Raw genomic sequence first — 133939 nt, 5'->3', positions numbered from 1 at the left:
GATAGAGTTTTCTAGAGACAGGACTGAATGACAATATCCTTTTTTTCTGGATAAAGTATTTTTCAGCACCAGGTGAGCTCCGGGACAAAATATGTTATAGAGAATTAAAGGATCTACAGTATAATGAACCTCAAGGCGGATTAGAATTTTGGTCTTTTGGATCAAAATGTTAAAGGGACAAACCTTAGTTTCAACCCATGAAAATGCACATTGTAAAACATTGGATAAAGTTACTATTGAGTGAAACATGAGTCTGTGACTTTGAAATGGTGAAATACCTTCTAAAAATAGACTAAATCTCGACTCCATAATTGTTACTTCTCAGACGCACGTGCGTTTTTAAAAGTATGAGACATGCATTTTGTGATATTAAAAACACCAGGATGACCAAAAACACTTCGAATGACCTAAAGAATACAATCTAAGTAAAGTATGATTTCATTTATCAAAAACGGCTCTAATAGTAAACAATATGCCTTAGTGTTTAAAAACTAGGGTGTGTCCCTTTAATATTTTGGCCTCATGGATCGAAGTGCAACATTTTGGTCTCAAAAATAAAACCAATAAATTATAACATATATCTGTACTCATTGGTTGTGCGCTCCATGAGCATTCCGGCCTCCGATTCCGTCAAGAGTTTCCAAATCTACACATACTTTCGTGGAAAATGTTGTACGTTTGACTACATGGAATTCCCAAAAGACGATCTGTATAAGTCGAACAATATGTATTTCCTCCTTCTCCGCTAGGATCATCAACTTTAATTCAAGTTTCCAAGACTCGAACTTTATGAAAACTGTTTTGTAAACCACTCGAAATAAAAAACAAAAACAACTACATGTAACACATTGAAATGTTGGGTACAATGTGTTGCAAATGACATCTGAAAATACAATTATTTTTATTGTTTTATTTTCATTTGCAGCAAGGGCATGACGCATTTGCGGTTGTATATTGAAGATAAAATATAATATACATGTACATATAACGATAGAAGTATTCGATCGTGGAATGATGCAATCGCCGATATCACGAAACCCCCGCAACCAAGAAGGGTGTGGGCGATGGCATCACTAATCACAGGCGTACGGGCTCCCATTTTTGCCGAATTAAACGAAAATGCCCGAATATGGATTACAACAGTAATTTACATTAGCATTTCTACCAAACAGCTCTGTATTGTTGCAAACAAATCACTATGTATTTTGTACATGGATTACAGCTAAAATAGTGTGGGTAGAATGATGAAAATACATGGTGAAAAGGTTTCAGGCGTGCTCATTTTGACCGAATGTCTCTATCGTTTTTGTCCGAATTTGAACATTTGCTCCAACACGGGGGAAGGAGAGAGCGACAGAGACAAAATTATATGATATTTATCTTATAATTACATATCAAAAATGTACTTATACTTTTTTAAAGATAAGTTATATTTTTAATTATATCATAGTGTATATTTTATATATATATATATATATATTATTATTATTTTTTAATTTTATTATTAACACAGTATATACATAGGTACATAAACGAATACAAATATATAAACAAATATAAATAATAAATAAATAAATAAAATAAATAAGTAAATAAATAAAGATGCATATATGCCAATAAAATACACAAGCTAATGGGACGTACTCGCACACATACACATACATACACATACATACATTACTTAGTGTACCAATATACCGACCTCGGTGGCGTCGTGGTTAGGCCATCGGTCTACAGGCTGGTAGGTACTGTGTTCGGATCCCAGTCGAGGCATGGGATTTTTAATCCAGATGCCGACTCCAAACCCTGAGTGAGTGCTCCGCAAGGCTCAATGGGTAGGTGTAAACCACTTGCACCGACCAGTGATCCGTAACTGGTTCAGCAAATTCCATGGTTTGTGCTATCCTACCTGTGGGAAGCGCAAATAAAAGATCCCTTGCTGCCTATCGTAAAAGAGTAGCCTATGTGGCGACAGCGGGTTTCCTCTAAAAAACAGTGTCAGAATGACCATATGTTTGACGTCCAATAGCCGATGATAAGATAAAAAAATCAATGTGCTCTAGTGGCGTCGTTAAGTAAAACAAACTTCTTCTTCTAGTGTACAAATAAAATCTATAGGATGTGTAAATGCTTTACACTCTGTGCAGCCTTGTGAGGCACAGTATTACCATGAGTTATAATATATAGACTCCTGGGGAAATAATATAATATCATAAGTAACTGATATATTATGCAATAATTGAAAACTATGAACTCATGTTAGGGTTTCAAAAAGGGTATGGTACATGGACCATTTGCTTAAAACAAATATCAATATTGTTTTTACTAAAATAGATATGTTTTTCTATAATGTATCTATGCTTGATTTCGTGTTAGAAAAGAGTTATGTCTAGCGGTATCTTTTGAACTTTGCATTTATAAATAAAATATTTGGCTGTAAGCAATAAAAAGTCGAAAATAGTGTTTGTTGTGATATTGTCAGTAGTTCCAAATATAATAAGTTCAAGGGAGAGTTTTAAATTACGTACATGTTGACATGATTCCATTAACCAACTTAAAAATGCATTCCAAAATTGTCTGACAATTTCACATTCCCAAAAGAGATGTACAATAGATTCTTTATGTTTATGACAAAAAGTACACGCTTCACTATCAACAAGTTTTAATTTATAGGCGAAAGAGTGTGTTGTTAATATTCTGTGTAAAATTCTATATTGAAACCATCTTAATTTTGTTTCCTGTGTAGTTATAAATGGCTTTAGATAGATACTAGGTCAATCAAGATCAGAGTGAAAATTATATTGCCACTTAGATACTGCGGTATTTTGAATATCAGAAAATGTCAATGTATAGTAATATAATTTCGAACCTTTCTTGATACAGCAAAGTTTACGTTGAACAGGCGAATTATCTAAAGGTACATTTGTTGCCATTCTTGTAATTTTTAATTGGGTAAAATATGAATTAAGAGAATTAATGACACCATAATATTCTAAGAAACACACATTTAATTGATATAATTCATTAAATTCCTTTAAATTATAAAATTCACCATTTTTTTTCACAAGATCGCAAATCTATGAAATACCCTTTTCTAACCATTTCCTTTTAAAGAAACTTTTACTGTCTATTTTTATATGCGAATTGTAAAAAATTGGTTTAGATAAAAAGTCTTCAAACGTTGTTACTTTTATGGCTGCAGAAAAATCATAAAAGACATTAAGGCAATCTTTCCAAAATACATTATCTACATCTCTAATAAGACATTTTGGAAAATAATTACCAAATGAAGCTAAGTAACGAAATTGAGGAAAACATGCAAATAAAATTGGTTTCCATTTTGGGTCTTTTGTCCCCAGTTTTCTTAACCATGTAATTTTAAGAGCTTTAATGTAATTAAATATGTCTACCATTCCAAGACCTCCGTCTTTAACAGGTTTACAAAGAGTTATTCTTTTTATTTTATCCGTTTTTTTGTTCCATACGAATTGGAACAATATGCAATTTAATTCTTTTTGAAATAATTCAGACGGGTTCGGCAATGTTAATAGTAAAGGGTTAAGTTTCGATATTAATAGTGCTTTTATTACAGCTATTCTACCAAGTGGTGTTAAAATTCTTTTCATCCAATTATTTATAATTTGCTTAATTTCAAACAATTTAGACTCATAATTAAGTTTAATCATTTTACTAAGATCTGTACTGAAGACAATTCCGAGTACTTTGAAGGATTCAGGGTTCCATTTTAGATTGAGATTGTCTAAGAATCTTACAGTGCTGTTTCTACGCGAGCCAATCCAAATAACTTCAGATTTATTATAATTAATTTTTAATCCAGATAATTTAGAAAATAAATTAAGTGTATGAACAGTTTGTTCAAAGGACGTCCTACTACCATCCATTATAAAATATGTATCATCCGCATATTGTGAAATTATATATTCCTTATTAAGTAATTTAATTCCTTTAATATTTTAATTTTTTCTTATTAATCCTGCTAGAACTTCTACACAAAGAAGAAAAATATACGGGGATAATGGGTCTCCTTGCCTGCAGCCTCTGTAGATATAAAAGGAGGAAGACATACTTCCATTAACAATCACACTAGATTTAATATTTTGATAAAAAACATAAATCCATCGTTTAATACCTGCACCAAATCCAAAAAAATCTAGAGTCTTTTGTATGAATGACCACAAGACTGTATCAAAGGCTTTTTCAAAATCTATTCGAAATAACATCCCTGGGATATTGTGAGTTTCAGTATAATGTAAAAGATCATACAAGATCCGAATATTATCACCAATGTGTCGTTTCGACATAAATCCAGTTTGGTCTTCGTTAATAATTTAATGCAGTATTCGTTTTAGTCTTTCAGATATGCATGCGGATGCTAATTTATAAATAACATTTAACAGGGAAATTGGTCGACAGTTTGACAGGAAGCGCTTTGGCTTATCACCTTTTGGTATACACGTTATTACTCCGAGTTTTTGTGTAATCGATAATTCTCCTTTAATAAATGCATAGTTAAGAGATCTAAGGACACAATAACCTACATCTTTCCAGAAAAATTTAAAGAATTCAGTGGTAAAGCCGTCAGCGCCCGGTCTTTTATTATTACTAGTTTGTTTAAGGGTCTGGGATAGTTCTTCATATGTCAGCAAACCGTCTAGAGAATCAGACTGTTCTTTGCTAAGTTTATTTATATCCTCGTCTGAGAGCAAATCATTTAGATCTATGTCAGCTATCATATTTTCTTTAGACTAATATAGGTCTTCATAGAAGGATTTTGTCTCTTGCATAATATCATTTTTTTCGGTAATTATTGAGCCATCTTTTTTCTCAATTTGGGATATTGATTTACTAATAAAATTTCTATTTTCTAATTTACAGAAGTAACTGGTAATTCGTTCACCCTCAGTTATCCACCTAGCTCGTGATCGGATATAAACACCTTCCATTTTCTTTTGACGTAATTCTTCCAATTCTTTCTTTTTAGTATTAATATATTTAATAGTTTCGGAATCATCACAATTGTTTTTCTCTAAAGTATCTATTTCTTCTATTAGCAGTTTCTCTTGTGTATTATTTTACTTTTTTAAGTACGAAGAATAAGAAATTGTCTTTCCTCTGATTTCCATGAGTAAAACTTCTAAAAATAGTTGATCATTAATTTGAAAAACTGTCTTCCAGTGAAATGTTTTCAATAGCATCCATGTTATACACTAAAGCTGCATATTGCATCTTGACATCAGTAATAACCTTTTTAATAATATCTACATATGTTTTATTTTTTAATAATGAATTATTTAATTTCCAGTAAGTACTATGTTGTTTTTGCTCGTGGAATTCAAATGTAACACTAATCATGGAATGGTCAGTTCTATATCCACATTGTATATTTGAATGTATCACATCAGAGTACAGTGAATCTGAAATCAAGAGAAAATCTAGTCGAGCTTGTTTTAGTGGGGTATTTCTCCTCCATGTAAAATTACGCAGTTCGTGGTTAATGGTCTCTCCAAATATCTATAAGGTCTAGTTCATCTAATATCTTCAATACTTCATCGCTGTTTTTTGGATTGTTAACATTTACATAGTTATATGTGTCAACATCTGGGTTTAGAACAAGATTCCAATCGCCACCTAGTATATAATATTTATTATTAAATAACTTAATTTGTCGTAAAATCAATAGATAAAACTCAGGATTATCAGAATTAGGACCGTATAGATTTACTAGTGTCCTACGTATATTACAAATAGTTATATCCAGTATTATCAAATTGCCTCCAGTGTCTCGGAATATATGATGTAATATATAATCGAAATTATTATTTAAGAGTATTGCAACTCCACGGGAATTGCTGGTTTTAGAACTAAAACAACATTCTAGTCGGACAGAACAAGGATTATACCTTGAACTAGGGTACATACGATGTTTTATAATGGTTTTTTGTCATTTAGGATCTCCTGATTCAGAAACTGCATGATGACACTTTGTCATCATTGAGCAATGTTTTTGACGGTCATTTTAACATCACCAGCCCAGGCTAAAAACATACTGGTTTTTTCTGTTCGGCCCATTGCATTATGCTATAATGTTTTATTTGTACAAGATTATTAGAAAACCCATACCTATTTGGATACCTTTTACAAACACTAAAGAATAATACAAAACAACAACAACAACACAATAACAACATTTCAGGGGCGTTTGCTGACGGCCATCTTGATTTTCAAAATGGCCGCCATTTAAACATTTGTTTTTACAATATTACCGCACCCAGGCAACTAAAACAATTGTTTAAAGTTATGTATAGGTAGGTGGGAATGCTTTCACTACATAAGCAAGACTATTTGTAATCTGTATTGGTCAAAATAAAAATGGTAACATTTTGGGTGGATGATTTTCACAGAAGAAAGTTAAAAATAACAGATTTAAAAATAAAAATCCCAATTTAACCTAATTTACACTTTGCAAGGAACATGATATTTTGGCATAGTTTAAAAAAATTTAAATATTCATTTTATTTTAACTAATGTCTATAATATACTTTAAGAGTATTTCCATGCATTTATGCCAGACTAATATTCTATACTTATATTAAAGGGATTGGACTATCCTAGATTTGAAGCCGTTTCAACATTTTCGACAAATAAAATATTAATGCATTATTAAAATTAAAATTTATGTTTTCTTGTTTAGAATATGATTATCTCTATAATCCATGTATTTCTGGACATTGTAATGTTTTGTATCTCAATATCGATTTTTGCCAAACGAAATTTTAAAACATTGCGACCAAAGGTCATTCTGAATATATTTATTAGTATAATGCTTTATGTGTAAATTATTTAAGGTAAGATAGTGTTTTAAAAGACCTGAAAAAGCAGTTTGTGTGTTTATTTTGTTGGTGGGGCAGGCTGATGTTTGCCCAAATTAAATAAAAATGCACGAATCTAGATACCAACGTTTATTTATAAAAATGCACAAATCTGGATACCAACGTTTATTTATATTAGCATTACTGCCAAACAAGTAATATTGTGGTTAAAATGATGGAAATACACGGTGAACACATTTCAGGCTAGCTCATACTTACCGAATATCTCTTTTGTTTTTGCCCGAATTTGAGTAATTTTCTCCAGCACATGGTGGGCAGTTGCCCCCTACCCCTTGACACGTGCGCGTATGGGAAGTCTTGCCAGGTCTTAAAACACAGGTCAGTCCCTTTAATAAACTTTAGAACCAGCACCCAAAATGTTACCAATTTTGATGTCATATATTAAAAATATTTGTAATATATAACAGGCTATACTTTAAAAATAATTGTATATCTTGGTTATCTGGTCTAAAACCAACCTGGAGATAGAACAGTACTTTTAAAAGTACAATTACATTTTTAAAAACATTTAACATGTAACTGTTAAATTAATAAAATCACATGTACCAGATATCAGGTGAAATTATTTACATACGTAAATGCAGGAATAAGCTGGTAGCTGTCGAATTTCATTTGCTATGGAACGTTTGCATTGCATGGCTACGTTATGCATCTTAAATATGGTACAGATTATACAACTTTGTTAACAATAGAGACGTTTTCCTCTAAATAATCTGAGAAATATATTTTTAAAACCTCTTAATGTTCTTTGCTTGGAATATCGTTCTGTGCACATCTCTGAGGTGATTCAGAGGTCCTTTCATTTAAGGAAGCTGTATAAAGGTTTTTAGCAAATGCAAACTTTCGTAAACTCTTTTGGAATCTGTGCAGAAATACTGTTATCGTCTTTTATATGCTGATGGAAGATTCGTAATCATTTTCTTGGAAAAAACATTTCGTTTAAATGGTGAAGTATCTTTACAATAACAACCTACTTTGAATTGGCTGCCTCCTACTTTGATACATAATTTACAATGAAATGTGATATTCACGTATGATGACATTACTGTTTTTCATCAGTCATTTTCATCATGCATGGTTTGAAGCTTGTTGCATGTCCTATGTCATATATTTGCAGACAATGCTGCATGTTAACTCTGCTGTTTGACATGAGCAGTTATTCCTGAAGTAGGCATTTTTAGCAGTATATGTACATGTCATTACTTCCATAAGCTCTTGTGGACCACTGCAGACACATGACTGGGTATGTTGTTTATAATTTTGGATATATTCACATTCAGTTCTGGTGATCGGCAGCTTTTCACAGCATGATTTGTAGATTTGCTAGCTTGATGTGCTCAGCCAGACCAAAGTAAGTAGGAGACCGACCTTTGAATCAATTACTTGGGAAGATGGTGTATTTCAAGTGTTTCATACAAATATTATATTGTTTCGTTTTGTATAGCAAACTACCAAACCATTGTCATTCACGTATACTGGTATGTACCTTCAGACCAACGCTGTACTTCAACATTACTGATACAGCCCTTAATAAAGAGGCAGCTGTCTGTGTTACATCATGTGATGTCATATACTGCAAGTACCTAGACAGATTCAGCTCCCAAGTTTTTTGTTTTAGCTGTGGCAGTAATGTTAATCACTTGACCTTAGGCTTTTGTCAATATTGCCACTACCAGCAGAAAAATACCAGCAATGCAAATATATCAGTATCGTAAGACACCGCTTGTCTGTGTTTTTGTTTGTCTTAGTGACACATTTCTCCAGTTCCTTGCAGTGCATGCTGTTATAGGATGTGATGTTATAGGATATACCAGTAATATTGAAGCATGATGTTGGTCTGGAGGTACTGGGAGAACAAGAGGTAAACATTCATGACCTGATCACAGCTGAACAGCAGTTTGCTATACAAGACGAAACAATACAACCGTCCATGAACCACTTGAAGCACACTATAGTTACAAGTAAAAGAGACATTCCCCTAATCAAAAGTCTGCTTCCTACTGATCTTGCATTGACTGAGCACATCAAACAAGTTAAAACCATGATGTGGAAAGCTGACGATTAACAGAACCGATGGAATGTAAATATATGTGACTGTGGGTGGGACATTATAAACGACATGCCCAGTCATTGTACTGGTGTGTGCTCTACCAAAGCTTATAGAAGTAATGGTATGTGACTGCTAGCAAAAATGCCTGCTCATGAATAACTGTTAATGTCAAGGGTTATCTTGCACCATTTTCTGACAATGTATTGCACCGGACATTTGTAAATAAATCCTTAATACTATGCATGATGAAAATTACACTGATGAAGAACAATAATGACATCGTACATGCATAACACATTTTACAGTTTAAATTATGTTTCAAAGAAGGAGGCTGCTAATTAAAATTTAACGATTATTTTAAAAGAACTTTGCATTCAAAATAAAACCTTTTCTCATAAAATCTGACAAAAATATGCGTTAAAAGTGTGTGATGTGACGATGACGAATATGCCATTAGCATATTAAATATTGTATCTCTTCACAAAACTGTTTCCAAAAGAAGTTCAATAGTAATGAGTGTATTCAAGCATGAATCACTTTAAAGTGTTTTGTCTACAGAGTATGGTTTCAACACCATCTGTAGTAAGACTGCCAGTTTCTTTTAGCATGCACTAGTACATGCGCTACAGCTTCCATAAACAAAGGAAAATCTGAATGAGCACAAAGATGTGCATATAATGATATTTAAAGCAAGGAACCACATAAGTATTTTACAAAAATATTGATCTGATGTAGATTAAGACTTCCCTTTCTAAGCACTATCGTAAATATGTTATTTCATCTGTACCGTGTTTAATGTGCAAAATGTGACCGCGTAAACGTTATATTAGCCAATCAAATTTGACAACTACCAGTCTATTTTAATATACCTGCATTTACATATGTAACAACGTTCACCATATATATGATACATGTGATGCAGATGATTTTATATAGTTACTTGTCAATTTTTTTTTAAAGATATATATATATATATATATATATATATATATATATATATTATATATATATTATTATTAAATATTTTTTTTGGGGGGGGGGGGGGGAGGGCGGTAACATTTCATTTGAAAAATGCTGTTTCAAGTGGTTTTTGGACATATAATCAATAAATACAATTGTTATATTAAAATAGTTTTAATATATAACATACAGGTTGCAAATATTCTTGTATGTGTAGTGCTCATGAAATCATGTCTAACTACCTTTATACCACTTTAAAACAAAGTTTAGGTTTACCTGGGTGTGGTAGTATTGAACAAACTAAATTTGCAATGGCGGCCATTTTGAAAATCAAGATGGCCACCAGTAAACTCCACTACCATGTTGCTATATATTTTTTATTTATTATATAATGTTTGTAAAAGGTATGAAATAAGTAGGGGTCTTGTAATAACTGTGTACCTACTGTTCATTATAGCATGACACAGTAGGCTTAACTAAAAAACAGTAATTTTTAGCCGGGAGGAGGTGTTTTTAAAATGGCCGTAAAAAAATTGCTCAATGATGACACAGTGTCATCATGCAGTTTCCGATTCAGGATACCCTAAATGACATAAAACCACCATAAAACATTGTATGTACCCTAGTTCAAGGTTAGGTCAAATTTTGGCATCTGGCAACCCGACTATTCATATCCCCATTCAGAGCGTATAAGAATATCTTTTTCTGACGTGAAGAAAGTATATAGAAAATCGTTTTGACCTCAAACAGTTAAAGACATCCCTTCTTTTCTTTGTATCGCCTAATCCCCAGCAGTTTACCGAGTAACAAGTAAAACCTTTAACCATTTTCAAATAAGCTTGTAAAACTTGCTACTTTTTGTAACTGATAATACTTTGCCTCACTTAGACTACACATATTACATAATATAAGATAACTAACAACAATCATATAATGCAGACATTCACATACACCTATACGCATCCTACACGTATATATTCCAAAAACACTCAACCTGAAAAAGACGAAAAAATTAAAAATGTAAAAACAAAACTTTAGAGTCAAAGGGAACAACATAAAATCTCCATGTATTAAAGGGACACACCCTAGTTACGGCTAGTTGTTAACCATTACGGCGTTGTTTTTCTCTATTAAACCCATTTTTTCACAAATAAACTTGCACTTTACTTACCGTTTATTATTTAGAATATACATTTCCATTCACCTGAAGTGTTTTTTGGTAATCCTGGTAATCCTGGTGTTTGTAATACCACAAAATGCATTTTTCGTATTTCATAAAATGGCACGGGCCTCTGAGAAAAAAACGTTGAGCAGACAAGGTCTAATCTATTTTTAGACAGGATATTTCCATTTCAATGTCACAGACGTTGGTATACCACGTGACCGTTATCATTTTGGTTCGGTTTGTTTTCTCGTGCACGGTTCGCGCAATCAACATCCGATTTGTTGTTGTTCATTTGTGAGATTTTTCTTCACAGTTCGTGAACATTTTCAGTAACAATAAAGTTCAGACAAGTAAGTGTCTCAATACAAAACGTTACAAACCCTTAAAACCAATAATTTTGCTAAGTCTTTCGATATCTGGAGAGGGGATACAACCAGGACAGAACAGTTGGAACATGTCCAGGAGAGGTGAAAGGAACGCATCCCAAGTCTGTGAAATTTGTCGTGACGTAGGCATTGTTGTGCTTCGAGCGACATCTACCGGTGACATCAGAATACTAACTTTCAAAATTATTTCACGCAATTGGGACATGGGGATTCCCATGGTATTTATCGATATAAAACCTGCTTTTTCACTCCATTTGATAAAAACGTGATCTAAGTGTGTTACAGGTTTGTAGATTAACCAAATTATAATTTATTTTCGCTGGATGGAACTAGGGTGTGCGGCTTTAAGGCGACCAGAAACACACTGAATATACAGACACTGATATTATAAACAAGAAAATATATTTAATATGTAAGTTTACTCGTAGAAATATTTTATTAGTCGGAAACATCTTACAATGCAGCAAATTCGGGAATGTCCCTTTAAGCCCTTTCCTCAAATATTATAATAATAATAATAAAGTAATAATAATAATAAATAATAATAATAATAATAATATAGTTGCCATGATTAACATGCACATTGGTTACAGGTAGACGAACAACGATGAAAAAAAAAAAAAAAAAAAAAAAAAAAAAAAATCACCTCGACAATGACAGTATAAATATATGACAACATAAATTACTCTCTCTCTCTCTCTCTCTCTCTCTCTCTCTCTCTCTCTCTCTCTCTCTCTCTCTCTCTCTCTCTCTCTATATATATATATATATATATATATATATATATATATATGTCTGTTCGTTTCAATATCTGCTCATAATGGATTAATCATCGCTGCGGCAAACAATCGCTCATGTCTATAATACGTTTTGGACGCTCTTGTGATTTCAGTTTCGCATATATCACGCCATCTTTTGTCCAGATTTTACTTTATATAATTTGGAATAGTTCTCATTCGTCAAGTCTTCGCTTATGCCGATCCCCGTGCCTTTGAGTTTCCTCCGGTTTACTATGGCTTGTGTTTTGACATCTTCATAAATCAAGGCTAATATTCGTTCCTCGTATTCAGGAAGACGAGGAACGAATATTAGCCTTGATTTATGAAGATGGTGTTTTGGTAGTTCTCTTAATAAACTTCGCGATGATTGGCCTGCGTTTGGAAATGTCGAATGGACCCAATCGGTGTGCAATGCTGATGTCTTCTTTTGTTATGTTCATTCCGATTTTTTTCAGCACTTGTACTGTCTTTTCTGTAGTTTCTGTAACTGTTTCATTTTTGTTTTGTTTTCATCACGGACCCCAAATATTCTAATACTGTCTTTACGGGTGTGTTGTTCTAAATTGTTTGTTCTTATTAAAGCTATATTAGCGGCAATATTTACATTTTTAATTTCCTCTTTCATGTCCATATTCTCCTTTTTCAAACGAGCGTTTTCTCTTTTTGATGTTTCATTTTCTATCTCTATGTGTCCAATTCTTGATTCTAGTTTTTCTAATTGCGCTTCAAACCTTTTGAATATTTCCACCTTTACACGCTATGTGATGGTACCAGATATTTGCAAAATGTGAGCATATCCAGCGTGAAATTAAGCAGGGGTCACAAGGTTGCGAAGCTGGCGACGAAGAAGGTTGGTGGTGGAGGTATTTTAAAAAATATTGTCATAACTAGCAGGGAAGGATGCAGAATTTTAAAAAGTAGTGTGTGGGTGGGTTGGTGGTGGTGGTGGTGGTGGTGGTGGGGGGTGTGTGCAACGCTTAAAGTTACATTCTCTGGTTACCATATTATAACATCATGTACAAATATGAAATACAAGCTCAAATGCACTTTTTAAAAAACTCGTGTGTGTTCGCTATGAACGGAGATCGTCAAACGTATACACTTGATTCGTCGCCTGTGCCGCCATAGCTTGGCAAAGCACAAACGACAGCCTGTTGGCAGTTTCAGTCAACGCGTGCGTTTGCCGATTTCAAATTGTAGGGTTCGTCTAAAAAAATTAAAAGAGAAATCTTGCGCTGTACGAAAGAAAGAAAAAGAAAGAAATGTTTTATATAACGACGCACTCAACACATTGTATTTACGGTTATATGGCGTCAGACATATGATTAAGGACCACACAGATTTTGAGCTACTTCATGGGATACTCTTTCCGATTGCTAATTTTTGCAAGGGATCTTTTATTTGCGCTTCCCACAGGCAGGATAGCACAAACCATGGCCTTTGTTGAACCAGTTATGGATCACTGGTCGGTGCAAGTGGTTTACACCTACCCATTGAGCTTTGCGGAGCACTCACTCAGGGTTTGGAGTCGGTATCTGGATTAAAAATCCCATGCCTCGACTGGGATCCGAACCCAGTACCTACCAGCCTGTTGACCGATGGCCTAACCACGACGCCACCGAGGCCGGTCTGCGCTGTACGAAGAACGTTCGGTTGAGGATACGGTACTAGAGTTTTTCGTTAAAACCGGTTTGATCTTGACAACGTATTATCGACAATCGTACCTTCCTATTTCAGAATTAATATTTTATAAAGTGTTAGTAGAACTTTCAAAGTTTAGTTTGTATACTATTAACACATTAATCATGTATATATTGTTAAAAATATAATATACTAAAGTAGACAATGAACGTTTTCACTTCAAATAAATATTCTTTCGTTTGGAAAGGGTAAAGTTAGGAGGGGGGGGGGGGGGGGTTTTAACGACATCAAAGTTAGAGCATATTGATTTAATAATCATCCGACACCATACAACCGTAAATAAAATGTGTTGAGTGCGTCGTTAAATAAAACATATCCTATCCTTCCTTCCATCTGCTGTTGGATGTCTAACATTTGGTAATTTTTACATATAATCTTAGATAGGAATCGGGTGCATGTACAGGGGGAGGGTATTGGAGGTCGAAACCCTTACTTGCCCAAGCTTAAAAAAACCCTGAAATGTATTTTCTGGGGGAGCATGGCCCCATATAAACTTCGCTCAACACAGTCTATAACCCCAACCCCGCTGAATTTCAAGGCAAATCCCCCACCCACCGACCCCTGGAAAGGCGTTGTACCTACCTCCATGGATATAAATATGTTTTGGAGATGTGAGACGACCCCTCAATAAAGACAGTTAAATTTGTTCAAAAATTGCGAAATCTCACGTGATCTCTTGTTGGGGAATTCCACACTTGTAATAAGCCAATGAAAACCGAGATCGGTAGGAGCCCGTCAAAAGTGTCCCACTTTCAAAATACTGGCTTTGTTTTTGACCTGGATAAGACAGCGTAGTGAAACCAATGCGGAGTGCGGCGTCATATATGCACCAAACGTAATTGGATTTTCTTGCCGCTTTAAAAAAAATTGAAATGTATTTTCTGAGGGAGCATGGCCCCATATAAACTTCGCTCAACAGTCTATAACCTAAACCACCCGCCTGTACATCTCTCGGACGGAACAGCGACCTTAAGCACTCGACCAAACAAGCACTCCAACCCGGGGATCAACGGCGGGATGGTAACGAATGATTTAAAAACCGCTAGATATGACAATGCTTGAATCGTGACATCTGTGACCCCCTTGGTGGAACATCCACCCTACGCACTCAAACAGACCACGTATTCCAACCCGAGGGGAGAACGGCGAAACGACAAAAGTAAAAGCATATACTCGATCAAATTAGCTGGCATAAATTTAGCAATATAAATTAACAATTATTCAAAACAACCCGCCTGTACATCCCTTGGATGGAAGAGCGACCTTAAAGCCGCACACCCTAGTTCCATCCAGCGAAAATAAATTATAATTTGGTTAATCTACAAACCTGTAACACACTTAGATCACGTTTTTATCAAATGGAGTGAAAAAGCAGGTTTTATATCGATAAATACCATGGGAATCCCCATGTCCCAATTGCTTGAAATAATTTTGAAAGTTAGTATTCTGATGTCACCGGTAGAAGCACAACAATGCCTACGTCACGACAAATTTCACAGACTTAGGGTGCGTTCGTTTCACCTCTCCTGGACATGTTCCAACTGTTCTGTCCTGGTTGTATCCCCTCTCCAGATATCGTAAGACTTAGCAAAATTACTGGTTTTAAGGGTTTGTAACGTTTTGTATTGAAACACTTACTTGTCTGAACTTTATTGTTACTGAAAATGTTCACGAACTGTGAAGAAAAATCTCACAAATGAACAACAACAAATCGGATGTTGATTGCGCGAACCGTGCACGAGAAAACAAACCGAACCAAAATGATAACGGTCACGTGATATACCAACGTCTGTGACATTAAAAATAGATTGGACCTCGCTTGCTTAACGGTTTTTACTCGACAACACGTTTTGTGAAAAAATGCAAAAAATGCATTTCGTGGTTTTACAAACATCAGGATTACCAAAAAGCACTTCAGGTGAATGGAAATGTGTATTCTAAATAATAAAATGTAAGTTAAGTGCAATTTTATTTGTGAAAAATGGGGTTTAATAGCGAAAAACAACGCCGTAATGGTTAACAAATAAACGTAACTAGGGTGTGTCCCTTTAAGCACTCGACCAGACACTCCAACCTGGGGATTAACGGCGGGACGGTAGCGAGTGATTAATAACCACTAGATATGTCAATGCCATCCAGACCTAACCACGATAACCATATTATTCTACTGTAAATATGTTCATGTTCTGAAGCTCGTGATTGACAACTGGCATACACCACCCGCAAACGACACATTATTATTTTAAAAAAATTATTATTATTATTATTATTATTTCTTTTTCGTTTTTTTTTGTTTGTTTTTTCTATCTGTCTTTCTCACTAAGACAGGATCGAAGTCGCAGTAACCCAATTGGCTAATTAACCAGCCAATCAACATCGTTAGATAATCAACCAAGATAGGACACCACTAATTATCGCCTATTTTTTTGCAGCACTCTCATTGGTCCAATCCAGCCAATCACGGATCAAGAACCCCACTACACCTAACTGTAAATAAACTGCACGAATTTGTCTTTGCACCCGCACCATGTTTTTATTTTTTATTTTATTACTGATGCATTCCATCCTAGCTAACTAAGGTATGTCAACTAGGGTTCCAGAAAGAAAGACATGCAGGAAAACCGATACCCAACTATCCAGATAGCCTGAAGACAAACCAAGTAAGCCTACTAAAATCCTATATTTAGGGGGCGGGAATCAAAATTCTTCAAACTAAATACCTAGATTGGTGCATATATGTATACAATTGCTACTTGCCACCGTTAGTTTCGTTTATTGCATTGGTAATAAAGTTAAGTATGCCAAGCACTGGGCTTTTTAAACCAATACCTACACAATAAGGGTTTAACCCTTCAATGCTATACAAGGACGGAGGGGGATGGGTGGTCATGAATGACCGTTGAACTCACTAGAATAGGGACTTAAGACAATTAGGTACAACCTTAACACAAAACTAGGATTCACACACAGACTACACGCTCACTGCATCAGTACACAGGGTGCATTGACTAATGATAACAATGCACCCGCCCCCACGTACTCTAATAAGGAACCGGACAAAAGAATACCGTTCCGAGTACACAATTGCAATGCACCCGGGGGAAGCTGAACAAAAGAATATCGGCCTCCCCCACCCAAACCCCCAATACTTGCTGCTGGTAATAACTTGGTACTTGGTGATGCCTCGACCAGAAGCGGTCAGGCCCTTTATAAGGAGACACCACAGCATCGTAAAGGTCTAAAATTAACGAGCTACTCTCGATTCACTAATATCAACACCTATATTAGCTCGGCCATTTACCTTTCGACCGACCGTTCAAAATTGCGCCAAATTCCCTCAATCAAAATTGCGCACCCTTTTCTCTTTGGTATTTAACTGCTCCATTCAAATTCCATAGCACCACCCCCACCCCCACCAGCCTGCTACCGATTTGATCGGAACGCTGGTGCTCCCTTGCACCTGCCTGTGCAGACGGTCCCTCCTCTCCCCTCCCCCCACCTTTCCTGTCATGAACCCTATGACATGACATGTCTATAACCTCAACCCCGCTGAAATCCCGGCACACGCGCCTTGGAAACCCGCTACATTTTTTTTTTCAGCATCGGTTATATGTACCATCCCACAGATAGGATATCACATACCATGGTCTTTTATATACCCGCCGATGGGTATCGATCCTAGACTGACCGCGCATTTCCAAAAAACACTTAATTAGGTCTAAGTAATGAATAAAAATAACATAGTCTTGAAATTGTTTACGCAAATCGAACACAGTACCCTCTTCCTCTAGCCCTAGAGCGTTATGTAATTAGTAACACCCCCTTACATGTAACGCGTATGCCAACAGCTGGCCACTGTCAAAATTCCAAGGCAAATCCCACACCCACCGACCCCTGGAAAGGCGTTTTACCATACCTCTATGGATATAAATATGTTTTGGAGATATGAGACGACCCCTCAATCAAGACAGTTAAATTTGTTCAAAAATAGCGAAATCTCACGTGATCTCTTGTTGGGGAATTCCACACTTGTGATAAGCCAATGAAAACCGAAATCGGTAGGAGCCCGTCAGTTCACTCAGTTCAGTTTTCATTAAATCACTCATGGCTCAGTATGTTGATTCAGATGTATTCATCATCCGAGTAGTCCATTAGATCACCTTGTGATTCTTGTGGGATGGTGCATATAATAAATCCCTTACCACTGATGAAAAAATGTGATGGGTTTCCTCTCTAAAACTATACGTCAAAATTATCAAATGTCTGACATCCAATAGCCGATGATTAATAATCAATGTGATCTAGTGGTGTCGTTAAACAAAACAAACTTTTAACCATCTACTATTCTTTTCACCCGTGGCGGGACGTAGCTCAGTTGTACAGCGCTCGCCTGATGAGCAGTCGATTCATGTGGGTGGGCGCATTAGGCTATTTCTCGTTCCAACCAGTGCACCACAAGTGGTGTTACAAAGCCCGTGGTATGTACTATCCTGTCTGTGGGATGGTGCATATAAAATATCTCTTGCTGCTAATCGAAGAGAGTAGCCCTTAAAGTGGCGATAGCGGGTTTTCTCTCTCAATCTGTGTGGTCCTTCACCATATGTCCGACGCCATAAAACCGTAAATAAAATGTGTTGAGTGCATCGTTAAATAAAACATAACTGTTGACTTTTATAATAACACCAGGAATAGGTACACTGGCAATTCGCGGCATTTTGAAACAAAAAAGTAGGAAAAATACCAAAATGTAGGAAGTAGGATCGCTGAACAGAGTATGGGTTACTCCTCCCAATGTAGGTGCCCACACCCATCCCAATATAAAATTCTGTCTACACCAATGCCCACATACCACACCTCCTACTTCATCGGTCCCGATAAAGAAACAGTTAAAGAAAAAAACAATAAATAAATCGCTTACCTCTATTTATATCCACTCATTTGCAGGAAATATTGGAACTGATCAGCACACAGTAGTTATGTTATCATTAGGTGGTACTAGCATTGAATCCATGCACAGATCATTTATATTTATTCACATTTAAAATAAATATGATTATAAATGTCAAACGGCGATATTTTCCGCATGTTTCTGGATTGAAACTATGTTCAGACGAATGTGCGTAGTATCGCTTTGACATCAATATGCATATTAAAACGTAAAAGCATTGTTGACGTCACGTGAAAGGATTGTTGACGTTTTCATGGTAACGTTCTCAGCTTAGCTCTCCCACTGGATCCGCGCCTGACAGGGAATAAAAGTAGCACAGAACTATGTACAGTAATAATCCAGTGTCCGTCACCGGCAGGATTCATGATGCAAAATATATAAGTACATACAAATATTCGTGCATATATGAGCCAGTTCGTTGTCAAATTTAAAAGGTTATGTCATGTTATGTATTTAAATTTTTGGGTGGGATAGGGGTATTTAATTCAAAGCAAAATCGTTATATTTTACAAGAAAACTTTATGCAGCTCTAAGTAAATGTTATCTTAAAGCTGAAATCTGGGGGTTTATACAGGACTCACGCGAGCGGGCGGAGTAAGCTAAAGCTTCGCTTTGACCAGAATGACTTCGCCGTGCCAGTCACAATGACGCGTAATCGGTGTCGCCTTTTAAAAATAGTGATCACTGGCATTATAAATAATCACAGAAGAACTTGTGGAACACTTATTCATAGATAATAATTAAAAGTATCTGAGATGCAACACTGGCACCACAAAATCATGCGCAGGCGGTTTAGCTCAGACAACACCAGTGTCCGACACTAAAAGTAGGCTTACATAACATAACGTAAACTCTATTAACATGCCTCTATCCAACTAAGGTTCAGGCACATCTCTCCCACACCCAATCTCTGACATGGCCAGTGGTCGAGTGTGGGACTGAAAGTAGGCTTACATATGCTACCGACTGTCTAGACTATGTCAGACACATTTTTTTTCTGGGAGGTTGAGTCACGCTCCACCAGAAAATACATTGATCAACTAGTTTCACGCAGACATTCTCATAATGAATAAATTCAAAGATGTCAAAGGTATAAAACAATACAGGCAAACATGTCCTAGCGGTATTTTTAGTAGAATTATTGACCAGTGGACCTCATTTCAACCAGATCGTTGTTACAATTTACCATTTGGGGCAGAGATTAAAGCAAAATGAAATGAAAAGAATTATTGAAAAACAAGACACAAGTCAAAATTACATGTTTATTATGACAAAGCTACAGCTCATTGCCATTATGTGTACACAGAATACCAACTCCTGCAATTAAGAAAATGTCCACGGCAAAAAAACATGCCATTGAAAAAATATAGTCCAAGGCAAAAAGGTGCCGTGGAGAATTAAAACACTCCATGGCATTGCCGATTGCTCTGGGCAATTACAGGGGTTGGAATAGCTCGTGTATCGAATGGCACAACCAGTTTAAAGCACTTTTTGCTGTAACTTTACTGATAAGGCTCATATAAAAAATCAACACAATCTACTTTTCTTTCTCATCTAATAATTGTTTTAAAGAATATAATTAAAAACCTACAAAACCTTAGATGTATGAAAATAACAGCATTCAAAGTTACAGTTTAGTCTGCACCCACCCCAATAAAAAAAAAACCCTGACCATCGCACCACCCCCATCCCCCCCAAAAAACACACAAAAAGTTAGACCTACAAATACAGGTATGTATTAAGAAAACAATATGACATCATCAACACCACCTCCCACATTAGCAAAAGAGGCTTATAAGCTCTCACTCCCAGCTCTCTTGTTGTCTTTTCCCCAGGTTTTATGCTGGTGGGTAAGAATATTAAAGACTGAAAATGTGCTGCTTTCCCAAAATCGCATCCCAGTTTTGATAGTTATATTGTCGTAACCTGAAAAACAGGCTGGTATCCCTTGTAGCTCACTAAAAAGCTGTTTTCCGTAACCTTACAAATGTGCACATTACAATTTAAAACAGTACAACATAAATAATACGTATTAACGTATTAAATTCATACATACTAGTACACATTAAACATAGTCAAGTACAGTTTGTATGCTACAAAATATAAATACAGAAATCATTATCAATTAGGAAATAACAATCATATGCATTTCTTCATAATAATGCTGGTATCAACAGAAACAGTCTTTGGTCAAGTGTGGATAAAGTATGTGCACATGTTAAATAATTCCATAATTCAGCTTTATTATATAAACCCCCCAGAACAATTAAGTTTTTGGAGGGATGGACATAGCTGTTACAGTTGTTGTTTTTAAAGGGAAGATCTTAGCTTGGCTGAAAAATATACATTGATGTATACATATACTATTAAAGATTAATCGTGCTGGTTTCAGAATGTCTGAACTATTTTAGCTGAACATAAATAACTTTATAATATGTTGAATTTAAATAACAATAATTAAATTTCCATTACAATATAACATCATCCTGTGGTCCAGCCGCAGCAATGGGAGTTTGTTCATTTCTCAATGAATGTAAAGATTACATCATCAGTGAACAGTTCATGTTCATATGCCGATGAACGTAAAATAAATAACAGACAATCCTAAAATAAAAATATCTATTCATAGATTTTTATTTTTTGTTTAGAACTTTAGAGTCAAGTAAGGGGTTATTCACATTAAATGCAATAATTCATAGGATACAAAACTTACTCCTCTTTACTCAAAGGCGTGTAACTGCTATTAATTAAAATATTCAACTTCTTGGACTTTATTTGTCAAACATAGCAGGAAGGGGAGGGGGATGCGAAGCATATATCTAACCTCCTAGCATATTTGTTTTGGATTTGCACAGATCAATGTCAGCTAGGCCCTATTTAAAAATGTCCATAAAAAATGTTGTTTCTTCAATATCTGTCAAAGTTTAAGAGCAGTGTTCACATGATGCTTGATGTTTGAACTATATCAATGGTGAACCAGACAGTCACTTTTTAAAACAAACCCTACATGTAGAAAAAAAATACAGACCCCAATTTTTCCCCCAGTGTATCCCTTGGTTTGATAAATCTAGTTGTTTCCATGTATTGTGTAACATGCCAAGCATGTAGGAACGATATCTGAAGTGGGAAGCAAAACCTTGTGTCTGTATATGTGTATGTGGAACGGTCACTAGCCATATTTTCCCTATTATTTGTATATAGTATGGGGGAAAACTTATATTTCCGTCCTTGGGATGTATGTACAGCTGCCCCCTCCCCCAGTTCCTACGATCCTTCAAGCATTTTGATAAAGGAATAAACAAAGAAACAAATATTCACACTTATCAAGATTTTTTTTCCAAGTAGGGGTTAATGCCTGCAACAGCTTTTAATTTTAAAACAAAAAAGAAGGTTTACTTAATAAAAATGATCCTAACAAAATTTACTATTTGCTATCTGTGAAGATGATGTGCCTCAGCTGCTTATTGTCAGTAGTGACAATGTGATAATATTACTCTCTCACAATAACCTACTAACCACTTGGAAATTCAAATGAAAGTGCATTTGAACAATAGTTCAGTAAAAACATGGCAATAACTGACTAATGTTTATCAAGGTAAAAAAAGAAAAAACCCACAATAAATCAAACAATAAGTGAACTATTACTGTACAGGAATTTAATTATTATGAGGTCTGTTTTTCATAATACAGGTACATGTATGCATTTTTAGACATTATAATACTTTAACATATGATCTTCCAGGGCTTCTAGATTATGGTAACCCCACTCCCATGGCTAGTGATATTCAATGTTGGGCTAGTAAATAACTACTATTGTCATACCTGACGGCTAGTGAAATAAAAATAAATAAAAAAAGAGTCAAATGCTGCAGTTAGGTCTATTTTGTAAATATATATGTTCTGCCCCCACCATCACCACCAAGTGTTAGTGGTTTTAAGCTCTAACTCATTCTTTAGGTGTCATATCTGATTATTACTATTAATTAGTAAAATTGTATTAACTTAAAGTTGGGCTAGTGAATTTTTAATCGTGGCTAGTAAATTTTTAAAATCACTGATCCCGTGGCTAGTGGATTATATAAACATTCTAGAAGCCCTGGATCTTCCCCCATTTTGTCACAAAGTAAAAATGGGAACTTTTCAAAATCTAACATCAAGACATATCTGCTAATAAGTACACGGTGAACGGATTGTATATACATACAAATATCGGGAAAACTTACCCCCCTCCCCCCCAAGAGTACCTCACCATTTTAGGTCCATATTTCCCCCCTAATTTGTTTTTTATATTAAAGATAAATGGATTCCAACTCCGTTTCCCCAAATCATCCTCCCTGTGGCCAGTTAAAAATTCTGCATATATTTGCCTACACTGAATATTAATCTGTTAACAAAATCAATTACACCAGCTTCCAGTTGAGTGACAAAACAGTTTCCTTTATAGAGTACAGTATGCAATTACAGAGTAGCACCCTCTGTACCCCATATACTCTGTGTTGCCTCAATAATGATTGTATAGCTTTTTTCATTAAATACTTGTCGTAAATGGAGACACTAACAAGAAAATTTGATTGGTAGATCCTTTCTGACATTTCCCCTGTCAGGTGAAATTTGGGAGAATGGCTCCTAACGATGATGTTCATGACCCCATTACTACTGTAATGTATACAGATGAACAGCACAATGGTGAAATATCACAGCAGGTTTTACGAAGCTCAGTTTGTGATTCTTATGAGTGAGTTTCCCTTGCTAACGATGATCCTCCTTGCTGGCTGAATGGCTTTTCCCTCAGGTTCTGCGACTCGCGTTTTAACACATTCAGCAAAGTCTGTGAACTTTCCAAAATCTGAAACAGTCATAGAAGAAAACAAAATACAAAAACAAATTCATTTAGATCAAGTGATTGCACACATGCACATATATTCATTTTAGGGAAGACTCATAAATGATTATACAGTAGGGACCAAAATCTTAGGAAGATTGGCTGGACCTTTTAGAATGTAAATTATGCAATTTCAGTGGTTTAGTCTTGAGTTTGCTGATGGTGGACAATGAAAAGCAGAGACTGCCACCAGTCCAACACAACCTCAGATTCTGAAACAGTCATTGTAAGAAATACTAACATACGAACGTAATTGGTGGTCTGTTCCAGATGAATCTTTTGCATTGATTTTAACAATAAATATTAAAGCCGCACACCCTAGTTCCATCCAGCGAAAATAAATTATAATTTGGTTAATCTACAAACCTGTAACACACTTAGATCACGTTTTTATCAAATGGAGTGAAAAAGCAGGTTTTATATCGATAAATACCATGGGAATCCCCATGTCCCAATTGCTTGAAACAGTTTTGAAAGTTAGTATTCTGATGTCACCGGTAGATGTCGCTCAAAGCACAACAAATTTCACAGACTTGGGGTGTGTTCCTTTCACTTCTCCGGGACATGTTCCAACTGTTCTGTCCTGGTTGTATCCCCTCTCCAGATATTGTAAGACTTAGCAAAATTATTGGTTTTAAGGGTTTGTAATGTTTTGTATTGAGACACTTACTTGTCTGAACTTTATTGTTACTGAAAATGTTCACGAACTGTGAAGAAAAATCTCACAAATGAACAACAACAAATCGGATGTTGATTGCGCGAACCGAGCACGAGAAAACAAACCGAACCAAAATGATAACGGTCACGTGGTATACCAACGTCTGTGACATTGAAATGGAAATATCCTGTCTAAAAATAGATTAGACCTTGTCTGCTCAACGTTTTTTTCTCAGAGGCCCGTGCCATTTTATGAAATACGAAAAATGCATTTTGTGGTATTACAAAAACCAGGATTACCAGGATTACCAAAAAACACTTCAGGTGAATGGAAATGTATATTCTAAATAATAAACGGTAAGTAAAGTGCAATTTTATTTGTGAAAAAAATGGGTTTAATAGCGAAAACCAACGCTGTAATGGTTAACAACTAGCCGTAACTAGGGTGTGTCCCTTTAATGAGATTTTACGTAATATTACAAGCTAAATATCACTCTCTAAAGAATATTCTTTCTGTAAATATCCTATTTGTTTTCATCATTAGCTGAATGCAGTCTGGGACGTTGATGATGCAAAATAGCTAGTCCAGATCTTTGATCGTCGACAACTCACAGAACCTAAATAAACCTGTTCTCTAGTAGTCTTTTAATGATTTCAGCAACCAGCAGGAAACATTAACTGATTTTACAGTCACAGCTACTGACAACAAAATTCAAAGTTAACTCTGTTATTTGCCGATATTCCCTTTATTGCGTATCTAGTAGCTAAAATAAACAATAAAAATCCACAAAAGAAAATTTGTTAATGGCCTAATCAATTAACCAACACTCAAGTTTTACTGATTACTACAGTCTGTAATACAGGCTTACGATATCCAGATGAGTGACATGACACAACAAAGATGGACAACTTTGCACGTTTTTAGTGGATTAGCAATTGGTGATTACAGCGCTTATGTAATTTATTTTAAACTACAACTTCTTTTGACATGAAATAAAGGCATGCTTAATTTATTTTGTTGAATTTAAACACATTTTAAATTGCTTTTCTGCTACTTTGTTTTGCAAATCAGTGCTCTACGCTAGTTTTTATACCTTACTCTTCTTTGGCTAGTGGACCAAAAACGTTTACTCACCAAGCTTAAAATGTTATTTGTGACACTACTATTTTTGTATCATCACACTTCAGTTGAAAATGTGTCATGTTTTGACTAATGTTGAGAAGGGCAATGGAGTAGGTTGCATACAGGTTGAACACAGTCAACGAGAAGTCGCGAGGTACTTTAATGTCAGTCAGAGTGTAACTGGGTGGATGAGGCAACGACTTCAAATGACTGGATCCATTTCCTATGCACAAAGACAGGGCCAGCATTAAGCAAAGCAAAAACACGATGCATTTTCAACTGAAGTGTGCATGAATATATGGATGGCAATCATGCACACTTTTATACCCATGGTGAAAACGCATTGCACGGGCACAACATACAGAATTTCAGACATGGGTGCGTTCAGACAACCCATTTGTTGGGGTGATAGTAGGTACATGTGTTTTGCATAACTTTTACCATTTTGTTGTGGCCTATAACCCAAAGTACCATTACTCATATTGAAATCCAAATGCTACTTAGGAAACTTCACTCTGGGCCTAATCCACGAAGGTCATACATTCCTTCTTTCATAATTAGTGTGTTGGATGGGCATTGTTAACATGTGTAGTACTAACAATATGAGTGACCCTTCAATAGTGACACTGAGTATATATATATATATATATATATATATATATATATATATATATATATATATTTTTTTTTTTTACACAATCTATACCAGTTTTAGCTTCTTTTATATTGATTTTAACTATAAATAATACTGTTTCATGAAATATTACAAACTAAATAGCCCTCTCTAAAGAATATAATTCAGAACATTGGAGATTAGGGTAATAAATTAAATACCCAGTAAAAATGTCTATGTATATATATATTTGACACAAGTGTAATGTTTTAGTTTCCAGCAATATGAATGTAAAGTTTAAATTAATGAATCTGTCACCTTCATATAAGCAGCCTCTGTTTCAGCTATTGTCTTGTCAAATTCATTCCGTGATGACATTTTCTTCGCTAGACTCTCGTTGACTTTTGCTAATCTTTCTGTCAGTATGCGAATGTCATTTTGTAACTTTTGCTTCTCTTCCTCCTCCTGCAATATTTGTTTGTGTAACTCATCTCGCTTTCCACAAAGATCTTCTATACCTGAATTAACAGATAAGTAACAAAAACATAGTTGAAACTTAAGCTAAATATCATGGTGGGCCGGGCAGCAGGGTCGGTTAAATAACGTGGATACTGCAGGCATTGAAGTAAGCATAGTGATCCTAAATTAAAAATACTTTTATTTGGATATTCAGATTTTTATAATCAAGAAAATATTGACATGTTTAAAATGGTTTGTTAGTTTATATTTCAAGCAAACAGTTGACAATCCATTGCATCTCTCTCTCTGTCTCTCTTTCAAACTACCGGTATCGGTGTCGTCGTGGTAGGCCATCGGTCTACAGGCTGGTAGGTACTGGGTTTGGATCCCAGTCGAGGCATGGGATTTTTAATCCAGATACCAACTCCAAACCCTGAGTGAGTGCTCCGCAAGGCTCAGTGGGTAGGTGTAAACCACTTGCACCAACCAGTGATCCATAACTGGTTCAACAAAGGCCATGGTTTGTGCTATCCTGCCTGTGGGAAGCGCAAATAAAAGATCCCTTGCTGCTAATCGGAAGAGTAGCCCATGTAGTGGTGACAGCAGGTTTCCTCTCAAAATCTGTGTGGTCCTTAACCATATGTCTGACGCCATATAACCGTAAATAAAATGTGTTGAGTGTGTCGTTAAATAAAACATTTCTTTCTTTCTCTTTAAAACTGTTATCATTGTTCTTATTCTGTCTGCCATATTTTGTAATATGTAGGGAGAGAGCTCAATATAGGCAATGCCTGTTGGTCAATCCCCAATGTACTATTAATGTAAATAAATAGGTTTTCAAAAACAAGACCAGAGACGATTGACACCAACCGGATTAGTATACGGCTGATCGCACAGCGCTTGATGTGCAAGGTAGAGATTTTTTAAACAACTTGTATTGTTGTTAATATCTTGATGCAGAGTTGAGTTGTTCCTGTCAAGTCTCTTTTTGTTAATTAGAAGTTACAATATATCGTGAAATGTTTTAATGCGCTGTTTATTGGGAGAAAATATCACACCCACCCGCGACACGACGCCACACGCAAATTTCGATAAGTGAAAAAAGAGAAGTGACTCTTATTAAAGAAAATCATCCTAAACACGCTCAAGATGTATAACAACAATTGTTTGTTTGTTTTTTGTTTTGTTTGTTTCATTACTTTATTATTTATTAGTGTTACACATGATTGCCAAACCACTTGTCATACTAAGAGAGCTAACTCTTTACGATCGTTACAACGGCAAGACCTGTGTGGTACCAACATGGCCGTTATAACGAGAGTTGACTGTAATACATACCTAGCCACCTTGATATCCTGGTTTGCATGGGCAGTAGGTCGACAATAAATACCTTGGCCAGTGTTTTGAAGCCTTTTGGGTTGTGTTTGTATGATGATTTTCAAGTTCAAAGCAAGTGAAGCCAAAAGTGATAAAAAGACTAAATGGAGATGTTGAAATCGTAAACCCCCTCCCCCCCAGACTAAGTGACTTAGTCTCTCTGGCTTCAATATACTTTTGTTACGGTCCCTTATTGTAAGGAGATTCAAAGTGACGTCATTGGAATACTTATTAGCTATATTATTACAATGCTTCGCCACATTAAAATATAACAAGCAAACAATGCTGTTTACAGGTCAGTATTTTTTCACTTTTCATAATTCTGGACAAAATATTAATTTTAAGTTTTAACAGATGAAAAAAATTAAAAATACCTTTTAACAAATATATCATAAAAAAATTACCGTTGGATATGTTTTATTTATTGTGTATGAAGCCAAAACAAGGGTCCGAAAAGTGACTGTCGTCGACTGTAGTAGACATTTTGGCGGGCTGGTAAATGTTTTGTTGGTTCTGGTCAGGCAGGCTTGTGAAATATTTTCCATTTCTCAACCCCTACTAGTATAGTCGGGCTCGCAGACTCTTCGGGCTTGGCTATTTTTGGAATAAACATTTGGAAGTACCATCTAGTGTTTGTTGACATATGCAAATAGACAGAAGGAAGTATGTTTTTTAACAAATGCGAACAAATCGGTGTGAAATGTTCCATTCTCTTGTAAGTTAAAAAACAAATATAAATCATGTGCCATTTTCAAAAACCTTGAAATAGTAATTGACCCCCCCCCTCTTGCAAAAGTGTTTATTATTTCCTTCCAATTTACTCTCCGACTTTCCATGTATCTCAGACTGGACATCTGCAATTTGGGTTTGTCAGCTGACCAGCCAATTTTTTTTTTAACGACGTGTTACGGAGCCAAAACGACTATGGTTATGGAGCTGAAACGGACAGGGGCCAAAACATCTATGGCCGAAACGTCTCGAAAGCATTACAGGACGTTAAAAAGACGAATTCTGGTGATATTCATACTAGGACTTGCGAGTTCCTTCCCTTTGTGTATGTATGTCACCGCATCAAAACTGGTACGTGTTTCCTACTGGAATTAATAACTTGGGTGGGAATTTTTTATTTCACTATATAAAGCACGAATAACAAAACAGCAAAAAAATTCTTTCGGTTAGACAAATGTTTTTATTCAAAATCCCATTTTCCGATAAGCCACGCGGTAATAGGATGTGCTATGCTATAAATTCTGCAGGTTAGTACATTTTTGTTGGTTCTGGTCCAGCAGGTTAGTAAAATATTTTTCCATTTCTGCACACCTGTAATGGAAACATTTAGCGAGTTTCATCTCTAAGACTATATGTCAAAATTACCAAATGATTGATATCCAATAGCCGATGATTAATGAATCAATGTGGGGTCTAGTGGTATCGTTAAACAAAAATTTTAGCGTGTTGCTATGGTCTAGTAACATTCGCGAAAACTATCAACTGCTAAACTGAAAAAAACAGAAGCGCATATATTATGTGTGTGCATATATTTAAAACACAATACTCACATTTCACTAATTCGTTGTTATAACTCTGCAGAGCCGCTCCTTGTTGCGACATTTTTGTGAAAATATACTGAAAAGGAATGAAAAATAGTCACAATTTCGAACTTAATGAATTGATGTGTGTAAAACGTCACAAATCGAACGTAGTTTCTCGTTTGTGGTACATTCCTCATATTTGTTTTGAGACCCGATCAAAAATTCAACATTGCGTTTGGCTCTAATAAGACATATGTAATGACTATGTATGTATGTATGTGTGTGTGCGCGCGCGTGCGTGCGTGCGTGCGTGCGTACGTATGTATGTGTTTGTTTGTTTATGTATGTATGTATGTATGTATATATATTATACAGTGTATGACATAGGCGTGCGGCCTTCTATTTTTCTAAGTGGCAGGCTGATTTTTGCCCGAATTAAACGAAAATGCCGAAATCGGGATAACAACATTTATTCGTATTTATAGCATTACTGCAAAACGGCTATATAGGGTTGCAAAGGAACGACTACGCATGTTTACATGGGTTACAAGCAATGCTAAGATATATTATTGATAAAATACAGATTGAAAAATACATATTTTATAAAAGAAAATTGCCAATATAAAGACTTCGGTGATCAGTGGGAGCCTTAGCAACAGTTCTTCAAACAAATTGTATAAATTCACTTATAAACTTATTAATAAAAAAAATATACGAATATGCTAATAAGCATACTTTTATGCAAAATAACGCCAGTTCGGAAAACGTATCTCAATGTTTTAAGATTTCATTGATCTTATTTATCTTCAAGAAAGTTTTTTCCCCTTCTTTGACTCTTTATTCCTATTTCTAGTACTCTTTTTCCTAGTCTGCAGAACAGTTTCCCTTCAGTTATATAATAATTATGGCTTTTCCATTATTAATATCCCGTTTTACAGTATCAGGTTGAATCTATCTGTTTCATCTTAATATTGAATACTATGCATGTGTGCATATGTTAGTGTGCATGTTTTGCGGCCTTTGTGTTCCCTTTCGTTTATCTTCGTCTTCATCCCTATTACTCCACACGCCCGCGTCTCTCTCTCTCTCTCTCTCTCTCTCTCTCTCTCTCTCTCTCTCTCTCTCTCTCTCTCTCTCTCTCTCTCTCTCTCTCTCTCTCTCTCTCTCGTGTATAGCTTTAATTATGTATTGTTTATGTACCATGTACAACAACCTTGACCTTGCTTATGTATCTGGGGACAATAAACAATTAAAAAAAAAGAAGAAAAAAGAACAGCCAAGGTATGCACTGTCTCTGAAGTAATCCCAGTGGAAACGTTAATCCAGTATTACTTGCTCACAATGTATAATTGTATTATATTTGACCTCATGTACTATGTATACGGGCTGAGCGAATAAAGATTTTGAATTTCAACAATGCAGTAGGCCTACAAATTAAGAGACTAAAGGTAGAACTGCGTGTGCTTTAGTAAACTAGTCTGAGAGTGGCAGTCCTCTCTGTGGGAACGAAATCTCCGGGAAAGGTCTTTCTCGGGAGTGGCTGTCCTCCTATAGACAAGACACTAGACAGATTCATGGACTCATCCACTATTATGCCAAACGGTCATTCGACTGCACTGTACAAAGATACGCCCTGATCAGTCTGATGTCGGATGTTGAACCTAAAAAATTTGATGGCAATTTGTAAATAATGTTTTATTTATTTACACTGAACGTTTAAAAAAAGAGAGAAGTTATGTAAGATGGTATGGGCTTAAAACTTAATAAATTAATATGTTTTTATATGAATTTGATCTTTATTCATTATGAAGTTACATGCCAATTCATTGGTTCCCTTTTGATGGAAACGAACAATAGCCTCAAAATGAATATTTTCTGCCTCAGTAAAATGTAATAATCCGTATGTGTGTATGGGTGTGCACGCACGCGTGTGCGGTTAATGTGCATATTGCAAATGCTACAGAATTAGGTTACCCATTTCTAACTCTGATGTATGTATGTATGTATTGATCAGATGTATGGATATCTATATATTGTATGTAAGACATTGATGTACGACCTCCTATTTTTCTAGGGGATGACTGATTTTTGCCACTGCTTCTGTCTGATTAACCACTGACAACTATTATCCCAGGTTTCTGGAGTCCAGGACTGCAGACTCACATAGCCAAGTTGTATTCCGAATAGAGCACGAATAAACATTAACTGAGTATAAGTACGACGTTTAAGTTAGTTGCTTCTACATGTGATTCCTGATTGGCAGGTGTGTATTTGATTGGTAACCAGACGAGCCAATTAATTGACGCTGTCTAGACACAAAAATACATACCAGTATTGTGGAATATTACCTGTCGCCCCTAAAATGGTAATGGACATGGTTTATTACTGTAAATAGTTCTGTAAAACTATTAAATAGACTTTTCCATCTAAAACCACAGAACTGACCAATTACGTAGTCCCAAAGAAAAGAAAATTATCACTTGGGTATCGTGGGTTGTCGTTTTTGCTCCAACGTAGCATATCAATAGGCCTAATAGTGTACATTTTTCCTTTGGATTATTTAACAGAAAAATACTATAACCCCATTTTGTTCCGTTAATGCAATTTGAAATATATTTATTTAAATAGTTTATTATATTATTACGTCATTTATGCTGTTTTACAAGTCAGGTTGATCAAAAGAGAAGCGCCTTGTCGAAAATTACTGCTTTTGTTTACACTGTACATACAGGAGATGGTCAGGAGCTGACGTCACTTCGCCTCAAGCTATCCCACCGGACGTCACAAAAAAGAAACAAAATGGCTTCCCCCAGTTAGCAGGAAAAATCATGTTTTTTTTATTAACTCTAAAATTACGCGTTTTTCATTTGCTAAAGTGTCAGTATGTGTTGGTGGTCCGGGTATGCATCTTTCCAACACATAAGGCTCTTGTTTGAGTTGACCGCCCCTTTAACGACGCACTCAACACATTTTATTTACGGTTATATGGCGTCAGACATATGGTTAAGGACCACACAGAGTTTGAGAGGAAACCCGCTGTCGCCACTTCATGGGCTACTCTTTCCGATTAGCAGCAAGGGATCTTTTATTTGCGCTTCACACAGGCAAGATAGCACAAACCATAGCCTTTGTTGAACCAGTTATGGATCACTGGTCGGTGTAAAGTGGTTTACACCTACCCAATGAGCCTTGCGGAGCACTCACTCAGGGTTTGGAGTCGGTATCTGGATTAAAAATCCCATGCCTCGACTGGGATCCGAACCCAGTACCTACCAGCCTGTAGACCGATGGCCTAACCAGACGCCACATAGGCCGGTCAAAAACCATAAAGATATTCTGACAAAATGAGCCAATCTGAAACCTGTTCACCATGTATTTGTATCATTGTACCGGCCTCGGTGGCGTAGTGGTTAGGCCATCGGTCTACAGGCTGGTAGGTACTGGGTTCGGATCCCAGTCGAGGCATGGGATTTTTAATCCAGATACCGACTCCAAACCCTGAGTGAGTGCTCCGCAAGGCTCATTGGGTAGGTGTAAACCACTTGCACCGACCAGTGATCCATAACTGGTTCAACAAAGGCCATGGTTTGTGCTATCCTGCCTGTGGGAAGCGCAAATAAAAGATCCCTTGCTGCCTGTCGTAAAAGAGTAGCCTATGTGGCGACAGCGGGTTTCCTCTAAAAACATCTGTGTGGTCCTTAACCATATGTCTGACGCCATATAACCGTAAATAAAATGTGTTGAGTGCGTCATTAAATAAAACACTTTTTTTTTTTTTTTTGGTATCATTGTAACCACAATATCAGTTGTAACAGTAAACCGTGTAAAAACACGTGCTATTTCGTTTATATCGATGTACAGCTCTAAATAGTAATGATAATATGAATAAATATTGTTATCCAGATTCGGGCTTTTTCGTTTATTTCGGGAAAAAATCAGCCTGCACTCCCTACGAAAAAAAGTGAGCCTGGACGCCTATGATTCCGTCTAGATGCGTCCTTTGTATACGTGTACCTGATAATCACTATACATTGTCGATTATGTATACATTGATTGATTGAAGCATATTTTATTGCTTTTTAAAGAACTAATGGATTAGGCACAAGTTACACGCCTTCTCCAAAATACATGCATATTATGACATTAATATATTTTTGCAATTTAAATATGAACAGAAATCGATATTATTGAAAAAAAGAAAGAATAAAGAAAACAGTAAAAAAGAGACGCAATAAAGTTTTCTATGTGATCTATAATTAGACAGCAGGTTTTATAAAGGAAAACACAAAACACAAACAAGGCATATATATAAGCATACGGGTCACTGACAAATAGAATGTGCGCCTGTCTTGTCATTATCATCAAACCTTTTCAACATTAAATAACACTGGTGAGGATATCGATGCGATTTTATTAGTCCCCTACCGGTCCATCCGGAGGGGACTATAGGTTTCATCCCAGACCTTCTCTCTGTCCGTCTGTCCCACATATAGTTTTTCTTCACATTGTCTCGAGATTTCGAGCTGTGTATCTAGCTGTTACAGATCAAGTTTGACTTCATGGTAATTTACCCATTTTTTGATAGAGTTATGGTCCTTGAATTTAGAAGATACCAAAATTGGTTATTCCAGACTTTTTTTTTGCAATGCTTCAAGATATTGAGCTGATATTTTGTGTATCACTGTATTATGTTCTATTAAAGATAAATACTTTTTTTTTTCATATAGGTATGATCTTTGAACTTAGGCAATATCAACATTTGTTTTCCGGACTTCTTTTTTTGCAATGTCTGAAGGAAGGAAATGTTTTATTTAACGACGCACTCAATACATTTTATTTACGGTTATTTACGATTATATGGCGTCGGACATATGGCATCGGACCACACGCATTGAGAGAGGAAATCCGCTGTCGCCACTTCATGGGCTACTCTTTTCGATTAGCAGCAAGGGATCTTTTATATGCACCATCCCATAGACATGCTAACACATGCCACGGCCTTTGATATACCAGTCGTGGTGCACTGGCTGTGACGAGAAATGGCCCAATGGGCTCACCGACGGGGATCGATCCCACACCGAGCGCGCATCAAGCGAGCGCTTTACCACTGGGCAACGTCCCGCCACTTTGCAATGTCTGAAGATAGTGAGCTGAAATTTTGTATATATCTTTATTATGTACTGTTACAAATCAAGTTTAACTATTATGGCGATTAACTCATTTTTGCAGAGTTATGGCCGAGATACGAAAAACTATTGGACCCAATAGGGGACATGTATTGGTTTAGCAATAGTCTTAGAATGCTTGTTCTAATCAACTTAATCCAGTATTTGACTACCATAATCGGACTGGTGACAAATAGTGTAAAACGTGCAGTTTCAACGAATATATATATTTATTGGATGCAATGCCTAGGTACCTATGAATTAACTTTTTCTATGACCTCATATTTTTGAGCCATAGAGTAAAATAGGTACAATCGTATAATAAAAGCAATTAACTTTGTTGTGGGTTTTTTTAAGTGGATGGTTTTAAGACAAAAACTTTTGGTTTCAATCATAAATGGAACACACAGTAGAAAACGTTAATCAACTTGATAGTAGGTAAAAGTGCTTTAGAACTTTGAAGGACAAGCTTGTTACAAGCCATCAACCACCTATGTTTTAAGAAAAAAAACCCAGCAATTCTAAATCTTGCTTATACAGAGGACGCAATGTTTGCGTCTGGATGCGGTTCGTCGAATTTCTGTAGAAAAAAATGTATTTGTTAACGTGAATAAAAAAAAGTAGTTATCTTTTGTGTGTGCTTCATTTATGGAATGTGCAGCAATCGAATAAGTAGGGAAGGAAAACGTTTAAACAGTACATGGAAATTTATGCAAATTAAATAGGCCTACTTAACATATATTTTTGCGTGTTAATAGAATCAGAGCGTGTTAATTGAATCAGAGCGTAAAAAAGAAAATATCACCTATTCTATAAGGGACATCGCTAACTGTAATCGCATCTCACCTTTAAGTGGTTGGCTGTCTTGCTAGTAAATGCTTTTCACACTTAAATAAATCAAACGAACTCTGAATCGCTTAAAGCAATGGACGTGGCAGATTCTGGAAGCCAGATGTCTCTGGAGCAGAAACGAAGTCCAAGACTCTGCGAAGAGTCTTCCTGGTTCTCAAGAATCGCCTGTGTCGTCATACTGGTGACCACCGCCCTTCACACAGTGGCCATGGCACTGCCGTACTGGCAGAAGGCTAATTTCCAAGACGCATACTTCTACCATCAAGGAATCTGGCATATGTGTGTTAAATCTGTTTTTTTGCCCATACCAGGATTTCGCCCAGGTCCCAACGGCACAGCCATACCTGAACTATGGCAATGTGCGGCACACCAGTTTCATCTGAAACCAGGTAAGATTAAAAAGCAAAAACGAATTATTATTTTTAATGTACATTTCTGTTGTGCATTCTTGGTTTTTTTGTTAATTGCTATCTCCTGAAATCTGTAAAATATATCTCGAACACATATTTTCGCTTATTTACATATGCATATTTGTGCTTTTTGTTTTTATTTTATGTCAATAAATACATTTACATAATTATATACCCACAGGTGCATATATACGTACGTTAAATTCATTTGACTTGTGTTATTTTTGTTATTTATTTGGTTGTACAATATATTTGAAAGGAACGTGCGTTTCTCACAATATGAAACAAAGTTATCCAATTTTCTTACTATGTTCTTATGAATTTCGAGAAGTCAAAGTCCCTAAAACTCGAACTATTTCTCAGTGCCCTTCAAGTTCGAGTTATCGAAGTTTGATTTTATATATTCACAACTAAAACCATTTAAAATATTATATTTCATGTTTATTAAACAAACGAGTCAAAACGTTCTTGTAAACTCTGTGTAATCCTATAATCTCTATGTGTATCTGACTCATAAATGGAAACATTAAAACTGAACGAAAGTGAATTTCAGGCCGTGTGAAACAACCAATCAAAAGTAACCATTTTTAAATCCAACCAATCAGTGGCTATAGAATCAATCTGTACACTGTGCAAGTATCAAATATATTACCCTGGATATTTTAGCCCATATATGAGTCTTCCCCAGACACACGAAAACCACTAAAACATTATAAATAAGCCCTCCCACCCCACAACTATAAATTTCTTGTATTATTTTACATATTTCGGCAGATTTCAAATATCCGGGCTACGGATACGCACCACCATCACATTTCCCCTGGACCCGCGCCTGGACAGGAGAGTGTTTTGACTGGTTACATAAAGACAACCCATTCGTCCAATATTCGGTCCAGCATTATCAGTACATAGTTCGTAACACCCTGTACAAACACACCTTTAATTTGACAACACATTGCCGATTGAATTACTGTTTTGGCTGGTATGCGAATCACAATACCCAATGTTTGCGTTTGTCATTTGAAAAGTTGTACATTTTTAAAGTGTATGAAACGAATTTCTAAAAAAAACACCTACAAAGCACAGAATAAAAGATGACTATGAGATCATATTCGCGATACGCAAATAATAGAAACCAAATAGTAGCATACACCCAATTGAAGTTCTTTGCAAATAAGCGCGACTCGGGTTATACTCGGTAAATGGCACACACTGTTTACGAACAGATCGCTAGATTTATCAAAAGAAAACCGAGGGTCTATCTTTCTCAACTGCTTCTCAAGTGGAACCGGGATATAGAACGATACAGAAAAGATGGAATATAATAGCACGACCCCGCTCAGAACTAACAATGTTTCAATTACAATATTGTACAGAGCTATATTATTAATGTGACATACTGGGTGATTGGTACAAAACATATGTCACGGTTAGTCCCTGCCCAGGGCCCGATCCAGAATGATTTGGTAGTGGTGATGATGGTGACGGTGGGGGGGGGGGGGGGGGGGGGGGGGGTGTAAAGGGAAATAGCACATGAACCAACTCGTAAAAAGGAAAACCAATTAAGTAATAATAATAAAATAAATAAATAAAAATAAAACCACCTGGGAAAAAAGGTACTTTAATATATTGGGGTGTGTGGGTGGCGTTCCCATTGGACCCGCCACTCTTGCCTTCCGTATAGGGGTGACTACTGCGATCAGTTTTACTATTGCAATTGTATTGCGATAGTTAAAATACTATTGTGATAATATTGCAATAGTGATAGTACTATTGCAATAGTACTGTGAATTCTTAAATCGTTTGATTACAGTAATATGAATAGCTATTTCGCAAAACTATTTACCTGTCTTGCAATATGTACGAATGTGTGTGTGTGTGTGTGTGTGTGTGTGTGTGTGTGTGTGTGTGTGTGTGTGTGTGTATGTACTTATATTTGTGTTTGTATGTATGTCTGTGTTTGTACTTAATTATTCGTAATAATGTCACTATGTAGTGAAATCATATTTAATAAATTTATAAGATAAAGACCACACATTGTTGTTGTTATGCTTCCACTTTGCATACTATCGAAACTATCGATAGTTTAGCAAACAATTGCAATAATTATCGATAGTTCAACTATCGATGCATTACTATCGAGGCACTGATTATCGCAACATATCGATAGTTCGATGTATTGTTACATCACTACTCCCATACCCAGATAACATTTCGAAATCACGGCCGTTATTAGTGTACATGGGGGTGGAAATCACGGCCGTTATTAGTGTACATGGGGGTGGGGACGGGAGGGAGAGAACATGTCAGTACGCCATGATTCCCTTTTCACAAATAACCTACACATCGTAATAATTTGGACGAAACCGTTATCGTGATTAACATCGTATCTCCGTACAAGACAAAGTCGAAAGGGTATTGGCATGGTTGTGATTGTTTTTACGAATGGCTGTCAGTGATTCGTCCGCAGGAAGACTGCCACCCCTAGAGACGCTACGCCTTTACGTTGTCTGTAGGAAGACTCGTTTCAAGGACTGGTTTGACAAATGTAAACCTGCACAAGATAGTTTAATGGATATATATAATTATATATATATATATATATATATATATATATATATATATATATATATATATATATATATATATATATATTAAACCACCTTCCATTTCGTATCATGTTTATAAATGACAATGAACATTATTTCACGAGGGACATAAACATGATATGAAATAGAAACTCGTTTAATATCCTGTTTATTACCCATAATTGATCTTAATTTATATCACTCAACTCGTTTAGTTGACGGTTAATACATACATACATACATACAAAGAGAGAGAGAAAGAGAGAGAGAGATCGAGAGAGAGAGAGAGAGAGAGAGAGAGAGAGAGAGAGAGAGAGAGAGAGAGAGAGAGAGAGAGAGAGAGAGAGAGAGAGAGAGGAGAGAGGGGGGGGGGGGGGGTGGGGGGTGGAGGGAGATATATGGTATGGCCATGTGTTTATGTTTAAAGTCGTTAACAGCAATGACGAGGCAGGTGTCAGTTGAGACTCAAGTAACAGATTAATAGTTTCAAATCTATTGTTGAAATAAAATTGTTCAAATGTTCAAATGTTTTTTGGATCTAGAATAATTTCAGTAATATATTATCCAAGACAATTGGGACTCGGGATCTTGAAATAAAGTTAGCACTGCATGAGAATGAAAAGAGACCACACTCGTATATGAAATCTACAAAACACTATGGCCCTGTCAGATGATATATTATATGCAATATCCACTTAAATGGTTGTATTGACATACTTTTGAAATGTAACTGAACAGACTGAAAATCCACACAATCTAAGTTCACCACATTAGCACAAAACAATTCAAAGCGCTACGTAATTACGTAAAAACAGCAAGTTATTTTAAAGTGATGAAGTTATTTTAACGACTTACGTATAGTGTAAGATGCCACAGTTACGACAGAACTCGATTTAGATATCAGTCTTTACAGAACACGTATCTTATTTCTTAAATTTGAACTAAACAACGGGTAACGTAGATTACATTCCTTAGGAATGTAAATTGTAAAATGAACATAGCATTTCCATGTTCACAAAATTAACAGATATTTTTAATATTGCACTGAACAATGAACACTGGATCAATTAGCACTATGTTGTTGTTATTTTCTTGTATAAAAGATCCCATGCTGCTAACAGAAAAGAGTAACCCATGTAGTGGCGACAGCGGGTTTCCTCCCTCAATATCTGTGTGGTCCTTAACCATATGTCCGACGCCATATAACCGTAAATAGAATGTGTTGAGTACGTCGTTAAAGAAATAATTCCCTTTCCTTTCCTTTTCAATGTTAAAGCCTCCTACCGGTTGCAATTATTTTTATCCGATTGTAATCTATTTACTATTTACTAGTTACACGATGGACCTTCAGTTTTATCATTTACGAGTCAACTCATGACAGAAAAGCGATTCACCATGTTTTAGATTTAAGGATGTCAGGTTTATAACAGTAGAGTTGCAAGGGTTTCAGTGGCTTTTATGATATTCTTATTTGTTGCAGAGTTACCGACCATTCCGGGTGCACCTCCCGCTCCGACTGGCAAACCCGACATACCTCACCTTTTTCACGGTAAGACTCGAGAATATTTATTTGAACATGTAAATATAAATGAGCATGGGCCGAACGTAGCCCTGTGGTAAAGCGCTCGCTTGATGTGTGGTCGGTTTAGGATCAATCCCCTTCGGTGGACCCACTGGGCTATTTCTTGTTCTAGCCAGTGCACAACAACTGGTAGGTATATCAAAGGCCGTGGTATGTGCTATCCTGTCTGTGGGATGATGTATATAAAAGATCCCTTGCTACTGTTGGAAAAATTTAGTGGGTTTCCTCTCTGTGACTATGTCAAAATTACCATGTTTGACATCCAATAGCCGATGATTAATAAATCAATGTGCTCTAGTGGTGTCGTTAAACAAAACAAAACAAACTTTAACTTTAAATTGCAATTGAATTATTTAATATGTAATGACGTGTCAAGAAAGTATTTCTTTCCTTTGTAACCACGTACCGGCCTCGGTGGTACAGTGGTTAAACCATTGGACTACAGGCTGGTAGGTACAGGGTTCGCAGCCCAGTACCGGCTCCAACCCAGAGCGAGTTCTTAAGGACTCAATGGGTGTGAAAGGCTACTACACCCTCTCCTCTCTCACTAACCACTAACCAATTACTAACTAACCTACTGTCCTGGACAGACAGCCCAGATAGTTGAGGTGTGTGCCCAGGACAGCGTGTTTGAACCGTAATTGGATATAAGCACGAAAATAAGTTGAAATGAAATGAAAATGTAACCGGGTCTATCAATAAAGTAGGAATTTCAGTTAGTTCTCCTCTTTTTCTCTCGCTTTTAATGAAATCTTTCTGACTTTGATTTTATTTTTCTATAAGTTATTTTTGTGCTTGTGATTATCCATTTGAGCATACAGTCCCTAGGCACATACTTTGTCCATCTGAGTGTGTCGAGAACAGAAAGAAAGTCGGTTTTCAAAAAGTCTAACATACTCAGAGGTCAAAATAGAAAAATGGACCCGGCGAGCTGTAAAATGTTTATCATCTAGAATCACATCTACATAATATATCTATGATCACAACCTAGGTGGAGACAACCTTGCCAACAAGCTACTGGAAATTAGTAAGTCGCTGTTAAATACGAGGGGACGGGACGTAGCCCAGTGGTAAAGCTCTCAGTTGATGCGCGGTCGTTTTGGGATCGATCCCCGTCAGTGGGCCCATTGGGCTATTTCTCGCTCCAGCCAGTGCACCGCGATTGGTACACTAAAGGCCGTAGTATGTTCTATCCTGTCTATGGGATGCTGCATATAAAATATCCCTTGCTGCTAATCGAAAAGAGTAGCCCATGAAGTGGCGACAGCGGGTTTCCTCCCTCAATATCTGTGTGGTCCTTAACCATATGTCCGACGCCGTATAACCGTAAATAAAATGTGTTGAGTGCGTCGTTAAATAAACCATTTTCTTTCTTCCTATTAAATATGATGTCCCTCTGCGAAATTCGCGCAGTGTTTTTCATGTGCCGAGTAGTCGGTCTCAGTTTTGGTATCTTTTTGGAAAGTGTTCACTTTATGCTTCAAGTTAATTTCAAATGGATTTTTGCCAAGGAATCCGATGGTGCTAACCGATTTTTTTTGGGTATATAATATGTGTACAACATGACCCCTCGGACACCCCAATTATTTGCTGGGTGGTCAACATGAAAACATATTTATATATGTAAATATTGGTCGATTTTGTCAATTAAAGGATGGCCAATTAATTTTCAAAATTCAAGATGGCCATCTTACTGCTCAACATTCAAAATGGCCTCGAAAATGGTGAAATTTTCTCATTCTTTCACCAAATCCAATTCAAATCTCGATATCGGATATATTATCACCGGCTATTGGATGGATGTCAAACATTTGGTAATCCTGACACGTAGTCATCAGAGGAAACCTGATACATTTTCCCTAAAGACAGGAAAGCACATACCACAACCTTTAACCAGTTGTGGTGCACTAGTTGGTACGACCCCCCCCCCCCCCCCTTCCAATCAGTTGAATGGATCCGCCGAGGTGGTTTGATCCTGCGACGTAAGCACCTCAAGCGAGAACTCAACCGACTGAGCTAAATCCCGACCGTATTATGGGTACCGTTTTGTGATGTAGATGTACTGTCGATGTCAAATGACCCCTAGCAAATAATTGGTTGCCCGGGGGGGGGGGGGGGGGGGAGGAGTCATGTTGGATACATTTGATAAAAAAATCGGTTTGAAACATTGGATTCCTTGGAAAAACTTAATTTAGAATCAACGTATTTAACAGTGACCTACACGTAGCAAGATTGTCCACCTAGGTTGTGATCCTAGATATATAGGGGCGGATCTTGGGGGGGGGGGGGGCAGGGACCTGGGCCCTCCTAAATTTTGCGACAGTTATAATTTTTTAATATTAATTTTCATTTGTTTTACGATCCCTCTCCAAACCTCCCCCAAAGTTCCGCCTCATGTCATAGGGCCCCCCAAATGGATTTTCTGGATCCGCCACTGGTATATACGGGTCTATTTTTAGAACCAAAAAAAAGAAAGAAAAAAAAAAGAAGGTTTTGCCCCCTGGGTAATAGGCCTACCTCGTCAATGGCCTATGTACTTCTCTAGTAGGTTGAATGCTTTGGTACAACACCAAAAGCCGAAAGCTAATTAATTAAGCACTGCGCTCCTCGAGAGCAACTGCGAATAAAATCGTCAGTAAAAACAATGTGTACAACCATCAGACTTTCCATACAGGGACATTCCCGAGTTTGCTACATTGTAAGATGTTTCCGACTAATAAAATATTTTTACAATTAAACTTACATATTAAATATATTTTCTTGTTTAGAATATCAGTGTCTGTATATTCAATGTGTTTCTGGTCGTCTTAATATTTTTAAGAAGCCCAAACTAGAGGTTTTTTTAGGAAACCAAATGAAATTTAACCTAGTACAAATATTAGAACGATCAGAAACACGTTTAATATACGGCCACTAATATTTTATGCAGAAAAATATATTTGATATGTAATTACAATCGTTAAAAAGTCTCTGTTAGTCGACATAAAAATTGCAGCAAACTCAGGAATGTACCTTTAACGCTTTAATTAATTTCGCTCCTTAGCGATTGTAGACCGATATCGAATCAAACGTTACAACACTTTACAGATAGGGCAGGACGTAGCCCAGTGGTAAAGCGCTACCTTGATGTGCGGTCGGTTTAGGATCGAACCCCGTCGGTGGCCCCATTGGGCTATTTCTCGTTCCAGCCAGTGCACCACGACTGATGTGACAAAGGCCGTGGTATATACAATCCTGTCTGTGGGATAGTACATATAAAAGATCCCTTGCTGCTAATCAAAAAGAGTAGTAGGCCATATAATTTTTTCATTTCAACTTATTTTCGTGCTTATATACAATTACGGTTCAAGCACGCTGTCCTGGGTACACACATATCAGCTATCTGGGCTGTCTGTCCAGGACAGTGGGTTAGTTTGTTAGTGGTTAGTGGTTAGTGAGAGAGAAGAGGGTGTAGTGGTCATGCACCCCATTGAGTTGTTAAAACTCGCTCTGGGTGGGAGCCAGTACTGGGCTGCGAACCCTATACCTACCAGCCATATGGCTTAACCCCAAAAAAAGAAAGAAAAAAGAAGTAGTTTGTTTTATTTAACGACGCCACTAGAGCACATTGATTTTTTTTTTTTATCTCATCATCGGCTATTGGACGTAAAACATATGGTCATTCGGACACTGTTTTTTTTTTTTTTAGAGGAAACCCGCTGTCGCCACATAGGCTACTCTTTTACGACAGGCAGCAAGTGATATTTTATTTGCGCATCCCACAGGCAGGATAGCACAAACCATGGCCTTTGTTGAACCAGTTATGGATCACTAGTCGGTGCATGTGGTTTACAGCTACCCATTGAGCCTTGCGGAGCACTCACTCAGGGTTTGGAGTCGGTATCTGGATTAAAAATCCCATGCCTCGACTGGGATCCGAACCCAGTACCTACCAGTATATCAATGACCTAACCACGACGCCACCGACGCCGGTTATCATTATCATTAGTTCGCTGTTGTTTGAAAATCTGAATGAAGGCACGTTCGTGCTGGTTTTTATTCTAGATTGGCTGAAAGTCACACGAGCATTTGTCGTCTTGGCAACTTTAGCAGGAATCTTGGGATCGTTCGCCGCCGTTTCATTCACCCTCTTGCCCCGGGTCCAAGGACGACAGTACTTCGGGCTGACAGCAGTCGCGTTGTCGCTGGCAACAGGTAGGCAAATACAGGGCCGTAGCTAGCGGGGGGGGGGGGGGGGGGGGGGGGCAAGGAACTGCGCCCCAGAAAACAATCCGGGGAAAATTATAGAAACTTAAAGAAAATTCTCGCCTTAATCGTTTAAGGAGACTATTTTAGACTCAGTTGCCCCCCGCCCCCCAACAAAAAATCCTAGCTACGGCCCTGCAATGTATGACTTTACCACAGAGCTTTCCATTAGGTACATTAGCTTTTGTGATAAAGATCGACATCTTGCGTGGATAGTAAAATAACATCCTACAGTTACTTGATATGAAGTAGATAATTATACATTAATATATATATTGATAGGCATATGTATATTAATTATTAAAGTATCGTTGTTTTATATATGGAGATTTGAATGTTCAGCCTTCAGTTTTAATGCCGGGTAACCCCTCTCTTAAAAAAAACCCAACCTCCCCCCAAAAAACCCCAAACAAACAAAAAACAAACACAAAACAACAACAAACAAACACACAAAATCCACCCCCACACAAAATAACGATAACCCTACTGAATATATAATTATTTAAATAGTATCGGGACTTTGATATTCCACACCCATTACTATATATCTTTAATATGGATATTTGCCACATTCAGTAAAAAAAATGTAGGCCCATATACTTCTTAGACAATTCCATATTCAGCAGGGTTATAATTTTTTTTGGGCCAACCAATATATGCGCTATACACCACTGTTATGTATTAGAGAAATAGTGGCAAATTAATTTGTTTTAAGAGAAATGTAGTTTTGAAACGGTATTTGAAATCAGATCGTACGGTCCACTTGATATTGGGCGTCTCTGTTAATAAATCTTAGCAAAGCTCACGTTATCCAGATGACCTTTCATTCGACCAGTCAAAACATCACTGGCATAAAACTCCAAGAAGCATGACGTATTCGGAAAAAGCATTTCTCGAAGAAAGGTAATCGAGACACAACATAACGTTGCCGTATAAATACCAGAGTTACTAACAGTAATAGATATCCTCCACTGCAGAGATCACACTCAGATTTGATTAGTCAGTTTGTATTTGAAGAGGTAAAATACTAACCGAAATTGTATTCCAATTATGTTCACATCTCTCCGTTAATTTTCAGGTCTGCTAATCCTGTTAGGCGTGATCATATTTGGCGCAAAGTCCCAAAAGATTCTTCCAAGTCCGCATCCGTTCATCCAGGAACTGCCCGAGCTGAAGTACGACTGGGCTTTTGGAGTTGAAATTCTCTGCGCCATTGTTGCGTTTGTGCCAGGAGGACTCCTCCTCTTTGATCTGAAGAGCACCGTCTTTCGCAAATATACCCAAAACATTGCCTAGATTTATGACAAAAAGAAACAAAAAGATAACTTTGAAAAGCAGTCATACGACCATATCCAATATTAATATATCAAATTCTTTAATATGTCTGATATAAAAAAGAAATATTTCAAGAATCAATAAATATATACAGAAGCAACACTTGTCATTGTTTTTGTGTGCACACAGAATCAAAGCTTGAGGTCTATCCATCAGATCAGATCATATTATATAAGGGCAGTCGAATAGTTATCGAATAGTTATAAAATATAAACTTGATATGAAGTTTTGAGCAAGGCACATTAACTAACTCTCATTTGGGTACTATATATATATTCGGAAAACAAAAACCCCACCCCCCAAAACAACAACAACAACAACCAAAAAAAACAACCCCACCTCCATCTTTTTTTAATATGTGATCACGGGTACAGTGCCAAATACAATGTTAAGTGCCCAGAGTTTTATATACTTCGGACATGACGTAGCTGAGTATAGATGGTAGAGACAATTACACACTCCTAAAAAACCAGATGGGGAATGTAGGAAATAACAGTCAATTAAAGAAATACCAAGAGGTATCACTGTCTAGGAATAAATGCATGATAACAATGAAGGAATTGGGAAGAAATGGCAACCAACAGTTCATGTTGGCAGCAGATTGTATGGCTGCAAACGACCTTGGAACAAGATAGGGATGACGTGTGAAAATTGAACGTTCACGTCTTTTGATCAATAATGGGTAATACCCCACGATTCGTCAAACATTAGTTTATTCGATGTAACATGCTACGTATCATTATCCCACCACTGCAGCGCCTGGCCAAGTTCAGCTAAAGTATCCGTTGACGTCGCCAAACACTTATCCCGATCATGTGCCAGGCGTGCTCTATTGGGAGGGTGGGGGTGGGGGGTGGGGGAGGGTTAGGGCTCATTGCTGGCCATGGCATTCTGGTAAAGTTTTGCTACTGAAGGTAGTCATTTATGATACGTGTACAGTGGACCCGAGCATTGTCATCTTGAAACACAAACCGTCGACCAGCACGGCGAGCAAACGGGACAACAATTGGTGCTAGTTACAACACTGATCCAGTATCAATGCAAGAAAATGCACCTGAAGAGGTAGAGACCTTCTCATACCTAGATAGCATTATCGATAAGCACGGTGGCACAGACGCGGATGTTAGAGCAAGGATTAGCATGGCGAAAGGAGTATTTATACAGCTCAAAAACATATGGAGCTCCAAGGTGTTGTCATTACACACGAAGATACGCCTGTTTAACTAGCGTAAAGTCTGTACTACTGTATGAAGCAGAGACAAAACACCACCGTCAAGACAGTAAAGACATTTATCAACAAATGTCACAGAAGAATTCTCCGGATTCGCTGGTCAGATACCATCAGCAACATTGACTTGTGGCTATCCGCAGGCATGCTCTGACATGGAACCCACACGACAAGAGAACACATGGTGAAGGGACCTCCAGGCGGACACCACAAAGACAGGCTATACCTGGAGACAGCTGGAAACAAGAGCCCAGGACAGAGGACAGACTCTGGAGAGATGTTGTCGACAGCCTGTGCCCTAGGAGGGACAATGGGCATAAATAAGTAAGTTCGTATGTTATCCCGGTAGTACTGACCAGTGACCCTCCATTGAACAATATGGAGTGTGTTCTGTCACTCATAGTGATGCCACCCCACATCATAATTGAACCACCACCAGAGCTGACACGTGGCCTGAGGTTGACGTTTACTTGGCATTCATTTCGACGTCGAGTGAATCTGGATTCGTCAGAAAACATTACACGAGACCATAGACGATTCTCCGAGTTTCTACGCTGTGTACACGATTGGCGACTGTTTACCATGTGGCGATTCGTTAACGGTGGCACAACACGTGGTCGCAGGGCATGCAGATGAGCTGCATGTAGCCGATTTCTGATCGTCTGACCCGTCACTCGGACCCCAGTAGCCTGGTGTAACTGTGCAGCGATTTGAGTCCCTGTTTGAGCTCGATTTCGTAGAATCTTGGTTCTGATGAACGATCCTGGACTCGTGTGGTTAACATGGGACATCCTGAATGGGGTCTATCATCAACATTGTGGGTCTTCTGGTATCTGGTCCATAGTCTGCAGATCACAAACGGCGAATCATGCCAATAGCCCTAAGGCGTTCTTCACGTCGTAGACGCCGCATCACTAGTTCAAAGACAAACAATACATACCATCCAAAGAACAAATGTTGATTGATCATGCGATTCAACTAAATTAACAATAGTAATCACTCAAAGATATTTATCGACCGCTCTGTGAAGTGAAAAAAATCGCAAACGACTCCCTACCCACGTGTACGGGGCTACTGCGTGTCGCACATGCACATTTTCGCCTGTGTTTGGGTGTTAGATTGTGCAGCCATGAACTTTCGTTCCTAGGTAGGCATTTTTGAAAGCTGATCTCTGTTCCAATCATTGGTATAAACATTTGCATTTTAACTTCCCCTACTTGTTATATATATATTGTTTTGACCATACAGAGTTTTCAGTAGCGCTCCCCAACCTCTCCTTTCACGACTCCGTTCTAGCTTTTCTCGGTGATTGTAGCACAAAATTTTGTATGTTATTATTTCATCAAAACACACACACACACACACACACACACACACACACACACACACACACACACACACAGAGCAAAGAAACGGGGTGGGTGGAGCGCACTTTTCACTATTCTGGACAAGAAGTATTTAATTTTTAAAAATGCTTTATTTAACACATTTTTATTTACGATTATATGGCGTCGAACTTATGGTTAAAAACCACATACATGTAAATAATGAGAAAGGAAATCAGCTCCCGCAACTCCTTTCTCAGCAAGAAGGAATATTTTATGTTCACCATCCCACTGACATTACGCCAATTGTGGACCACTGGCTGAATCGGGAAATAGCCCAAATGGGCCCACCGACATGGACCGATCCTAGATCGATCGCGGCTCAGACGAGCACCTTGCCCCTAGGGCTCCATTCCGCCTCAGGCGGGACGTAGCCCAGTGTTTAAGCGTTCGACTGATGCGCGGTCGGTCTGGGATCTATCCCCGTCGGTGGCCCATTGGGCTATTTCTCGCTCCAGCCAGTACACCACGACTGGTATATCAAACGCCGTGGTATGTGTTATCCTGTCTGTGGGATGGTACATATAAAAGATCCCTTGCTGCTAATCAAAAAGAGTAGTAGGCCATGAAGTGGCGACAGCGGGTTTCCTCTCTCAATATCTGTGTGGTCCTTAACCATATGTCCTACGCCATATAACCGTAAATAAAATGTGTTGAGTGCGTCGTTAAATAAAACATTTCCTTCCTTCCTTCCATTCCGCCGCTTGACATTGAAAGTTGAAATAATCACTGCTCTGCTGGATAATTCAGGAGCGGATATAAAATTCAGTTAACTAGGGTAGGGATGCTATTGTATCTGCGAATATGAAGATTTCCCTCGCATCTACCATTGGTACCAATGAAAAATATTCCGAAGAAAAAGGGAATGGAATTAGGGTGTGTGTGTGCGCCAACATGAACACCTACATTTAAAGGGCCTGTCAAGGGGTGTTTTTTTTGCCATTATTAAGATGTTGCCAACTAAAGGAGACGTTTGTATGACTACATTTACATATTAATTACATTTTTGAAAATGGTGAACCGTGCATACACGAAGAATGTATGTTTGCAAATGCATGTGTCTGAACGCACCTAGAAACTAAAATACTTTCCTGTTTATTGGATGGTGTTACCCTTTTTTTTTTTTACTAGAATGGATTCGTTTTACGTCCACGTTGTTGATTTTTTGTTAACTGATTGGAATATATTTTATTTCATATATTGTAACTAAAAAATATAGAATATTATTTCCGTAAGCATCGTATGCATGCGTGTTTTTGTCGTTAACCAAACGCAGTTTAGGACGTCGATGGTAAATAAAGCTAAAACGATAGCTTGTGTCCTACCCACTAAGCATCGTGCTCCTCCCCTCACTCCAAAATATCGTTCATACGGGCCTGCATTATTAGTCATTTGGGGGCGAGACGTATCCCAGTAGTAAAAAACTCTCTTGATGCACGGTCGGTTTTGAATCGATCCCCGTTGGTGGGCCATTAGTCTATTTCTGGCTCCAGTTAGTGCACCACGACTGGTATATCAAAGCCCGTGGTATGTGCTATCCTGTCTGTGGGATAGTACATATAAAAGATCCCTTGCTATACTAATGGAAAAATGTAGCGGATTTCCTCTGTAAGACTATATGTCAAAATTACCAAATGTTTGACATCCAATAGCTGATGATTAATAAATCAATGTGCTCTACTGGTGTCGTTAAACAAAACAAACTTTAACTTTCATGAGTTATTTGCTAAATTATTTGATATATATGTTTGTCTGTATGTCTCTACATTATACTACGTAACAGTGATTACTTGATACCTGGGCCCCATTCCACGAAGCGATCTTAGCCCTAAGATCACCTTAAGTGCATAACTGTCGTATGCACTTAGGATGTTAATTGCATAACTACAGTATGCACTTAGGATGATCTCATAGATCGCATAGTGGGACAGGGCCCAGAATTATAAAATCAAGTTGAAAACCATGCATATTCTGAAATAAAATATAGGCCGTAATGAAGGGAATATTTTAAGATGAGCGTAAAAACGTGCGGAGAGAAATAAAACTGGATTGATAGTCAAACACGCGTATGCACTTCCCACAAGGACCGTCCCCTAGAACGTTTCCTGACCTGAGGGGATCAGGTGAAGAGGCACACATATTTTTAAAGACAATTTCTCTATTGTACAATTCACTTGATATATCCAATTTGATACAGTTGATTACATTTTATTACTAGATGCAATACACACACACACACACACACACACACACCACACACACATACACACATACATACATACATACACACACACACACACACACACACACACACACACACACACACACGAACGTATAAACTGCAGGTATTAATACATACATGCACCTGCACTAGAAATGATCGCATACCACTTTAATGTGATGGAGCGCGAAAGACGGGGGAGGAAATAAACACAGAATATACAAACGTTTGGGAGCAATCGAGACTAAAAAAAAGACGAAGTAAAAAGCCAAGAAAATCCCTTATGATCACGTGATCAGGAAATGGTACTTAGTCAACATTTGGTGATCATTCACGAAAGGAAATATTTACTATGTCTCGACATATCTTAGATGTCGAAGTGACAGGCGTAGAAAAAAGAAGATACCCAGGAAAACATTATGTAAGTTAAATAGAAACAATCCGATTTCATCAAACGATGGAAATCAGCGTTTTGTTTTGTTTTCTCCACACGACGGTCCACAGTAGTCCAAACAGTTTGGGACTGAGGCTTCAGTACCGACATTTGTATGTCATAATAAAACACAACATACGTCAGCGAGTGATTGATGCACCCAGACTGATTCATATTTAGAGTTGTAGGATTGTCCGAATTAGGTTTTAATTGACATTTGAAAATCAAAACAACAGCCATTTTATAGCATTAGACTAGTAGAGTCTGTTTGAAAGTTTGTTTTGTTAATTACTGTACACCACCAGAGCACATTGAATTACAGTGACATTGGTTTATTAGTTAGGCCCTATGGGCTACTGGATGTCAGACATTTGGTAATTCTCACATATGAGGCGCTAAAAATATTATGTACGGCTCGAGGAGGTGGGTGTAGCCTGTAGGTCCAAACGTTATGTAGTGTTACAGGGGATGGGTGGCTGTATTTAACCGGTGCGACGATTTACCCAATACTACCCAATTCTTGCCCAGTACTACCCAATACTCACCCTTCTATAATACGAATAATTTTTATAAAATAAAAAAAGAGGTAAGTATAAAAAAATATATAATTCTAATCTTGATGATATGGACAATTTTTATCACATTACTGTGATCAGAAAACATTAAAAAAACCCCACAAACAATTACAACAGGTGTGAGAAAAAGAAAAATACATTTTTGAAGCATCTGCCAAATCAGGTACAAGACCTTTAGTCATTAGATATTATATATTTACATTACCAGTTTATTAGATGCAGTTTTTGAGCGGGCAAGTCTAAAAAAAAAATTTAAACATATTTTTTAATAAATTATTTACTTAGGCCCTAAGTGGAAAGGCCTCAATTTGTCGTTTCACCAATTAAGACCAAACATTGTTTGCTTCTGGGTTCTTTGTAGTTAGTATTTCATGATGTATTGAATACGAATCTGACTCATGGGTATTTGTGGGCCTGTTTGCAAGCAGGATCTAGGCTAATTACTGTCGATATTAACTTAAATAAGTTCACCGCTTTATTGTATGAGTACAGCTCAGATCATGGGTACAGAAACTGTTACACCTAGGTCAAATATTAAACTTTGCACAAATCATGTGAAATGACACTAATTTACTGACTGATATCTAAACTATGTAGATTTATAACTTGCAGATCAAGAACATAAGAATTTTGCTCTTGACGGAGCATTTCATAGCAAGACATGCATATCTTCTGCTCATAACATGGTGTCTTGTGATGCATAGTAACTGACAATAAATAAGGTCATTTCACAATTAAACCCAAAAACAAACATGAATAAGTGGAAGACTATGTGAAGACACCAAAAAACCCAAATTGTGTATAAACTTAAAGTTTAGAAGTGATACTGTAAAATAGACACCGTTATGAGCAGCAGATTAAAAAAAAAAAGTTTCCAGGTAAAGAAAACTAACACCATTGGACATATACAACAATGAACACAATATGGTACATGGAAATAGATTTATTCATCATTTATGATAACCCAAAATCAATAGCACACATTGAAGTAGAAAGACTATTTCAAATCACCTTCTGCGCATAACACAGACACTGATTATGCCAAAATACATCATAAAACACTGCAAATCATACAGATGTGACCCCATTTGACAGAATGACTTAATCATTCCTAGGATGTATTAGCTTGTCTTGAGTAATAAAAAAAAAAAAAAATACAATGTACTAGTATATATATATATATATATATATGCTATAGACTTGTGACACAGAAAACCGGTAAAATATGTTTTTTAAAACTGAATCTTTGTAATATTTCACTTTTATAATGAATATAAAAGATTGGAAGTAGAAGCTCTGTAAATATACACAGCAGGATAATATTGCCTCTCAATTAGTGTTAAGTTATAACATCTTACTTTAATGATTGGGAGAAGAAAAGAAAAAACAATAAACGAAATATGAGGAAAAAATAGTTGGCAATCACTGGAATAAAACTTGTAATTTGATCATTGGGATCCAATACTAAACAGAAATCATGTAGGCAATTTGTGTCTTTAAAAGAAATCCTTGGAACAGGCATAATGTTCAGGATCTTATTGGAGAAAAAAAAACGAGGTGTCCAATACATCAGACATGACATAGTGCTACCCCATTTTCCTCAGGAAATGCAGCTCTGTTCCATCGTCATCAACACTTTCAACCTGCAAAATATGAAAATGTCACATTATATAACAAGCTTGTACAATGTACTGACAAAATGTAAACAGAAAAAACTCCACATTTGTTTCATGTTTGTGCTGTTGCTTCTGTTGTTTATCTTACAAGGTTTGTTGTCAACATCCAAATAAATTTTCATGAGGTTTAAATAACTAAGTAATTTAATCCAAAACTTAAATCTGTTTTGTACATTCCATAAAGTTTTTTTTGGCACAAATGGCAAAAGGGGGTGAGGGGGTTAGGATCGGTCAGGTAACCCGAGCCACACATATTATTTAATTTGGTCTAATTGTATTTTACTTCCAGGTTCCTTGTAATAAAGTGTTAAAATGTAAAAAAACAAACACTTTAAATGGTTAACATAAAATGATACCTAAAAGTTATGTTTATAGATAAAACAACTAAGTCAATATTTTTTGTAGCATTTTTTTTTTAAAGTTTGTGGTTGCTATGGTTATGAAAATGCCTACATAAATAGCCAATGAAAAGATGGATTTTGATTATTTAAAGTTTTTTCGGCCATAGCAAAGACTAACTAAAATAATCCTCAAAAGACTGTTCAGACATCTGCTTAAAACTTTTCTGTTCAAAGATTTTGATTACCGAATAGAAGTACATCAAACACAAAATAAAAGAACTTTAACCCTTTTTTGTTTCACCATCAAAGACTACAAAGAACAAAGTGGCTAGTCTTGTTAACACATCTTTTAGAACAGGTGGCAATTAGGAGCAATTTAAATTCTAAAGGTAGACACAGGTGGGAGGTGTTACTATGCAATACATTCAACCTCACTTTGAATCTGTAGTATCAAAAGGATGTGGATTATCACATTGGTGATAATTAAAAGTTCAAAATATTTCAAAAGACAACATAAAAGGCTTTTTTCTAAGCTTTGTACTCTTGTACTTCAACAAATAAATGGAGTCTGTGTTATGAGCAGCATGCCATGAGTTAAAATTGAGTTAAAATTTACTTATTTATTACAAAAATTAGGCAGATATATTTCAAGCACTATTTCATTAATGTGGACCAACATAAAGCTGGTTTAATTAATTAGGCAAATTGATTTGCAAACAATCACTTCAGCTCATAACAAAGGTTCCAAAAATAAAAATAAAATGGGTGTCTGTGTTATGAGCAGAATACCATGAGTTACAATTGGGTTAAAATTTGCTTATTTATTACAAAAATTAGACAGATATATTTCAAGCACTATTTCATTAATGTGGACCAACATAAAGCTGGTTTAATTAATTAGGCACATTGATTTGCATACAATCACTTCAGCTCATAACAAAGACTCCAAAAATAAAAATAAAATGGGTGTCTGTGTTATGCGCAGAATACCATGAGTTACAATTGGGTTAAAATTAGCTTATTTATTACAAAAATTAGACAGATATATTTCAAGCACTATTTCAATAATGTGCACCAACATAAAGCTGGTTTAATTAATTAGGCACATTGATTTGCAAACAATCACTTCAGCTCATAACAAAGACTCCAAAAATAAAAATAAAATGGGTGTCTGTGTTATGCGCAGAATACCATGAGTTACAATTGGGTTAAAATTAGCTTATTTATTATAAAAATTAGACAGATATATTTCAAGCACTATTTCAATAATGTGCACGAACATAAAGCTGGTTTAATTAATTAGGCACATTGATTTGCAAACAATCACTTCAGCTCATAACAAAGACTCCAAAAATAAAAATAAAATGGGTGTCTGTGTTATGAGCAGAATACCATGAGTTACAATTGGGTTAAAAATTGCTTATTTATTACAAAAATTAGACAGATATATTTCAAGCACTATTTCATTAATGTGCACCAACATAAAGCTGGTTTAATTAATTAGGCATGTTATATGCGAACTATCACTTCTGCTCATAACGAAGACGCGATTCTAATGGTGAGAGAATGACCATCAAAAATGCATTTATCATCATAAAATTTATCACAAAGTGTCTCAAGTAAAAAGAAGAAACATTAACAAAAGAAATACTAACCTTCCATTCGTGTGCACTGCTCGGTTATCAACCAAATTGAAGAAAAACGTCCCTGGATCATTCTCGTATTTCAGGTCTGTCATTGGTGTGAAGTCTAAACCGGATCATTCTCGTATTTCAGGTCTGTCATTAGTGTGAACTCTAAACCAGATCATTCTCATATTTCAGGTCTGTCATTAGTGTGTGAAGTCTAAATCGGATCATTCTTGTATTTCAGGTTTATGTCATCAGTGTTGCGTGGTCCGATGGCTCCACTGTTGTTATCTACCGGAGATACAGCAGATTCTTTGACCTGCAGGTAAAATAGTAAAGCATAGCTATCACGATGTCAAATAAAATGAATGAATAAATGTTTAACGATATCCCAGCACAAACAAATGCATGTACATCAGCCATAGGGTGTCAAAAGTAAGGTAACTGTGAAAACGATGATGACGAATAGAGACTGCTAACAAATATACAGAGAAGATTTAAATCTGGTTTTCATTAAACAAGTTTTAGATGCAAAAAACAGGAATGGGGATCTGCAAGCTTCGTTTGAGTCGTGAGAATCGTAGAAAGTTATGGAATTTGCAGATGTAATTTTTCAGGCCAGGAAAGTCAAAGAATCTTGGGTTGAGCCATGAAAGTCTTATTGAAAATCAAATCTGGTTGATAATAAAACATGTCCCCATTTAAAACGACATGGTAAGAATTTGTCAATAAAAATGTTGTATATTATTAGATTTTGTTGACTATTGCACAAAAATCCTTGAAAATCCCCACACCAAGATGGTCATTGTAAATGTTATGAAGAATAAAGAAATTTGGATGATAAAGCATATGGTGTGGAAGAGTATAGCTCTCACAAGTAATGAATTTAGTGAGCAACCTAGGGATCATCCAATGAAGTATGTACATATGCAAAACATCTGGGTTTTTCTATTCCCTCCCCCTGGTACACCTTTTGTATATTTTATCATTACACCCCCCTCCCCCAAACATCATTCTTTCACACTGAAAAGTACATGCGATACTATTAAGAGCTTGTCATTTGTATTCGGTCAGTGAACACTCCTCCTCTTGAACTCTCTTGGTATGTAATGCCCAAACCCTGCTCACCTCCTCAGGGTGTATATATGACTAGTATATCCAATACCATGGTATGTGCTGTCCTGTCTGTGAAAGTGCTGCTAATGGAAAAATGTAGGACTACGTTTCAGAAACTACCTAATGTTTGTCATCCAATAGCTGATGATTAATAAATCAATGAGAATTGCAAAAATTGAATTGCATTTCAACCCTAATCATGTTTCTTTTAGTTTTATATATACTGACACACAATGAAAACGCAAAAACAACTTTTCATTGCAAATAACGACAAACTGTTAATGAATTGATGGATAATGTAATATGACATTAATGACTGGTATTCATGAGATACATTCACATGGAAACATGGCCAGTTATCATCAGTAATCGAGTTGCATTCGTAATCGAAAAGTTCACCCCCCCCCCATATCAAGGTCAGTATCTGGTGTGTCCATCATTGGCCCGTGAGCATGCGTGAAGACAACGGGGAAAGGATTGGCACAAACATCTCAAATAAGCCACAGAAACGCCTGTGCAAGCTCAGCGACATTACGCGGTGGTGGCTGGCGATGACGTACACAATGTCCTAACTCATTCCACGTGTTCAATTGGGTTCAAATCCAGTGAAACGGCGGGCCAGTTCATAACGGTGATACCGGTAACCGGCTTGTTGCAGGAATACCTGGGTAATTCTTGCAGTATGTGGACAGGCATTGTCTTGTTGAAACAGAAGGGGACCTCCTGGTCTTCAGTGACGGTGCAAAAGTGGCTGGAGAACTGGTCTTAGAATAACGTCAACATAACGCTGGGCTGTAAGGGCATTGTGGACAATGATGAGATCACTCCTGAAATCACAGTTGATTGCCCCCCATACCATCAGACAACTGCTGCCAAACCGATCACGTTCCTCACACATCCGTCAGCGTACCGTTCATGGAGTCTCCTGTACACACATGCTCTTCCATCGGCAAAGGAGACAGAGAAACGGGGCTGATCTGAGAAAACAATGCTCCTGTAAAAGGTTGGTGGATGATTACCATTCTGGAGAGCAAACTGTAGTCTCGCAGCACGATGTCGCGGTGTCATGATGTTACCGTTGTACCGGCGTCTGTATCTCTGAGTCCAGCCGTTCTGAGTCGACGGATGACCATCCTCGGATGGATAGGCCTTCCATGACGTCCTATCATGTTGCTTGCTGTCATCATTGCAGTTCTGAACCGGTCACGGAGGTGGTGTCGTCGAATCTGCCGATCTTGGTGTGGGGTCATAACGGGACATTGACCAGGTCGAGGTCGATCACGGACACTCCTGGTCTGTTGATGACGTTCAACAAGTCGTCCAATAGTTGATGGATGGACTCTGAAGGTCCTAGCAACTTGGCTTCGCGAAGTCCCCCCTTGAACCATGCCCAGTGCTTGCTCCCTTTGTTCTTCTCTGAGTCGTGGCATTCTTAATGTGATGAGGAATATGACACCATTACGTGACTTTTATGTGTCCACATACTGGAATTTCACGTGCATTGCATGCAGCATGATTGAGCATGTAGTGAACGCATTTCACACCATTTTGTGTGTTTCTGCTATTGCATGTGTAATAAGAACAAAACCAGGATTAAAACCCAGACAAAAGTACCAATCAATGGCTTCCTCTCATAAATTGTTATATTAAGTCCAATAAATATATTTTTCATTAATCACAACAAAATATTGAAAAAACCTGTTTTGTGTTTTCATTGTGTGTCAGTTTATAATATATAGAAACAGCCATTGGTATTTATAAATATGTGAATGTACAGCTCATTGGTTCCCTGGTGATGCTCATTCATTCATTCATTGCTGTTGATCATCACTTTAGTTTTGTATTTACCATGGTTGTTAAATCGTTCTTTGTTCGTTTATTCATTCCCTTATGATGCAAATGGACTATAGATCTGTTATGATTTTCATCCATCATTGTTATACGGTACTCAGTCTGTTTTGGTGTTTGTGTTTTGTCATTTTTTCATGACTATAAAAGTTAAATATTTAAACAATTTAGGCCTATATGTCATATGAGTTAAAATAAACCAATTTTCTTTAAATATAATAGTTTTACTATGAGAGAAATGACTGATTCTGTCTTAACAGAAGTATTTAATTATGACACTACACCATGCATACTAAGTAAGCATATTGTATTTTTGTTTTTTAGAGCAGACTTTTGGACATGTTTCCTCTTGAAGCCGGAGTCATCGAACCAGCACAGCGCACCCTGCCAATACTGCCAGGTCAGTGGGCTCTAATTAACTTACAGTCAAGACATCAATCCGTCCACTCATCCATCCATCCGATCACCACCCTTTCATCCATCCATCCGATCACCACCCTTCCATCCACCATCCATTAATCCATCCATCCAATCCCCACCCTTTTATCCATCCATCCATCCATTCACCACCTTTTATCCATCCATCCATTGACCACCCTTTTATCCATCCATCCATTCACCACCCTTTTATCCATCCATCCATTCACCACCCTTTTATCCATCCATCCATTGACCACCCTTTTATCCATCCATCCATTGACCACCCTTTTATCCATCCATCCATTCACCACCCTTTTATCCATCCATCCATTGACCACCCTTTTATCCATCCATCCATTCACCACCTTTTATCCATCCATCCATTGACCACCCTTTTATCCATCCATCCATTCACCACCTTTTATCCATCCATCCATTCACCACCCTTTTATCCATCCATCCATTCACCACCCTTTTATCCATCCATCCATTGACCACCCTTTTATCCATCCATCCATTGACCACCCTTTTATCCATCCATCCATTGACCACCCTTTTATCCATCCATCCATTGACCACCCTTTTATCCATCCATCCATTGACCACCCTTTTATCCATCCATCCATTGACCACCCTTTTATCCATCCATCCATTCCTTTTATCCATCCATCCATTGACCACCCTTTTATCCATCCATCCATTGACCACCCTTTTATCCATCCATCCATTGACCACCCTTTTATCCATCCATCCATTGACCACCCTTTTATCCATCCATCCATTGACCACCCTTTTATCCATCCATCCATTGACCACCCTTTTATCCATCCATCCATTGACCACCCTTTTATCCATCCATCCATTGACCACCCTTTTATCCATCCATCCATTGACCACCTTTTATCCATCCATCCATTGACCACCCTTTTATCCATCCATCCATTGACCACCTTTTATCCATCCATCCATTCACCACCTTTTATCCATCCATCCATTGACCACCTTTTTTTATCCATCCATCCATTGACCACCTTTTATCCATCCATCCATTGACCACCTTTTATCCATCCATCCATTCCACCACCTTTTATCCATCCATCCATTGACCACCTTTTATCCATCCATCCATGACCACCCTTTTATCCATCCATCCACCCTTTTATCCATCCATCCATTCACCACCTTTTATCCATCCATCCTTCACCACCTTTTATCCATCCATCCATTCACCACCTTTTATCCATCCATCCATTCACCACCTTTTATCCATCCATCCATTGACCACCCTTTTATCCATCCATCCATTGACCACCCTTTTATCCATCCATCCATTCACCACCTTTTATCCATCCATCCATTCACCACCTTTTATCCATCCATCCATTCACCACCTTTTATCCATCCATCCATTGACCACCCTTTTATCCATCCATCCATTGACCACCTTTTATCCATCCATCCATTGACCACCCTTTTATCCATCCATCCATTGACCACCCTTTTATCCATCCATCCATTGACCACCTTTTATCCATCCATCCATTGACCACCCTTTTATCCATCCATCCATTCACCACCTTTTATCCATCCATCCATTGACCACCCTTTTATCCATGACCATTGACCACCCTTTTATCCATCCATCCATTGACCACCCTTTTATCCATCCATCCATTGACCACCTTTTATCCATCCATCCATTGACCACCTTTTATCCATCCATCCATTGACCACCCCCATCCATTTACCACCTTTTATCCATCCATCCATTGACCACCTTTTATCCATCCATCCATTGACCACCCTTTTATCCATCCATCCATTGACCACCCTTTTATCCATCCATCCATTGACCACCCTTTTATCCATCCATCCATTGACCACCTTTTATCCATCCATCCATTGACCACCCTTTTATCCATCCATCCATTCACCACCTTTTATCCATCCATCCATTGACCACCCTTTTATCCATCCATCCATTGACCACCTTTTATCCATCCATCCATTGACCACCCTTTTATCCATCCATCCATTGACCACCCTTTTATCCATCCATCCATTGACCACCTTTTATCCATCCATCCATTGACCACCTTTTATCCATCCATTTGACCACCCTTTTATCCATCCATCCATTCACCACCCTTTTATCCATCCATCCATTGACCACCCTTTTATCCATCCATCCATTGACCACCCTTTTATCCATCCATCCATTGACCACCCTTTTATCCATCCATCCATTGACCACCCTTTTATCCATCCATCCATTGACCACCCTTTTATCCATCCATCCATTGACCACCCTTTTATCCATCCATCCATTGATCCATTCACCACCTTTTATCCATCCATCCATTGACCACCCTTTTATCCATCCATCCATTGACCACCCTTTTATCCATCCATCCATTGACCACCCTTTTATCCATCCATCCATTGACCACCCATCCATTGACCACCCCTTTTATCCATCCATCCATCCATTGACCACCTTTTATCCATCCATCCATTGACCACCTTTTATCCATCCATCCATTGACCACCCTTTTATCCATCCATCCATTGACCACCCTTTTATCCATCCATCCATTGACCACCTTTTATCCATCCATCCATTGACCACCCTTTTATCCATCCATCCATTGACCACCCTTTTATCCATCCATCCATTGACCACCCTTTTATCCATCCATCCATTGACCACCCTTTTATCCATCCATCCATTGACCACCCTTTTATCCATCCATCCATTGACCACCCTTTTATCCATCCATCCATTGACCACCCTTTTATCCATCCATCCATTGACCACCCTTTTATCCATCCATCCATTGACCACCCTTTTATCCATCCATCCATTGACCACCCTTTATCCATCCATCCATTGACCTTTTATCCATCCATCCGTCCATCAATCCATTTACCATCCATTCATTCATTTACCACCCATCCATATATCAATCCATTCACTACCCATCCATCCATCCATCCATCCATTTACCACTCTTGCATCCATCCATCCATTAAACCACTAAAACCCTACACATCCCTCCCTTCCATATAAAATGAATAATTCTGAGTATGTTTAAATGCAGGTGTTTTGTTTTTTAAAATATAGATAATTTAGAGTACTTTACACTTGTATGCAGATATTTAATTTAAATCTAAATACAGATATTTAGTTTTGTAAAAATTGCAAACTAAGAATACTTTACACTGAAGTATGAAAGTTAATTTATAAAATAACCATTTAGGTGATCCCCATCTTGATGTACACATATCTATATGTCAACTTTCCACATTCCTGCTTACAATTCATAGACTAATTAATATATATATAATTCTTGTTTGAATTTTATTTTGTTCAGGTAAAATTCTGTTTGGTCGGAGTCACATTCGGGATGTGGCAGAGAAAAGACTCAAACCCATTGATGAATACTGCAAGGTAAAAAACACAAATAACTTTTCATACTCCATTTTGATTGTTTCTTTTTTGCCGTTTACCTTAATATTAAAGGTGTAGTCTTGATAATATTATGTAAGATACATAAAGGTAGTTAATCTTTAGACTACTGGATTAATTTTTGATAAAAACCATGTTGAGTGGGTACAAGTTTATAATTTTCACTCACACATATTCACTTAAATGTTTTATAAATACATAAAATAAAGTTCATATTTGAATTGGTAAGTATTATTTTCGTTGGTTTTTCTAATTTTTATATTTTAGATCAGTTACCGGTAATATTGATTAAAATTGTCAAGCTAAAATACTTGCCAAAAACCACATTTTGAACTAAAAATTCCACGGTATTTTCAATTGAAAAAACATAAACAAAAGACACCATCTTTTTAAGGAATCAAGTTTCCTGTATTATACATCCGTTTCTGATGAGTGCTATGTGCAAAACAGCAGGAAATATGAATTGGGGAATGCACTGTATACAGTGTACAGTATGTCGACTGGCGTGACGTCGGGCGAGATATCTCACCTGCAGTAGTCAGAAGGTTAATGATACAACAAAATCACACAAGTTTATTAAAACTGAATAGTTCTGTTTTTGTTTTACTGATATTTCGTAGGAGTAGCCTGTGTAGTGGATGTCAGGTATCCTATCTAACTATGTAGACCAAGTTGATGTAACCATATGTTAGACACCAAATCACCATCTTTAAAAGTGCTACTGTTAGGCACATATTTCCAAATACTCCATTCTTCACAATAAATGAACAACTCACTGGGTAGGAGTGAAGCCAAGACATCAACATCACTGCCACACAATTCAAGTGTCTCGAACGGGAATAGCCGACTGCATAGCATTAGCAATCAATGAAATTGTAATATTTGAGTTTCGTTTTTTTCTCGTACGAGGCACTCCTATCATGTGGCGTCGCCGTAACCAAATAGCCGAGGTGTATGCATGCTTGAATCTAGATGTTGTATAATAAGCAGAATTATAAATAAAGAATAACAAAATATCTTGTGTGTGTTTCTTCCTTTGTTGTAGGGTCTGATAAAAGTTGCTCAGAGGATATCACAGTGTGACGTGGTCCTCGACTTCTTCACCGTTGAACCTGACGACTTGGATCCTCCCACCAACAGCAAGTGAGTAACCTTCACTCTCAGTGGTTCAGTGCTAGATTGACATGGATGATACAGTGGTTCAGCCTTCAAACTAAAACCTGGTGGGTACTGGGTTCACATCCCAGTACCAGCTCCCGTTCATGGTTTTAAAGTCCCAATGGGTACATGTAGCTAGGTGCAACAGGGCTAGTTCTGAGTCAGCAGATGATTTTGCCAAATTATCTACGAAACCTTAAACCCCAGTTATCAATTACTTCATAAAATTATTTCGCCAAATTAAAATAAAATCGGCCAATTGTTTTTGAAATTCGCAATTGGTGAATTTGGCGAGTGCCAGAGCTAAGCCCTGTGAGATCCAGTATCCAGTGAAATACTTAATGTGCTGTAGTGGTGTTATTACAGTGTATACGGACTTCTCTCTCAGCGATCCTGTCTGTGGGATGATGCATATAAAATATCCTTTGCTACTAATGGAAAGAAGGAGCAGGTTTCCAATTTAAGACTTTATGTTGATGATTACTAAATCAATGTGCTGTAGGTAGTACTAAACCAAAAAACTTCCAGCTGGGTCAAAGTTCAAGGTGCACCCAACTTTTGATAGAGAAGTGAACACCACAGGTCCTGTGATTGGTGATAAATGTGTGTGTTGATTGTAAAAAAAAAAGTTCCATCTGGGCAAAAAATGTATGCAATTTTATTTTATCTAGTACCACTGTGTCAAGTAGCCCTGTGCTTGAAATATGTATGGGGTACCTGTAAAAAAAAAAACTCTAATTTTTTGTGGAACTAGGGTAGTCATAGATGCTACCCGTTATCTCCGAAATGAGCAGCTTGACCCCCATTTTTTTCTGATTCACTTTAAAGGTGAGGGTGGTAGTATATATATCCTTGGTGTTTATGTTGATTGATACTCTGCAGGTAAGAGTTTTAGCCACATATGTTACTATTGTTGTCTATGGGATTTGATTTGGTGGTATACACCCTCTAGTGGTGGTGTCATTACACAAAACAAACATTTTAACTCTCATTGACCAATAACAGATAACTGTTATCCCTGTCCTACTGATGAGTATTCATTGTACTGGATAGCTTATATAGCTGAGGTGTGTGTGCCCAGGACAGCACACTTGAACCTTAATTGGATATAAGCACGAACGTAAGTTAAAATGAATAAAATAAAATACAGCAGTATTAATAGTGAATATAAGCCAGCAGTAACCAGATTGCTAATTATTATTTAGGTTACTGGTAATTACAATTATGTTTTTTCACTATTAAAAATTTACACTAGGCCATCTTAAAGTCACAGACCCTAGTTTCAACCCGTGAAAATGGACACTAAGTTAGGTTGGTCTACAAACCTGTAACACATTTGGATAAATTAACAATAGAGTGAAACAAGAGTCTGTGATGTTGAAATAGAAAAATCAGCCCTCTATGTTAACTTTTCCACCTGGGAGCCAGATGGCGCCTACTTGTATTTTTTATATAAATAATATCAAATGTTTTAGTCGCAATGTAGAGGGCTGGGAAATACCCTTAAAAATAGACTAAAGCTGGTCTCCATAGCTGTTACATGAGTTATAAAAAATATGAAAAATGCATTTCGTGGTATTAGAAACACTAGGATGACCAGAAACACTTTGTATGTATGAAAATGGATAATCTAAACAATAAAATCCAAGTAATGTATTATTTCAGTTATCAAAAAGGGCTCTAATAGTGAAGAATATGCCATAGTGTTTAAAAACTAGGGTCTTTCACTTTAAAAAAACAATCCTCAACAATTCTCATTATTTCTTTAAGAGGCTGCTCACAGTTTCCATCGTTTTCACAAGTGTAAAAAGAGTACAATTATTTTGCTATTGCTTCTCCGATTTAAACAGTTTTCTGGGGAGCATGCCCCGGGAACCCACTACAGGTTTTTCGCTCTCTTTGGGATCTCAGCTCATTTGCCTTCAGCAAACTCAAACTTTTCCTTTTAAGAATTTTCTGACCATTTTACAAAATCCTGGATCCAGCCACTGTTAATGATGACAATGTTCCCAGTACAGTTAGCTCAGTCGGTTGAGTGCTTGCCTAAGGTGCTTGCTAATGATGACAATGTTCCCAGTACAGTTAGCTCAGTCGGTTGAGTGCTTGCCTAAGGTGCTTGCATCGCATGATGACAATGTTCCCAGTACAGTTAGCTCAGTCGGTTGAGTGCTTGCCTAAGGTGCTTGCATCGCATAATGACAATGTTCCCAGTACAGTTAGCTCAGTCGGTTGAGTGCTTGCCTAAGGTGCTTGCTAATGATGACAATGTTCCCAGTACAGTTAGCTCAGTCAGTTGAGTGCTTGCCTAAGATGCTTGCTAATGATGACAATGTTCCCAGTACAGTTAGCTCAGTCGGTTGAGTGCTTGCCTAAGGTGCTTGCTAATCATGACAATGTTCCCAGTACAGTTAGCTCAGTCGGTTGAGTGCTCGCCTAAGGTGCTTGCATCGCATGATGACAATGTTCCCAGTACAGTTAGCTCAGTGGGTTGAGTGCTTGCCTAAGGTGCTTGTTAATGATGACAATGTTCCCAGTACAGTTAGCTCAGTCGGTTGAGTGCTCGCCTAAGGTGCTTGCATCGCATGATGACAATGTTCCCAGTACAGTTAGCTCAGTCGGTTGAGTGCTCGCCTAAGGTGCTTGCATCGCATGATGACAATGTTCCCAGTACAGTTAGCTCAGTCGGTTGAGTGCTCGCCTAAGGTGCTTGCATCGCATGATGACAATGTTCCCAGTACAGTTAGCTCAGTCGGTTGAGTGCTTGCCTAAGGTGCTTGCATCGCATGATGACAATGTTCCCAGTACAGTTAGCTCAGTCGGTTGAGTGCTTGCCTAAGGTGCTTGTTAATGATGACAATGTTCCCAGTACAGTTAGCTCAGTCGGTTGAGTGCTTGCCTAAGGTGCTTGCTAATGATGACAATGTTCCCAGTACAGTTAGCTCAGTCGGTTGAGTGCTTGCCTAAGGTGCTTGCTAATGATGACAATGTTCCCAGTACAGTTAGCTCAGTGGGTTGAGTGCTCGCCTAAGGTGCTTGCATCGCATGATGACAATGTTCCCAGTACAGTTAGCTCAGTCCGTTGAGTGCTTGCCTAAGGTGCTTGCTAATGATGACAATGTTCCCAGTACAGTTAGCTCAGTGGGTTGAGTGCTTGCCTAAGGTGCTTGTTAATGATGACAATGTTCCCAGTACAGTTAGCTCAGTGGGTTGAGTGCTTGCCTAAGGTGCTTGCATCGCATGATGACAATGTTCCCAGTACAGTTAGCTCAGTGGGTTGAGTGCTTGCCTAAGGTGCTTGTTAATGATGACAATGTTCCCAGTACAGTTAGCTCAGTGGGTTGAGTGCTTGCCTAAGGTGCTTGCATCGCATGATGACAATGTTCCAAGTACAGTTAGCTCAGTCGGTTGAGTGCGTCCCTAAGGTGCTTGTTAATGATGACAATGTTCCCAGTACAGTTAGCTCAGTGGGTTGAGTGCATGCCTAAGGTGCTTGCATCGCATGATGACAATGTTCCAAGTACAGTTAGCTCAGTCGGTTGAGTGCGTCCCTAAGGTGCTTGTTAATGATGACAATGTTCCCAGTACAGTTAGCTCAGTGGGTTGAGTGCTTGCCTAAGGTGCTTGCATCGCATGATGACAATGTTCCCAGTACAGTTAGCTCAGTGGGTTGAGTGCTTGCCTAAGGTGCTTGTTAATGATGACAATTTTCCCAGTACAGTTAGTTCAGTCGGTTGAGTGCTTGCCTAAGGTGCTTGCATCGCATGATGACAATGTTCCCAGTACAGTTAGCTCAGTCGGTTGAGTGCTTGCCTAAGGTGCTTGTTAATGATGACAATGTTCCCAGTACAGTTAGCTCAGTGGGTTGAGTGCTTGCCTAAGGTGCTTGCATCGCATGATGACAATGTTCCCAGTACAGTTAGCTCAGTCGGTTGAGTGCTCGCCTAAGGTGCTTGCATCGCATGATGACAATGTTCCCAGTACAGTTAGCTCAGTCGGTTGAGTGCTTGCCTAAGGTGCTTGCATCGCATGATGACAATGTTCCCAGTACAGTTAGCTCAGTCGGTTGAGTGCTTGCCTAAGGTGCTTGCTAATGATGACAATGTTCCCAGTACAGTTAGCTCAGTCGGTTGAGTGCTTGCCTAAGGTGCTTGCATCGCATCATAACAATGTTCCCAGTACAGTTAGCTCAGTCGGTTGAGTGCTCGCCTAAGGTGCTTGCATCGCATGATGACAATGTTCCCAGTACAGTTAGCTCAGTCGGTTGAGTGCTTGCCTAAGGTGCTTGCATCGCATGATGACAATGTTCCCAGTACAGTTAGCTCAGTCGGTTGAGTGCTTGCCTAAGGTGCTTGTTAATGATGACAATGTTCCCAGTACAGTTAGCTCAGTCGGTTGAGTGCTCGCCTAAGGTGCTTGCATCGCATGATGACAATGTTCCCAGTACAGTTAGTTCAGTCAGTTGATTGCTCGCCTAAGGTGCTTGCATCGCAAGATTGAACCACTTTGGTGGACCCATTCAACTGATTGTTTTTTTTCTTGTTCCAACCGGTGCACCACAACTGGTATATCAAAGACATGGTATGTGTTTTCCTCTCTGTGGGAAAGTGCATATAAAAGATCCCTTGCTGCTGTTGGAAATTGTAGTGGGTTTCCTCTGATGACTACGAGTCAGAATGACCAAATCTTTGACATCCAATAGCTGATGATTAATTAATCAATTTACTCTAGTTGTGTCATTAAACGAAACAAACAAACGGTTAATACATGTTTAAGCATATGTTTATGTATGTTGTTATAGCGTATGTATTTCGTTGTATAGCGAGGACAATTTCTTCACAAGAATTAGGTGAGTGAATGGCAAGACATCATCTTTGTTTTGTCATTGGATTTGTGATTGGTGTTGCAAATTGGACTTTTATTTTAATTGCTTTGTTTTTATTTGTTTCAGTTTGCCTCTTTGGCTTACATACCTGATACCTAATATATTCAATATACATATATTTTATATATTCTCAACACTATATGTCTTATGTTGGTATAAATGCATGATACCCGTGGCCTTGTGAGAGACATATATTATTTACAATGAGTACTACTGTCATGCTAACTTTAATTTTCAAAAACCCTTTCTATCTTTGACAGTGATGCACTAATTGTTCAACATTTCTGTTACTTTAAATTTGCTCTTTTTTTCATTGCATGTTTATCAAAATGTATTGCAGTGTTATGGTATATCTAGATGTATATATGACATATATCTTTGGTTGCAGTCATACAGTTTGTATCTACTATCCTGTTACAGTTGTCTTTTGTTCCTATAAATAAGGTATAAATAAAGGTAAAGGTAGAGACTTAACATGCCAACCAAAACAAGTTTTAGAGTTAAATTATTTATCATCCATTAAACTTTAAAGGCTTTTGTAGAAGATATCGCTGGCACTATAATTTGCGATATTCTCATAGGAGATATCGCTTCTTATAATCTTGATTGGTCAAATTTTAATCACAAGACATTATTTTGTTAAGTCACTGTGTATGTTTCAGTGCTAAACCTTACATTAGTGACGTCACGCCACTGTTGTTATATCTTGTGATATCGGCAAGCCTTGGATTTCATACTTTTATCAACTCATGCTCACAAGACACTCGGGGTGTATCCTCTGTTAAACATGCCTGGATCATGATACCCGGTATGTGTCCTATAGTCAGGATTACTCCTATGTCAGACTATCAAAAATGTTTCTTCAGTGACACCTCCGCACATTTTGAATGGCATCTGTTTGGTGTCTCATATGTGGTTATTTTGACACTTGTTTTTACTTCACCCTTTCAGTCGTTACAGCAATAGTCTCTATTTGCACTGAGATTCTGACTGAGCAGACCTCCTGGTTTAACAAGAGCTATCACTCTTAGAAAACAATCAGCCCAGAAACAAATATTTTGTAGTAAATTCCATAATATGAAAAAGGCGTTCCATGTGGGATGGACTATTAATTTTCATTAACTGTAGCTGTATTTCTTTATATTTAATTTTCACAGTAGTCTGAGATGGCTTGGAAGTGTTAGAAAACTGACCATGTTCATCGTTACTCCAGATACCACTTACTTGTAGATGTTACAACATATTGGTATTCCCTAATACATTTTTTTATTATAATTGTGCAATAACAAATGCTTGTATTAAATAATGACTACCTGAGTTTGGCTGTTTTCCTGTGAACAGTGCTGTGTTGTGTAACACATTAACAAATGCTTGTGTTAAATAATGACTACCTTAGTTTTGCTGTTTTCCTGTGAACAGTGCTGTGTTGTGTAACACATTACCATTTTTAATGTCTCTTTTGTGTGTGATTTTTCAAATGTTATTTTTGCACTTTTGATATTGTCTGGGTTACCGTAATATTTTTTGAAATTGTACACACTGACATTCATTATAAACAGAAATAGTGTTTTTTTAATTAACTTTATTTTTATTATTATTAAAAAAAAAAATTGACAATTGCTTGAAATAATTCAAATATTTATTTACCATTATGCCATACTTTTCTAGTTATTCTAGTGTTTCTAAGTAGTATCTGGAATTTAAAAAAAAATAATTAATTAGACTTACATGTACTGGCAATTCTCATATTTAAGCTCTGTTTTTTTTTAAGCCCAGAGCCTTAAATTCAGATCAAATGTTTGGAGTGTTTTCTCAACATTGTTCTAATAATTAGTAACCTGGGGAGTGAAATTTGTATGAGAAACAAATTAATGCACATTAAATGCAGACGTATTGAAGTATTTGGTGCCCCTAGGCTACTGATATAGTCCAGGTGTAGATGGAGGCGGGTGTATTTTTGTGTAGCTGACACGTTCCTGTAGTATGATCTGCCTGTTGATCGCACCAACTCTGGGGCAAAATACTAGTTTGACCCCTTTCTTTGATGTTACCTGGCCTATTTTACGACTTTTGTTTTCGCTATCGATGTGAAGGTTTATATGCATTTACTCCATCTCCAAATAAGTTATATATTAATAACCTTAGTACCATTGGATAGCTGGATACAATAGCTCTCCAACAGATATAAACATTTAATCAACAATGCATGGTGTATATATGAATATACTCGAAAAGAAACCCTACCCCTCAATTGTTTTTAAAAAAAATCACATTTCGAATGATATAATTATAAAAGTTTGGAGTCTTCGTCAATAATTTTATGTTTATTACCAAGGCCAGTATGTTAGCAATAAAATGCTTATGTAGTGTGGAAATATCTTCGAATTTAGAATGCTATTAACATCAAAAACTAAAGTATACCCCTCATCTCAGAATTGGGTTTGGACACTCTGTGAAGTATGTAGCCATATATTTTCATTAAAACCAAAGCAAAGATTTCCAAAAGTGTGGGGGGGGGGGGGGGGGGGGGGGGCTAAATTACAAAACCCTCCATTAACATATAAGTTTTAAAGGGGAGTCCCCATATACCACTGCAGAAAGGTGTCACAATGGGACTACCATAGAGAGGCCCTAACACTGTTCTGTTTCAGCGACATGAAATAATATGTATAATTTTAGCTGCAAATGTTTCAGTGGCAAAACTTGGCATTTGTAACTCAGTTCAGTTTTCGTTAAATCACTCATGGCTCAGTATGTTGATTCAGATGTATTCATCATCATCCGAGTAGTCCATTATATCATCTTGTGATTCTTCTGTATCTAGTACAGCATCATCCGGGAATGGAGTTGTTGACCACTGAATAGACATGTCGTCTGTCCAACCATACAATGTTGGGTTTGGAGCATCGAAATCTGCAACAGACGATAATCTCCATATGTAGCACACATAGTTGGTTCTCTGGATGTGTAAGGCCAAGCTCTCCTTGCAGGGTGGTAGCAGAGTGAGGTCACTATTCGTCTGTCTTTGTTGTATTTTCCCCAGAATATTTGCTGTCGTGATGTGTTGACACTCTCTGTGTGCTTTCTATCATATAACTTGCAAACATAATCTTTCAATATACCTAGTATTCTGGCATCCAAATTCCAGTCACTTCCAAGCTCAGCAAAAGCTTCAGTGTACTTGGTATCCTTTTGTAGGAGTGTGAAACAAATCTTTCCTTTTTCGAAAAAAGGCAGACACATAATAATTTCCTGTGAATGAGTGTAGTCCAATCAGAGCCTTCTTGGCAGGAAGAGAAGTTCACAGCTGGATATATTATATATCTTTCTGCTGTTGCCATGGCCATTATCCAGGTATATGCCATATTTAGCATCATGAAACAGTGCCAGTAGAATAATTGATATGTCATTGTCTCCAGATGGTGATCGGATAATGATGGGACCAGGAATGGTTGAGAGTGCATGTTGAACATGAAGGTATATTTTGGTATTGGTTTCACCATGATCAGAAGAAAGGATCTCAACAACTGATGTAGCTTCATTTGTGACCAGGTAACAGTTGTCAGTCTTAGAGAAGTAAATAGTTTGATCATCCACTAATTGAGAACAATTATCTCCCCAAACCTGCATGATCAGAGCAATCAGTCGTTCCTTGTTCGAGCCGTTTGAAAGGAAATAACTGAAGTTTCTTAGTACTTTCGGCTTTGGGCCTTTAATGATGTACTGGTCACTACATCCCCTGTGACTTCTTTCTGTCTCCTTGATTGACTTGCCTCTGTATGTATCAGCAACAATGTCAATTCTCTTGTATCCAACAGGAAGAAGGTTGAATATCTTCATGGCCAATTATTAAAAATTATTGAGAATTTGCGTAATAGCTCTCACTGTTGCCATCAGGTTAAAGTTACATTGCTGGTTACCATATTATAATATGTACAAATGTGAAATATAAGCTCAAATGCACTTTTAAAAAAGTCGTGTGTGTTCGCTATGAACGGATATTGTCAAACGTATACGCTTGATTCGTCGCCTTTGCCGCCATAGCTCGGCAAAGCACAAACGACAGCCTGTTGTCAGTTTCAGTTAACACGTGCGTTTGCCGATTTCACATTGTAGGGTTCGTCTAAAAAAATTAAAAGAGAAATCTTGCGCTGTACGAAGAACATTCGGTTGAGGATACGGTACTAGAGTCTTTAGTTAAAACTGGTTTGATCTTGACAACGTATTATCGACAGTCGTACCTTCCTATTTCCGAATTGATATTTTATTAAGTGTTAGTAGAACTTTCAAAGTTTAGTTTGTATACTAGTAACACATTAATCATGTATATATTTTTAAAATAAAATATACTAAAGTAGACAATGAATGTTTTCACTTCTTAATTTTACGTGACAAATTCAAATAAATATTATTTCGTTTGGAAAGGGTCAAGTGGGGGGGGGGGGGGGGTGTTTAACAACATCAGAGATAAAGCATATTGATTTAATAATCATCCGACCCCATACAACAGTAAATAAAATGTGTTGAGTGCCTCGTTAAATAAAACATATCCTATCCTTCCTTCCATCTGCTGTTGGATGTCTAACATTTGGTAATTTTGACATATAATCTTAGAGAGGAATTGGGTGCATGTGCAGGGGGATGGTATTGGAGATTGAAACCCTTACTTGCCCAAGCTTAAAAAAAATTGAAATGTATTTTTGGGGGGAGCATGGCCCCAACCCCGCTGAAATCCCAGCACACGCGCCTTGGAAACCCGCAATTTTTTTTTTAGCAAGGGATTGTTTATATGTACCATACCATGGTCTTTTTGTATATCCACCGATGGGGATCGATCCTAGACTGACCGTGCATTTCCAAAAAACACCTTTTTAGGTCTAAGTAATGAATAAAAATAACATATAGTCTTGAAAAATGTTATGTAAATTGAACACAGTACCCTCTTCCTCTACCCCTAGAGCGTTATGCAATTAGTAACACACCCTTACATGTAATGCATATGCCAACAGCTGGCCACTGTCAAAATTTCAAGGCAAATCTCCCAATCACCGACCCCTGGAAAGGCGTTGTACCATACCTCTATGGATATAAATATGTTTTGGAAATATGACACGACCCCTCAATCAAGACAATTAAATTTGTTCAAAAATTGCGAAATCTCACGTGATCTCTTGTTGGGGAATTTTATACTTGTGATAAACCAATGAAAACCGAGATCGGTACGAGCCCGTCAAAAGTGTCCCACTTTCAAAATACTGGCTTTGTTTTTGACCTGGATAAGCCAGCGTAGTGAAACCAATGCGGAGTGCGGTGTCATATATGCACCAAACGTAATTGGATTTTCTGTTCTATATGCTTAAATAAAAAAAATATTCCAGGGAATGTAGTTTTAATGATACATTTGTATAAACAGAGACAGATTCCTTTGCTAGCAATTTGGTTGGGTCCAAAATCTTGCAGTTCTCACTGAAGATATCTAGTAGCTTACTTTTCATTGTTGTTCTTCTTGTTCCATCTGGATATGCCAAACACAAAGGAATAGGACCAAGACAGTAGGACAAAATTTTGCCCAAAGACGAAAGTACTAAGAAACTTCAGTCATTTCCTTTCAAACGGCTCGAACAAGGAACGACTGATTGATCTGATCATGTTGTTTGTTTGCAAGATTTTGACCCCCCCCCCCCCCCCCCCCCCCCCCCCCCCCCCCCCCAACATTTAGCACCCTAGGCCTGGGCCTAGTCAGCCTGTGCACTAATACGGCTCTGATTAAATGGTAGATAAATAAATGTGAGTATTGTGAAAATATATTCCATTTACAACAAATGTACTTAAATATATATCGGTCAACTTGTGTCAAGTGTCAGTGCTCCAAAAACCTCTGTGACATGTCCTGTATGTGGATGTGGTCTATATACATATAGGTATAATGCATGTACTTGTGTATACAGAGAACATATAATTATGTAAATTGTCTTTAATACTGATGTACAAGATAATTATGTGCATGGCGAATATATACACAAAATGCCCCTTACACATACATGTAGATATAATATATATGCATTTGTGTACATACATTGTAGGCAGTATTCCGGTACATAAATTACCCTCTATATTGGGGTATATAATATGAGAATTTGCGTGCATAAAGAATATACATGAATATTGCCATTTATAATACAGAGGAGTAATATATGCATAAGGAACATACATGAATTTCCATCTGTATGGATATATAATACAACCCTGGTAATTAACCACAACATTCAGCAGTGCCATGGATACACATGTATCTGCAATGTTTTTAATTTTTCACAGCATTTATTTTGCTGGGGACTTTTAAATTTTAGTCACTTTTAAAATTATTTTAAATGTTTTGCTGTAATACTGACAACAATTAAACTCCTAAGCTGTGGAAAATGCAGTAGAGACCATTTTTTCCCCATGGCATATTTTTTTGCTGTGGCCTTTTTCTTATCTTTGTGCATATAGGGCAGGACATAGCCCAGTGGTAAAGTCCTTGCTTGATGCACAGTCAGTCTAGGATCGATTCACGTCGGTGGGCCCATTGGGCTAGTTCTCATTCCAGCCAGTGCACCATGACTGGTATATCAAAAGCCGTGGTATGTGCCATCCTGTCTGTGGAATGGTGCATATAAAAGATCCCTTGCTACTAATGGGAAAATGTAGTGGGTTTTCTCTCTGAAACTATATGTCAAAATTACCAAATGTTTGACATCCAGTAGCTGATTATTAATAAATCAATGAGCTCTAGTGGTGTTGTTAAACAAAACAAACTTTACTTTACTGTGTGCATACATATAAAGATACACTAAGTCTTATACATGGTTTGCCCTTACAGTACGTGTTCGAGATTAACGGTATCCCGATATCCCGGGGATACCAGAATTTAATTTTGGATATCAGACTTCAAGAACCCAATATCCAACCGGGATACCATATAATACTAAATTCTCAGGTGGGATACCAGATTTTGAAAAGTTAGTATCCAACTGGGATACTGCCCAAAAATTTTAATCTCGAACACTGCCTTAAGATCTACATGCTTGTTGTACAAGATATATGAGTGATACATTTTTAAATGTAACAGTTTGGTCACTCAGATTTATAACATGTTGCACGGTATCATATGTAATCAAACAGTCTTTTTAAGCTGTCACCCTCGTATATCCGATAGCTGATCATGCAGGAAGTTTTCATTGCTGTTCTACTTCACTGAACACATGTTTATGTGAGTTACGAATAATGAATGCAGAGGATATTTAACACTAAAGCTGCACACACATGGCCTTGTTTGTGTTAAGTGGTCATAACGGTTCTTAAATCTAGCTTATTGGTAATCTAAATCCCGTACAGGTTGTGTAATATAACAGTTTTATTTGATCATGCTTAATTGATTGATTTCAACTTATTTTCGTGCTTATATCCAATTAAGGTTCAAGCACGCTGTCCTGGGCACACACCTCAGCTATCTGGGCTGCCTGTCCAGGACAGTGAGTTAGTTGTTAGTTTGTTAGTGGTTAGTGAGAGAGAAGAGGGTGTAGTGGCCTTACACCTACCCATTGAGCCTTTAAGAACTCCCTCTGGGTTGGAGCCGGTACCGGGCTGCGAACCCTGTACCTACCAGCCTGTAGTCCGATGACTTTACGACTGTGCCACTGACGCCGGTGATCATGCTTAAAACAGTTTCCTTTGTCATATAAGGGGTGGGATGTGGCACAGTGGTAAAGCTCTCGCTTGATGTGTGGCTGGTCTAGGAGCGATCCCTTTTGGTGAGCCCACTGGGCTATTTCTTGTTCCAGCCAGTGCACTGGTATATCAAAGGCCGTGGTATGTGCTGGCATGTGTGGGATTGTACATATAAAAGATCCCTAACTATTAATAGAAAAATATAGCAGGTTTCCTCTCTGAGACTATATGTCGGAATTACCAAATGTTTGACATCCTTCTCCTTTAACTTATTTTCGTACTTATATCCAATTAAGGTTCAAGCACGCTGTCCTGGGCACACACCTCAGCTATCTGGGCTGTCTGTCCAGGACAGTTGGTTAGTTGTTAGTGATTGAGAAAGATCGAAGAGGGTGTAGTGGTCTTACACCTACCCACTAAGTCGTTAAAACTCGCTCTGGGTGGGAGCCGGTACCGGGATGCAAACCCAGTACCTACCAGCCTTATGCCCAATGGCTTAACCACGACACCACCGAGGGCAGTGTTTGACATCCAAAAGCCAATGATTAATAAAACCAATGTGGTCTATTGGCTTTGATAATAAAAAAATACTTTAAATTTTTGTTATATAAACTAAGACAACTAGACTAAAAAGGAACAAAGTTAATGGTGATAAATTTATGTGGCAATAAATAAATATAAAAAAAAACCCACAATGACCAAATTAATCAGTTATAATTATGAATTAAAATTTGTTTTAAAAATTCTTAGCTAATTTTGAACTGGCAACCACATTATATTTTAGAACTAAGACCACCTTGTTATTATTGTCAATGAAATTATTAGTGTAGTGGCCATTCAACAATTAATTAATGCAAAATTTGCTCCTCTCACCCTCCCATATAATGGAAAGTTCACTTCCTGCTTTATGGTGATGTAACACTTATGTTGACCCCACTCATTTCATTGTCTCTGACATAATTTGACCAGTATTACTGAGGTTTTTGTTTGTATTTTTATTTACTTTTTTTTAATAATGAATTTTAAGATTTTATGACTAAATTAGAGATATTATTTTGACAATATTAAGTAACTCTTGACAAACACTGCTTCCTCTTCCCATAACATTTTATAAGACCCCCTACCCATAGATTATTATGTACTGTAAACCGTGAAAAAAATGCGTGCGTATAAATTTTGCGTTGTTCGCGTCCAACCTTATGTCGCGAAATTAATACGCATGCACTATTTTCCAGTTTGAAGTGTGCTTAAAGTGATGTCTCGATTTTCTAGTAAAACATAAAGTCAAACACAAACAAAATGCAGTCATAATTCAATTTATTAAAAGTTGTATTAGAATATTCATTTTACAAAAGGTAACACAAATAAGTTAATAACTGGTAACTAACACTGATCAGAAACAAAAATATTCAGAAATAATTACTAGTAGTTGTTCCAACTCATAAACATAAATCTTGAGCGTGTGAATACTAATGTTCGTTTACTTACGAATGTTTTGAATTGCTAACAGATACGTGTACTAGTAATTAAATTAGTCCAGCCTTTCTCCACCCCGTGGTAAAAACTTCACGTTTCCGCTTTATTTCATCAAACACAGAAACGAACCCCTCTATAGACTCTGTATGAGGCACAATTGCTTGATGTAGGATAACAGAATATTGATTTACAGACAGTAACTTTATAACAATTACAGTGAGCTGTCTTTATCCACTTTTTTTTTTGAGCTGTCAATGGTCGTTCATGAAATTTACACATCGCGAACATGCGCTAAGGTATACATTCGCGAAAAAAACATGTCGCAATATTAATACGGTTTACAGTAATTTCTAAACAACCCATACCGTGGTCTTACTCATGAGTGGTCGTTTTAACAATAATAACAAATAATATATGGTCTTCTTCATGAGTAGGGATGGAATGTAGTCCGGTGGTAAAACGCTTGCCAGATGTGTGGTTAGTTTAGGATTGATCCCTGTCGGTGGGCCGATGTGCATCATGACTGGTATATCAGACACTGGTATGTACTGTCCTATCTGTGAGATGGAGCATATAAAAGATCCCTTGCTACTAATGGAAAAATGTAATGGGTTTTCTTTCCAAGACTCTATGTTAAAATTACCAAATGTTTGACGACTAATAGCCGCTGATTAATAAATCAGTGTGCTGTAGTGTTAAACAAAAAAACACCTCTTTTTTTAAAACTATATAGTGGTTGTTGTAAATGAGTGACTGCAGCAAAAAAGTCACGTTCAGTGACTTGTGTACACAGCTGACAGCACTTTATTAAACCCATATAGATTTACATGGTGTGTGCAGATTTGTCGGGTGGCATGACACGCACACACAGGCCTGTTTACACTCGGGAGAACAAGTCTGGACTACTTTCCTGGTTATATAACACGCCACTGTTCTATAAACCGTTATCCACACAGCTGATATCTTACCAAGTCCTGTATGTTAGGAAGTGGTATTGTGTCTGTTACAATTCCTTACTGCTCTCTTTATTATTAAATTATGTCAGTGAGATTTCCTGATCTCCATGGGTATGCGAACACGGTGACTGTACCTCGTATCTCTCGTGCTGCCATCTCCACCAACTGATGCATCCGTTACATGCTGGAGTGATGAGTTTAAAAACTCGCTCACACTTTGAACTGCTCCACGTGATATCAAGGAACTAAACACACATTTTACGCAGGCCTTATTCTGATTCTGCCTCCGGCTGTTGTTTACATGTTGATGATAACCCCGTTATTTGGGATGTGGTTTATCATATCTATACCACTTGATTAACTCGCTGATTTCATCGAATGTCAGATTAATGAAGGATTATGAGATTGGCGATTAAAAAGGATTAAATATAAAATTTGGAGATTAAAAAGGATTATATAAAATTTGGAGATTAACAAGGATTGGGAGTGTGGAGATTTTTAGATTTTGGTGATACTGATTGTGAAGTGATTATTCAGATGGATTGCTTTTGATAATTACATAATTGATTGTGGGTGGGTGTGAATATTTCATAAAAGTCTGCACATTTTTCCTGTTGCTCAGAGGTGTGTTGTATGGTGTTGAAAAAGAATTCAAAAAGGTTTTTGCTTACCAGGAAGTGTTTCCTAAATGATTCAAGTGGTGATTTTAAATGTATTGTGTAAAACTATTGATCTTCCTGATTCATCAGACGTAAAGAACCTCAGTCTATACCTGAAAATATGGATACCTCAGCATTCAGTGGAAACCTGAAATTAGTGGACACCTAACTTAAGTGGATAGATAATAAAGGACAAAGTTACATTCAATGGAAACCTGAAATTAGTGGATACCTAACTTCAGTGGATACCTATAATAAAGGACACTAGCACTCTGTGGAAACCTGTAATTAGTGGACACCTACATGTATTAGTGGACACCTAGCTAATAAGAGATAGTTACACTTTGTGGAAACTTGTAATTAGTGGACACTTACATTAAGTGGATACCTCTAATAAAGGAAAGAAGCACATGGTGGAAACCTGTAATTAATGGACACCTAAATTTAATGGATACCTGCTAAATGGGACACCTTTACCTGTATAAAACCTGTCCTTACTTAGTGGACACCTAAACATAGTGGTCTTTAGTGGATATCTACTTATACAAAGACCATGCTTAATTAATGGACATCGAACCTTTGAACACCTCAATATAGTGGACACATCAATGAAAAGGGCAAATGAAAAAAAAAAATTCTGTACTTAGTGGATGGTGGGATACAAGAGACATAATTTAGTCCTCCGTATGTATGAGATCTGTATTCCGTGGACTCTCCTCACTGGAAGAGCAAACATTGCCAAACGGGAAATACCTGTAGACAGTAGAACTTAATCACTTAATACCTCCATATAGAGGCCACCTGTGCTTTGTGAACATCCCAACACAAGGATAAGTGTATTTAGTGGATAGCAAACGACAAAACCCCACAACAAAAACAAACAAAAAAACTTGTAATTAATGGACATGTCAACACACAATTAACTGCTTTATTCTAGATGAACACTGTGTATAGTAGACACCTGGACTGTGTGGACTTCTAATTATAGTGGACACTTCACATCAGAGATTCTTAAACTTTGAAAATACTCAGTCTGATCACATTTATTTTAAACCATTCTGTTGGCCTCAAAGAAGTCATTATGTATTGACTTTGATTAATTTTTATTCCAATTCTGATTCAAGATAGTTTCAAAGACAATCTACATGTGATTATTGAGGAAATAGCTGTTATTATTATTTTTAAAAATAGCATTTTAAACAGTTGCCTTGGTGATGATGGAGCAGATTACACGACACTGCTTGATAATAAAAACCAAGTTAAACCATATTAATTTTCACAGGAAGTCCAAGAAGAGTTCAAAAGCTAAGAAGATTTCGAAACCGAGAAAGCTGAAGCAGTACAGGGTGGTGGCAGATTATGAAAAACAGGAAACTGGAGAGATCCGGTTAGAGCAAGGCATGGTGGTTGAAATTGTCGAGAAAAGTGAAACAGGTATGTGAGACCATTTAAAAAATGTCTTATTACATGTATCCCCGAATGTGATTTACAACGTCAGGGTTTGTGAGAGCATTTGTTATAGATATGTTATTATATTAAATTGTAACTGATATACTTAGGTCGTTCAAATTAGTTTTAGCTACACAGTAAAGCATGTTAGCAGAAAATGAAACAGATATGTGAGACCATAGACTATATCTTAACGATGGGTTATTAATAAGCTCAGATATACTGAAGTAAACCTTTCAAATTAGTGTTAGTTATATACATAAAGAAATGTTGCAAAAATAAAAAGAATTAGGTATGTGAGACCATTAGATATAGCTGTAGCATGTTCAGGAAGCTAAGCAGTGTACAGTGTATACTGAATTGATTGTGAGTTTTCACCCTCATGAACATACTACTTTTAGATAGCATGTGTAATACCTTTATAATAGTAGTTAATATGTTTGAAAAAGTAAAACTGGTATGCAAGACCATTGTTGATATAAAGACAGCTAGATGCACATGAAATCAGTGTTAGCTGCTACATGAAAAGACATATGACAGAAACAGTTGTCAAGTAAAATTTAAAAAAAGGGGTTTGAGACCATTGCTTAATCCTAGAATTATTGCATGTAGCCCATAGAGATTATTATACAAACTTGTGTGTCATATTGATTTTACGAAACGAGTGTCTGGATTATGTTGTCCATGCGAAAGCGAGGGTAATACATGAATCCTGACATGAGTTTCGTAAAATCAGTATGACTCACATGCGAGTGTAATAATTTCTTTATTATCCATATTATTATTGTTGTTTTCTTTATCTATAACAAGACCCAACTCAAAATGTTTCAGCCACAACTAAAAGGCGACAGTGAAATGATGTCATATTTTTAAATGCACAGTCTGAGCTAGGACTGGAGAAGCAACATCATATCATGTTATGACGTTGCTTCCCAAAATTACGTCATTACACTTGTTATTACACATGTGCTTTGTATGATTATTATTAACTCGGTTATGTTGAACCATATGGATAATAAATCGGATTTTTTGCTCCTGGGCTTAAAACAAGTTTAGATACATGGGCTTGAACTTAAAAAATAATTAGATGTTTAGACCGGTCTCCCTATGTTATCTCAATTATGAATTTATGTCACATAGCAAATGTGAAAATATATTTGTCAAACAGTATCTTAGTGGAAGTTAGTTTTTGTACATTTATGTTTGCTTGCAATGGAAATGTAATAATTGAAATTATGGAAGTAGTACATGTATTTATATTTAAGGTCAAGGTTTAAATACAAAACGTACTTGTTGACAGTTTATTACGTTCAAATATGATAGAGTGTAACGCCCTCAAAATCACTGCTAACAGCTACGACTTGACAGGTAATTAATTAACGAGTAAATGACAGTGAATAAAAAAAGATGATAACATCATAGGTATGTGAGATTTGTAATGTGAAATTCCCTTTACAGTGAATGCTTAGTGCCAGTTTCAGAATAAATTCTAAGTTAAATATATTTTTACCAATTGTGTGTATTTGATTGGCTTTTGAAATATTAATAACAGCAAGCGTTAAGTATTGAATTCAATTTTGTATTCATCTTTTAAAAAATGACAGTTTATCAGTTATATTTAACACAAACATAACACATTGTATTATCAAAGAGACAGGATACATATAAGCTACATGGTTATGGTTATATATGTTGTTTACAACTTATAAAAAACATATATGCCATGAAAGGTGTAAACATAACATAACATAGGTAATATACCGGTAATAGAACATAATATTATCTCACCTTCATGTAAAATTCTTTAATCTCATTGGTTGTTTGCCGTTGAATGCTAAAGCAATAATTAGATTATAAATAACATTGATAATCAATCAAGTATACATAATTAATTTTATTTTTACTATAAAATACACTATTTCAATACTTTTAAAAGCTGCAATGTTGAACTGGGCCACCTAATTACGGTCGTGGTGTTATTGTATTAATTCGTGATTAGCAACAGTTGTTTTTTTGTTTTTTGTTTTTAATATTTTTTATTTTTTTACTACATACATGTACATTTCTGATAAAAAAAGGTTTTTTATTTTATTTTATTTTTTTATTTATTAATATCTGTTTCAGACAATTTCGTATTACAAACATTTGAAGTTAAAAACTCGTTTATCGATGGAACTATTTTTCGTCACTGGCAAGTGGTTTCGTTCGCGTCCGCGTGGTACGGCTCCATTAATAAATTGTTAACAATTATTGTCTGGCGTTATTTTGATTATTTGGCTATATGATTTAACATGTCGGCAAGATAAATTCGTTGTAGAAGCATCTCTCGGGGTATATGGCTTTTTATGTACCCTCTGTGTGAGCTTTTACCCCCTCGCCTTCGGCTCAGAGTAAAAGAACACACAGAGGGTACATAAAAAGCCATATACCCCTCGTGATGCTTCTACAACTTATAATGTATGGCTAAATTTACAAAGCCTATTTCAGTCTTACACACATGTGACTACCGGTAAATACATTTACAGTCCTTAAACACCTGTATTTAAGAAAAAATAGGGCTTTATTAATTTGACCCATGCAAAGAGAATATATATAAGCAGCTTATTAAAAGTAAATCAATGTGCTCTAGTGGTGTTGTTAACCCAAAATATTTTTTTAACTTATTAAAAGTATTCTCAGTTGCAGCTGTCAGATTTAGGGGCGAGGCGTAGCCCAGTGGTACAGTGCTCGCTTGATGCGCGGTCGGTCTGGAATCGATCCCCGTCAGTGGGCCCATTGCGCTATTTCTCGCTTCAGCCAGTGCACCACGACTGGTACACCAAAGGCAGTGGATGGTGCATATAAAAGATCCCTTGCTGCTAATCGAAAAGAGTAGCCCATGAAGTGGTGACAGCGGGTTTCCTCCCTCAATATCTGTGTGGTCCTTAACCATATGCCTGATGCCATATAACCGTAAATAAAATGTGTTGAGTGCGTTGTTAAATAAAACATTTACTTTCCTTTCCTGTCAGATTTTGCTGTCCTTGTATGTACATTAGAAACATGTAGTAACAAGAACTTTCTTGAAAAGCAAGTTTGATATTCTGTTTGAATACCAGGGCTCGAAATACAATGTAGGAAGTAAAATAACAGGTCAACAGAAATATGTTCTGCTGACAACAACAGGGCTTCTAGATTAGGGTAGCCCCACTCCCATGGCTAGTGATATTCAATGTTGGGCTAGTAAATAACTAATACATGTATTACCATGCCCTATGGCAAGTGAAAAAAATTGTTGCAGTTAAGTATTTTGTAAATATGAATAGCCTGCCCCCATCCCATCCCCCTAATGTTAGTGTTTTAAGCTCCATCTCCCTCTTTAGTTGACATATCTGATTATTACTATTATTTAGTAAAACTGTATTAACTAAAAGGGCTAGTGAATTTTTAATTGTGGCTAGTAAATTTTTTAAATCACTGATCCCATGGCTAGTGGATTTTATAAAAATTCTAGAAGCCCTGTAACAACAACAAAAATGGCCTGCTGTAAATAAGACAGCACAAGGTGAGGGGAGGGGTAGGACCTCTGTGATGCAGGGCTTCTAGAATTTTTATCAAATTCACTAGCCATGGGATCAGTGATTTTTTAAAATTTACTAGCCATGATTAAAAATTCACTAGCCCTACTTTACTTTAAGTTAATACAATTTTACTAAATAATAGTAATATAATCAGATATGTCATCTAAAGAGGGAAATAGAGCTTTAAACACTAACATTGGGGGCTTGGGGTGAGGGCAGGATATTCATATTTACAAAATAGACTAGACTGCAACATTTGACAAAGAAAAAATTCACTAGTCGTCGGGCATGACAATAGTAGTTATTTACTAGCCCAACACTGAATATCACTAGCCATGGGAGTGGGGCTACCATAATCTAGAAGCCCTGGTGATGTTAATTAAAGTATGATGGAATTAAAATATATCAGAATCACCAGCTAAATAGTAGATGAGATAATCATACAAACATTAATCTCTCTTGAGAAATGACCTGCACCGTTTACATGTAGGTGGTTTCAGCAGGTGAATTTCTATTTTATCTGCTAGTCTAAAAAGTGGATTGCTTTTCCTTTTTCACAGGCTGTTATTTCGAGCACTGCATACATGTATCTGTTAAGAGCACTGACCACAAGTAGTTACTAGAAAATGTTTCATTATTACAGCTTTTTGTCAGAAAGAAAGAAGAAAGAAGTGTTTTATTTAACGACGCACTCAACACATTTTATTTACGGTTATATGGCGTCAGACATATGGTTAAGGACCACACAGATTTTGAGAGGAAACCCGCTGTCGCCACTTCATGGGCTACTCTTCCGATTAGCAGCAAGGGATCTTTTATTTGCGCTTCCCACAGGCAGGATAGCACAAACCATGGCCTTTGTTGAACCAGTTATGGATCACTGGTCGGTGCAAGTGGTTTACACCTACCAACTGAGCCTTGCGGAGCACTCACTCAGGGTTTGGAGTCGGTATCTGGATTAAAAATCCCATGCCTCGACTGGGATCTGAACCCAGTACCTACCAGCCTGTAGACCGATGGGCTTTTTGTCAGTGTTAAAGGCATATTGTTACAGACCACTGACCTATTTAATGGTCTAACAAAGCATTACCTGAACAAAAATAATTGGATTTGTCCCTAAATGTACATTATTCAACCATGTTCATAACCACCATACTCCATTTATTAATGACATTTTGTTAAAATAATTGAATTATGGCAATGGTCCATAATTCAAAAACTAAAATTGCCGAGTGGGCTGACATGGATTTCACTTCATCATGGTACAGTTAATGTAATTTTTATTTATTATACATTTTTAGAGAAATAAGGTCCTTAAATCTGTGACAGTATGCCTTTAAAGGTAGGGTCAACTCAAACAAGAGACTTATGTGTTGGAAAGATGCATACCCGGACCACCAACACATACTGACACTTTAGCAAATGAAAAACGTGTAATTTTAGAGTTAATAAAAAAACATGATTATTCCTGCTAACTGGGGGCAGCCATTTTGTTTTGTTTTTGTGGCATCCGGTGGGATAGCTTGGGGCGAAGTGACGTCAGCTCCTGACCATCTCCTGTATGTACAGTGTAAAGAAAAGCAGTAATTTTCGACAAGGCGCTTCTCTTTGATCAACCTGACTTGTAAAACAGCATAAATGACGTAATAATATAATAAACTATTTAACTAAATATATTTCAAGTTGCATTAATGGAACAAAATGGGGTTATAGTGTTTTTCTCTGTTTAATAATCCAAAGGAAAAATGTACACTATTAGACCTATTGATATGCTATGTTGGAGCAAAAACGACAACCCACGATACCCAAGTGATAATTTTATTTTCTTTGGGACTCCGTAATTGGTCGGTTCTGTGGTTTTAGATGGAAAAGTCTACTTAATCAATAGTTTTACAAAACTATTTACAGTAATAAACCATGTCCATTACAATTTTAGGGGCGACAGGTAATATTCCACAATACCGGTATGTATTTTTGTGTCTAGACCGCGTCAATTAATTGGCTCGTCTGGTTACCAATCAAATACACACCTGCCAATCAGGAATCAAAGGTAGAAGCAACTAACAGCATAGTCCAATTAACTAAGAAAACACTCCGTGTATCATTTCAGTACATAGGTTTATGCATGGGCAAAACATTGTTAATTGTTTCGACTTGTTGTGTAGCCACTTTGACAATGGTATTTTATTTTGTATTGAAAAATAATATATATAGTGCTGGATATACTAACTTTTGGCTTACTGGGATGTGTATTATTACAGAACATTGCAATGTATGACTATTTATCATCCCGCAAAAACCAGGTAGATTGTGTTTCTCTAGTTCTAAGGCTCATTCCTGACGTGACGCGTTAAGTATTACGTAACCACCAGCTCGCCAGAGGGCATACTCACTGAGATGGTACAAAATGGCTGTGCCTGTTATATATAATAGTCGTCACATTTAACTGTTTTATTAATTAACTATACGATTATACGTGTTGATATTAAGCAATAATGTGCATTATATATCGTTGAATATGCATACCAGGCCAAATGCCTTAATTGTCCCTTCCTTTAACTTCTTTCTTGAAGTATAAATGTTGGCAAACCCTTTATGCTTGTGGTCATGAATCCAGATGTTTGCTGATAGTTTCAAACTTTCAAATGCAAAAAGTTATCAGGTGTGTATTCAGAGGGAGGATGTTTGGGGATCGAAACCCCTTCCTGCTGAAGTAAATTTTCTTTTATTTTTTTTCAAAACATTTTCCTGGAGAACATATCTCGTTTAGAACTAGAATCAGTGCTTTTAAGAACAGATTCCTGCAGACAATGTTCAGTGTACTGATTTTACACCTTGTTTACCTATCTCTGACCCAATGCTGCCCTTCCCCACATTTTTATTGTAAGCTTTTTACATGAACACACTTTTTTCACTAACACTTTGTGACACCACTCGTGCACTTTCCAGTTAGAAATCATCATGTAAGCTAGTACATGTATATTGTGAGTTACATCATCTAGTATAGGTATTGTTAGTAAGTTATTGTAAGCTGGTATATTGTGATTTACATCATCTAGTATAGGTATTGTTAGTAAGTTATTGTAAGCTGGTATATTGTGAGTTACATCATCTAGTATAGGTATTGTTAGTAAGTTATTGTAAGTTGGGGGTGGAACATAGCCCAGTGGCAAAGTGCTCGTCTGATGCATGATCAGTTTAGGATCGATTCCCATCGGTAGCTCATTGGGGTATTTGTCTTGTTCCAGCCAGTGCACCATGATTGGTATACCAAAGGCCATTGTATGTGCTATCCTGTCTGTGGGATGGTACATATAAATGATCCCTTGCTACTAATGAAAAAATGTAGCCGGTTTCCTATATAAGACTATGTCAGAATTACTGAATGTTTGACGTGCAATAGCCGATGATTAATAAATCAATGTGCTCTGGTGGTGTCGTTAAACAAAATAAACTTCTTTTTTTGTAGGTTGGTGGTTTGTCCACAGTGAAGACGAGCAAGGCTGGGTTCCAAGTACATACTTAGAGGCAGTGGATGGTGATACAGAAAGTAGTATCATACGAGCCAGTCCGGGCGAAGGTAATGAGCAAATCACATGTCATTCTGACAGCTCGTACAGATAGCTAGCTAGAAATGAGGAACTTAAAACAGCTTTTAATTTTTTACTAATAAAAGTAGTTATACCTGTACAAAATACATGTACAGAGATGTACTGTGAGACTGAATATCAGTACTGTGGGATTGATGTGGGATCAAATGTCAGTACTGTGAGATTGAATGTCAGTACTGTGGAATTGAATGTCAGTACTGTGGAATTGAATGTCAGTACTGTGAGATCGAATGTCAGTACTGTGGGATTGAATGTCAGTACTGTGGGATCGAATGTCAGTACTGTGGGATCGAATGTCAGTACTGTGGGATTGAATGTCAGCTTGAATATCAGTACTGTGAGATTGAATGTCAGTACTGTGAGATTGAATGTCAGTACTGTGAGATTGAATGTCAGTACTGTGGGATTGAATGTCAGCTTGAATATCAGTACTGTGAGATTGAATGTCAGTACTGTGAGATTGAATGTCAGTACTGTGAGATTGAATGTCAGTACTGTGGGATTGAATGTCAGCTTGAATATCAGTACTGTGAGATTGAATGTCAGTACTGTGAGATTGAATGTCAGCTTGAATATCAGTACTGTGAGATTGAATGTCAGTACTGTGAGATTGAATATCAGTACTGTGAGATTGAATGTCAGTACTGTGAAACTGAATATCAGTACTGTGAGATTGAATGTCAGTATTGTGGGATTGAATATCAGCTTGAATATCAGTACTGTGAGATTGAATGTCAGTACTGTGAGATTGAATGTCAGTACTGTGAGATTGAATATCAGTACTGTGGGTTTGACTGCTTATAACACAGTTAACTTACTGATACTATAAATGAGGGATTTGATTACAGTCAACATTTGCTGTTAATATTTATGCGTTCCCTTTTTTCTTTCCATCAGAATATTTAGGTACAGTGCATGTTATAAAGTTGGAATAATTCATGGTTATATTAATACAAATTATTATTAATAATTCATGGTTACATAGTATATAGTTGAATGGTTACATCCTATTTTGTGAGAGAGAGAAAAAAAAAATCCATTGTCATTGATGTTTACAAACCAAAATATACTATTATATTCTGTATATTACTCAGCTGCAGTTAATGTGTCACTGGTGTAGCCATGATTTAATAGGGGGGGGGGGGCACACTGGCATTGGTGGAGGGGGTGGCAACCATATTGTCTAGAGATCATGTTATGGGGTGACAGGAGAATGTATAAGGTGATGTGTGTGGGCAACTACATTGTCTATGGGTTATGTTATGGGGCGACAGGAGAATACATGATTTGGTGGGGATGTAATATATTAATTTTAGGCCCTTCTGAGCCAACACTGACAGTTGGTGTCTTTTTTCCCTTCCCTTCTGTCCTTTCATTTGATGGTGTACAGTGATCCCAAATGTATCACCTGGAACTTCAGGAGACACGTCTCAAAACTGTGCATCACACTCTTCCTGGGGAGGGAAGGGATGGAAGACTTAGAAAATACAGGGGCAGGAGCTGGAGTGCTTGGGTTGCAGGGTTATTTTCTTGTCCCAACCAGTGCCCCATAACTGGTATATTGAAAACTGTGTGAAAGTTTTCTCAGAAGATTCATTCATTCATTCACTTTCGTGTTTATATCAAATTAAGGTTCAAGCACACTGTCCTGGGCACATATCTCAGCTATCTGGGTTGTCTATCCAGGACAGTAGTTAGTGGCTAATTGTTAGTGGTTAGCGAGAGAGAAGTCAGTGTAGTGGTCTTACGCCTACCCATTGAGTCGTTAAAACTCGCTCTGGGTGGGAGCCGGTACTGGGCTATGAATCCAGTACCTACCAGCCTTATGTCTGATGGCTTAACTACGACATAACCGGGGCCGGTTGTGAAGACTGAGTGTTACAATTACCAAATGTTTGTCAGCCAGTAGCCAAAACTTCACTTACAAAATACCAACTGACAAATCCAATTTTAACTAAATGACAAATAGTAAAAAACAAATGGGTTGGTTAGAAATTTTAAATGTTTGTTATCCATGCACTAAATAATCACTCTGGCCATATTTGATGGCAAGTGATGACACACGAGTCAACAACCAGCAGGTTTCTTCAGTTTAATTGATATATAGAGACCGCAATTACCTAGTGGTGGTAATGGAAATTAAGGGAGCAATGTCATCCCTCCAAGAAAAATATTAAAAATAGTCAGTTTAGTTCAGAAATGTCCTTTTTGTCTACTTGGAAACCCCCAGTTAGAAGGTACAGATCCAAGAGAAGTGTGCTGGGGTGGGGAATAGGTAATATCTTGGTCAACTTGATATTTCTGTGTGGAAGATTACCATGTAGGTAATACATGACAGTGTACTGTTGAGTGCTGTAGGTGCCCTTTTAAAATGTTGTATACACTCCCTGATATCTGGAGGTGCCCTTTTTAAGCATTGCACACAGCCCTCTACATCAACTTTTCCATCTAGGAGCCAGATGGAGCCTACTTGTGTTTTTTATATAGATAGTATGAAATGTTTTAGTCACCAAATGAAATAAATGGTCGCAATATAAAGGTCTGATTACACACCCTTCCTAAAAAATCCTGTATCCATCGTTGGTGCCCTAATCCCATTTGTTATGCCACCCTACGTATTTCAGTCTAGGAACAATCGAGTCATGAGTGAAAGCACCACACATGAAACGGTACATAGTAAATCTTTCATTGACAGGAAAACCATTGAGCTTGAAGCCCCCCCCCCCCCATTTTAAATATTGTCTCTTCAAATAGTCATCATTCACAATACAGAACACTAAATTGTTTTGAAAATGCTGAAATATTTTATATACATGTAACTTTATTATGTACCGTTACATATCAGGTTTGACTATCATGGCCCTTGAACTTAGGTGATATGAAAATATGTTTTCCAGACCTTTTTTTGCACTGCCTGAAGATATTGAGATGAAAATTTTGTGTATACATGTAGCTTTATCATGTACTGTTACAGATCAACTTTAACTTTAATGATGATTTACCAATATTTCACAGTTATGACCCTTGAATTTAGGAGATTCAAAACAATTATTGGGCCTGGTAGGGAACATGTTATGCTTTAGCAGCATTCGGAGAATGCTTGTTTTACGGAGTAGTACCAGATTGTCTATTTTGAACCTGTGGATAATTGGATTCACTGTTTTATTTTGTATATTCCTTACAAAAAGTAGCCTGTATGTTGTAATGCCCTGTTTTTAATTGTTAAATCCATGCTTAAAAAATGCATACATGATTCTTTCATTTCAACTTATTTTCATGCTTATAGTCAATTCAGGTTCAAATATGCTGTCCTGGGCATACACCTCGGCTATCTGGGCTGTCTGTCAAGGACAGTGGGTTAGTTGTTAGTGGTTAGTGAGAAAGAAGAGGCTATAGTGGTCTTACACCTACCCACTGAGTCGTTAAAACTCGCTCTGGGTGAGAGCCGGTTCTGGGCTGCGAACTCAGTACCTGCCAGGCTTATGTCCGATGGTTTAACCATGACACCACTGAGGCCGGTTGCATACATGTTAGTTTGTGTGTGTTTTATTTACAGAGGAGCAGTATGTTTGTATTGAACCGTTTGAGGCAGAGAATTCTGACGAAGTATCTCTGGAAGTGGGAGCGGTCGTTGATGTCATTGAGAAAAATCTGGAAGGCTGGTGGCTCATCAGGTATGCTGTAGAATACATGTAACTAAAACTATAGTTGAAGACAAGACATTGTGGCATCATCTTTTGGCTTCATAGACAATAAATATCAGACATCGTAACATAACTCAGAACTATAGTTGAAGACAGGACATTGTGGCATCATTATTTTGGCTTCGAACACAATAAATATCACACATAGTAACATAACTCAGAATTGTAGTTGAAGACATGACATTGTGGCATCATCATTTTCGCTTCATAGACAATAAATATCAGACATCATAACATAACTCAGAACTATAGTTGAAGACAAGACATTGTGGCATCATAATTTTGGCTTCATGCACAATAAGTATCCAACATCGTAACATGCATGTAACTCACTCCAGATCCATTTTTAATACATGGTGCAATTTGTTAATTACAAAATACAGGGCTACCTCTGGATGAGCAAATTTAAAATAAAATTTGCCAATTATTCCTAAAATTTGCAATTTAATCTAAATAATTTATGGTAAATTGTTAAGAAACTTGTTATTGACAGAATTGTTTTCCAAAAATATTATTGAGTCAGTATGGGTTCAAAACTTAATGGAATGTTGTTATACAGATTTAACTTTATTCATTATAGAGTAACATTGCAATTCAGTTCCCTTTTGATAAAAATGGACTGTCACTGTGCTAGCTAACATTCTGTCTATAGCACTGACAGTGTATATTGTCTAAATTTTGCTTTTCTACATTCTTTTACTAGTACTGTCAGTGTGCTAGCTAACATTCTGTCTATAGCACTGACAGTGTATATTGTCTAAATTTTGCTTTTCTACATTCTTTTACTAGTACTGTCAGTGTGCTAGCTAACATTCTGTCTATAGCACTGACAGTGTATATTGTCTAAATTTTGCTTTTCTACATTCTTTTACTAGTACTGTCAGTGTGCTAGCTAACATTCAGTCTATAGCACTGACAGTGTATATTGTCTAAATTTTGCTTTTCTACATTCTTTTACTAGTACTGTCAGTGTGCTAGCTAACATTCTGTCTATAGCACTGACAGTGTATATTGTCTAAATTTTGCTTTTCTACATTCTTTTACTAGTACTGTCAGTGTGCTAGCTAACATTCTGTCTATAGCACTGACAGTGTATATTGTCTAAATTTTGCTTTTCTACATTCTTTTACTAGTACTGTCAGTGTGCTAGCTAACATTCTGTCTATAGCACTGACAGTGTATATTGTCTAAATTTTGCTTTTCTACATTCTTTTACTAGTACTGTCAGTGTGCTAGCTAACATTCTGTCTATAGCACTGACAGTGTATATTGTCTAAATTTTGCTTTTCTACATTCTTTTACTAGTACTGTCAGTGTGCTAGCTAACATTCTGTCTATAGCACTGACAGTGTATATTGTCTAAATTTTGCTTTTCTACATTCTTTTACTAGTACTGTCAGTGTGCTAGCTAACATTCTGTCTATAGCACTGACAGTGTATATTGTCTAAATTTTGCTTTTCTACATTCTTTTACTAGTACTGTCAGTGTGCATTTTGTTAACTATGCTAGCTCTGACATTCTGTCTTAGTGTCTATAACATCGCCAATGTATATTGTCTTAACTTAGTAAAGCTAACAGCACTAACAATGTAAAATGTATTAATTGTGCTAGCTAATACTGTTGACTAGCATTCTCTTTTAGTGTGTTTTGGTAGTTTGCATATATATAATGCTATCTTTGGGTGGGATGTAGCCCAGTGGTAAAGCTCTCACCTGATACTTGTTGTAGGCCTATTGGACTATTTCTCATTACAGTCAGTGCACCACGACTGGTATATCAAAGGCCATGATATGTGCTATCCTGTCTGTGGCATGGTGCAAATAAAAGATCCCTTGCTACCAATGGAAAAATGTAGTGGGTTTCCTCTCTAAGACTATATATCAAAATTACCAAAATGTTTGATATCCACTAACTGATGATTAATAACTCAATGTGCTCTAGTGGTGTTGTTAAACAAATAAATCTGTAACTTTTTCTATAATATTTACAGATACCAAGGCCAAGAGGGGTTAGCGCCTGCCACATACTTGGAGCAGAAGAAGGGAGTGTTTAGCCGCAGTCTGGCAGAGAAGGGTCGTGCGAGTGGTGTGGAGATCATTGGGACCCTGTCAGACATCAGCGACCTGCTCAATAAGGATTCCAAGCCAGATAAGGAGGAAGGGGAAGGGGAAGGGGAATGGGAGAATGAGACCAACATGAGGATGAGCTACGCCATCGGTCCTGAGGGGGATACATACACCAAGGTCAACCACAAGTCAAAGTCACTGGAGCGTGGAGGAAGTCTGAGGCCACCCCCAAGACAAAATTCCATTGTGGTAATTTTTGTTGTGTCTCTCAGACAAAATTCTGTTTTATTAATTTGTAGTAACTGTTGTGACTTTCTCAGACAAAATTCCATTGTCACAGTGGTAATTTGTAGTTGTGACTTTATCAGATAAAATTCTGTTTTCACAGTGGTAATTTGTAGTTATAACTTATCAGACAAAATTCTAATTATTTTGTGGTAAATTACAGTAGTGACTTTCGCAGAAAAAATTCTACTGTGTTAATTAGAAGTTGTGACTTACTTAGACAAAATTCTGTTACAGTAATTTGTAATTGTGATTTTATGAGACAAAATATTTATCATGGTAAGTTATAATTGCCACAGTGGTAACTTTTAATGTCGAGTTCGTGAAACAAAATTTTTATTTTTGTAATTTGTAGTGGTAACTTTATCATACAAAATTCTGTTGTGGTAATTTATAATTTTGACTTTCCTTATACATTGTTTAAAATGTATATCAGATGATATTGCAAGCCATTTAATTTGCTTTGTTGCTTTCAGCTGCCTAAAGAATCATCCCCTCCCCCTGTCTCAAATGCAAAGCCGTCCAGTTACGTGACAGTGGAAGATTTCACCGACACTGTTGGAGATGGGATCAGTTTCACTGCTGGTCAGCCAGTCACTGTAAGATCAACAGATTATATAGCTCACCATTTATAACATTTTCACTTTATTCCTTCAGTTCAAGTGCCTGTTATTAATTGGGTTTTTTATAGATCCTACACAACACACAGTTGTTCTTACTAATAATAATTTTGGAACATTTTAAAAGTTACCCTTTTATTTGGTTTAAGTTACTGGTAGTTTTAATTGCTAGATATTAAGAAATGTATGTAATTTTTAGAATTCATTGGCTGTGCACACAAATTTTTGATTGCATTCTTCTGCTACTTTTCAAGTAATAGCTACCTTAAATCTGGTTTTGACAATTGTATAAACTGAATAATTAATATGAAATAATTAAAGTTTTGTTTTATAATTACAATATGCAGCAAAGCTACAGCGACGTAATGTTTTCATTTATTTTTATATAATCACAACAGAATTTGGGAAATACTCAAATTCTTAAAGAATTTTAACTTTGTTTTACAAACGTATCTCCCATTTTGCAGGCTTTTCCAACAGACATTTATTCTTTTGAAAAGAACAACAAAATATTCTATAATTTTAAAATGTAATCACATCAGTGAACCATGTGGTAAAGTGCTCCTCTGTGGTCAGTCAAAGATTGATCCCTGTTGATGGGCCTATTGGGCTATTTCAAAGGTCCTGGTATGTGCTATCCTGTCTGTGGGTTGGTTCAAATAAAAGATCACTTGCTACTAATGAAAAAATGTAGCAGGTTTTCTTCTACAACTATATGTCAAAATTACTGTTTGATATCCAATAGCCGATGATTAATAAATAAATATGCCCTAGTGGTATCGTAAAACAAAAAAACCTTTAACTCCTCAAAGACATCACATTTGCTTGTCCTACATTATAATTTAATGACTCAAAAATATTTATTCTGAATACAGTATGCATATTTATATAATTATGTAAATATGTTTATAAATATTAGTATACATGTAAAGGATTATCTTTTATCTTTATGCACTAACATTAGTATCACCTTCACCAAGTCACACCATTTTTTTATGTTTTTTTTTTTCTTTTTCACAATCCACTAAATGTTAAACAGGTAACGGGCAATTTTAAGACAAATAATTTTCGATGTCTATTAAGTCTTCCTGGTCCTTTTGTGTACATTAATTACATCTAGCGACATCCTGATTTTATATTATCTTCACCCAGGTGATTGAGAAGGGAGCCAATGACTGGTGGTTTATCCACATTGATGGCAAGGAAGGCTGGGCACCCATGTCATACATCCAGGCTTCAGATACACTGACACCCGCCCAACAGGTGAGGGACATGGTGGTTCTGTTAGCATTCTTTCAATAGAGAGGTTTCGTCATCACTTTGAGAACTGATACAATGAGAAATAACAGACATTCCTTAATATCCTATCAGAGAATTGATACAATGAGAAACAACAGACATTCGTTAATATCCTGTCCAAGAACTGATACAATGAGAAATAACAGACATTCGTTAATATCCTGTCCAAGAACTGATACAACGAGAAATAACAGACATTCGTTAATATCCTGTCCAAGAACTGATACAACGAGAAATAACAGACTTTCGTTAATATCCTGTCCAAGAACTGATACAACGAGAAATAACAGACTTTCGTTAATATCCTGTCCAAGAACTGATACAACGTGAAATAACAGACTTTCGTTAATATCCTGTCCAAGAACTGATACAACGAGAAATAACAGATTTTCATTAATATCCTGTCCAAGAACTGATACAACGAGAAATAACAGATTTTCATGGTCTACGTTATCAGTTTGGGTGCACTGGTTTCTGTTCTCCTAGTTGGAAGGAAATGTTTTATTTAACGATGCACTCAACACATTTTATTTACACCATCCCACAGACAGAATAACACATACCACGACCTTTGATACACCAGTCGTGGTGCACTGGCTGGAGCGAGAAATAGCCCAATGGGCCCACCGACGGGGATCGATCCCAGACCGACCGTGCATCAAGCGAATGCTTTTCCACTGGGCTACGTTCTGTCCCTCTCCTAGATGGCTTATAGTAATGAGGATTCGGATCTTGATTGAATGGATGCTTTCACTTTGACATGATGTTCAACACATATCAGTCAAATGATATTAGAAACAGGCTTATTTATTTGGTAGTCCAGTGCCAACTCTACCAACAGATCCATCATCATTTTTACATACATCCTTTGAAGGCCCTTTACCCATCTGCATTGCACCTTTTTCACGATACCAATCCCGCATGCTTTGAGAGACAACATTATGTTTTTATGACTACGAGAATGGAAAATGTCTTGGTGGTTTAGGCTGTCAAACAGAATAATAAAACCTCTCTTTTGTAAATTGATTTCCATGCTGAAATCAAATTAACGATCAATTAACCTGTTCTGAGTATCCACCTTGGTCAGTTGAGATTAGTGGTTACCTCAGTGTCTCAGATTCATTTCAAATCGGTGGTTGTGGAACCATTTCTTATATATACAGTTGAATCCCGTTGGCTCGAACCCCGTCGGTGCTTGAGAAAGTGTTTGACGCATCGGGTAGTTCGACTGAACCATTCGGTCAACATTGTGTAAGTGTAACTTGGTTTGAGCATTGCAGTGTATTCGACCCTTCCGAGTTCGACCCAACGAGATTCTACTGTATTATGAGTCCTCTACCAGTCCGACTGGAGGGGACTATAGGTTTCATCTATGTATGTCTGTCTGTCTGTCCGTATGTCCTACATATAATTTTCCAGATGTTTTTTTTCCACAATAAATTGAGATGTTGACCTAAAGTTGTCTGTCTAGCTTAATCATGTACTGTTACAGATCAAGTTTTAACTTTCATGTTGATTTACCCATTGTTCACAGAGTTATGCCCCTTGAACTTAGAAAATAAGAACATTTGTTGGACATGGTAGGGGACATGTATTGCTTTAGCAGTACTCTCAGCATGCGTGTTGTTTATAGATATTTCCGTTCACATTAGCATTCTGCACTATGGAATAAAAACTGAATTAATATTGATTAACATGCCTGACACACCTTCGGGGAAACATTCACTAACAATTTGTAACATGATTACCAGTAATCAATCTACATGTATGTTAAAAGTTAAACAAAAATTTTCAGATTATAATGCCAGTTATATTTTAGTCAACTTTATTGTTATCCAGTGAATAAAAAGCAACTGAATATCACTGGAGAAAGGTAATAGTATAGGCATTTCTGGACAAAATGTGGGTAAAATCTATTAATAATCTATTAGTAATTTAAGGTAGGAGAATAATTTATCGTAGTTGTTAATAATGTAGTTCAGACTTTTAGTCAATAAAACTTGCTTTATAGTTGCACCTATGGATTCTCATCACAGTGAACCGAAATTTTTTTAAGTAGGCGAGATATTTAATTTCACTGAAATCTTATTTGAATATAATATTGGATACATCTCCTTTTTTTTCAGTCATCCCTGCGTCCATTGAGTGAAGAGCCTGACACATTCAGTAGCAGTGATTCTGACTCGTCCAGTCCCCCTGTCAGACGTTCTGCGGCTGGACTCGCGGCTGCTTTACAAGCCAAACTGAAGACACAACAGAAACCATCGGAGTCCATCATTAAACCTACCGAGAAGCCACCTCCACCCCCAACGCAGAACAAAAAAACACTGGCTGTTAAACCAACGCTGCCCAAACCTTTCAGTAGCGGGTCGTCGTCACAGAATGATTCAACCTCTTCCAGAGTGTCTGCTGGTCAGAAGAAATTTGAATTGGCCAGCGATGATGTTGACAGCTCTTCTGGGAGTGGCGTGTCAAATTTAGCCTCGGTGTTAAAGTCAAAGTTTGAGTCACGGCAGACTCAAGTAATTGCTCCACCCAAAACAAGTGAAGGCGATGGTGGAAACAAGAAGGGAGCATTGCCAGCTAAACCGTTGATGCCCAAAAGTAACAGCACATCTGCTATCAAACAAGATATGGAGAATGGTGTAAGTGTTAAGCCAGTGTTTCCAGCGAAACCTGTTATTGGGACAAAAGAGGCAGGAAAGAAACCGGTGTTACCTTTTAACAAGCCTGTACTACCTGGGAAACCCAAGCCAGAGTTGGCCAACGGGAAGAGACCCTCAGCACCACCTCCAAATCTTCCCTCGCACCCTCCAGGTCTGTCAAAGAAACCTCCTAAAGAAGAAGCAGACTCCAACAATAATGATGACACGTCTAAACGTGTATCTGGAATCGCAGCAGCTATGAAGTCCAAATTCGAAAACACAGAATTAAACAAACCAAAACCAAAACCAAACCTCCCAAAACTGCCATCCGGAGGTACAAGTAAGCCAGGGAAGCTGAATTCTACCTGGAATCCCAAGTCTGCTAATGCTTCAAGATCAAGCGGTTTGCAGTCTACCGAAGAAGAACTGAAATCACTGAGGGGCAGTAAGCCAGTGGGTGATTTAGTCAGTGCTCTGAGTGGAAAGTTGAATTTCGGAACAGACGAACAGACCAGACGGCATTCTGCCGAGTTTTCTCAAGACACTAAATCAAAGTTTGTAACGTCGGGTGAAAGACATCAGGCACATTTACCTAGCAACAAGGCCGAAACCTGTGTCGCGATTGCTGCATACACTGCTCAGGGTGATGGGGAGCTCTCTATGGAAGAAGGAGAGAAGTTCACAGCTCTTGATAAGAGTGATTCGGGGTGGTGGGAGGTGAGGCGTGTGAGTGGTGAAGAAGGCTGGGTGCCCGCCTCTTACCTTACAGACCAAGACGACAGGACATCATCCCAGACTAACAAAGACTACAGGTCGTCATCATCATCCACTGACAGATCAGCTCAGGAGGGAGTGACCACCAAGATGGCGGAGCCGACCAAGTCACAAGCCACGGTCAAGGCCCAGTACAGGACAACTGCTATGTTCACAGCGGAGAACGAGGGAGAGATCGGCTTCGATGAAGGTGAAGTGGTTGAGGTCATTGAGAAAATGGATGAGGGGTGGTGGCTTGTTCAGATCGGTGGATCGGAGGGCTGGGCTCCAGCGGACTACATCAGAAAGGAAACAATTAATGTGCCGGTTCCTGGTGGAGTGAGACCTGCCCCACCGAAAAACAAACCTACTTTTAAACCTACATTACCAACACGTCCAAGGTGAAAACCTCCCCCAGCCATGAAAAAATAAACTTATTTTTAAAATAACATTACCAACACGTCCAAGGTGAAAACCTCCCTTCATCGAAATTTGGGACTTATTTTTAAAATAACATAACAGTATGTCCAAGGTGAAAACCTCCCCCCATCGAAGTGACAAGCATAACGTGGCCATTAACCTGACAGATCTACATTAGCATAAATAGGCATTTATGTAAGACAGGCCTCTATTGTTTTCCATGACATTAATATCTCTATTTGAGGTGGGTTTCTACTCAAGACAGGCCTCTATTGTGTTTCTCCGACACTCTGATATCTCTATTTGAGGTGGGTTTCTACTCAAGACAGGCCTCTATTGTGTTTCTCTGACACTCTGATATTTCTATTTGAGGCGGGTTTCTACTCGAGACGGGCCTCTATTGTGTTTCTCTGACACTCTGATATCTCTATTTGAGGCGGGTTTCTACTCAAGACAGGCCTTATGGTGTTTCTGTGACACTGATATCTCTATTTGAGGCGGGTTTCTACTCAAGACAGGCCTCTATTGGTGTTTCTGTGACACTGATATCTCTATTTGAGGTGGGTTTCTACTCAAGGTAGGCATCTATTGTGTTTCTGTGACACTCTGATATCTCTATTTGAGGCGGGTTTCTAATCAAGGTAGGCCTACCGGTATATTCAAGAATTTACTATATTTTTAAATAAATTACCAGCATATCTAAGGTGAATATGATCATTCTTAACAGTGTCTTACTGTCTGTAGCCAAACAGTGCTCTCTTTTTATTACTGTAATTCAGAAAGTGCCTTTGTGGAAATCATTTTAATGAGATCTGATTTGTATGAAGTGTATATGGTGTTGGCTGAGATGGTATCAGGTGATGACATGGAACTAAAACACTGTAAGACTTACCTAGACCAGCTCCACCTACTGGGTAGATCATCGGCACAGTTGGCACAGAACATAATAAATATACATGTAAGTCTTTGTGGTTTTAAAACATTTCAGTAAAGAATCAAACTGAATAGCATATACAGTAGAATCTCATTGGGTCGAACTCGAAAGGGTTAAAGACATCGCAACGCTCGAATTAAAAACGAAGTCTCGTTTTACACTTACATGTTGTTGACCGAATGGTTAGGTCGAACTACCTGATGGGTCGAACACTTTCTTGAGCACAGACAGGGCTTGAGCTAACGGGATTCATCTGTATATTATTATCATACAACTATGTTGGTTGGTTTCATCAAATTATCTTGTTTGTTTTAAAGCACAGACGATGCTATTCCCATCTGAAGTACCACAGCATAGTGGGGCATCTGGGATGTCACAGATGTTTAAACTCAAACAATAATATATATTACTTTAACTTCTTTTCTGTTTTTGTTTACATTATATTTCTTTTATTTAATACATAACAATAGACAAGGTGATAGGATGCTGTGGAATGTAATATACAAATATGTAGTGTGTTCTGTGAAAAGAAAAATTAAACCCCACCGATCTATATTAGAGTAGTAATTTGTTGCTCATTGATAAACAGATTTTCTATACTGTATATCCTTCATAAAATAAAGATTGTTAATTAATTTACAGAAATATAGTAACAAATATACAAGTATAATAGAGTATAATAATAAAGTTGTACATAATAATAAAATGTTCAACCTAATGCTGATTCACTTTATAACATTACTTTACTGCTGTTGAAGAAGAGTATTCTATTTTCATATTTTATGGCTAACCATTAACATATAGTTTCTCATTTTGTGCAATTTAAACAACATGGGCAATTTGCAGGCAATCGACCTAATACCAAAGTTGTTTTTTCTTTTTAAACGCTTTAATAACAGTTTATGCTCATGTCAAAGTAAAGAAAAAATATTTATTAAAAAAAGCTTTAATAATGATTTAGAAATATTAGATGTGTAGAAAAGAACAGTTATTAATTGAATATTACATCATATTGATGTATCTAGTCTGAGCAGAGCATTTATACAAAATGGTGGCCAGTTTGTACAGAGAGGGTATATGTGTGAACTACATACATGCACTGTTTGTTCAAAGAACAAATTCATTTTTGAGACACGGCTGAATTAACAATGCCTGTCTTTCTTAAACATTGTGAATTAAGCATTGTGTGTAGATGCACACGTGTATGACGAAAAGAGACTTTCTAAATTTGGCCCACAGTATTCAAATGAAATTGAAGTTAGCAGATGTCTTTCATGCTAAATGACTTACAGAGACTATCCTCAGTATTTAGCCGTGTTTATCCAGTTTATTAATTTCCCCAGCAAAATAAACACACATCCTGTTTTTTCCTTTTTGTTTTTAAACACTATCTTACCTTAAATTGTTTTAAATATATACCAGACTGAGTGCATTTGGAATGACCTTTTGCAGAAATATTTCACTTTTTTTTTGCCATTGGAATAAATAATAAATATGTAGTGCAAAATTATTTTAGGCAGAGATCTACATTGAGATACTTCTAAACATTACAATATCAAGAAATGCATTGGTCTTTACCTTTCTATATGATATTAAGTATTGTCACAACAGAGCCTGAATGGACAATCAATGAGCTATTTTTGTGTTAAACAACCAATCATTCAATAGCCTACTGTAACTATATCCGCAGGATTCTTCTTTTATGACGTCCATGTAGTAATGGACAGTCAAGGATCCATTTTTGTGCTAAACAACCAATCGGTCAATACTCTGTATCCACTGGATTCTTGGATTCTTATTTTTGAAGTCTGCATAGTAATGGTTGATCTGTTTTTGCATTAAACAACCAATCAGTTAATACTCTAGCAAAACAATCAAACTATTTGATGGATGGTTGGATTAAAACTACATGTAAATCCGCATGTTAAACATTTTGTGATTTAAAATTTTTTGGCTGTATAGTGCTATGTAGATGCATCATGGTGTGTTAATGAAAAACTGAATATTGAAGCAGAAATTTTGTGTGTAATATCAGCGTTATTAAATCATGTTTACTATAGATCATTTTATTAAATCCATGCGGCACTGTATGCTTTGTTATTTGTATTAATTATATACTGGACAATATTTGTCAGCTTCTGTGTAGAATGTATATTTTAATTTCATTGTCTTTTATTACGTACTAAAGCATACTTAGTCCAGTAGAATATGTGTGTTAATATCACTGTTTTTTATTACATACTAAAGCATACTTAGTACAGTAGAATATGTGTGTTAATATCACTGTTTTTTATTACATACTAAAGCATACTTAGTACAGTAGAATATGTGTGTTAATATCACTGTTTTTATTACATACTAAAGCATACTTAGTACAGTAGAATATGTGTGTTAATATCACTGTTTTTATTACATACTAAAGCATACTTAGTACAGTAGAATATACAGTAAAGTACTCTTAATAACTAACATGAAAGAACCATGATAGTTCATTACAGCAGTAGTTCATTGTACACATTTGCGTAAGTTGGTTATTGATGTATATAGGCAGATAAAACGGGACTTTACAATCAGTTCGTTCTATGCAGTACTTCGTTCTAAGCATGTTCGTTTAAGTGTACTTTACTGTATGTTTTAATTTCACTGTTTTCCATTACATACTAGAGCATATTAAAATATTTTTGTTAATATCAGTTTTTCATTACGTACTAGAGTACATTATTAGAATATATGAGTAAGTGTTAATTCAGTTTTTCATTACTTGCTAGAGTATATTATTAAAATATATGTGCTAATATCACTGTTTTTCATTATATACTAAAGCATACTAATGTGATAAACCTATGAATATTCATCAAGTTGTTAGCAGATTTTTATATTATATTAGATACTAAAGCATACTAGAGTTACGGTTCACTAAATGTACTCTGTTAATACATCTTCACTTTGTAAACCAGAAGTCAATATATAGTAGTTTTATAAATAATGTATGCGTTATAATAAATCATTGGTTTTGACTAATTTCATTATCATAATTTTATGAGTAATTTAGTCAGGTGTGTAGTTTTGTGTGTGTGTATATAGGTGTGTGTGTGTGTGCATACGTGTGCATGTGTGTGTGCATGTGCGTGTTTGCGTGCATATATGTACTTATTATATTAACTTTAATACAACAGAATGTTCTATTAATGTAACATTTCTGCCTGATATCATCTGACTAATCTGTTAGAACCTGTATAATTATGTCTATAATATACAGACATCAATGCATGCATAGTATACATACATAATGATGTTAATGTTTTATTGTTGTTTAATCATTTAGACTAATAATTACTCACTGAGCAAATCATGATCTTAACTACAATAATTAATTGAGCCATCGTTTTTGTGAATGTCTCAATTGATTATGATGTTAATGTCCCAGGCTGTCAAATACCTTGCAAAAGTGGGTTCAAATCCCATGACAGTATACTTTGTGCATCTTTTCATTATAGCCTCTCGGAACAAATATAATTTTACAATAATTAAGAATTATTATTCTTTAATACAAACATCCAATTCCTAATTTACATTTTCATTAGTAATTTGTTGTTGTAGTTCAGGCATTATCTATTGCACAACAGTTGTCAAGCTTACCGGTATGTGAACAAAAATGGCAGTTTTGCAGTATTTGTCAATAGTACACACACAAATATACATGTAGTAGTGTATTCCATTACTGTAACAGCATTGAAACATTGGTATCAAGCAATTTACATGTTATTTATAAAATCGTAATTGTTTAGTCCAACTTGTGAATTACAATAAATAGATACATTGTATGTTCTGGAAACTTCCAAAGTATATAGACATTGACAATAATAATAATTTATTAAATGAACATATCTTTAATATAACTTTCCCCCCAAAAATATTCATATAGTATCACAATACACATGCACATATCACGATACGTAAAGCAGGGATTCTAGAATTTTTATAAAATCCACTAGCCATGGGATCAGTGATTTTAAAAATTGACTAGCCACGATTAAGCATTCACTAGCCCAACTTTACTTTAAGTTAATACAATTTTACTAAATGATAGTAATAATCAGATATGTCCCCTAAAGAGGGAGATAGAGCTTAAAATCACTGACATTGGATGGTGGGGGTGGGGGCAGGATATTCATATTTACAAAATAGACTCAACTGCAACATTTGACAATTCGTTTCACTAGCATTTGGACATGGCAATAGTAGTTATTTACTAGCCCAACATTAAATATCACTAGCCATGGGAGTGGGGCTACCATAATCTAGAAGCACTGTGAAAATTACTGGCAATACCCAACCCTATCTTCTATTTTACTTCAAACCTGTGTCAAGCAGCCACCAAAGTGGTCTCATGACAAAGAAAACATTTAATTTATTCCGAAAAATACTTTATTAAACCAGCTACATGTACACAGTCGTTTTATTCCGCTTGTTACTGATATTTAAGTATAATTGATACATGTAGCAATAAAGCAGAAGAAAATAACGTTGTTCTTTTGTAGCTGAGTGTATTATATAAAATGTTTGCAAATGTTAACCACAGAGAAAAGTACACACTAATGTAATCATGGTGTATTCATCGCTGTTATTGTGGTTTATTCAATTACATAATCATAGAGTATGCATTCGTGTAATCACAATGTATTCAACGCTGTAATCACAGTGGATTCATTCATATATTAATACCAGCAACTGTGTTTGGCTGGTAAACTCATTCAGTGCATTGTGGTATTAGTTGGACTGGCCTCATTGGTGTTGTGGTTTAGCCACCGGACCTATGTCCGGTAGGTACAGGGTTCGCAGCCCGGTACCGGCTCCCACCCAGAACGAGTTTAAATGACTCAAAGGGTAGTTGAAGACCACCACACCCTCCTCTTCTCTCTCACTAACCACTAACCAACTAACAACTAACTCACTGTCCTGGACAGAAAGCCCAGATAGCCGAGGTGTGTGCCCAGCACAGCGTGCTTGAATTTTAATAGGATATAAGCATGAAAATAAGTTAAAAGAAAAGGTATTAGTTGGTAATTACACGTTATTAACAAAAATGAATGCCTGACAAAGGTATCTACTGATAACTCTGTGTTATTGCTGTTTTACACCTGCTCGCTTGCTCATCAGTGATAACCACCAGACATTTCTGAAAGGACAATAATTACTGTAGACCTTGCATCAGTGGCATCTCCTGTACAATTCATAAAAACAGAGCAGTTTTTCGAGTCAAGTACCGGCCTCGGTGGTGTAGTGGTTAAGCCATCGACATAAGGCTGGCAGATACTGGGTTTGCACCCAGGTACCAGCTCCCACCCAGAGCAAGTTTTAACGACTCAGTAGGTAGATGTGAGGCCACTGCATCGATTTCTCTCTCACTAACCGCTAACAACTAACCACCTGGACAGATAGTAGAGGTGTGTGGCCAGGACAGTGTACTTGAACCATTAATATGATATAAGCGTGAAAATAAGTATAAATGAATGAATGTGATGCTTATGTTGATGTGTGGTATACCAGTATACTGTAATATAAAATGTTAAGAATACGTATTGCGATATTTTTCTAGAGTACCGGTATATTGCACATATATTCACACATAATATATTTTCAAACAAAAACTTCAAGTTTTAAAAAAGAAACAATAGCTTCACTTGTTCGAAATGAATCTTGATTGATTAGTGTATCATTTTATTGAGTTATACAAAATGTATAGGAAATTAGGGTACTTTATAAATTCTAATAATTGAGAGTTTGTCATTGCAGTATATCGTGGTTCCTGAATCACATTTTATCGCAATATGGAAATTATCACATTTTATCATAATACAGAAATTTTCACAATACACATCACTACTAAAGATTGATTAAAAACATTTAAAAAATGCATTTTAATACATTGAATTGAATTACACATCCACACTGAAATAATGTTTGAAAGGGCAGTGATGCAGGGTTATACTGAAATATTGCATGAAACAGAACTGCACTGAGATATTGATTAGAGTAGCCAAGGGCTAAATGATATTGAGTGGTGGAACTGGGATATTTATTTCTGTTGATATTGATTGGAAAGACACAGAGTCACATTAATGTTGATTCAGTTTCAAGGCAATTGGGCCTGTATTAGTATTACTATTGATTGGAGTAACTTAAATGTTTAGCATTCCCATATCATGCCAAAATCCATCTAATGTTCAGGTATGTTAATCTTCGGGTCCAGTTTTCACCTTGCTAATACTGATGTTTACCCCCCCCCCCCCCACCCCCCAAAACAACAACCACCACCACCACCACCACCCCCCCCCACCCCCACCCCCCGGAGGAATCTTGATAATAGTACAAGAAAATTATTACTTTATTTATTCTGATATTGTACATCATTTGTACTGATACTGTAGGATGTGAGGGCTATATCAAAACTGAAGTAGCTGAGGGTTATATTAATATTGATATTGATTGGAGATACTAAGGACTATATTAATATTTATATTGATTGAAGGAACTGAGATCTATATTAAATTTTATACCGAGGGCTATATTAATATTGATTGGAGAAACTTAGGACTATATTTATATTGATTGAAGGAGCTGAGGTCTATATTAATTTTGATATTGAGTGAAGGAGCTGAGGTCTATATCAATTTTGATATTGAGTGAAGGAGCTGAGGTCTATATCAATTTTGATATTGAGTGAAGGAGCTGAGGTCTATATCAATTTTGATATTGAGTGAAGGAGCTCAGGTCTATATCAATTTTGATATTGAGTGAAGGAGCTCAGGTCTATATTAATTTTGATATTAAGTGAAGGAGCTGAGGGCTATATTAATATTGATATTGATTGGAGAGACTAAGGACTATATTAATATTGATTGGAAAATCTGAGGTCTGTATTTAATATTGATGTTAATTGGAGAAACAGGTCTGTAATTGATGTTAACTGGAGAAACTGAGGGATATATTTAATCTTAACGACTAACCCATTATACGCGATCAAGACCGTATCTCTGTACAATACTGATATTGATTGATATTGTATTATTATGAACATTGATATTGATTGGAGGAACTAAGGGCTGTGATTTGAAGAATAAGATATTGGAATTGACATCTAAAGGACGTAATGTGTCTTATTTAAATGAATATAAATGACTTAATTATGTGTTGTACTGTACAGATAAACAATGTGTTAATTATATATTGTGGGCCGAATTTACAAAACCTGTTTTAGACTTACACGCGTGTAACTAAATACATTTACAATGCTTAAACACCTGACTTACACGCGTGTAACTACATACATTTACAATGCTTAAACACCTGGTTTAGACTTACATGCGTGTAACTACATACATTTACAATGCTTAAACACCTGGTTTAGACTTACACGCGTGTAACTACATACATTTACTATGCTTAAACACTTGGTTTAGACTTACACGCGTGTAACTACATACATTTACTATGCTTAAACACTTGGTTTAGACTTACACGCGTGTAACTACATACATTTACTATGCTTAAACACTTGGTTTAGACTTACACGCGTGTAACTACATACATTTACTATTCTTAAACACCTGGTTTAGACTTACACGCGTGTAACTACATATATTTACAATGCTTAAACACTTGGTTTAGACTTACACGCGTGTATCTACATATATTTACACGCATGTAACTACAAACATTTACTATGCTTAAACACTTGGTTTAGACTTACACGTGTGTAACCTACATACATTTACTATGCTTAAACACTTGGTTTAGACTTACACGCGTGTAACTACATACATTTACTATGCTTAAACACTTGGTTTAGACTTACACGCGTGTAACTACAAACATTTACTATGCTTAAACACTTGGTTTAGACTTACACGCGTGTAACTACAAACATTTACTATGCTTAAACACCTGGTTTAGACTTACACGCGTGTAACTACATATATTTACAATGCTTAAACACTTGGTTTAGACTTACACGCGTGTATCTACATATATTTACACGCATGTAACTACAAACATTTACTATGCTTAAACACTTGGTTTAGACTTACACGCGTGTAACTACAAACATTTACTATGCTTAAACACTTGGTTTAGACTTACACGCGTGTAACTACATACATTTACTATGCTTAAACACCTGCGTTTAAGAAAAACAGGCTTCGTAAATTCGGCCCTAAATTTTTAGACGTGTATGGATGTTCATAATTTTATATAATCTTTATCTTGAAAGAAGTAACAGGGTCCAACATTATGATCAAGTGTATTACAGTATTCTCAGCTTCTTGTTGGGAATCTGCCATTCATTACCACTGTGACAAAGATAATACAACCCCGAGTTTGGTGTATCTCATTTCCTAATATGACACCATGATCTCGTACTTTGTATCACCAAACTGTCCTAGTTTTCACCACTCTTGTATACAGAATCCTTCCTCGTGTATTAGGGATTAACCTCTTTTTATATAATCATTATTTTATATTTATTGCTATCATTCCTCTTTTTATTAGCCTATCACTCCCACAGTACTAGCATACTACGTATTTTACAGTGACCCACTTCAACAGCATTACAACCCCTCTTTGTTTATGATGACTGTTTTGCATTTATTTCCATACTTCCTTTTTATTTCTGATCTTCCTTCCTTTATTTGTTATATTACTATCATTCCTCTTTTTATTAGCCTATCACTCCCACAGTACTAGCATACTACGTCTTTTAAAATGACCCACTTCACCAGCATTACAACCTCTCCTTGCTTATGATGACCGTTTTGCATTTATTTCCATACTTCCTTTTTATTAACAATTCCACATCATTACCATCCTTCCATTGCCAGTAATGGCCTTTTTATTAACAATTCCACATCATTACCATCCTTCCATTGCCAGTAATGGCCTTTTTATTAACAATTCCACATCATTACCATCCTTCCATTGCCAGTAATGGCCTTTTTGCATTTGTGATCATCCTTCCTCTTTATTATCACTTCCACATTTATTGTCATTCCTTCCACGTGTATTACCTCTAACGTATTAAATTCCAACGGTAATAACCTATGATGTCCAAACAGTAATATAACGGTCGTCTAGGCCTATGTCAAGGTCGAAGTGGCACACTAAATTTAAAAACCTCAAATTATGGTAGGCCATTAAAAGTAGTTGGTAAATAATGCTTTCTTAGGCATAAATATTCAACGATTGCAGAGGGGTTTAGCTCAGTCGTGCTCGCTTGAGGTGCTTGGATCGCAGGATCAAACCACCTCAGTGGATCCATTCAGCTCATTGGGTTTTTCTCGTTACAATCAGTGCACCACAACTGGATAAAGGCCGTGTTATGTGTTTTCCTTTCTGTGGGAAAGTGCATAGAAAAGATCCCTTGCTGCATTAGAAAATATGTAGCGGGTTTCCTCTGATGACTACGAGTCAGAATTACCAAATGTTTGACATCCATTAGCCGATGATTAATTAATCGATGTGCTCCACTGGTGTCGTTAAACAAAACAATTTTTTTTTCTCTTTTTGGGGGGGGGGGGGGGGCTAAAAATGTGACCTTATTACCGGCTTTTGATACCTAACACCATCATTTCTTGTGAATAATCCCATCCGTTTTGGTTTATTTTCATTTTGATATTTATTACTACCACCCTTTATCTATCGTCGCCAACATGTTTCTTTAAATTCCTTTTTATTACCATCTTTCATAAATGTTCACCAGTTTCTTGGCTGTAACCAATCTCTGTAGCAGTCCAGATTTTACTTAGAATGCGATTGTTTTAAAAATAATTTTCGTTCTTTGGACATACGGTGTGCAATCTTGGACACATCGTGTTTTGAGTGCCTTTCTACCCTTTCGTCTTTATTTATATGTATTAATCCCGTTTTATGTACGATCTTGCTAAACTTTGATTCTTGCCATTGCTCATTTTGTGCCTGTGTTATGTAATAAATTCCTGCTTGGTCTTTTATTGAATTCACTTTTAAAAATTACATGTTTGAAACATATTTTATTGTATATAATACACAAAAGGACTGGACACAAGTTATTCAACTTACGAGGCCCTATCCTAATTACAAATATTATAACATTAAATTATATGTAATGTGCGGCCTTATTACTATGATTACAAAAACACGTTTTAATTATTTCTGAAGTTTTCGATTTGTGTGGCAAAACATTGTAGTTTTAGAATGACTTATATTTGGGTCTTTCTAATATTCAAATGGAAATGAAATTAAAGTTTTGTTTTCTTACAATATATATACATATTTCAAAAGGGGGTGAACTCTTGCTTTACAACACTATTATAAATGTTCTCGAAATAAAACAACGAAAGAGCAAACGTTCACACGAACACACATTTCGAATATTTCGAATTCTGAATATTTAACCTTTTGTGGGTAAATGTTTTTTTTGGGGGAGGATATATTCTTGGGTCATTTGCGCTTTTTCATGGAATAATAATACAGTTCAAACATTCAAAATATCTCTATGTTACAACTCATAAATATTCTCGATATAGAACGACAAAATAGCAAACTATTGAAAATGTATTAATATTCACATTTTAGCAGTTTTATTATTATTATTATTATTATTATTATTTTGACTCGCACACACATTTCGAACATTTGGAATTCAGAATATTTAACCTTTTGTGCTTAGCGCACTAGAATTGACCGTTAACGGCGAGGCGTACACTGGATACAAATTACGAAGTGGTGTTGGCTCGTATCTACCACCGAAGTGCTAAACTGTGCAGTTGACGGTCGTATATATTTAATCGTGATGCTTGATGGTGTCAAATTAGTAAGTTTAAAGAAAGTAATGATACCCTAAATTTGTAATACAAGTAGTAAGTCGCAAGAGTTTCCATCTAACATAATATATATATATATATATATATATATATATATATATATATATCTATCTATCTCTCTCTCTCTCTCTCTCTCTCTCTCTCTCTCTCTCTCTCTCTCTCTCTCTGATGATTATGTCTTTCAATTAAATTTTAATTTTGTAGAACAGTATGTATGTGATGTGCGTTTGTGCATGTGTTTTTAAAACTGAACATGGGTTATATATTATAAAGAATGCTTTACAAATGGCCATCTGATACCATTTATCTCAAAATAAATTGTTTCAAAACGTATTTAACGAGCAATGCCCAGTTGGACATGTTTTAAAACAATGAGTTTGCACAATAACTAGTATCTAATGGCCAAGAGATAATATAAAAGCAGGGATATGATTTTCAGCATTTTATTCGATTTTGGCTCTCTCTCTTGTTTTTTGCTAAAATATGGTAGTACGAAGTAAGGCCCGCTGAATATGTTTAAGATGTTCCTTTGTTTAAGTTGTGTCTTTTATTGATTATTTAAAACTAGTGAACCAGTGGTTCCTCTTTAGCATTCTGGTCCGTACCCACCTCCATGCTTTGAATTATTAACACTGGCTATACTATTTTGATTAATATTTTTTTATTTTGTACAGCCATGTACTATTAATTTTGATATAAGTGCACTATAATTATAATTTACTGTAAAACATTTTAATTGTCACAATGTTGTGTATATTATTTTTGACTGTTTTTGTACCATTACGAAATGAAGCTGGTATTCTGACAGCTGCACAGTGAGAATAAAGGTTGATAACTTGATTCACATTTTTGTTACTTTGTTTGTTTTCCCCTTCCCTAGAATCCCCAAATCCATGACGTTTCACTCCACACATGGACGGCCCCAGGTCAGTTCGCCCACAAACTATTTCCGTTCGTCCCCAACGCATTACCAATTCGCCCCCAACGAATTAATAGTTCGCTCCACCCCCCCCCCACCCCCCAAAAAAAAACCCCCCAAAGAACCCCCCAACCAATCCTCAGCATATATTAACAACGTAATTGTCAAAAAAAATTTTTTTTTTTATATATATGTAAAAAATCTAACCCCTAAAAAACCCCTGGGTTTGGTGTCTGCCCGTGAACAAAAATAAGAAGCCAAAATTATGAAACAGACCATAGGTAAAATAATCCTCAGCATATATTAACATGTTACGTAATTGTCATCACTCTTTGCGGTTTCAGAAAGTAATTTTTTTTTTAATCAGTTTTTGGTATGCAGTTTCCACAGATTACATATACAGTATACAATATACATGTATACATTATGTAGCAGTTGTGGAGTATGGGTTGAATCTCGAAATTACTCTTCGAGTCCACTCGTATGTAGAGGAAATGAAATGGACGATTGACTCTTATTTGTAACAATCCAAGAAGAAGTTTGTTTTATTTAACGACACCACTAGAGCACATTGGTTAATTAAATATCGGCTATTGGATGTCAAACATTTGGTAATTCTGACACGTAGTCATCGGATGAAACACGCTACATTTTTTTTAATGCAGAAGGGAATCTATTAACTGTACGTCACATTTTTTTTAATGCAGCAAGGGATCAATTTTCCGACCTATCATAGGCAAATCGAATTTTATGCACTTTCCCACAGACAGGAAAGTACATACCACGACCTTTGTCCAGTTGTGGTGCACTGGTTGGAAAGAGAGAGAAATCCCCCCCCCCTCCCCCCCGCATCACCCCCCCCCCCCCACACACATCCAATTAGCTGAATGTTCCACTTAAATATCGATTCGAGGTGGTTCAAAAAACCCAAGAAGAACCTATCATAGGAAAATCAACGCTGTTAAAGGGATTGACCTCAAGTTGGTATCTAACGGACACGAATGTATTATTCTCTTACATGTCCTCAAAAACCAGGTTTTAAGCAAATTTTAACATCTTTATCGACTAAAGCCCTGTTCTCACAACTATGTGTAAACAACTATGCGTTATCAAAAATAAGGCACGGTGTTCTTACCAACGGAAGTGTAAGAATATTTATTAAACAACAGTCCGACATGTTACAAAGTGTAACAAGAGAACAATACAAATACATAATTAACACACATGACAAGAACAGGCATCGACATAGAAGTATCGTGGTACACTGGCTGGATGGCCGGATGGTCAAGATGGCCCGAATCTGCGGCTCGGCTTACAAAGGATCTCCTCGGGATTGGCTGTCCTATAGACGAGGCTCTAGACAGAGATTCAAGCAATCAACCACTATTTTGCCACTTACTTTAAAATGCATTCACCGGTAATAAACGACTTCTAAGACCCTAGGGGCGGGATGTAGCCCAGTGGTAAAGCGCTCGCTCGATGCGCGGTCGGTCTGGGATCGATCCCTGTCGTTGGGCCCATTGGGCTATTTATCGTTCCAGCCAGTGCACCACGACTGGCATATCAAAGGCCATGGTATGTACTACCCTGTCTGTGAGATGGTGCATATAAAAGATCCCTTGCTGCTAATCGAAAAGAATAGCTCAATATCTGTGTGGTCCTTAACCATATGTCTGACGTCATATAACTGTAAATAAAATGTGTTGAGTGCGTCGTTAAATAAAACATTTCCTTTCTTCTAAGACCCTCGTACACAAAATTCCTTAAACCGCACCCGCGAGTCTGGGATAGGGTGGGAATGGAGTTACACCCCGATAAATACGAAAACCTGCCCTTCAGTTAAAACATGTCCTATTTGTCTAGCTGTAGGAGTCCTTATATGATCGTGTCCCAAATTTTAACTGAATCCCTCACCCCACTCCACCCGTTATTTTAGACTACGCCTACATTTATTTTTTTCACAAACAGGAGAGCATATACCACCACATTTGCTGCACCAGTTGTGGAGCACTATAATATTTCCCGGTAATCACTAGTTGCAGTCTTCTTGATCAGATCACCTCGGCAGACCCACTGGGTTTTTTCCCGTCCCAACCAGTGTCCTGCGATTGGTATACTAAAGGCCACTGTGTGTGCTGACCTGTCAAGGGAAAATCAGGCCCGTAGGAACAATATCTAGAGTGGGGGAGCACAATCGCTTGTGGATTGAACAGTGTTTAGTGAAACGACGGCACACACAAGCCCTATTTTTATGTTTATGTATATGGAAGGAAGGACATGGTTTATTTAACGACGCACTCAACACATTTTATTTACGGTTATATGGCGTCGGACATAGGCCTATCGTGAAGGACCACACAGATATTGAGGGAGGAAACCCGCTGTCGCCACTTCATGGGCTACTCTTTTCGACTAGCAGTTAGGGATTTTTTATATGCACCATCCTACAGACAGGATAGTACATACCACGGCCTTTGTTACACCAGTTGTGGATCACTAGCTGGAACGGGAAATAGCCCAATAGGGCCACCGACGGGGATCGATCCGAAACCGACCGCGCAACAACAACAAAACCCGCACGGGCCTAGAAATGCTAATGATAAAACATATCGCTGGTTGCTTCTGAAGACTACGTTTCTGAATTACCAAACGTTTGACATCCAACAGTCGATGATTAATTAATAAATTAATCAATTAATGCGCTCTAATTGTGACATTAAACAAAACAAATATGTTTTCCTTGACCAACTGTTCCAACTGACTGAGTTATAAAATCGCGAAATTGGAAGAACCCAGTTGCCATGCACACAAATTAACAGCCAGCAGATAAACAAGTCAACGATCTGTCGCTCTGTGGGAATACGGCCATACTGTACTGGATCACCTCCGTGATCAATCTGATTAAAATTAGCTCTGCTGGTCTACCAGTAGATCTAACAGCATTGCGTGGACTCCCATGTCCAGGCGACACTTCATCTATACATAACAATTTAAATATCGACCAATTACACTTCGCCTTTTATAGCGTTATTCGGGAGCATACAAATTCTAAAAATATCGGGCGAGACTATTTATGCAATAAGGGAACTTGTTGGTCTATTTCAACATTGAAAAAACAGGGGGGAAAGTGCAGTAATAAACTCTGGATTGTATACTAGTATAAACAGATTTTATGGCTATACCATCACGGTTTTGTTTTTAGTCTTGAAACGAATTTTATATTGAAATTAGTTTGCGGCATACTTCGTAATTCACCCGAATCATTTCGTATACCCTCGGCATAATCCCGAATGTTTTCAAATTCTTTTCAAATCACTGGCATGATTTTGCAAGTAAGGTTTTGATTGGTCGAATGAAAGGTCAACTGGACATGAGCTTCAATGAGCTGCTGTTAGATCCACATATAATAGTGGAGCTAATTTTAACGGGGTTCGATCCCAAACCGACAGCGCATCAAGCGAGCGCTTTGCCACTGGCCTGCGTACCGCCTCTCCAGACAAAACGAGACAAAATAATTCCTTCATACAAACATATAATATCACACAAATTTAATTTCGGTTCAAAACATTGTTATATTGTCAAACCTATTTAAACAAGCCATTGAATAAATGGACGTTTTACGACACCCCAACACAAAAATACACACTGGCTGTTGGGCGTCAAACAACAAGCCACTGAAGACATTTTTAGAGCATGGACTGAAACAGGAAATAATCAGAACGGTAAAATGTACACACACTTGGTTCCCAATGCAAATACCCCAAGTACACTTTATATTCAAGTGGCTACTAAATCCGTGGTGAGTTCAAGAGGAAAAGCTATCGCGAAATAATTTAACTGGTTCCCATCGGGGCGTGACGTAGCCCAGTGGTAAAGCGTTCGCTTGATGCGCGGTCGGTTTGAGATCGATCCCCGTCGGTGGGCCCATTAAGCTATTTCTCGTTCCAGCCAGTGCACCACGACTGGTATTTCAAATACCGTGGTATGTGCTATCCTGTCTGTGGGATGGTGCATATAAAACATCGCTTACTGCTAATTGAAAACATGTAGCGGGTTTCCTCTCTAAGACTATGTGTCAAAGTTACGAAATGTTTGACATCCAATAGCCGATGATTAATAAATCAATGTGCTCTAATAGTGTCGTTAAACAAAACTATCTTTTTTGTGGTCCCCATCGTATCTTATTCTATGACATATGACATCCATTTATAAAGTGCAATGGTTCAGGATGATGAAAACTTTGACAGGAAAAAATGTCAGTTTTTCCTTAGCTGGTACCTGTCTACATTTTAAAGCGCAAAAACCTGTCTCGCTACAGAACGCGATGGACCCGACTCATGACCGTGAGTTCAGTGTCTTTTATAGCACGCTCGTCTATATTGAATGTGTAAACTCACGGACTCTCCCGATTAACAGATATTGATTAAGCCGCATATGGTGACAGCCATGAAGTGGCCAAGCCGTCATGTATTGATCTGGTCACTACCGCGGATACATAATACATGCACATCGCGAGCACCGGCCGTGTGTATCGCATCGAAGTGTGATTGAAAACATAACGGCAGGTATTCAGACCCAGTACAACAGAGTTTTGAATTCCAGTAAACGATACACCAACATGGTTTTGAACACTAATTAGCACGGGACATGTGCGGGGCGTCAGGAATAGCACTACAAAAACAGCTTGTCTTGAATTGCAGTATTTTAAAGTACATTGTCGTCTATAGGCAATACAAAGAATGAAATGAATGTTTAAACGACACACTCAACACAGTTTAATTACGGTTCAGGCCCGTACGATAAACATTGAGAGAGGGGTGGGGTGATTGCATAATCTGTAATAGTGGTTAAGGGGGAGTCACAGCCATATTTTTTTATCATTATTTAGAACACCCTCCCAACCCCCCCCCCCAAAACAACAACGTACATTTTCGTCTTCAAGTGTGTGTTTGTGTGTGTGTGTGTGGGGGGGGGGGGGGGCACGTTCCTCCCTCCACCCCCGGTTCCTACGGGCCTGCAGTTATATGACGTCCGACATATGGTTAATAACCACAGCGATCATTAGAGAGGAAACCCGTTGTGGCCACTACATGGGCTACTCTTTTCAACTAGCACCAATGCATCTTTTATATGCATTGCCCCACAGACAAGATAGTACATACCACGACCTTTGTTACCCCAGTTGTGAAGCACCGGATGGAACGAGAAATGGACTCAATAGGCCAACCGATGGGATCGATCCTAGACCGACCACGCATCGGGCAAACGCTTAAAGGGACATACCCTAGTTTTTAAAAACTAAGACTTTTTTTTTACTATTATGGCCGTTTTTAATAAAATGAAATCATACTTTACTTAGATTTTATGGTTTAGTTTATCAATTTCTGCATATTCGAAGACTGTTTAATATCACAAAATTCATTTCTCGTATTTTTAAAAACGCAGTTATGGAGTCGAGTTTTTGTCTATTTTTAGAGAGTATTTCACATTTCAAAGTCACAGACTCATGTTTCACTCAACTGTAACTTTATCCAAATGTGTTACAGGTTTGTAGGTTAACTAAACTTAGTGTTAATTTTTACGGGTTGAAACTAGGGTCTGTTCCTTTAATGTAGGCTCTTTCTCTGCAACCAGGTGTTTGTCCAAATGTCTATTATTTGAGTACTAGTATATAGCGCGCCAGAATTGTACTGATACTGAATTATTGTAATTACTAACCTTTAAAAATAATCATTCGCGCTGTATTGTAATTCAGAACACTTCATCTGAATATGGACGGGGGCTCGGTAGAGCGCTTTCCCGAGGTGCTTTTGGTCACAGGATTGAACCCCTCGATGGACCCATTTTCTAAATTATTTTTTTTCGTCTCAATCAATATTCTTTCTGTGGAATGGTGCATATAAAAGATCCCTTATTGTTAATAGAAAAATATAGCAGGTTTCCTCTGAAGTCAAAATTATCAAATATTTGACAAGTCACATCCAATAGCCGATGCACTAGTGGTGTCGTTAAACAAAACATACTTGTATCTGACCATGGACATAAATACTTACATTAAGATGTAGAAATAAATTTAATTTGACTAGACATGAAAAATTGCTAGTACAAGCAAGAAACTATGTTTTAGACCTAGGGCCTAATTCACAAAGGTCTCTTAGGCTCTGCTAAACAACAAAGCATCCTATTTGTCTTTTAGCATTGCACTGCGAGATCGCAAAGTTGCGAGAGTTTAGTGAATTAGGCCCCAGGGCCGTAGCTAGGATTTGTTTTTTGTTTTTGGGCAGGGGGGGGGGGGGGGGGGGGGGGACAACTGAGTAGTTAATAGTCTAAAACTCCTTAAACGGTTAAGAAGAGAATTATCTTTAAGTTTCTATATTTTTTTTCGGATTTTGTGCCTCCACCCCACCCACCCCATCCACACGCTAGCTACGGCCCTGTAGACAAGACAATAATACGAGGACGATGCATGGTATTTCTGTCTAAAGTGTTGTCGCTTGACTTAAATAATTTGTTTTTAAACTTCAAGGCCTAAAACACAACGAAGCTGGGTCTGTGTCTTGGTCTGGCAAGTATTGTATGAGTCGAAAAATAATAACACTGAATCGAATGTGAAAAAACACACCGCTTCTGTGCTGACGCAAATTACAGATCTTTGCGCTAAAAATCACCTTGCGTTTCAAAGGTAGTTAGGCACTTCAGCTAATTGTAGCGCTAATTAAATATATAGCATTATAAAACGGGGCCTTGGCAACAGACGACAATAGAACAAACGCTGTATTTTCACATTACCAGACCAAGATCTTACAATTATGTTAAAATATTTCTCTTTTTTCATTTCTCTTAATAAACAAAAGGAAAGGTTTAGGTCAATCGATGTGGAATTCTCGTTAATTAATGTTGATGTCTATAGAAGAAAACAGGCGTACGGGCTCCAATTTTTGTAAGAGGTGGGGGGGGGGGGGGGGGGGGAGGGGGGCGTCGAGGTTGGATTCCCCCCCCCCCCGAATTAAACGAAAATGCCCGAATCTGGATAACATTTTTTTTTCTTCATATTAGCATTATTGCCAAACAGCTATACTGGGTAGCAAACGGATCGCTGCGGATTTTTACATCGTTTGCAACTAATTTTGCAAGTACAGTGGTGAAAATACATAGTAAAAGGCATCAGGGTAGCTCATTTTGCTCGAATATCTCTATATTATTCACCTGCTAAAACCATAAACAAATCACAGGTAATTTTTCAAGAGACAAATGCACGTACATTTATCTCGTCTGTAATTTAGCTAAAGGTTCTGTTATATTTTAATTCCATAAAGCTCTAGAATAGGTACTACATCTCAAACATCCACATTTTGTCTACACACTATCCCAAACTACAAGCTGTCTTATTTACAGCAGGACAGGCGCAGTTCTAGACTCTGGGCTTTAGTCCCGTGCAATATATTTCTGAATATATAATCGACTAACAATTCATCCAGCATTTCACAGCCAAAAATACGAATCATATCTGAAGACCAGTATCTGTTGTAATCAACTGACTTGTTCTAAAGTAGTGTGTGTGTGTGTGTGTGTGTGTGTGTGTGGTAAAGCGTTCGCTTGATGCGCGGTCGGTTTAGGATCGATCCCCGTCGGTGGGAGTAGTTATACCCTCACTATAGGGGCTATCCATTATACTATTGCATCATCCAAGATGGCTGCCAAACTGCGCAGTAGGGGATGATGTAAGGTAATGAAATAGATGACGTCACGAAAGCCACACCCCCATGAATAGGTTCTCAAATTGTTGCAGTCTGTCCAACCTTCTAAATGAACCCATGTTTTATTGGTATGTGCCGTCCTGCCTGTGTGAAAGTGCCTATAAAAGATCCCATGTAGCGGGTTTCCTCTAAGACTATCTGTCAGAATTACCAACTGTTTGACATTCAATAGCCGATGATTAATATCTTGGAGGTCTGGGGACCCAGTGCTTGACACGCATTGATGTTTTTAATGAAAGTCCAGACGATCCCGGTTGATCTACGCCTCTGTCGCCTCCGCCTCCGCGCTGCAACGCCGTCCCGCCCCCTCCGCGCCGCGCCTCGCTTACTACCGCCTATGCCACCCCCTCCGTCCCGTCGTTCCACCTCCCCCACGCCACCCCCGTCGCAAACTTACAGAATATGGTATCAGACTGCATCATAAATGTTGGTGCCAAACATTGTACTAAGAAGTAAATCACTGATTGAATATATTACAATTTGTATATAACAAGTAATTCCAAGTGGAGTGGTGGAGGTGTGTCTGTGTCGGGGGGGGGGGGGGGGGGGGGGTATGTTTCCATTCATAAGGGGTGGGCTCTAACTCATTGGGCAGAGCACTCGTCTGAGATGGTTTGATCAAAGCCCTCCTCAGCTCTTTCTCTGATTATTCCAACCAATACCCCACGGCTGATTTATTGGTATGTGCCGCCCTGTCTATGTGAATGACTGACATTCAACAGCCGATGATTAAAGAGACATTCCTAAATTTGCTGCATTGTAAGATGTTTCCGACTAATAAAATATTTCTATGATTAAACTTACATGATAAATATATTTTCTTGTTTAGAATACCTGTGTCTGATTATTCAATGTGTTTCTGGTCGTCTTAATATTTGTAAGAAGCCCAAGCTAGTAATTAATATTTCGGAAGTGACATTTTTATCACCCTTTTCAAAGAATTCACCCCAAAACAGACCCTCGGTTAAATATCGTCAACGCATAGAGAGAGAACCTTGAAGTTCCGAGTTATCTTTGCCCTGTGTAAAATGGATTTAATGTGTCCTGTGAATATACTTCAAACGATATTTCATTCTTAAAAAATGTAAGTACAAAATGCTAAAATTCCGTCGGAAACACACACACTGGCTTTACAGAAATTATATGCAGAAGATTTAAAGAATTTGAAGAATCAGCATTAAGTAGTCCAATCTATTAATTTCAGAGTTGTACAATATAAAAATGTGATAGTCGTTCGTAAATTTATATATCTTATCCAAATCCTATCTGCTGGCTATAACTCTTGATGAGGTAAATACACTTTAGATAACATTACCACACATATAGTAATCCCTATGTATATCACATATCGTAAGTAATAACGATGACATCCATGTATTGTTATGGGTCTTGCGTGTAAATGATAATAATTATAGTGACAACATGCTGTCAAAATGCACTGCACATGGTAAAGTGAAATACAACAATAAAAGTTCACAATACATAGCCATGCTCTGCCTGTGGTAAATAACGGGAATGTGCTGTCTCACTGTTATGTATTATCTGTTACCTTTATCCTTTCTCTAATTTTTAGTTTGTATACTTTAAATAGTTTTTAATAATTACTCCTAGAATTCTCCATCTATGAGGAACACAGTAAACAACATGTTTCTTTGTGTGTTGTTTTTACTCACTATTAACAAATGTTAGAAGAAGCACAAACTGGTATTAGATTTGAACAAAGAGAGAGAGAAAAGGGAGAAAAGGGGTGGGAATGTATCATCTTTAAACAATGGATTTTATGTAGATGTAAAACATATTTACACTGTTTAACTTCAATTGTTCAATTGTTATATTAATGTAATAAAATCATCTGTTTATTCATTACTCTCTCTCTCTCTCTCTCTCTCTCTCTCTCTCTCTCTCTCTCTCTCTCTCTCTCTCTCTCTCTCTCTCTCTCTCTCTCTTTAATTCATAATAACCAGAATATGCTTCATGCTGGAGTGACATTAAACATTAATTAATTAATTAATTATATGTATTTTGTACTTGTGTTTCATATGTCATTTAGATCACGTTGTGTTTGCATATGCAGCTGTCAGTATATCATTATATACATATGTTATATGCATATATATATATATTATATATATATATATACTCATGTATATTTATTACCCACATGGCTTATAATAAACACTTACATAAACATTGTCATTTTCCTATGCTATCTTTATGTCATGGGTCATAACAATACTCTGAAAACCGTTGTAACACACTTCTGATGTCACGAGTTGCTATAGCAACTGCAAGGTTGCGGCAGTCGTGGTTTGTCAAATTGACATCATTTCATCACCATTGGAACTGTCATCGCTGAATGTAAGTGTAGTAGGAGGTTTTAGTTTTAATGCATCTAGGTTTTTTTTAATATGTCTGCCAAAAGATATTATATGTAGTAGTTGTCTGCCAAGCATTATAAATTCCGAACAGCGGTTGCACGTGCAACTTGGGCTACACAGCACGTGGTTTGTTTTCGCGGTCATTTCAGTCTGGGATAATTCGGCGTGGTTGTGGGGTTGTGGACGGAATTGTTGGAGAGGAGTTCGTGGGTTGATGGTTTCAAGTTACATGTATCGGTCACCTGGTTTATTTAATTCACCAACTAAATGTGTTTGAAGCGGTGACTCATTACTTATAGTTGCAGTCTGTCTTTGGTCCAATGGATACTGCCTTCCACGGACCGGTTCATGTTTAAAGACTCATTTGTTAACACCACCCTACAACCTTTCTTAATATGGCCTTCTTGACCACACCTCCAACAAACTGGATACGACTTAGTTTGTGACCTGTCATATGTACCTTGATTGGACACTGGCACAGGACCATCCCAATTACCATCAATACGTTGATTTGGATAGCAATCTAAACCTCTTTGTTGGTCCCTACCCAGAAATGACTTAAATTCCGACATTTTCTGTCAAGGCCGATTCTGAGTATTCTGTTTGACCTGATTCCTAAGGTGACCTACTTCAGTAGTTAACCTTTTAACCATACCTGTCAACTCTTTAACCTCTAACATCATATGTCCCACGCCATATAACCGTAAATAAAATGTGTTGAGTGCGTCATTAAATAAAACATTTCCTTCCTTCCTTCCTCTAACACCTCACTTGTGTTGGATGCCATTTTCACAATAGCCTGTTTGCCACTTTCAGACGATTGTCTTGACTACAGTCACGTTCTATTCACCTAATTGCCAAAGTCAATTCACCAAAATTCAATATTGTCTCATGTTGAAAAACTTAAACATCTTTAAAGCTAGGAGCCGGCCTCGGTGGCGTCGTGGTTAGGCCATCGGTCAACAGGCTGGTAGGTACTGGGTTCGGATCCCAGTTGAGGCATGGGATTTTTAATCCAGATACCGACTCCAAACCCTGAGTGAGTGCTCCGCAAGGCTCAATGGGTAGGTGTAAACCACTTGCACCGACCAGTGATCCATAACTGGTTCAACAAAGGCCATGGTTTGTGCTATCCTGCCTGTGGGAAGCGCAAATAAAAGATCCCTTGCTGCTAATCGGAAAGAGTAGCCCATGAAGTGGCGACAGCGGGTTTCCTCTCAAAATCTGTGTGGTCCTTAACCATATGTCTGACGGCATATAACCGTAAATAAAATGTGTTGAGTGCGTCGTTAAATAAAATATTTCTTTCTTTCTTTTAAAGCTAGGAAGCAATCCTTGCCAAAAAACACTTCTAAGCTCTTTATCCCTTATATTACCTCTTCTAAAGGTGTCTCGCCCTTACAGACTTTACTATACAACTCCTCTACTCTACAAGCCCATGCAGTTACTGTCTCAATAGATGCCTGCTTAGCACTATAAAAATCTGCCTTCAAAGATTCGGGTTCTTCGCAGGTACCATACCCCAGGGTGGGGGTGGGTTTTGGGCGTTCCTGGCTCAAAACGTGGTACGGCCGTACCACTTCCGACGCCCCTGTTACGGTATGTTCTAAATGGTTAATTAATACAATGTCATACAAACCCGGAAAGTTGCCTAGTGACCGAAATGTTAATACCTTGGATTAAACACACCCTCCCTCAAAAGTACATCCCAATAATTTTATTAATTTTACTAGTCTACTATTTTATTTTATTTTAAATTTATATTGAAACTTCCATTGACGATGACAGACAGGTTAAGACTTGACATTGACGGATAATGGATTATTACTGTACACAGTCCTGCGCTACCTTTATTCCCTGTCAGGCGCGGATCCAGGAGGGTGATGGAGGTGCGCATTTTAATGGTATTTCGTCATTTTCCGTTAAGTTACGAAAATTGCCGAATACGTTACTATAAAGACGTCAACATTTCCATTAAGGTGACGTCAACAATGCTTTTACGTTTTACTTCTGAAATGTGGGAACTCAATCGCTGTTTGACATTTATAAACATATTTATTTGAAATGTGTATATACGTGTAATATCTGTGCATGGATCTGATACTACCTAATGACAACATCATTCTGTGCTGTTCTGTTGCAATATTTTCTGAAAATGTTGAGGGGATACATCAATTGAGGTAAGAGTTTGTTTAATTGTTTATCAGGACCGTTGGGAGTTGAAGGACGGGGTGGGGGGGGGGGGACGACATACACTGTGAGAGATTCGAGTAACTCAGTCACCTCCAGCCCTACCCCTTTTTAATATTGATATGTGGATTAAGGCTAGTGGAAAGTCTATATAATTATTTGACAATTGTCGACAACCAAATGGTTGTAAGCTACTCACTGTGTTTAAAATACACATTTTCCACTAAATCTGATGCCACAGAGCTTTAGTTTGATTATTCTCGAGTCCTGGGCCCATGCTTATAAAACTTAAAGTCTAGACTTTAATAAAGTCCAGACTTTAACGTAATGCTATTTGAATGGCGTTGCCATGATGTTAAAGTCTGGACTTTATTAAAGTCTAGACTTTAAGGTTTATAAGCACGGGGCCAGGTATGACATTAAATTTACATTTTGTTAACCAGTACCGACGCTACACGAAAAAACCCAACGCTCCCCCCCCCCTCCCCCCTCATTGGAAATGAACCTGCGCTGTACTTTCTTCTTGTGACGCATGGCATAGTGTGTGCCCACATGACACGCCATGCGCACGCTTTATTGCAGAGGCTGTATCATACGGTCACACGACAAAATCAACGACTAACTACGCCGGTGTTATGGAAATGGAACAATGAGTAAATACGATTTTGCATGAAAATTAGTATGATTTCCAAGCAAACCCAAACAAATACAGATATTAATTGCTTCATTATATTGTAATATTAGTAAGTTTCATACATTCATAATATTTATTGTCTGATACAAAATATATCATTTCCCCGCAAAATGTTGACAAATAGTCAGCTGCGTGACGTCACGCAATTCTATGACACGACGTCACAAATAAAAGAAGGCGGAAGTAAACAAATCTAAAGCCTACCGCAGACGAGAGCTGGCCTCAGATTACAGTTATCTTCCCATTTGGTTGTCCAAAATCCGGAAGTTTCACCGCGCAAGTAGTCTGCTGTTTGACTGTGATTATTTCATGGCAGACAGCTATGAAGTGGCACTGTTTGACTGAAGTGACAGGGGATAGCATGTAGTTTGTAAACATGTGTAACTTGTTGACATTGAAGACTTGTTTGTGGTAATTCCGGCCCATGCAAAAGTAGTGCTTTTTGTGTAAAATGGGTGTACTCCGGCCTGGTTTAGAGGGTGTGTCTGTTTAAACCAATATGCTGGGAGAAAGAGCTGGACAACAGGGGTTGTCCTTTTCAGGGTGTGTGTCCCCCATGCAGGCAAAGGTACATACAAAACTTCACGGGCCTGCTGATATTAATAAAAATGTTATAGCCACTAAGGCTATATAGAAACATATAGCGAAATTAATTGTGGTCTGAGGCCAGCTATCAGTTGAGCAAAATGTTACTTGAGACTTTTAGCTCAGCTGATAGCTCTGAACAATTTCACCGCACACGATAGGCTAATATAGTGCTGAGCTACTTTGCTTACGACTGTAGCGATGACGTCACTCTAACGCAATGTTCGTGTTTCCATTGGTCAGTTAGTAAATTCAGCTCAGCTGATAGCTCACGTAGCCCGCACACGGTGAGATTTTTGCCACGCGTGGCCAAAAATTTCAAACACGATAGATATTTTCCTCATGACCACAAGAGACGAAAAACTAATCAAAATTGCCCGCACACGAGAGCTATTAGCACTAGTGACTTACGTCTGCCGTAGATTTACGTTTACGGGCAAGAAGCACCTTATTCTCAAAAACGGTCGTAAACGTAAACGTAACTTAGTTGGACGTAAATGTACGATTTAACACTCTCACCGGAGAAATAATTTAAAAAAACATTAGAAACGATGGCTACCGGATAAATAACAAATGCGCAAAACGCAATTTCGTTTGTCGTCTGCTAACAATAACATCGCGAACGGCGAACCATAGCATTTTGGTATTGGTAAGTCGTGTACATATAATAAATCAAGCACGATCGCCGTTATACTATTATTTACGGAAACTAGCAGCATTTCCAATAATTGAAGCAGTTTGCGATAGCGAACGTCCACGGATTGAACATATTTTTGTTGGTGATCGAACGGATGTTTTGGACTCGGTCAATTTCTCCTGAGTTATCTTTTCCTTTTTAAGAATGTCCTAAAGTTCGTACCAAAACGCGGATCCTCACCAGTACCAAAATGTCATGCTTCGCCGTTCGCGATGTTATTGTTAGCAGACGACAAACGAAATTGCGTTTTGCGCGTTTGTTATTATCCGGTAGCCATAGTTTCTGTTGTTTTTTAAAAATTATTTCCCGGTGAGAGTGTTAAATCGTTGATTTACGTCCAACTAAGTTACGTTTACATTTACGACCGTCTTTGAGAATAAGGTGCTTTTTGCACGTAAACGTAAATCTACGGCAGACGTAAGTGCTAGTCGTAGACGTAAATTTACACGTTTTTGTGAATATGGGTCCAGCTGGACTCTAAAAGTTTTATAAGCACGGACCCTGGAACTTAAAAACGGATATTTTAAAACAATGATTTTCGACTATTTTGTAGATTGTATTTTTGTTATTAAGGTTATTATTATTATTATTATTATTACATTATTATTATTATTATTATTATTATTATATTTTAAGATAATGAAGTTCTAGCACACAAATAGGAGTTAATTAAGGGTATTGACCCGAGGTATAGCCTACGTTAAATATGTTAATTAAGGGTATTGACCCGAGGTATAGCCTACGTTAAATATGTTAATTAAGGGTATTGACCCGAGGTATAGCCTACGTTAAATATTTTTGGCAATTGCTTATTATAACCTTAGTAACAGAAAAAGTGGGTCATTTAGTTTGGGAGCTTAACACTTATTCAGGGAAAATTAAGGAAACAAAAACAAAGAAGCCAAATACATCATGGATAAAGCTACATCAGTACATGCAAACACTTTTGGTTGGAAGAAAAACTATTTGTCTGCACATACTATATTCCACCAAAGGGTTCTCCATAATTAAAAAAAAATAAAAAAAAATCCAAACCAGTTCGTTAATATAGAAAAAGAGCTCTATGTTCTCAAACAAGGGAGATAGTCTACTAGTCTACTCTTTGGAGATTTCAATGCCAGGACTGGCTCATTAAAAGGTCCAGTTAAATAATGCTTTGTGAATGACGGTTGAGACTACCTTCCGTTACCAAACTCATACAAAAGTGATAATAGTATTAAAAACTGACAGTCATCTGATAGAAAAAGGGGCGGGATGTGTAGCTCAGTGGTACAGCGCTCGCTTGATGCGCGGTCGGTCTGGGATCGATCCCCGTCGGTGGGCCCATTGGGCTATTTCTCGTTCCAGCCAGTGCACCACGACTGGTGTATCAAAGGCCGTAGTATGTGCAATCCTGTCTGTGGGATGGTGCATATAAAAGATCCCTTGCTGCTAATCGAAAAGAGTAGCCCATCAAGTGGTGACAGCGGGTTTCCTCTCACAATATCTGTGTGGTCCTTAACCATATGTCTGACGCCATATTACCGTAAATAAAATGTGTTAAGTGCGTCGTAAAATAAAACATTTCCTTCCTTCCTGATAGAAAAAAGAATGGAAGGAAGGAAGGAAGGAAGGAAAATTGTTTATCGTGCACATTCAGAGCAAGCTGTTGTAGCGCACGCCTGTCCTGGGCACAAGTACCGGCCTCAGCCGGCTCCTCTGTCCAGGACAGGAAACAAAAAAGAATAACAATGCACAAAATTTAATAGACATCTGCATACCAACCTAAATCAGAATTTTAAATGGAATAATAGGAGGCAAAATTACCAATCTGATTAAAATTAGCTCTACTGGTAATTAACCAGTGGATCTAATTTTAATTAGATTGGCAAATTTACTTACCACCACAGACTTGGTTCGAGTCAGGTAGACCTCATTTTTTTTTGGTTCAGAATCTGTTGTTAATAGATTCATATATATTTCGCTGTCCACTCTGCTTTTGCTACATACTCGTCAATACACTGCCCAGTGTCAGCAATAACAACAGTATTATTATAAAGACGTAAATAGAGAATAATAACCGAATTAGCAGTTATTATCAAATTTATGTCCCAAGTGAAATAATGTTCAGTTGTTACGAGCTTTAGCGAGTGACAATTGAAAATTATTTCACGAGGGACATGCATTTTATAATAACTGGTACCGAGTTTGTTATTCTATTTATTACTCCCCCCCCCCCCCGCGTGTGCTGTAACCTCACCGTGGTGCAGGGGTGTAACATTCTCTTTGAGAATGGCCAATACAGCACAAAATTGAAGTTTTGAGTAAAATTCAGTCTCCGTAAAACTCTGTGATATTTGTGTTTTAGCACAGTTCTTTACACTGTTTTTGTTTAAGTCTTGAATTTTTATATTGATGTTGATCATCACTTTATTTATTTGCATTACCATAGTTTGACACCCAATAGCCGATGTATTTTTCGTGCTGGGGTGTCGTTAAACATTCATTCATTCATTCATTCTATTTATTACCCAAGCTATTTTTTTTATTTTATTTAAAAGCGTTTATTTTTGACCTACATGTACGTACATATATATAGAAAAGATGTAAACCACTTTACACACTGTTCTGAGTATTGCTATAACTTTGTATTTTAATTACGTTCATAAATAATTTTCAAAAACAAAAGTTCTCTTTATTCTGCTAAAAAATCTATAATGAATTGCATTAAAATTACAGTGGGTTAGTTGTCAGTGGTTAGTGGTTAGTGGGAGAGAAGAGGGTGTAGTGGTCTTACACCTACCCACTGAGTCGTCAAAACTCGCTTTGGGTGGGAGCCGATACCGGGCTGTAAACCCAGTACCTACCAGCCTTATGTCCGATGGCTTAAAGGAGAGGACAATTAAGGCAGTTGGCCTGGTATGCATATTCAACGATATATAATGCACATTATTGCTTAATATCAACACGTATAATCGTATAGTTAATTAATAAAACGGTTAAATGTGACGGCTATTATATATAACGGGCGCAGCCATTTTGTACCATCTCAGTGAGTACGCCCTCTGGCGAGCTGGTGGTTACGTAATACTTAACGCGTAACGTCAGGAATGAGCCTTAGAAATAGAGAAACAAAATCTACCTGGTTTTTGCGGGATGATAAATAGTAATACATTGCAATGTTCTGTAATAATACACATCCCAGTAAGCCAGCAATAAGTATATCCAGCACAAAATAAAATACCATTGTCAAAGTGGCTACACAACAAGTCGAAACAATTAACAATGTTTTGCCCATGCATTAATCTATGTACTGAAATGATACACGGAGTGTTTTCTTAGTTAATTGGTCTATGCTGTTAGTTGCTTCTATCTGTGATTCCTGATTGGCAGGTGTGTATTTGATTGGTAACCAGACGAGCCAATTAATTGACGCTGTCTAGACACAAAAATACATACCGGTATTGTGGAATATTACCTGTCGCCCCTAAACTTGCAATGGACATGGTTTATTGCTGTAAATAGTTCTGTAAAACTATTAATTAAGTAGACTTTTCCATCTAAAACCACAGAACTGACCAATTACGTAGTCTCCCAAAAAAGAAAATTACCACTTGGGTATCGTGGGTTGTCGTTTTTGCTCCAACGTAGCATATCAATAGGCCTAATAGTGTACATTTTTCCTTTGGATTATTTAACAGAGAAAAATACTATAACCCCATTTTGTTCCGTTAATGCAACTTGAAATATATTTAGTTAAATAGTTTATTATATTGTTACGTCATTTATGCTATTTTACAAGTCAGGTTGATCAAAGAGAAGCGCCTTGTCGAAAATTACTGCTTTTGTTTACACTGTACATACAGGAGATGGTCAGGAGCTGACGTCACTTCTCCCCAAGCTATTCCACCGGACGTCACAAAAACGAAACAAAATGGCTGCCCCCAGTTATCAGGAATAATCATGGTTTTTTTATTAACTCTAAAATTACGCGTTTTTCATTTGCTAAAGTATCAGTATGTGTTGGTGGTCTCAGTATGCATCTTTCCAACACATAAGGCTCTTGTTTGAGTTGACCCTACCTTTAAGAACGACACCACTGAGGCCGGTTACAAAGGTTACAGTAAAGATTGTATAAATTGTATCGTATTACATTGAGTCGTTAAACTCGCTCTGGGTGGGAGCCGGTACCGAGATACGAACTCAGCCGTATGACAGTTGGCTCAACCACTACACCACGGTTTTGTATCAAATTAAAGTTCAAACACGCTGTCCTGGACACAGTCATTAGCTATCTGGACTGTTTGTCCCGGACAGAGGGTTAGTGGTTCGTGAGAGAGAAGTCGGTGTAGTGGCCGTAAAGTTCTGTTTTGTTTAACGACACCACTGGGGCACATTGATTTATTAATCATCAGCTATTGGATGTCAAACATGTGGTCATTTCAACATATATTCTTAGAGAGGAAGAAAGAGCCCAATGGGACCACCGACGGGAATCGATCCCAGACCGACTGCGCATCTAGCGAGCGTTTTGCCACTTGGTGCGCATGTGTATTGCAGATATGAGTGTACTAAAGTAGTGTCGTTAATGGAATAAAACTGATTTTCGTCGATTATTTCTTTCATATTAAACTGACAAGTAATATTTTGTAAATGTCTATTTAATGATACTCTACCTAATTTAGCATTTACTTGTTTGGGTTCTCACTGATGTGCAAAGTGGTGTTTACTCTTGAAAATAAAATGAAAGATATCAGAAAACAGGTGATTTGTGTAGTTTATTGGAACAGACTATAAATTAATTTGATGGACATGTGTTAATTTCATTGCTGTTGCAATATGTGAGGGATGTCTCTGATGACTGTTTCCCCCTATCCCTCTCCAAAACAAAATATTTGTAGACATTTCTAAGTAACTTTTGAGCAAAATTCAAGAACCATTCTGAGTGTGTGATACCGGTATTAAAGGTCCTATGTACATGTATTAAAGGTGCTATCTCTAATTTGCATAATCACAGTTAAGGAAAATAATTTAAAAAAATTAAATTTGCTTTAAAATTTAAAGACTACACCTTTAACTATATGCCCATAAATGATTCTAAGAATATAATTTGATCTACTAGTAGAAAATACATTTTATTTGGAGAATCTTTATCACAAACAGATGCTCACATACAACTATGATATAGCACCTTTAAGTGGTTGCAAGATTGTGTAAATTTCTAATGTACTTATATTGAATTTATATTCACTAAATATGCTGATCATAATTAATAATTTATGCTGCAATTCAAAATACTCAGTTAACTTGCAGTTTTAAATTAAAAGTTTGTTCAAGGATAAATGAAATTGACAAATGTCGATCAAAATTTGTTATAGTCTGTTCCAATAAAGTACACAAATCACCTGTTCACTGATATCTTTCTTTTAATTTCAAGAGTAAACACCACCTTGTACATCAATGAGAACCCAAACAAGTCAATGCTAAATTAGGTATCATTAAATAGATATTTACAAAATATTTACTTGTCAGTTTAATATGAAAGACATTATCGACGAAAATCAGTTTTATTCCATTTCCGACACTACTTTAGAAACACGTTACAAGAGTACACTATTAAAGTACTTGTTAGACAAATACGAGGAAGTAGAGTGGAACGTTACATTGTTGTTAGTTGGACCCACTCGGCTAACCGGGTTAGTCCACCCGAGTCTATGTGTGTAAATCCGATATGTTCATTGTGTGACTGCACGCTACAACGGGTGACGTATCTAAAGGAGGTGCAGTGGTCAAACCATCGGACTAATGGATACAGGGTTCCCACCCGGTATCGACTTCCACCCAAACTTATTCTGTGTCGGCTTAACAGGGAGTTTTTAGACTACCACACCCATATATCATATATATATATCTATCTCTCTCTATCTCTCATATATATCTCTCTATCTATATATATATCTATATATCTCTCTCTGTCTCATGTCTCCCTCTATCTTTCTCCGTTTCTGTTCTCTGTCTCTGTCTGACAGTCTCTCTCCCTCCCCCCCTCTCTCTCTCTCTCTCTCTCTCTCTCTCTCTCTCTCTCTCTCTCTCTCTCTCTCTCTCTTTAACAACTGCCCTTGACAAATAACCCAAATAGCCGTAGTGTGTGCCCAAAATGGCGTGCTTAAACCTTAATGGGATATAAGAACGAAAATCAAGTTGACGAATAACCCGATTCTTTTTCTCCCTAGTTTAGTTCATTTTAATTAAAACACTGGCATTTTCGACTTTTCGATTAAACGAAGTTTTCGAATATCACGTCAGGGGCTTTAAATAGGCATATCATCTGTTTTCCAATCCACCTCATTGATGGAATAAATAAAACCCCAACAACACCATGCTGCTTTTAAGTTGTCCGGGTGAAATAGCCTTCAGCTGACCCGGCGGTATTCAGGGAATAATTAAAACCCCAACAACACCATGCTGCTTTTAAGTTGTCCGGGTGAAATAGCCTTCAGCTGACCCGGCGGTATTCAGGGAATAAATAAAACCCCAACAACACCATGCTGCTTTTAAGTTGTCCGGGTGAAATAGCCTTCAGCTGACCCGGCGGTATTCAGGGAATAAATAAAACCCCAACAAGACCATGCTGCTTTTAAGTTGTCCGGGTGAAATAGCCTTCAGCTGACCCGGCGGTATTCAGGGAATAAATAAAACCCCACAACACCTCTGCTGCTTTTAAGTTGTCCGGGTGAAATAGCCTTCAGCTGACCCGGCGGTATTCAGGGAATAATTAAAACCCCAACAAGACCATGCTGCTTTTAAGTTGTCCGTCTCTCTCCCTCCCCCCCTTCTCTCTCTCTCTCTCTCTCTCTCTCTCTCTCTCTCTCTCTCTCTCTCTCTCTCTCTCTCTCTCTCTCTCTGAAATAGCCTTCAGCTGACCCGGCGGTATTCATGGAATAAATAAAACCCCAACAAGACCATGCTGCTTTTAAGTTGTCCGGGTGAAATAGCCTTCAGCTGACCCGGCGGTATTCAGGGAATAAATAAAACCCCAACAACACCATGCTGCTTTTAAGTTGTCCGGGTGAAATAGCCTTCAGCTGACCCGGCGGTATTCAGGGAATAAATAAAACCCCAACAACACCATGCTGCTTTTAAGTTGTCCGGGTGAAATAGCCTTCAGCTGACCCGGCGGTATTCAGGGAATAAATAAAACCCCAACAACACCATGCTGCTTTTAAGTTGTCCGGGTGAAATAGCCTTCAGCTGACCCGGCGGTATTCAGGTACTCAATGGGTAGGTGTAAAAAGCCACTACACCCTCTTCTCTCATTAACCACTAACCGCTAACAATTAACACACTGTCCTGGACAGACAGCTCAGATAGCTGAGGTGTGTGTGTGTGTGTGTGTGTGTGTGTGTGTGTGTGTGTGTGTGTGTGTGTGTGTGTCCAGGACAGCGTACTTGAACCTTATTTGGATATAAGCACGAACAATAAGTTGAAATAAATAAATATAGCCTTCTACTAAAATAGGATGACCATTTTTGTGCGGATCTTGGTTAGTGAAAGAGTTAAAAAAAAGTTTATTTTGTTTAACGACACCACTAGAGCACATTGATTATTAATCATGGGCTATTGGACGTCAAAC

At 37.3% G+C, this 133939-nt stretch overlaps 3 protein-coding genes and 1 long non-coding RNA gene across 5 annotated transcripts; 2 read left to right on the top strand and 2 right to left on the bottom strand.

The window, feature by feature from the left end:
* Positions 1-20148: 20148 nt before the first annotated feature.
* LOC121383321 (Sjoegren syndrome nuclear autoantigen 1 homolog) lies at positions 20149-29704 on the bottom strand. Its single transcript, XM_041513273.1, has 3 exons — positions 29571-29704; positions 26494-26693; positions 20149-23746 (listed from the first exon to the last, which is right to left on the bottom strand). The coding sequence occupies exons 1-3, from the start codon at positions 29620-29622 to the stop codon at positions 23630-23632; spliced, it is 369 nt and encodes a 122-aa protein (XP_041369207.1). The 5' UTR covers positions 29623-29704; the 3' UTR covers positions 20149-23629.
* Positions 29705-35403: 5699 nt separating this feature from the next.
* LOC121384620 lies at positions 35404-45820 on the top strand. The gene is made up of 4 exons (XM_041515081.1): positions 35404-35949; positions 40039-40107; positions 44185-44334; positions 45464-45820. The coding sequence occupies exons 1-4, from the start codon at positions 35634-35636 to the stop codon at positions 45679-45681; spliced, it is 753 nt and encodes a 250-aa protein (XP_041371015.1). The 5' UTR covers positions 35404-35633; the 3' UTR covers positions 45682-45820.
* A 5032-nt stretch (positions 45821-50852) lies between these two features.
* Positions 50853-104072, top strand: LOC121383338 (SH3 and PX domain-containing protein 2B-like). 2 transcript variants are annotated; one of them, XM_041513302.1, is made up of 13 exons: positions 50853-50975; positions 55452-55532; positions 58496-58571; positions 61966-62042; positions 63106-63203; positions 68038-68064; positions 80184-80335; positions 87380-87490; positions 91078-91195; positions 93217-93541; positions 94054-94176; positions 95350-95460; positions 97623-104072. In XM_041513302.1, exons 1-13 carry the CDS (start codon positions 50907-50909, stop codon positions 99297-99299), a joined length of 3045 nt encoding a protein of 1014 aa, XP_041369236.1. In that variant the 5' UTR covers positions 50853-50906; the 3' UTR covers positions 99300-104072. The 2 variants fall into 2 exon arrangements, with proteins under 2 accessions (XP_041369236.1, XP_041369237.1); XM_041513303.1 differs by lacking the exon at positions 68038-68064.
* LOC121383339 lies at positions 52491-55282 on the bottom strand. Its single transcript, XR_005959291.1, has 2 exons — positions 55235-55282; positions 52491-53205 (listed from the first exon to the last, which is right to left on the bottom strand). It is a non-coding gene; the product is annotated as an uncharacterized LOC121383339 (long non-coding RNA).
* Positions 104073-133939: the final 29867 nt, after the last annotated feature.

This window comes from Gigantopelta aegis, chromosome 10 (genome assembly GCF_016097555.1).
Source record: "Gigantopelta aegis isolate Gae_Host chromosome 10, Gae_host_genome, whole genome shotgun sequence".
In the NCBI taxonomy this organism is placed as follows: Eukaryota; Metazoa; Mollusca; class Gastropoda; order Neomphalida; family Peltospiridae; genus Gigantopelta; species Gigantopelta aegis.
The sequence above is the reverse complement of the archived record's forward strand: the minus strand, read 5'-3'. Positions and strand labels throughout refer to the sequence as shown.

Bases quoted from the DNA above. Each gene is read 5' to 3' on its own strand.
- LOC121384620 (XM_041515081.1), top strand. From the start codon at position 35,634: ATGGACGTGGCAGATTCTGGAAGCCAGATGTCTCTGGAGCAGAAACGA. The intron at 35,950-40,038 runs GTAAGATTAAAA...TATTTGTTGCAG, and splicing joins CCAGTTTCATCTGAAACCAG to AGTTACCGACCATTCCGGGT. The intron at 44,335-45,463 runs GTAGGCAAATAC...GTTAATTTTCAG, and splicing joins CGCGTTGTCGCTGGCAACAG to GTCTGCTAATCCTGTTAGGC.
- LOC121383338 (XM_041513302.1), top strand. From the start codon at position 50,907: ATGTCTCGACATATCTTAGATGTCGAAGTGACAGGCGTAGAAAAAAGA. The intron at 62,043-63,105 runs GTAAAAAACACA...CCTTTGTTGTAG, and splicing joins CCATTGATGAATACTGCAAG to GGTCTGATAAAAGTTGCTCA. The intron at 87,491-91,077 runs GTAATGAGCAAA...TTTTATTTACAG, and splicing joins ACGAGCCAGTCCGGGCGAAG to AGGAGCAGTATGTTTGTATT.
- LOC121383321 (XM_041513273.1), bottom strand. From the start codon at position 29,622: ATGTCGCAACAAGGAGCGGCTCTGCAGAGTTATAACAACGAATTAGTG. The intron at 26,694-29,570 runs GTGAGTATTGTG...CTGTTAATTCAG, and splicing joins TAACAACGAATTAGTGAAAT to GTATAGAAGATCTTTGTGGA. The intron at 23,747-26,493 runs GTGACAGATTCA...TGACTGTTTCAG, and splicing joins CAGAGGCTGCTTATATGAAG to ATTTTGGAAAGTTCACAGAC.